The 131,579-nt window shown below is 43.6% G+C and overlaps 4 protein-coding genes across 13 annotated transcripts in view; 1 reads left to right on the forward strand and 3 right to left on the reverse strand.

Moving 5' to 3' along the window:
- Positions 1-37,280: 37,280 nt before the first annotated feature.
- On the reverse strand, positions 37,281-50,301 carry INIP (INTS3 and NABP interacting protein). Of its 3 annotated transcripts, none has more exons than XM_054810663.1 (6): positions 50,188-50,301; positions 49,440-49,547; positions 48,868-48,954; positions 42,228-42,330; positions 39,384-39,474; positions 37,281-37,676 (listed from the first exon to the last, which is right to left on the reverse strand). In XM_054810663.1, exons 3-6 carry the CDS (start codon positions 48,890-48,892, stop codon positions 37,581-37,583), a joined length of 315 nt encoding a protein of 104 aa, XP_054666638.1. In that variant the 5' UTR covers positions 48,893-48,954; positions 49,440-49,547; positions 50,188-50,301; the 3' UTR covers positions 37,281-37,580. The 3 variants fall into 3 exon arrangements, with proteins under 3 accessions (XP_054666638.1, XP_054666639.1, XP_054666640.1); XM_054810664.1 differs by lacking the exon at positions 50,188-50,301 and adding an exon at positions 49,782-49,804; XM_054810665.1 differs by lacking the exon at positions 49,440-49,547 and having other exon boundaries at positions 50,188-50,242.
- A 9,194-nt stretch (positions 50,302-59,495) lies between these two features.
- SNX30 (sorting nexin family member 30) lies at positions 59,496-108,672 on the forward strand. The gene is made up of 9 exons (XM_054810150.1): positions 59,496-59,936; positions 79,253-79,441; positions 85,540-85,650; positions 89,265-89,423; positions 91,735-91,930; positions 92,598-92,797; positions 97,321-97,407; positions 101,892-102,044; positions 103,384-108,672. Exons 1-9 carry the CDS (start codon positions 59,775-59,777, stop codon positions 103,441-103,443), a joined length of 1,317 nt encoding a protein of 438 aa, XP_054666125.1. The 5' UTR covers positions 59,496-59,774; the 3' UTR covers positions 103,444-108,672.
- A 126-nt stretch (positions 108,673-108,798) lies between these two features.
- SLC46A2 (solute carrier family 46 member 2) lies at positions 108,799-116,338 on the reverse strand. The gene is made up of 4 exons (XM_054810151.1): positions 115,030-116,338; positions 113,323-113,406; positions 111,630-111,786; positions 108,799-110,164 (listed from the first exon to the last, which is right to left on the reverse strand). Exons 1-4 carry the CDS (start codon positions 116,096-116,098, stop codon positions 110,107-110,109), a joined length of 1,368 nt encoding a protein of 455 aa, XP_054666126.1. The 5' UTR covers positions 116,099-116,338; the 3' UTR covers positions 108,799-110,106.
- A 13,990-nt stretch (positions 116,339-130,328) lies between these two features.
- PALM2AKAP2 (PALM2 and AKAP2 fusion) overlaps positions 130,329-131,579 on the reverse strand; it is a 269,198-nt gene continuing 267,947 nt past the window's right edge. For all 8 annotated transcript variants that reach the window (XM_054809517.1, XM_054809516.1, XM_054809515.1 and 5 more), the window contains one exon: positions 130,329-131,579. This exon is cut by the window's right edge and continues 2,409 nt beyond it. The gene's annotated coding sequence lies outside the window, so the exon portion shown is untranslated.

Here is a 131,579-nt window from a genome sequence, read left to right on the forward strand (position 1 = left end):
CACCCCATGGGGCGGCTGTCTTGTGTCTCCTCAAGCCTCACAAGGCAGGAAACCAGACCTTATAACCAAATTGCTTCTCAGAATATTGTTAGGCTCAGAGCTTGGCAGTGGTTCACATCTTCTGCGGGTATGCCTTAGGTGTGTTCCTTCAGAGTGGGCTATTTTGTGTGGGCTATTTAGTGTGGTAATTCTACAATTATTCTTGTCTCTGAGGAGGCAGATCACTGGCTGTGGGTGTGCCGTGCTGCAAGCAGGTTTCTGAAGTGCTGCTTTGCATCAGTGCTGTAATTCAGCCCCAGCACAGACCTTGGCTCCATTGGCAGGAACCAAAAATGCTCACAGTGACCCAGAAGAAAGAAGGTGGGCACTCTTAGGTTTTGAGCTAGGAGGTCATAATTTCCCATGACTTCTTAAGCCCACATACTGAGTTGTCATTTACCACAGTATTAGGATGGTTTGTGCTAATGCCCAGCCTGTGCACGGGGTGAGGCAATATCTCTGATACCCTTGGCTTAGCAGGGCACATCAGCAACTTTTGCTTGTCTGGTTGGGGGATAAGCTGCGGAATATGTGTGCTTATTGTGATGGCCTCAGTAGAATAGGGGTGGTTTTGTTCTGCTTTGCACCATCTCTAGTAACTCCACCTTCCAGTTGGTGCTGCTGGCAGATTGCCTGGCAAATTCTGATGGGGCAGCCCCAAATAGACTACTTGTTGAACACATATGGCCAGAATATGATACCCAAGTAGTATCATACTCCAAAAATAAATTTATTAGCTTTGAAGGGTGCTTAGCACAACATATTATGCAGTCTTCATCTGTGGACAGTTGCAAGGAATTGAGTGACCACAGCTTAATGAATTACCATTTGTATTATGGCCCTGGGAAGGTTGTTACCCACTGGGAGGCAGACTTCTGATTTAAACTGCTCTCTTGGTCTTGTCTCCTGCCTGCAGGAGAGTAGATGTCCCAGTCACTGTGGCTCAGCTGCCAGGTGACAACTCAGTTGCTTGTAATTGACTCCCAATATTCTCACTGAAGGTGTCAAACCTCCTTCACCAGCAAGTTGCAAGCTCACCACGATGGTGTGCTGCTTCCCTGGTGCTGAGACAGGTCAGTGTGGCCAGGGACTAGTGCTGCCAACTCTTACAAGCCTTCCTCTCTGCCTAGGCAAAGGATTGGAGTCCTCTACCATGGCTCTTGATACTCAGTACCTTTTACCATGAAATCAAAAGGGCAGCTGGCAAAACACTGTCCTGCTCCCGTCCAGCACAGCCTGTAAGCTGGTGGTTGGGTGGGGTGGCTTACAGTGAGGCTGGCTCTGCTCCTGACTACACTGTGCTCCAGTGTAAAAGCTGAGCTTTTGCCCCACTGTAGGCTATTTCCATAAGATGGGGGCAGCTGGCTCCAAAATGGGCCTCGCTTTTCTGCTTTCTTGTTCCCCTTTTTCCTGCCACTCACCTTTCTTTGATGTGGTGTTAGACCTCTTCAGTGAATCATTTCAACTCATGAGCCCAGCAGAAAATGCAGCTGAAAAAAGGGGATGTCAGATAATTTTCTGCCAGATTACTGAGTTGAATCTGCTTACAAATTGAGGTGCAGAGCCAGTGGGGTAGACAGAGGAAGGTGTTCCCCTGCCAGTATCACAGAGTGATTAGCCTGCAGCCTTGGAAATCCATCAAAAGGGCAATGCAGACTGAGACCCTTCTGAATCATTTGCGGATGTATTGGTTGCCTTCAGAACCATCTACCAGTGTTTGAGAGATTTGCTCAGTGCTACCAAGAGCAAAATTTGGCCTTGAACTTAAGAAAGAGACAGAGTGCCAAAGCACAGGCCTGCACACAGTGCAAAGGAGTCTGCAGCAGTGCTAGCGCAGGCTTTCCCACGTGGCCTTCTCATGACACCAAACCAAGAGTCAGACATGGGGATTATACATGGATGTCACTGGACTGATCTGGATGCAGCTGTGCACAATACATGCACTTGGATCTGTTCATGTGATTGCACATTTAGCTGGGCAGAGCTGTGGGCACTTGGATGGCTTAAGCTCTGTTTTATTAGTCACTCATGCATGTATTTATGATCTTGTGGGTTTGCACAATGTACTTGTATTCATGCAGGTAGTTGGAACTGAAGTCTTTGATACCTGGGTGTTGCAAACTGTCTGTTTAATTTTCAAATACGTATTTATGCAACAAAATGTATTTTTAAGTGCAGGAGAATGAAATACTGTTGTGAACTACATTGTAGACTAAATTACAAGGGATATCTAAAATAACAGCACATATCTTGTTCATTTGCATAGTGCAATAATTCTACGATAGAAGCATCCAGATATACAGGACAATCTAACAATGGAAACAGTGTCCCTGTTGCACATTCTCCTTCGTGAAGAATATCAACACTTTTGAGCTGTTTTGTGTTTTTGTTTTTAGAAGCTGCTGTGCACTGGTGCTCAGTCTGCAGCATAGCTGCCCTCTTAGAAAGCTGTGTAGAGAATGAGAGGCAAGCAACATGTTGTACTGCTGTGCGTGCTTGTCTCAGATGTTTGTGACCGGATCTTGTTCTGCTGTTTGCACAAGCAATGTGGGTGGGAAGATGGGGATCAGGAAGAGCAGGTGTTGTGTCACTCTAGAGCCTGGGCTGCCCTAAGGTCTGAAACAGCCTTAAAGGAAACTGAGATTCCTGTTGCACTAGGTTTCCTCCCTGTTCACCTCATATCTACCCTTCCTTGTCACCATGTCTGAGTACATCCCGTAAGTGCATTGACGGACCTGAGTAGCACATGTGGTGCATGGGCTGATCATTCCTCCTGACAGGAAGCTGCAAGTGACTGTGATTGACTGACTGGTCTTCCCCATCCCTGACATCCCTGCTCCTCTCACCATCCCTGATCCTCTAATATTCCCCTCTCCCAGCATCTGCACTGTGGGGCAAGGGGACCACTTTGTGCAGGGTGGCTCTTGGCTGAGAGCTCCCTTCCTGCCTATCAAGTGACCTTGTGCTTTGGGGATAATGCGCTCAGGGCAGACCGCCTCGCGTCAGGTACGCGGGGTTTGTGGGATACTGGACGCGAGCAGTCTGGAGGCTCGCATTTCTCGTGCTGGAAGCAGTCTCCTCTTCGTCTTCTCTTCTGCTTTTTGTGAGAGAGCTTTCACATCATGAAATGAGATTAAATTCACTCCTGTGTAGAGGACCAGGCCCACATCTGTGTTCTGTTTGGCCTTCCACTGACATCCTTCAAATAGGACTGAGATGACTGGTCCTCAGCGGTACATAACTCTTGGATTCACTCTGTCATGGAAATCAGTTCATCTCACATGGTGTGGGCAACAGGACATTGGGACGCCCCTGACTCTATGAACTCCCAGAGGCAGTGTGAATGTGTGGGAAGGAGGAGAGCTTACAGGACACACGAACCTGGTTTGAGCCAATTCATGCCTCTGGGTTAGGGTAGAGAAGGACTCAGCTGTTCATTATGAAATGTGGGAAGTGGGCCGGCATTTCTTGAGGGTTCTTTGCTAAATGTCAGTGTGAAGAGATGGCGGCTTTGCCTAAGGTGAGTTGCTCTCCTTGTTCTTAGAGAGAAGAAGTATTTTCTATCTGTGCTTTCATGTGTGTGCTGAATCTGCACTCTCAGTGCTGAGGAGGAGAGTGGAGAGAAGGCAGTCCAGCATAAAGTCTGGCTATATTCCTAGCCAAAAAAAACTTTAACTGTACCTTCTGGTGATGGTCCTCATGTGCTGAGCATGCCTTGGTGGTTGGGACAGTACTGCATCAGCTGGTGTCTCCTGGTACATCTGCTAGCTCTGTGCAGAGTGAGCGTGGGTGTCACTGCACCATTCTCCAAAAGCTGAGTGCCCTTGTCAAGGACACCCCTATCAGCCAGGCATCTGCGAGCCAAGAAGGGGGAAGGCGCTGAGCACAATAAAATGATGGTGCTTTCCCCACGGACTGTGTATGATGGACACATGACGCTGAGCCATATCTTCTCAAAGATTTTGGAAAGCCAAGGGCCACCAGGGACATCACTGCTCCACCTCTTTCACAGCAGCGTAACTTCAGCCGGTGATGGAGTTGCCCTTCTGAGGACAAGTGGGGTTTCTCTGAGCCCTGGCAAGTTGCATGGTTGCACTGCTACCAGCTCCATTCGTGCAAACCAGGTGCCAGCCCATTCCTCCCCACTGCGCTGTCTCCAGCTGAGGCCCTGTGAAGTTCTGCTGAAGTTGTCCTCCGGCACCTTCACCCTTCGCGAAAGCAGCAGAGAGGCATTTACAGCGGTGGAATGCTGAAAAGCTAAAAACCCCCACAGCTTAGAGACACCTGTGAGCTTGTTGAAGAGTTTGACACTAGCCATTCACTGGAACATGTTCAAAGCAGTGGTGATGTCTAAAGCTTTAATTCATAATCTGATGGGGGAAAAAATTGGTTTGGCATGCAATTTGCTTGTTACATGAACTGATAGGTTTTAACATAGTCTATAGAGTGTCTGTCTCAAGCGAGGAATTTATTTCCTCTGTTTTCTCACTGAATTGGTTAACTTTAGTTGGTAATGCACGCAAAATTCTATTTTTTTTATTACACAAATGCCATTAAATGAGCTGTCTGTGCATTGGAAATGGACTTACTGTTTCAAAGGGATTAGGATGCTTTTGCCTAATCTTTTATCTTGTGCTCAGCATTCATTATACAGCAGTAACTAGTATCTGCAAAAGTAGTACCTTTTCAGATTTCAATTTTATCTTTTGTAATTAATAGAAGATTCGTTCACTGTTTAACAGACTGGTGAGGTAGGTGCTATCTTTGAAATTCAGTGAGAGAGACTTTCAGAGGGGATGAGAAGGGGCATTTAGCTCTTTCACAATGCTTCAGGAATCTGCCTTTGTGGTTTTTGGCTAATGTTTTATACAGTCCATCAGTGTCAAGAAAATAATGAAACAGCCAAGTGAGGGGGAAAGAATCAAGAAAATGCAAAATGTTTTGGATAAAAATATATTTTTTTTCTTACACTAGAAAACTAAACTCTTAAAATTAATTTTACAGATACTATCTTTGCCACTTCAGCTGTTGTTTTTGTGAACAAAGATGACTCTCTAATATTCCTCATGCCTAGAATTTTATCTGCTTTCTTAAGGCTGTAATCTTGCCAAGACTGTCCTCCTTACCATTATAGTATGTTCTCAGCTGGCCTAAATCACTTGTAGCCTTAAGTAGTCTGCCCCACATTGCTCCTTCCCTTCTAATTGTCACACATTTAATACACTTAGTACATGTCAAATTTCCAGCCTGAAAACAAGCCAATGCAGGAGACACACTTCAGCCTCTGTATCTTCAGCAGTGGAGGCAAACTATAGATCCAGAAGGCAAGGCAATAGTAATTGGTTTCAAGCTGATTTTGGTAACTTTTGTGTAGGAAGACAAATCTTCTCCTAGTGACTCTGAGGCTGAAATTGCACTGAACAATGACTGCAGTGTAAATCACTTTGTGGAGGCCTTTGTTTTCTGCATGGTGCTTATGGCTCAGGTCTTGCAAGCTTTGCCTTTTTGTGGGAGCCTTCTCTGTGAGCGGCTTGCAAGACTGTATTTATCTGCACAAGGCTGGGTGCATGGATGTGAAATGCAGGTGCAGAAATATCCAGAGCATTCAGGGATGTGCAGAAAAAATGTGACATGAAACGTCTTAATGGAGTCTGAAAGCTGTCAGGGGAAGAAATGGTGAGAACCTGATTTTACTCCCATTTATGGCAGCGCCTGCAAGCCAGGTGGTGCTGCTGCTGGAGAGGATTTGGTGCCAGTTCTGCAAAGCAATGTGAGAAATGCAGGAAAGGACATCGCTTGGCCATAGTTGTGTTTTCAGTGTTTGCTTTTGTCTGTGTGACCCATCCATCTTGAGACCTGTCAGGGTAGACCAAATTATTCAAGACTGGAAGAAAAAGAAATGACAGAATATCCAAGTGTGATGAAGATAGCGGAAAAGCAGTGGGAAAGCCTGGCGAACACAATGGAAGATTTTGTCTTTTTTTTCTAAAGAAGGCAAGCATAATCCTTATCCTTTAATAACCTACTTTGATTTACACTGGAATTAGAAAATCTTTTCCATTTGTTTTAGTTATCTGCTGGCTTTAACTCTGCCTTTGAAAAGCATTTTTGCTATGACAACCCTTGGTCTCATGGTTGAGCAGTGCTAGGGAGAAACAGCTACAGTAAGGCTTTTATCTTTCCCTGCATGCAGTGTTTAATCTTTCTAATATTTTAATGTGAATGTGTTTTCTCCCATTTTGTAAATTGACATCATTAGCACTGTTTGTCCCAAAACAGCAGTTGAAAAACATTTTTTGCTTAAACGTAATCAAATTTCCACCTAACAATGTGAATTCTCCGAAGTGACCAATTTATTCTCAGAGTTGAATCTCTCTCTAAGGTTAACTTCCACTCACTGACTTTAATGACAACTCAACTTTTTTAAGAACAGTTTGTAAAAAAGTAGATTTTGTTAATTCTTTTGCTTTGTTTTATAAGAGAAATATTCACTGTCTTGCATAATAATAGTAATAATAATTTCTATGCATTGTGTGATTCAGTGATGTTGCTGTTGAAATTCTGCATGTTTTCTAGATGTTCTGACATTTGTATGTTTGTGTGGTACTTGTAAAAATGCTAACCATTGCTGCTATAATCACCACTGTTGTAGGTAACTGAAAACTGTACTATGAAGCTGTGCCAGTTAGGGTTTTTTTGTGTATCATGGTAAAACTCTGCATTCTGCTGTTCATTTACTGTTTTAAGCCAGGATTTAGTGCCTTCTGCAGAAGGAATCAATATGTTGTGGTAGATGGGAGGTGCCAAACTTCTAATACCTTGTTCTGCACAGATGATCACTTACCAGCTTGAAGCTTAAAAAAAAAAAAAAAAAAAAGAAAAATAACCTTGAATTCTCCATCTTTCTTTAAAGTGGCTTCTCATTAATTTTCATTTGGAAGAAAACCCTTTAACAGAGCTGAAAAGCAGCCATCTTCCCCAGCTACGCCTCCTGCAGCAGCAGTCTGCTGACTGTGAATGTGAGGGGTACGAGGGAATGCGTGGTACCCAAATGTTCCTGTTGGTAATGGATCCAGCGATTAGCCAAGCATGTTCAAGTCATTGCAGAGCATGATAAAATGCCATTTAATGAAAGCAATCCTCTCATTACCATAAGGAACTGTTAGTTCTCATAACAGTTGTGAGCCTGCTCTTGTAAACAAGTGTCAGCCTGGTGAAGTGGTGGATTCCAGTCCCTGTTCCGCTTCTGCTGAAGCCACACATTGCTGCCAAATGAGACTTGGATGAAATTCAAGCCCAAGATTTTTGGTCTCGTTCTTTCCAACTGCTGTAATGGCAGACAGGCCTTGTTTATCAAAATACTGACATTGCATTTTCAGTTCCACCCTCTGCTCAGAATCTGGCAGTATGGCAAATACGTGCATGCATACACATTCATTTTGATTTTGATAAGATTGTGACAGGCTGAAATTGTACCATAGTGTAATCATACAACAGAAACAGGCAGGAGGGAAATGCGAGATGTTCATCTGTCTAGTGCATTTCCCAGCCACCAGGCATGGTCAGCTGTACCTGGGCTGGTCTTTAAAGTAGTATTTTCTGTGGAAAAAAGAAAAAGCTAACCATCAGTTTTCCATCTCTGCTGAGAGATGAAAGCCTGTTACATGTCTTGAAAACACTTTTCAAATCAGAGCACCAAGTTTCCAGAAAAACTGTATGATTTGGAACATAAGAGTGCATTGAATTCATCCTTACAGGTGCTGGTCTAAAGCCATCTCTGTTCCCCAGAATGGCAATTTACAGCCCTTGTGATGTAAAATACTCCCAAAAAAGAAGTTTATGTCTAAATTTTCAATGTAGGTGCTCCTTTTTGTGATACCCAGGACATTTACAAAAAGCAATATTAAAGTTTGCAGCCCAGAACACACTGAAAAGTGTCCCATGTAGTAGGTCACAAGCCAGTCCACTACAAACTCTGAACTGGAAAACCCCAGCTGAAGATCTAAACCTTCCCTAAGTGATTAGGATGCTTAGAAGCCTTTTGCAGTACCTCAGTTCCCATCTCTTGGAGGGAACAGGGCTCTCTTTAGAAATGTTAGGTCCTTTCTTTGTCCTTTAAAAATTGGTAGCTTCCTTAGGCTCTTTCTGCCAGATCAGAACCCAGCTGAGACCAGTTGCGATGTGTTACTCCATTGTTTTGCTTGTCAGGTAGCAATTTACACATGAACACATGCTTTCACTAGTATGAGTGAAGAGTTTTGACTCCTCAGAACTCCTGCCTGTGTGGCCCTAATATTAAATATGCAAGGCAGTAATACACGGTCTTATTTTCCACGTTCTTCTATTTATAGCTAGATCTGAGTCTCCATGGTTCCACCAATTGCACTGTCTTACCAATTGGTCTAAGTAGCTTCTTGTATGTGTTGGCCTAACTGGCAAAAAAATGCATCAGATTCTTGCAGCACAGCAGCTGTTTTTTTCCCCACCTTCTTCTCCTCCATTGAGAAGCTAGATATATCTGCATTTTCTTCAGCTTATATTTGAATCAGGAAATTGGATATTTATTCCTTTATGTAGCACTTTGCACGCTGGAAATGCAGTTATGGTTCTACAGGTGCAGACCTGGCATTAGGAGTTAGCCTGCTGCCTGCAGCGTGTCAGTCTAGTGTATTTGTTTGCTTTTCACCATGGTTCGCAGGTTTCAAGATGCAAACTGGCAGATAGTAACAGTGTGCTGGTTCAGATACCACCTTCCAGTCTCTGTGATGCCTTCAGTGTACATGGTGTCAGTCCTGTAATTGCTCTTGTACTTGCATTTTGTCTGAAGTGCATTACATCACAGGACAAGCTTTATTTTTTCTTTTCTTTTTTTTTAATTTTTCTTTTTCCCCCTTCTTTCTTTCTTCTTTTTTTTTCCTTTCCCCCCCTTTTTTTTTCTTTTTACCTTTTTTTTTCTTTTTCTAAGAAAAGATAGCATTTTAGGCTGCATTGCTGAAAGGAGCCAGGAGAGAATTATCCATCCAAACTCCAGTGGAATTTGGGAACATAGATTTTTTAGACCCCTTTGCAAGCCCTAGCTGTAATCAGCTATTTAAATCAGAAATCCTAGCATGAGCAGCACTACATATGTTCAACTCAAAATGCAATTTTCTGTACACAGGACACCTTCTCACACACATTTCTTGTCCCTGCATTTGGGAGATTATATGTACAATGGTTTATTATGGAGAAGTAATATTTTGATGCATTTTAATTCATTAAGCTCTGCAAATCTAGAATATCTTAGGGGAAGGAAGAGATCACTGGATCATTTTCTGAAAACATGAGCAAAATTGTCACCTACAGTCTATTTCCAGAGCTAACTGTTCAACCCCACTGTCCTCCAATTACCTTATTTCTGGAGTTGCACAGGGATCTGAGAAAACTGAGCAAAAAGGCTTCATTGCTGTAAATGAAGAAAGATTTCATAACGTACTTTGAGCCCCAGATCCCCAACTGGGTTTCCAGGTAAACTGGGTTTCTTTTTACTTGTCAGCTGGGTAAGTTATAACCCATGTGGATGCCACATTGCTATTTCTGCAGCGTGTTTTTAAGAAGCAAACTTCATGAAGGGTAAAGTCCTTCACAGGTGAAGACCAATATGGTCAACAAAGTTGTCTGTCACTTGTGTCAGTTGAGAACTGGGTTTTTTTGTTTGTTTGGGGTTTTTTGGGTTTTTTTTGGTTTTTTGTTGGTTTTTTGGGGGTTTTTTCTACTGCAAGACACACCACTCTTCTTTAACTGGGACGGACTAAAGAAACTTATGTTGTACTGCTGTCTGCCACACTTCAGTCAGATGTCTCCTTGAAAAATGCTCTTTTAGTGTCTGAGTACAAAAGTGCCCTCAATAAGAAGAAAATAAAACCAACAGGTCTTGTTTGGGGTTTTTTTTAATGGTGTCAGAGTTTCATCCCTTGCTCAGTTGTCAGATAATTAGGCTTTTGAAAAGAATGGATTCAGTTGTGTGCTAATTGGAGTATGACATTCACTTTTACTGATCTGCAAATTCCAGAGATGATAGTGTGATATTTATTGCACTTCAGCTCCATTTTTATTCCCTTATGATAATGTTTAAGAAGTGTGGTTCTGCTGCATTAGAGACTGATTTCACTATCTGTACAATGTTTGCTACTACTGTGTGACTTTTTATTTTAGTTTTTTAAAATTTTTATTGGTACAGCCTTAAACTTACAGAATTAAAGACCATTTAAAAAATAATCAAGATAGTCATTGATGTCTGTGATAAGTGCATGCTTTATTCACAGTATTTTGTCTGTAATTAGGTGTAGCAACCAAGTCTCATGTATTTAATAAACTGTTTTCTGCAAAGTTGACTGCTTTCTTTAACCAAGTGAAAACAATTTACTTGGCATTTCGAAGCACGTATTAAAAAAAAGAACAGCTTGCTCTCATGCTTTTCGAGTATCAGCATAGCTGGGAAGTTCCCATGGACCTGTGATGCATTTCGATTAGCAGAGTGCAAATAGGTTCATCAAGAAATAGTTGCCATTGCACTGTCTTTAACTTCTGGGGTTGTGTTTCAGAAAAAACATTTAAACAATTGCTTAAGTCCTTCCCTGCTCAGGAATGCACTTACAAGCAAGCTTGACTTGAACTATGTGCTCATTTAATCTCGCTTCAGTAGGACTGAAAGCCTGCATCCTGAGAGCCTTTTTGGATTAAAGACATTTCCTTGAACCTGATCTAGTTACATCAGTTCCAACACACAATTTGGCTTGAAATTATTTATTTTGCGCTTAGAATTTCAGCAGTAAGATCTGTTCTCCACATAGTTTTAATATTCATCTAGAATAAAATTAAATGTGCATCCAAGGATATGCATCTGTTAAGTTGCTTGTCAGGTCTGAATTTTCTCTGGTCAACAATTTTTAGAAAACTAAAGCTAATAAAGCCCCTATAGTGTGAAAGAGAAACATCCCAAGTGGAAAAACGCCTTGAGAGCTCCAATGAAACTCCACTGAGCTGCTGTTCATGGGGTGACAACTGTGCTGGAGAAGGTCAGAGTGTCTCAGGTTCTGCCAAAGGAATGCAAGAAAAAGGAAAAAGCCAAATTGCTCAGGGAACTGCCACCTAGGGAAGAGCAATGTGTTTGTGTTGGTGTTAGGACATCAGTGCAAGACAGTAAGAGCTAAGCGACTCCGGGTGAGGGATAGAGGAACATGATTTTCACCAGTTATTCTGGGACTGCATTTCCATCACCTGGCAAATTCTGCTAAGTAAATACCCTCCTTATTGCTTCATGCTAGTGGTGGGGCTGTGTGGTGTTGCTCAGCACAACAATACGTAAAAGGTGTCACGCCAAAGGTCCTGCCGTGGTCCCAGTGACAAGTGCAAAGAAAAACCAGAGGCCTTTGGATGAAGAGACAGAGCAATAAGGTATGGACAGTGATGGCCAGGGGCTACCAGCTGCTTTCGCTGTCTGCTGCAAATGCCCAGTAAACCTGTTGGATTAAACTCTATAGCTTGAACCCTCATGGAGGTTGAAGTTAATGTGCTTTCCTTTGGTCTAAAAGTGAGTATGCAGGTGGTAGTTAATGTAGTCAATGCAGGTTCAGCTAAGCAAATTGGTAAAGTTTGGTAACTCAGCTGCTCTCACTTTTCCCTTTGTACACTGATTTAACCCAGATTGCCACTTTAAGAACCACTGTGCTTCCACAGTCTGTGGGATGGCTGCGTGTCCTCTCCTCTCATACCCAAGGATAAGCAGCAGCAGCGTGCACGCCTTGTGCACAGTCTTGCAGGGTTCAGGCCTTCTGCATAGCTGGGGAAACAGCACTGAGGAATTTGGCTTGGGCAATCTGGCGTGCTTCCCCAGGATGATTTTGCAAACGTGATGAAGTCTCCTGGTTGCAGCTGAATATATGTGACCATTGCGCTCAAGACATTGCCTAAGAATATCATGACTGCAACTGAGGCAGAGGTTGCTCAGGGACACATTGCCTCTTCAGAGAGGCTTTGGACATGGCAAAGTGGTGTCTGTAACTTGCTGGTGGTTTGCTTTGTAATATACACCCCAAAAAATGGAAATTGGCAGAAAGATCCTCAAGATTTCTTTTCAGAGTAGCTTACTTAGATGGCTTACTATGTTACAACCTTCACTATGGATAGATTGATTAGCTCTCAAATAGAATAAGAAAAAGAAAGAAAGGAAAGAAAGGAAGAAAGGAAGAAAGGAAGAAAGGAGGAAAGGAAGAAAGGAAGAAAGGAAGAAAGAAAGAGAAAGAAAAGAAAGAAAGAGAAAAAGAAAGGAAAGGAAGGAAGGAAGGAAGGAAGGAAGGAAGGAAGGAAGGAAGGAAGGAAGGAAGGAAGGAAGATGGCTATGTATAAGAAGATAGGGCTATTTGTATATGGACACTTTATTCTAAGGGCCAAATTCATACATATACCTGGGAGATCACGCACACACAAGACTGGCAGCACATGAGACATGCTTATTGCTTCTCTGAAAGCTGTGAGGAAACAATACTTGGAAGAGCTTGAAGACAAAGTCTTGGGTGTAGCATGATTATTCACCTCAGAGCTCCTTGTGTACTTGCAAGTACAGCATTTTTAGTTATTCTTGTCCCCATGCAAAATGGCAAACAAAACAGGAATGGAGAAAAACCTGCTTCAAATGTATACCAGGGAAAGGCATGCAGAAGCATTGAGTGTTGAGGAGATAAGATGCTGCTGGCCATGGAGCTGTTAACCCTGTAGTACAAGATGATGTCATTCGTCTGCATTTGGAAGGCAATTTCAGTGTGTCTGGACCTTGGTGAGGGACACTCGGGAGTGTTCTTGGAGGCTCAGGGTGGCCAGATGTTCTCATGTGCAGAGGGTTGCCTGAGGTGGCCTCTAAACAGCATCTAAAAGCCCTGCTCTTTCTGGACAACTGTGGTACCTGCCAGGAGCCTGTGATATCAGGTCACTTTAAAAGGAGCGATTTACAGAATGAGCTATACACAGAGTCAAACTGACACTCTGAGGGAGGATTGCTCTAGCTTAATTGCCACCAGAATAGTACAGTTACCTGCTCCACTCAAGCTTGTGGGCACTTTGAGAGGTCCCTATTTTTCTTCTTTACAAGGCTGCGAGGTGATGACTGGCATACCTTTCAATCCGCATGGCTACAAGTAAGGAGAATCTATACCTGCTGTTCTTCAACCTGCAGGAAGATGTATGTGAGAAATGCCACATATTGTAATATGGGGCCTGTACAAAAGTTAGAGGGAATGCTCACAGCTATTGCTTTTGCTAAACTAAAGCTGGAAGTTACACCTTCTAGTGGAGGGTGTCCCTGCCCATGGCAGGGGGGTTGGAACTAGATGATCTTTGAGGTCCCTTCCATCTCAAACCATTCTATGATTTTATGATATGTGTAAGCATCTTCGCAGTGTGGGCCAGCACAAAAATGAGTAAAGGCCAGTTAAAGATGAGTAGAATCTGGGGATTTTAGGAACATCCAGATATGGCAGAGATCTTTACCTTCTTTATTTAGGGTAGATGGGTAGGAGATGAGTATGCTTCCATAGAGGGAGGATGAATACGGTCCCCCCGCTTTTCTGATATAGTGCCACTGAGACAGTGACTGCTAATTTGCAGTGTGAACAGCAACAGGTGCTGTTCCCCCTTGCTTTAGGGGAAGAATGCAGAGATGTAAAGAGAGAGCAGATCTGAGACCTCACCAGTTTTGATGGCATCTTACTAGCTTGTCTGGCAACCCTCTTCTTCTTCCCTCACCAAACACACAGACAGTACAACTCCTGGCCTCAGCGTGGAGCAGAGCATTAGGTGTCTAGACATTTAGCATGTGCATTTCAACTTAAAAGGTCTGGCAAGGAGCACCAACAAACCATCAGGTAATAGCACGGTTGTCTGCATAGATGTAGGGTGTGTACATGTTTTGGCAAGCGATGACAAATATAACTGGTTTTTTTCCCTGTACAATATGTTATCTCAGTGACAGAAGTTTGGCAAGAGGGCTGGTGCCTGTGCAGATGGCTGTTTTGTGTCATTTTGCAGGGTTTCTGCTGCGAGTCTGGCATCAGGTGAACTGAACACAAAGATGACTTTCTCAAAGGAGCCATCATTACTGAGGTGTTCAAGTGCTGTGTATTCACGTATCTAGCCTGCATCCCCTGAAATGTTGCTAGAAAATAAGCCCTTGGGTCACCTCCAGGAAGAGGAAGGCAAAAGGCTTATTAGGGGTGAAGAACAGGGCTCTGGGATTTAGGTGCAGGATCTCCTCTGTGTTTGTTAGTTACTCATGCTGTACCTACAGCAATACTGAGTCATGACTTGCTCACTTTCACAGGCAGCCTGTGAGTTACACGCATAAAAATACAGTCTCGTGGGACTTGATCCAGAACCTGCAAGTGTTGATGTGATTATAACCCAGAGCACCAGTGTTTGCAAGGCCCTTCTGGAAATGGGATGTGTGTTCCTGACTGCTTAATGCTTTTCCAAATTCTATCTGACAGGTCACGGAGAGAACTCCTGTCCACACTCGGTAAGGGTGTTAGTGTCTCCTGGCGGTGTCCCAACACCTCTATCAAGTACTCCATGAGGTGTGCAGACATAATTTAAAACTCTTAGAGCATCATCTGGCTGCTGACAGGTGATGTTGGGCAAAGAGCTTTGTGGTTTGGCATGCAGCTGCTGAAGTGAAGGGTGAAGGCAGGATGGCAATACCCTTATCTTTAAACAGAGTCCGTGCACTGGTGTGCTTTTGAACCTAGATCCCAGCCTCTTCCAGGACTCCTCCACACTGTCTGAGAATGAAAAGGATAAACTGTTTTCTACTGGATAAAGCAAATATTCATCATGCTGATAAAAATTAGAGAAGCAAGGCTGATCCGTCTCCTGCAGGAGTGGAAAACTGGGTAATTCACGTTCCAGCCTTCTGGTGATACAACACCCCTACAGATGGTAGCTGATACATGCCTGCCATCACAACACCATCAGTTATTTCATTTTTATTTTCTTATGCTAAGACTCCTTTGCTGCAAGTATTAGAACTGCACACTGCTCACAGTAACCATCACCTTCTGATCTGGCTACACTTTCAAGCCTTAGAGCAACTCATGCCAATTTTTGCAGTTTCTGAGTTTATGAGGACAAGGTGTCTAGTGGGAAGAAAAGGAAAAAAGTGATACAGCCTTTAATGGGCATCACAGTGCATAAGATATGAAACATCCCTGAATGGCCATCTGTGTATCCTGTTCTGGTGCAGCTCTTGACTCACTGTCACAGTTCAGGACTGAAGTAGCACTAACAACAAGCTGTTACTGTTAACATGATCAAGTTTCAGAGCTCAGCTCAAACCAGATGCCCTGATTTTGAAAATCTGGAATTTAGAGAAACCAGGAACTATGACTTAATTTCCTACCACATAATAAACCTTGCCTTGGGAAGCCAGAAGCAATCTAAGTCTCTGTCTTCTGTTGTGGTTTGATAAATTGCTGAGTGATACTATGATTCAGGAAATGCCCACCGTAATTTTCAAACCAAGGCCTGTCAGAAGTTAATTAATCCCTCTGGGATAAATTGCGGTATGAGAACTTCAGTGAGGCTGGTGCTGTTATATCTTCCAGGGCAACTGGCATTGTATGTTTAGGCTTTTGATTTTAGTAGGCTGTTTCCCAAAGTGCTCTTGGTGCTCTCAGAAGCTGTTCTTGGGTGAGACAGTGGTGCAAGCCGATGGCACCTCAGGAGATGGCAATTTCAGACACAAGCAACTTGTGGGGAAATGTGGTGTGAGGGTGAATGTTACCAATCCATGGGCTGGGCAAACAAACATCCTGGGAGGCGTGAGACTTTACGGACAACTGACCTAAGATTTGCGTCTGGGTAGGGGGCAAACAGTGCCTGAGCAGTCATTGTGAGAGGGTCGTAGCAAGGCCTGAGGGCACAAGAGGACAAACCCTTGTTGAGGAGAATGCTGGCAACTGAACAGCTCATCATTTCCATGAGCATCCCAGCCTTTCTTTAGCAGAGTTGTCCACCTCATAACTCACCGTGCAGAGCTCATGAAGCCACTGACCAGAAGAAGATCCACCCAAGTTCATGCCACCTGAACTTGTCACAACACCCCTGTTCTGCAGTACCATCCCTGGGCTAGCAGGAGAGCAAGGCGGCTGCCAGGCACCGCAGGCAGTGGCCATCAACGCAGACAGAGAAGGATCATTTGCCATGAGCAAAGTTTGTAGACACAGCTCAGTTTAGAAAAAATACTTGCAGCCTACCTTTCAGATGGAAAGAAGTCCCGGTTTTGTCCACCGACTAGTTGCGGCGTACAGAAGGAAGAGGAGGTCTCTTCAGTTTGTGAGACCTCTGCCCCTGGACGTGCTTGCACGGCAACGTGTGTTTCTCAGGTGTGACCTCTGCATGGCATGCTTTTTTTCCAGCAATCATTCTTGGACTCTTCAGGAGGAGACCCTGGGCTCTCAGGGGTCTGCAGACCACAGACTGAGGACTTCTGTTATAGATGCGTCCAAAGCTCAGATGATCAAATGTGCTTACATTGTTAGCTTGTGCGTGGTGCATCTATTCAGTTTTCCAGCTTGTTTTGCCTGCTGTGGGTTCTTCAGTTGGGTTTATGCAGTTCCTTTACCTATTAACAGCAAAAGCTGCAACAATAGGGACCTCTTTTTAAAATCATGTCTTCCTAGTGTGCGGAGTTACACCTCTGGGCCTGCAGTAACGGTCAGCTGTGGCTGCAGAACTGAAGGTTAGAAGGAGAAATCCAACATCTCCCTCCTCTTGAGTGTATCTCCTCTTCCCTTTTCCTGCCGCGCTGAGACGGTTGCCGTGTGAATCACTAGCTTAGTACGTGGATGTTCAGAATAACCTTTCACAGCTAACATGCACTGGGCTGCAAAATCCATTAGCTTCAGCCCTGTAAAAAGTAGACTTAAAGTATAGTGGATGTAATAAAATTATAGTGGTATCATAAAATGTACTACTCTTTCATAAAGGAAATTAAGTGTCTGAACAGCTATAAAAAGGTTCTCCATCAATTCTCTACTTTCAGTTCTTGCCTGTGAGGCTGAGGCTCTCCTTTTAAGAAATGCACGTTGTGTGTCTTCACTTAACTCATGGTATTCATCAAGATGCACTTGCCTTTGGTCCACTGAAGTAACATGGCCTGATTCTGTTGTGCCTAACAGGGAGTAGAAAGTGGGTATGAGTGGAAAACCCTTCTTGGTTAGCATTGCCTGTCCAGCTTGCACAGACAGCTGTGGTGGTGTGACACACCGGCAGCACGGAGTCAGGCTGTATAGGAATATGATGAGTTTTTCCCCTGCTCCTGAGGCGACTGACAAAGGAAAAACCTTTGCCTTTGTCATCCTCCCACTGTTTCTGCAGCAAGGTAAAAGATGCTGTGCTACTCCCTCTCTAATACTGGCTCTGTGTGGCAGTAAATTTTTAGCTTTGTGGCAATCTTAGGGTGACTTGATGTTGGTGCCTCTCTTGCTGCATCTGAGTTTTCAGCACACAAACTTGTGGGAAATCATCAGGGAAGTGCTGTGTTTCATCTTTCTTAAATTTCATCTTTCCTCACGTTTTGTGAAAAACACCAAGTTGCTCTTAGCCAGAAATGGTGGCAGCATATCACTAGGACAAGCTATTTTTCATCCCCTTTCTTTATTTGCTTTCTAGTGTATTCAACTAAGCCTAACAAGTTTCCCATCTTTAATTTTGATGATGACCTCAAGTACCTGTATATCAGTGCTGTGAGCCCCAACACTACCACAGCCACCCTCTATGCTTTCAACATGTGAAGATACTGGTTGATGACCAAAAGACTCAGAGATTACACGGACATCACTGAGGTCAGAAAACTTAGCAAAGTACTGGGGGTTTAGTGGTGGGAGCCAGCCCCCCTGGTTGAATGAAGTTATCATAAAATTTGAAAAGAGATAAGATTTCTTTACATCCTTGTGGTCTGGGGACCTTCCAAGTTTCTCTTAATTAAGGTGCAACCTTTTCTAATCCTGTTGCCTTTATGGTTGGGTCAGTATCTTGGAAACCCAGGGTGATACTAAAGACTTCCATGTACGTAACACTTGTACACAACCTTAGCCTCATGCTGCTCTGTGATGAGATTTCCTGCTGTTAAGCTAAGGAAATACTGTTTGCATGATTTCTGCTCCCAGAGCTGGCCAATGGCATTCAGAGCATTTGAGGACTTTTCTCCAAAAATGAAATCCCAGCAAAATCAGTGTACACACCAAAAATAAGGATTGTGGTTAAGTGTCAAAGTGCAAAAAGCCCCACTCACATTATTACAACTAAGTTTCTCTGTTAGGTTGATCTAAAACATTGGCAGGCTAAAGCAGCCTGACTGGCAGCCCGATTGCAATACTGACATCTCATGGCCAAAAGAAGAAGCTGCTGCTACTTCTTTTTCTCCTCCTCATCCTCCTTCTCTTTCTCCTATTCCTCCTCCTTCTTCATCTGAAAAGTTTCCATATGTACCACATTGCTGAAAAAGTACCAAGTGTTACACCCAATGGTAGGTAACACGTTTGCACACAGTCACATCTCAGCGTGAATGAAACCTTCATTTACTTCAAACAAATCCAGAAATTTGGCTCCTTTCTTCTGACTCTGGATTTCTACAGCTGGTGCAAAAGTGGAGCCAGCTAGTGAAATGGATCTGGTCTGTCTGAGCATCCTTACACCATGGGGTTTCATTGCATCTCTTTTGCTTAGATAAATATGTAGCCTCTTCCCACGACTCTAAGGCTGCCCAGAAACAAACTTCTGGGGAAGTGTGGAAGCTGCTGCAGGTTTCTTCAGACAGAGCATGGAGAAGCCCTAAACGTGTCTTCCTCACCTGCAATGCACTTTTTTCCCATAAGTATCTTGACACATCTTTCCCTTTCCTCTTCTTCTGGATCCCAGCAGTGAAGCTCGATAAACTCCTGGAGGACTTTTACATCACCGTGAAGAAAACAGATGTGTCTGACTTTCTAGCCACATCCCCCCATGCTATCCAGTGAGGCCTGGATGGGATCCTGGCAGTTCCTCCATCACCAGCAGCACCTTCAGCTCTTCCACCAGAAGGAGAAGCTTAAGGTCCTGAGCAAGGCTGGGGTGTCTGGTGCTCGCTCTTGCACCATTGTCTGCTTCTCCCTTTCTAACAAGGAAGAGATGCGGAGGACGGGGTGCCTGGGAGATGACAGACTGTAGCCCTACTGTCCATGGTGGTGAAATATAGCACCTTACAGTAGCACATGGACTTAATGTTTGGCAAAACTGAATTGCTCAAAGACTCTCAGAGAAGGCTGATTTTTGCCAGAACAGATAACAAGAAAAGCAAGAAAACAAGGCGAATGCGAAGAAAGCGTGCTACGACCAGATCTACCACGAGCACTTGAAAGGGCACAACCTCTGCCCATACTGCCTCCTCTGCATGTATGTACGCCAGCCCCCAACGCAGATGGAGGACGAGACTCCCGTCTGCCTGATGGCCTGCAAGGAGGTCAGTAGCATGGGGAACATCTGGTACGAGGAGCAGAGGATGGGGCTTTGCTCCCTCAGGGGTGTCATCCCAAACAAAGTCAAGCTGGAGCACTGTGAAAATTTCACTTTTGTCTCCTTCACTCAGGTTTCCAAGAAGTTTGTCCCTCCTAGCTCCTACCAGTCACTCTGTCCTCTGTCTGCTCTCACCAGCCAGCATCCCAAGAAAGTGCTTCAGCTTTAGTGTGATGTGAAGAGGGTGAGCTGCTTTCAAACAAGTGCAAAAAATGGAAAGACAGGCCATTAAAATCTTCCTGAGGAGGACTGCACATGGTGTGGTCCCATTTTGGGGATGAATACAGCCTTGTTCTGAAAAGCAGGGAGACTGTGGTCTCTTTCATCAGGTCTTCCTTGCCAGACCTTGCCAGGTCTTCTGAGCAAAGAGACGTTGGAGAGTTTTTTCCTCATCGGAGGCATCAACACGTGTGTCATGGATTTTCCTCCTTAGCAAGCATAGCTAGGAGAAAGGAAACTGAGTTTTGGGGACCAAGAACTCTTGAAGCAGAAGTACCTATGCTTTCTTTCAGAGCTGCTGCTCAAAATTTACTCTCTTGTGAACCATATTTTTGATGGGCCACAGTTTTCTCCACTTGTTTGGTCTATTGTAAATACAGATATTTTTCAATATCTGGTCTTTTACACTGGATCTGTAGGTACTGCTGGAAACTACTATTGGCTTTACCAGGTAACTAACAGATGAAATTAATTACAGCATCCTCAAAGGACAGCATTTTCAGTCAGTCATTTATAAATGGTGAGCACTTTACTCAATAATCAACAGTTTGGGGCTGGCCAGGTTTTGAGACATCTTAAAGGGGGCTTATATCAGAAGTCAAATGCTCAGCATCTTTTGAAAATGAAAGCACTCTAAGGTGTCTCAACTCTGTCATCCAAATGATGTAATTTTCAAAAATCGGTGGTCAGCTGTAAAAATAATTCCCTTAAACTTCTGCAGCTACAGTATGGTCCACTTTCTGTTGAGGGGAAAAAGTCATTTCAGCTGGAGCTGTGGCAAGCCTTTAAGCCTTTTCTAGTACCATATAACACCTTGAAATTACAGCTTAAGTCCAACAGGTACATGATTGCTAAGATAAAATAATGACTTTTAGTTCTACTTTTTTTGAAAGACAGCTTCTCCCTCCCCCAAATTGCTTGAATTCTCTTTTTTATTTTAAATACTAGTCTGATTTGTAGGATATCTATGTTGTAAAATATAGTATTGCTCCTGTCTTTTAAATGCTTTTGCACAGCCTTATTTTAAGCAAGTAATTCGCTGGATATTGAAACACAGAGCAGCATCAATGTTAGCAGAGGAAACACCTGCTAGGAAGAGCTGCTACCTACAACCCTCACAGGCCGTGGACTTTATTTCCCACTGTTGGGGTGTTTTTTTAACAAAGTGGTTTTTTTAAAGCCTTGGCAGCCTTTGCTGGAGGAGGCAGAGGATGTTCAGGATTTCCAGACAAGCTCATGTAATGGAAATAGGGGTTTCTGCCCGAACAGTTTCAGGTATACATTGTGGGCATTGCTCCCAGAGGAAAAATGCCTTGGTCATCTTTTTATTTTGTTTCATGGGCAATGGCAAAGAGCATTCCCTGTTAAAAAATACCATTCTGAGTCCTGCAGAGCACATCACCAGTCAAGACTGAGGAAAAACAGAAGCTGGGCAGGGATAGGGTTTCTTTGTCTTTAAAAGGAGCAGAACAAGCTGTTCTGACAAAAAACATTTTGAAACCTGAGTTTACCCAGAAAATCAGACTCTACGGTGACTAATTGAGGAACCTGTTCTTCAGAGGTGCTGACCTGCTGGAGCTCCTCGGGCAGTCACTGCCACCAAGCAGTTCCCAGGCTGGGACCTTCTGGTGGCTGTTGACAGTAAAAGCAGTCATAGTGAGGTTTCCTGAGGCATGAAGAGGAGGTATGAAAGCCCAGTGGCTGTTCCTCTAATCTCAGGAAGTTTTTTTCCCTTAATTTCTTTGCTCAGTTGATGTGGCTGTATTTGCTGGGTCAGGAATGCTCTGTGGTGGACTCCAGAGTCCTGGCCCTGTGGCAGCACAGGGTGGAGGGTTTCCTAGAGAAGATCTCAGCTGCCTTCTCTGCCCACGTGCCAGGGGAAACCTGGCCTTGCAGGAGAGGTGGGCACTTGCCCGGGCTCAGACCTCTGCAAAAAGAGCAACTTATTCCATGTATTAGTGGAGGGAACATACAGAGCAGTAGGACTGGTTGCTTTAAGGCATGGTGATAGGGACTGTGTTGTTTCTCTCAATGATTGCAAGCTTCTCCCTGTTCCCCGCAACAGTGTCAAGGCACCAGGAGCAGCGTCTGAACTAAAGAGCACTCCTCTGCCCGTGCATATGTTGTATGTGAGAGTCAACAAATATCCAAGGAAAGCATTTAGCTTGTGTCCAATATCGCTAGTGGGAGAGTAGTTCCTTTTCCATGTTTTGCCAAGGACTGAATAATCTGTATATGAACACTGAGTAACTCCCCGGGGTTGGTAGGTATCATACTATTCAGACTGACTTCGAGTTATTCTGTTTGTTCTTGTTCTCCTGCAGTGGCATCTGATACCATAGAGAAAATGCTCACAGTGCATCAGAGTACTATGAGGGTTTTTTTTAATAATGAGTGAAAAAGAGGGGAAACAAAATGTTACTGAGTGCTTTTGTGAAGAAGAGTTGGTCTTGATTTTGTCTCACAGTATGCCTTATTGTTTTGTCTAATGTCCTTGAGTTTGACAATTTGATGTCTCTTTTCTCACTTACAAGTAGCATTTGTTCTGAAATAAAAGCAATATCACCTTTGTAAACTGTGGAACCATTATGAACTGAATCGTTACAGAAATTACTTGGATACGGGGAAGAACATGTAGTGTTTAACTGCCAATTTTTCTCACAAGGAATATTTACCTATTAGCCAAAGTTTTTCTTCAGTACTCACGTACCGATGGTCCTTTTTTTCTGGTAGTTTCTCAAATCCATCATCCCAAAACCTATGTTTTATGTAACAATATTTAAGTCATTTGACTTCTTTGGTTCAGCATATAGTTATATGTATTTCAGCAGTGGTTAATGTGCTGTAATGAGACCAGCATCATATTAGTATGTTAGTTTTATTGTGAAGCAATTCCTACAAAAAGGCAAAAAGACAAGGCCAAAAGAGGTGTGGTATTACTTGCCAAAGGCGGCGATGTGGGTCAGCAGCAGGGTACAGCCACTGTCTGAGCCATGTCCGCTTGTGGCACCCCTCATCTGCGAGGTCATTATTGATAAATGCAACTCCTCTGAAAGTCCTGTAAGAGCTGGTACTCAGGAATCACCTAGACAAAAAGAAAATCAGGATACGTCAAGAGCGGCACTTACCCTTTTTGGCTATTGGCAAATAATCAAATGCTGCAAAGGACAAAGAAACACCTCATTTGCACCTCTGGCACAGCCCCATTACCAGCCAAAGCAGGTATTGTCTGTTCTATGCCCAAACACCCAAATTCCAGGTAGATGGGGTTTATAGCAGACTTGTGCTTCTGCGGTGCACTGGAGAGCTAGGCTGTGAGTTTTATGTTTCCAGCCATGTCTCACACACTGGGCTGTGCTCCGTCCTTGTTGAGAAGCTAGCTCTTGCAGACCTCCAGCTAGGCATACGTTATTCAGTGGGTCTTTGCTGCACTCAACACCTGCCTTTAAAGTACCTCTCGTATGGCAAAATCAGAGCACTTAGCAATTCCTGACTTTATTAGGTTTTGTGGGCTGTGGACATTATGTTGGCACAGGATTATTCCTTATTCTAGATTCTCAAGTAGACAGGATTATGGTTCATTCAGAATTTGCTGTTAATTACAGGGATTTTACTTTGCATTCCCTCCTCACTCACCCCAGACCAAACACATCTGTGATGTGAGGCATAGGCTCATCCTGGCAGGCTACAGAATTATGCCCAAGATTATCAAAATACCGCCTAGCTGAGTAACTAGCATGGTAAGACTTCAGGGCTTGTGATTTTGAGGCCTTTGAGGATTTTCTGCAGTGTGTCAGGTTGGGCACTCATAATTGCTAGTTACTTTGGAAGACCTTGGCACAGCTAAGAATGACCATTGGCATGGGTGAAAGTGGACATGCATACATCTCTCCTTCTCAGGGTGGGGCTGTGCACTAAGCTCATTATAGCAGACAGACCTGGTGGTTTAGTTTTAACATTCTTTGTCATCAGGATGGATGATTAATGCAATGTCTTCCTACAATCTCGTGTGCTGGGGAAGGAGGCAGATGTTCCTGTTACACAGAACAGAGACCTAAGTAAAGTCAGAGTGTGTGCTTGTGTCTTCACTTTGAAATGTGTCCTGACAGTTGAACTTATAAGGGCATGGAGCCAGCAGAGCATCTGGCATGATGCATTTAGTCCACTCGGTTTAAGTTGAAATTAAGTGGTTTCCATTTTGCTCCAAGAAAATGTTTTTCTCAAGCCAATGTAAGAAATAGATTTAATTCAATTAAGTAAGATATTCCATTTCTTTGGCAGACTTTCAGTTACTCAGAACATTGATTTCAGACCTTATCTGCTCAATACTATTTAGTAGAGTCACTAAGCTTTCCTGAAAAACAAAAAAACCCACCAAAATACCACATATGCAGTCCTGAGCCAGTCCATACAGAATACATCTGCACATAGGCAGAGTCCAAAGAACCTTGCATTTGTAACCCACCCACGTTTCCTACGGACTCAAAGAATGAGAAGGGAAAATAGTTTAAGCTGTATCATTTACTTCAAAAACGAAATCACATGCACTGTGCATTTTTCCACTCCCTTTGATGTCTCTTTGCTAATCTGATGATTGGGGGGGCTCAACTTAAAGGAGTTGAATGCTTTGGATTGGAAGGCTGTAGTCCATTTGGCTGGACTGGAAGTCTGTAATGGCCATGGTGGCCCAGGGATAATTGCAGTTTTCACTGTAGACAGGCTATTCACTACACAGAGAGTGAGAAGGAATCACTCCTATTGAAGACAGGCATTGTAATGTCCACAGGGCATGTCTGGCTCATCCCATGACCTAGATTGAGCAACCTTATGCAAGGGAAAGACAAAATACAAATTAACCAGGACTGCAGATCACCACATCAAAATTAGAGAAGTGAAGGGAGCCAGAGAGCTGCAAATCCTACACTCACATCTCCATGAAGGAGTCCAAGACACAGGAAAAACGTTACATAGAAAAAACACTGCTTGGAAGGACACTCAGGCCTGGAAACAGGGAAATACCTCCCAGCCTCAACCAGCAGCCCCAAGTCCAGATGTGGGAGGGTCTGCAGAGCCACGATCAAATATGATATGCTAATTATTGAATATTTCTCTGCTCTGAAGGAAAACCTTGCCTTGAACTTCACACCTCCCTGAATAATTTGTTCCCTGATAGAAACAAGAGCTTTCATATTGATGCTGGTGCCAGGGTGAGAAAAGCAACTGGGCAACTGTGGAAGAAGAGGGAGGTAATTAATTAATTAATCAAGAAGTGCAGAGAGAAAACAGATGGCATTAAGGAAGAGATGTGGATTCAGGAAGCAGAGCAGAGAATCACACACCATTCCCAGTGGTCCCATTGCCAGAGGTTCCAGGAGTGAATGGAGGGTGGTCAGAGCAGCCCTTCCCAGAGACACCAAGTGAACAGGGGGTGGAGAGAGTCCCACAGTTGCAGAGAAGGTTCCTGCCTGGTGGCTGAGGCCTTTAGTCATCCTCAGGGCAGCTGCAGCATGGCCAGTCCCTGGGTGCTCACCCATTCCTTAGGGTCCTGCCAAGACACTTCGGGACCTACCTGAAAGGGCCTGATCTGACTTCTGTAGATATGTATGTGGGTGAGGTTGCTTTTGCTGACCTCATTGATGAGGTTTGTGGGAAAATAGAGCCTGTCTGGGATAAAACAGTGAGATGAGATGTGATCAAGTCATGTCATGCTGGAGCGAGAGAAATGAGGTTGAGCCACAGTGGTTGTTCTCAAAACAGAGCTTCTATTACCTAGTTAAAACATAATCCCAAAGGAAACCATACCAGTCTTTGATCTGTCAGGAGTTTGGAGGAATCTATCCCAGACCTGCCAGCCAAGGTCACAGGTGTGCTGGCAGTTGGAGGACAAGCTGTTGTGCATGATCTTACTTGAAGAAGTCCCATAGACAATTCTGGAGTATTTTCTGTGCTTTTGGGTTCTTTCTGCCTTCTGCTGCTGGTGGCGTGGAAGGAGAGCCTAGCTGGAAACAGTCTTGCACAATGTGGTTGGAGTTTTTTAATCTGAGGCTTTTGAATAAAGCTGTGCTTTTAAAAATCTTACTCCCAATTTGTCAGTGTACGTTGGGAGCAGCTCTGGGTGAGGCCCAGCCAGTTGGGTATGAGTCCATGGGGCTGATTTCTGCTCTGCTTGGAAGCTTAACCCGTAACCCTGCGCTATGGGAGACTCTCACTATGCTAGCAAAATCTCACCCAAGACCTCTAGCATCTTGCTCTTTGTCTGCTCCAGTGCCTTCTGCTTTTTAGGGTTACCACCTGCATCGCAGGGGTGCAGCTGCACCCATGAACAGGGAGAGCAGCTGTGGGCTGGGGAGGAGATTTCTGGGAACCAGGGTGGAGGAAGATGCTAACAGAGACTGGTGGGAACACCGTGACATTTGAGTGGCTCCTCAGCTATTGTATGTTGGCTGCTTTAAATGTGTACAAACTGAGGGGCCAGCTCATGTATGCTTTTCAAAGCAGAGGCATTTTTGGGGGAACACTTGCCTGTGTTTTATGTAGTTAAAGGAGCACACTGCTGTTCTAAACACTCGCAGGTATTACAAAACAAAGCTGTGATGCCTGGGATAGTAGGTCTAAGGGGCAGGATGGCTGTTTACGCAAGCAGGAGGTTCACTGTGAGCTGAGTGATGCCATGTTGATTACTCTGCTGTTCATTCAAATCCTGCAGAGTGGGTGGGACAGTGTCCCCACAGGGACAATCTGTTGTGTCTGGCATCATTTTGACATGCAGGCTGAGTCAAGCTGTAGTCAGATCTTGGAGGAACATGCCATTCCTTTTTCCTTTCCTACTTGGTCACCTTGTGTTTTTCATGAAGGATACACCTAAACTTAGAAACAGGCAGAACAGCTATTGACCAGCTCTAAGCTATGTCTGACCAAAGCTTAAAAGAAAATAGGGGACAAACAGGAGATGACAAACCTGTGTGCTGAACCTGACATAAGCCTCAGAAGCAAGTTCTTGCTTGTCAGAAGCAATCCCAGCTTGTCAGAATCAAGGATTTACTAGAAAGAAGTGGTCCAAGATGCAACTCTCCAGACCCAAATCCTTCAGACAGTGGCACTGAAAGCTGTGCAAGGAGCCGTCATGCTCATGTTTACTGGGTGCACCTTGTCTCTGAGCCAGACTTTTTGCCCCCTGGCATTTCCCACCAGCCCTGGCCTGGGGAGAGCCACCCGCTGCTGCGCAGCAACTGCTGGGCACTGAGGCGCTCGCGGGGCTTCTGAGCAATCAAGCTCTTAATTTCCCACCTCAGTCACACAGGGACATTGGTGCCTGGTTTTCCCTGGTGGGAGTCCCTCTGGGTCATGAGTGATCCACCCCATCATGGCCTCGTGACTGGAATTTTCCTTATTTACACAGTGTTGGTTTTATGGCCTGATGGGACCCCAGAGCATCTTGATTGACTTTAGCCATCCCTTCATATCTGTGCAAGTTATGTTGACGGTGCATCTCTCCCCAGCGGTGCTGGCATTCTTATTTTCAGATGAAACATAACTGCCTGCCAAGTCACACTTGGCTGCCAAGTTGGACACTACCCTGTGATGTAGTAGTATGAAGTCCATGTCAAGGCGCTGTAGCCTTCCTCATCAGGCACGTGATTATTTTCAGTTTGCCACCACCCTGTTACAGAGGTTAATGGGACCTAACGGTCTCTGTAAAGATAGTTGTTACTGCAGACTGCTGCAAGGCTATTAAATGTTGGCCAGCTTGAGACATTAATGTGTTCACTGTATCACACCATATGAAAACTTGCCTGGCTACGAGGTGTCATTTATTTAGCTATTATGTCTACAGATAGAGCAGTTGTGAGGAAAGCCAAATGACAGGACAGCAAATATTTTTTACATACTTCTGGAAGAGATTCACTTTTCCCATACCAATAGTGTTGGCTTTTGCACTTGATACGGTTTGTACTTTCAATGTTAACTCGCTTTAATAAAATCCTGAAATGTCCCTTGCCTACCTTAGACTTCTATAAAAATCCTATTACAGCAAAATTATTTTTATAATTTCAACACTGCCTTGTTGTGCTCTTTGTAATACTTCTCTGTTACACATGAAGAATCGCCACCTTGGAGTCTTTAAGCTAAATCACAGTGAGAAGACAGACTTCCTCTTTGTAGTGCTGGTCCTAGGGGACTGTTAGGAAGGCTGGAGTCAGTTTCTGCAAGGTCTCACATTTGACCTGTGCTCTGGAAGGTAGTGTCTTCACCTGCAGCCTGTTTCAGCCCTGATGGGACTTTAGCTGCTGGGCTTTTCTCTGAGCCTTTTTGAATGCTGGAACAACATGATATTTCATGATCGTTTACTGACTGAGACACTTGCAGGAGATGTGAATCTTCTCCGTCCAGCTCCAAGAGCTGTACTAAGAAGCCTACAGTCCACACGGAGAGTTCTGACATCAGAGACGTTGTCCCAAAAGCCACAGCAGTAGAAGCCTGGTCTTAGCCACTTCCTGTGATATGTGTGCCTCATGCTATGTGCAGGGAAGAGAGTTCAGCACTCAGGCATTCCAGCAGGGCTGGGACTTCTGCTTGTTGACTGCTAAGGACCAAACAAACTGCAGACCTAGGGCTGCAGTGGGCAATGACCCAGTGAACAAATGCAAATGGACTCCTCCTTCCCTCCCCTGCTCTAGATCAGGACAACTAGTGACAGCAAAGAATACCCCACACCACATGCAGTGCTGATGCTCCACAGCAAATCCTGAGCGCTGGGTGTGCAACGAAGAGAGAGAAGACCTGTACAGGTTTAAGTTTGCAAAGGTCTCAGAGGAAGCCCAGTTAGATCATATGGTACAGGATGAGGAGCAAGGAAAGCCCCGCACGTGCAAGGGGACAATGTACATTTTTGCCTTAAGCCATTTTGAATTTCAGCTGCACTGTGCACACTTGCCTTCGTGCCAGGTGCCAACACACAGAAGCGGGGCTCTGGGCCAGATTGTGGTGTGATTCAGAGCTCTGTAGGCAGGTCTGAAGAAACTACCATACATCACTACAGAAATTGCCTTTCCCTGGGGCAGGTCCCAATGCTTTGAGTGGAAACATGCCCTACGACTCACGTTAGGGATTTCCTTCCCTAGTGCTGCATGGCGCAGCAGTATTAAGTATCCAGGAGATGCTGTTGTTGCTTGTAAGTGTTCAACTCAAAGGGATTTTTCAACAGGATGTTAAATACTAGAAGGGAAGCAGGAATAAATGCTGTGAGCAGCTGAAGTGCTGCCTGTCTTTGACACCTAGGCTTTGAGTGATTTGACTGTGTCTGGAACAATGGTCTGGGACCACTCCTAGGCAAGCAAGGGTATTGCTAAGCTTCTTTGGAAACCAGTGTCTCACATCAGGTATGAGGTATCCAAAAGTATTGTTACTCAGAGCCAAAACCACTTCAAAACAGTTTCTTGAGATATGAAAAAAATATGCCATCTTTGGAAGCTTTTGTACTCTTGCTCTTCTAGAGTCATGTCACCTACAGAAATGCTCTCAGCTCTCTTCCAGTGAAATTCCCCTTTCTACCTTTTTATCTAGGATGTTTTTGAGTGCAGACTGATCCTCAGAAAGGGATATTAAAAAATACTTGGGGGAAAAAAGGAAATAATAGTAATAAAAATATATATATAAGCTGTTTGATGTGGTTTACCCTAATGTTCAAATGTGCTCCAGGGCAGTTTGTGATGAGAGAATAGTGGGGGAGAGAGGCTTAAAAGTGTGTGATAAACAGCAGAGCTGTGGTGTTAAATGAATATACCATTACTGCAGTGATATAAACCTATAAATTTGCAGAGCACTGTATGTATTCTGCTTTATAATTAATCCAGAAAGTATGACTAAAAGCTCATCCTGCCAGACATTAGAGACCCTATGAACTGCAAAAACACACGTTTCTACGAGGCGAGATGTGGGGGACATGGAGTAAGGACAATATTGAGGAGGGGTGTTCCTTCTTTTTGGAGGTACCTTACCACTGAGATCTCTTAGGCCCAGAGAATGGGTACAATCTGATGAGACACCGCGCATCCTCAGCGCATACAGAAGAGAAGAGAAGGCAGTTGACTGGGTCACTGGTATACAGAGGTTTGGATTCTCACCTGTACTCTTGCAACACATAACTAGGTGATGTCAGCAAGACACTTCCCCTTTCTGTGACTCAGTTTATGTTTTTGTTCAGTGAGGAAAAAAACCAGCTATTGTTTGATAATGTTTTTCCACAAACCTAGGGACAGAATGATGTCAAAGAGGTGCTCTGTGCTTGGAACAAACACTCTCATTGCAAGGAGTGCTCTACTGCAAGATTAATGTTCCCACCTTTCCCCTGCCACGTCAGAATAAAGCAGAGCACCATGGCATAATCATCGATCATCATCTGACTGCTAATCAGAGTAAAATCTTCCAACCGATTTACCTGCAACTGGAACCTTCAAGTCACCAAAGGATGATTCCTCCCTCACCTGAGTTCTGAATTCTTTTCACTTCCAAATCCAGACACTGAACACAAAAGAATTAAAGGCAGAATTCCCATCCATTATGTGAAATACCAACATTATGAGATGCAGGAAAGCTAACATTTGCTGGTAAATAATGCATTATATGTCAGACTGGTAAGAACAACAGCAGTGATTCAGTGTTTTGCTTTGTTCCCCGTGAAAATGGTCTCAGTTTTGAAAAGCTGTCATATTTATAGGGGACTGCAAAGTGCATTTTGTAACTCACTGTAAATATTATTTACAGGGATATTTCTGAAACCAATTTGGCTGTCAGATAGAAGGCTGTGTAATTTACACTACAGTGTATGCATTAAGAAATCCCACAGGTATATTTCCTTCTGCCACTTGAAACCAATATTGCAGGCAATAGCTTAAAGGAAAGAAAAACAGGGTTGGGAAGGGGGAAGGAGGACAGGCATTGGCTTTCATTGCTGTAAGCATCAAATGTAAGACACATCTATAATGGCATACCTCCATGGAATGCACAATGCATACTGAACACTCATTGTAGAATTGGAAGGCAGTGGATTGTCTGATGGAGATTTGTGTCCCATGAGCAAGGGAAAAGCCCTGTATTAATTGCATTTGGGTGTGAACTACTGAGAGGAGATGTAGCCTCATCTCATCTCCTTTCAGTTTGGCATTATGCTTGTCCTGACCATGCATAAAGATACTAACTAGCATGGGATAGGCATTTTCCTGGCCCACCTTCCTCAACCTCCCGCTTTGGAACCAATCCTGTTTAGATAGACAATGAATATTCACGAGCTTGGAGCAAAACCAACCTTGCGGGTCAGGCTCTCACGTGGCCTGTGGAAAACCCAGGGTCAGGTCCTTGTTCCAATGATTATTTCACCATTTATCCGAAAGGAAGGAGCCCCGTCAGAGGAGACTGAGCGCACAATGCCTTTGTGAGCATGAATCTAAGTACTCTCCCATGATATGGAGGTCAGGTTCATACTCCAGGCCTGGATGGCGTGGCACAGACTGCTCCTGAGTCGTGAACTTCTGCCTCTGGGGTTTCTTGTTGCCTTCTCAGATGGTCTGACAAGGACCAGCACAGAATATTTTGAAGTACCAAATGCTTCCTTGGAAAGGGAGAAGTATTCCTCACTTAGCTCTTAAACTGCCCACCTCAAACTGCCACCAGAGAGCTCCAGATTTGAGATGGCTTGATGTGAGCTTTATCAGGTGGTGGTGGTGCCTACCTGATGTTCACCAAAATCAGGCAGCATCCCTCCCTCATGTCACCAGGCTTGGGCTCAGGCTGGAATCATTCAGCATTTCTTTTGACTTTGCTTGCCAAGCTCTAGGTAATCAAATGTCACTCTCCAATAATGGCAGAACTGTTTAAGTGCTGCAAAAGACAACTTCCTCATCAATGAATCTGAGTGCATCAAGGTGATGCTGAGCTACTTTCCCAATAGCGTCACAAACCTTTCTCCAGCTGAAAGCACTCTGAGTTCCCAAAAGTAAGAGTCTTGCTTGCATCTGTCAAGAAATGTAATTACATCCTGTTTAATACTGAAATGAAGCTTCATTAAAGCACAACTGCTAGGGTATAACAAGGTAGCTGGGGCAAGGGATATTGCAAGGAAGGAAGGCTGATGGGAAAGAAGTGGAGCTGGAGAAGCAACACAGCATAAGAGAGATGAAGAGTGTGGCAGAGGAAGAAATGGCAGCACTGATGGGTATTACCCTAGAAAGTATTAAGAAAATACTGAAAAGACTTCCAAATGACTAAAAAGATACAATAAACAGGTCAGCTAGAATCACAGACCACATTAGCATGTAACGGCTGAAAATTAGTAATGATAGGAACAAGAACCACCATGTTAGCCACCTGCTTTAAGGCTCAGTTGCTGTACTGAGGTGTCTTCAGCCATGTGTTAAGGCAAGCAGCTTGCTGACTAAGACCTGGAGAATATCACTGAGACAGGGTTTATGTATAAGCAATCATTTATTAGATTTGAGACTTCCCACTCTTAGATGGCTCAATATCACCTGCTATCCTTAACGTATGTGAACAGACTGCATTGTCAGAAAGCTGTGCTGAGTGGTGCTGGCATCGTGCTCTCTTCTGATGTACTGCAGCACCCTGGCTGCTAAAAACCCTATGCAGGGATCAGAACATCACACTGGCATGTCTCTCTGAAACCCTGTCTCTATCATTGGAATAAGATACAAAGTGGCATGGGGGATATTACTATAAATAGGAATAATTTTTTTGCGATTGCCCTAGGAATGCTGAACTGAAAGAAGACCAGTAACAGGTTGAACCAGCAGTATTTGCCACGATAAATGACTTCCTGTGCTTAGCAACCTGTGTCAGGACTCCACCGTGCTGGGTGATGAACAAACATCAATGAAAGATGGTCTATCAAAACCAACACGATAATCAGGCTTGTTTGCTGACAGAGCAAACTGACTGGTTCAAGATACTAAATGTGAAACTGATTAGGCCTGAATCTGCCAAAAACATTTTCTCTGTGCATGTGTGTGAGACTGGGATATATATCCAGGCTCAGCTCAGAGGGCAACTTAGCCTTTGAAAACCTCAAAGTCCAGGGAAGCAGGCTATACACAGAATGCAGTAGCTTCAGGCCAAGCCAGCACAATACACCTTTATTTGAATGGGACAGAAACTGCCTGGTTCTTAGAGGGGCTGCCAGGGTTGCAGCACGGATGTCAGCCAGTTGTACACAGGTCAATACACGGCCATTTTGCTTTCCTTGGACTAACAAGCCATCTGCTAGGGCAGAGTTTGAAAAACATACTACTCTTGGTGTGTCTCTTCTTGACAGGCTGTAATGATCCATGGATGCAAACATGTGGTCCCCCTGACCCGTCCCAGCTGTCAACCAGCTGCGCACAAGCAATTGCTGGCAGAGAAACATGGAGATGGCAGCTTAGGCCCACATCTGGACATTGCCACTTCCACAAGTGGCCACCCACTGACAGATGGAGAAAGTCTACAGTCATCCAGGCAGACGGAGGCTCTAACATACTTAGGGCATGAAATGCATAATGGGCAAGTTTATCTGGGCACTATTGCAAAGAAGGAAGCACATTTACCCTTGCTTCCAAACACCATCCTCCCTACCCAAAATTTCAAACATAAAAGGCCCAAACTCTGCTCTAGTTTGTCTTCATCATCTGAAAAACACAACCCAAAACAAACCCAAGCACTGAGCTATCCATGAAAGCAAAGACAAAGTAGAAACCAAAGAGCTTGGCATCTTCTGGTAGGGGGAGACCAGCCAGCTGCTGGTGTGTGATGCAGAGCAATAGTCTCCAGATGATGCCTCACACCAGCTCACTAATCAGGAGCTAATCCTGACAACTCCACAGGCTTTCTGTGTACCTGCAGGCATTGCAACTCCTTTGCATTTTTCTCCACCTGCAAAACTGAAGATAACAGTAACTTAGTTTGCCTCATGTGAGGATTCAGGTAACGCACTGAAAAAGCCAATGAAGATGTAAAAATGTCCATAAATCTACATATGTTTTTACAATGAGTCATCATTCCCTTCTGAAACAAACTCACGCTCTACCAATCAGTAATACACATATGCTAATGGCCAGTGCAATGCATGTGCATAGTGAAGGTGACATGCAAGCTTGTGATTTGCACCTTTAAATGAACCAGTACAGGTCTTGGGACAAAAATAAGGTAGAGTTTGAACAACTTCCAGCCACAATCTACAAAACCTGCAGGTCAAAAGTACCATCCACTGACACTAAAGTATCCGGATAAGAGGCTTTAATGAGAACAAGTTGTGAACTGTGCCACCACCTTTCATAATTCAATGCCTGAATAAACCTGGCAGAGTGGAATAACTGTGAAGAGCAGAGCCATTTTCTCACCAGTAGTTAAGTATCATTTTTCATCACCTCCCACTGCTCTAATCACATTTTCTCCACTTAGTGCATTTAACCTGCTTTCTTCCTTTCTGAAAACCTGTATTCAAGGAGCGTAAAAGTAATTTCCCCAGGGAGGTATGTCACTTGAGCAAGTACCAGGAAACAAGAAGGTGGTGTTTTTGTCTGGGGCACACACTCTGTGGTTCCAACAAATGCAGAAACTCACTGGAGCAAGCTTTTAACCCAACAGCATCTGAAATCCACTTTGCCCACTAGTCTTTAAAGTTACTATTCACCTCACAAAGCTCTGTACATTTTAGTCCAAGGGGGATTCCCTACAGCCTCCAAAAGTGTTTCAGAATACACCAATTACTAGACTTTCCAGATACAAGGGTGTTACTAGCAGATGCTATGGGATTTTCCCCATGTGTTAGCAAAACACAGGAAGACTCTTCCAGCTGGGTGCAGACAGTCCTTCTGTCTCCACCTCCTCCTTCAGGGGTGTCTGTGCACACAGCTGTAGATCCAAATGCTGTATTGGGAAGTAGGGCTGTAGAGAGAAAACTTGTCAGAAGAGCACAGGGCTAAGAAGAAAGAAGCTGTGGTTCGGTTCTTTCAGTGCTTCAGTTCAAGATCTTTGACTTCTTTACCTCATCTGTTCTTGACAGATTATGATTCTGCCATCACTTTGAAAGTCTGACCTCACTGTGTGTTAGGCCCATCTCTCATCTATCTGATCTGTTTAGTGTAAGACCTAGCCAGTACCGTGAAGTGGTCTCACCCCAGCATGCAGATCCAATATGAACTCTACACCGACCACCCGTATTGAATGGAAAGGGCAATTACTACTGTAGCAAATGAAATAAAATGACTCTTGAGTGATGATGTGTTTTAGGATACTTTCAGTACACAGGTCAGCACTACATTACAAGCCTTCTGCTTTTATGTCATCAAGTTAATGGTTACTGCCAGAAGTAAGACATCCCAGATGCTTTCTGGTATCTAACTAATAATGATTTGAATTTGAACACGAAATTACAACAGTAGAAAAGATTTTTGCTGAAATTACTATACAGGGATAGATTAATGGTTTTAATACTGATTAATAGCGGAAAAGAAAGAGTGGCAAGACAAATCGATGCATCTGACACTAATTGCTAGAGTCTGTGGTTTCTGAGGTAGAAGCTTCCATACACAACATTTGTATCTTTGACAGTTAATTATATCTACATATATCACCAAGTCCCTCACGATTACACAGAATAATGTGAGGCATTATAACTTAAAAAAATATTAGAACAGCCATGTAAGTTTTTCCCCCTCTTTCCAATACATCCATCTTTGAGCCCAGGCCCTGGATTTCCAAAACCAGATCTTTCAATACCTGAGATGAACACAACACAGCTAGCGAATTTAACCCCTTCTGTGCAGCAACTATACCTTTTCAAAGAGGAAGGATCTTTACTGTTACATTGCCTGGATCATATGCAGTCTATGCAGCAACACTGAGAGATTCTATCATTCAATTTATTAGCACAGAGGGTCTGTTTCTAGAGAAAGCAGACATTCTTTTGCCACTTTTCTCAAGGGAAAAAAAAAAGCTCCTTTAATGTTAAAATGTCTAGTCTACTTTTTAAATTCAACTAAAATCTAAAATCCAAACTTCCTGCTATTATCTGCTTTACTTTCTTTGCCCTTGTCTGCTTCCAAGCTCGGACTGATTCATAGCTGCCTCTTCTACACGCAGATTTGCAGATCTTGTTCTTCAAAGCATCTAAGACACTCAGCTTGTACTGAAGAATAATGAGTAGTCAGGACAGCTTCATGGTGAAGTTACTCTTGGTAATTAAAAAGCTACACAGAGCCAACAACTTAAAACAGAAGTGACAGTACTCCTTTCTCCATTGCCCACAAAAACCATCATCATTCCCATGACTCACCATACCAGACCCCTCAAAAAAGCACATGATATGAATAGTTCATGTTACAATTGCACATCTTTAAGCTCTATCAGGCCTCCTCCACAAGATTCTCCTTCTGAAAAATGTTTCAGTATGCTACAGCTTCTGCAAGGGTCTGTACTCAGCTGTGGTACATGAAAACGGTGACATTTTTCTCATACCTGCACCGATCTCTTTGCCCTCACTCTGTTTTCTTACTCATGAGGAATGGAATTGTTAATGGTGCTTACAGTTCAATAATGCTTACTGGGTTCAGGCAATCCCCTGCAGATGGAAAGAGGACACCCTAAATGTCACTAAGGAAATCTGTAGACTACAACCCTGGAAACCCCATGGGACAGCTAAGTTTCTGCAAAGGACAGAGCTACTTCAAATGGGCACCAATTTAACAGATGCTTTCTGATTTCTGGTTCTCACTTAAGTTCTCTTGTTCTTTTTGTTTTCTAAAACCTGCCTCCATAGGTAAAGCAATCAATGTACTAATATAATTGTTTTAGTAAAGCTGTGGAGATGTAAGAACTTCCACGTAAGGACCATTTTTCACTCAAAGATACTTTATCCTGGTAGCATGATCACAATTCCAAAATATTTTACCTTAAAATCAACAGATTTCATTTCACCGTGGAGCTGGAATTGGTTACCACAGATAAAAACAGGAAGGAAAAAAGCAAACAAAATGAAACACATTAAGTATTGAAAAAGGTATGACTAGAAAAATATGACCTTTTAACTGAATTGTCCTTGCAGGCAACACTTTCCATCTGCAATGTCCAGATAAGTTAAAAGACTTCTTTTATTGTGTCTGTTAAGACTTTGAAATAATTGCTTTTTCCTCTGCTTTAATTCATTTTCATATTTCGCAAAATAAACTAAGAGGCAGGCACACTGTATCCAAGGACTTGAGACCAGATGATACTACAGTAGCAAACACCATACCAATAATGTTTCGGCATACAGAAAAAAAAAAGAAAAAAAGACTGACTGATGCATTTGATATATTCACGTCTATTTTCATGGACAAAAGTAACTTTTGTCCTTCACTGCAGTCAAATATAGTACCCATAGACAATAAGAAACACAAACGCTGACAAGAGTGTGCATCTCTTAATGACTCTGGTTTGGGCATTTATTTAAAGGAAGCACAGAAACTGGGAAGAGCAAGCGCTATGCACTTCACAAACCGAGGAAGTCTTATGTCTGATTTTGACCCGACAGAGGAACAGAAATAAAGGATAAAAATTGCTGTTCAACATTGCTTTTTCATCATTAGAGTTTACACTCCCGAAAGGCAACCACAGAAATCCAGAAAAAACATAGGTTTTAAAATAAGAAATTAAAAGGTCAGTTCCTGCTACGGACAAAAATCAGACCTTGCAGTTCTGAGAAAGAACATTGCTCATTCTGCCTCAAGTCGAGGTAAGACAGGAAGAATAAGATTTCCAAATGCAGAGTCTTGAGTTATGAAGTATCCTGAGGAATGTGCATGTGCGTGCTGGAAAGAGAAAAACATTTGTTAAAGCAAAACTCCCCACAGCAATTCAATTTACAGCTTCTGCAGCATTAATTATCTATTTCTCCCAGTCTGTTGCTCAACTCTGATAGTCAAATTCAAAGCCAGCATTTTAGATCAGCCACATCTGAACAGGGCCATCAAGGGAATTAACTCGGTCATTCCCTGCTGCTCCTTTTTCAGCAAATCTCATGGAGCTGGGGAGAGTAGTAATAAACTCCTGACTGCTCTCCTTTGCCTAGACCCCATACTTTCACTCCCATCTATAACCAACTTACTGGTCTTGGTATGTGACAGTTGCCATATGACTGCCAGAAGCCTGCATCGGTAGGGTCACACAACCTGAGGCTGCTCAAGTGATGTGACCAGACACACTCCTGTACAACATGGGACACCAGCCTCCTGCCCACATGATATATATATGCTTGTTCACCTCAGGAGGGCAGCCGCCGCTTATGTCTCTGGACAACCTTTGTAAAATCCTACAAATCCCTTCCCAGTTCAAAGACTGGACTCCAGTAAGCTAGACAGCCTGCATATTCCTTCCTTCCACCACTAGGAAAAAGCCCAAGTGGATGTCAAATTTAGCCTGAGCCAGCAGCGTGCTCTGGCAGTGATAAAGGCTACCAGGACAGCAGGCTGCAGCAGCGGCAGCAGAGTCAGCAGGCTGGGGGAAGCTACTCATGAGGCCACATTTGTAATACTGTGTTTGGTTTGAGATAGAAACTGGAAGGAGTCTAATACAGACCAAAGAGATGGCTGGGCTGGAGCTCTCAACATCCAAGGGAATGGTGAGAGGACTGAGCTACTTACAAGAAAGAGGAAGCTGAGGAGAGATCTTATGCTGTTTTCAGATACCCTGTGACAGGATATAGGGAAAACTAAGCCAGACTCAAGAGCCAAGAAAGGCTGTGAGAAGTCCATCCCTGGAGAGCTTCAAAACTTGATTGGACCATGCCCTGAACAACAGCACTGCTGTTAAGTCATTCTTTGAGCAGGGCACTGGATTAGAAACCTCCAGAGGATCCTTCCAGCCTGCCATGTTCTGTGATCAACACAGGACACCAGCCAGAGCTCACTTCTGCTCCCATTCATTTTAGAAGAAGCAATCTGGGGCCTTTACTGGATAACAGAAACACAACAAGGCACAGGATACTCTGTCAAATAATGCTGTCTAGAGTGCCAGGAAGGCAGGTGGCCATGTCCTGGCTTTCCTGCCCAATTTCAACACCAAAATCAGCCTCACCCGACCTGAGCAAAATAGCAGCAAATAGAAGCCTGTAAATGTACGAATAAATGTTCTAAATCTTTCACTCTTGTCACTTGTAACTGCAGGGTATTTACTTGGCATCTACTCAGATTCAACCAAGGAAAGCTGTGTGGCTCGTTCTCCCCACGTTTCATGAGACATTCAGAATACAATGAAACTGACTTTTGTCTGAGATGTACAAAACAGCTATGACGATACTGTAGGCTACGTTCTTACAACGATATCAAGGGAGAATGAGTTGATAAATTTAAGCTTTCATCATAACAGAAGAAGAAACTTCATTTGTGACAAATACAGAATGTATGAAACCTAAACTCTAAAAAGGGCTTTTCATTCTCTCTAGGTGCAGGACTGCTCTCTGAATGGACGCACACCTAAAACAGAGCCAAGCTAAACTCTACCTGACTGTATCAGCTTACCTGCAGTGCAGCCTTCTGCTGTGCTGCAATGTGCTGTTGCTCAGCATGATCACGGAAATCCTTGTTCAGCGGTGATCTTGCAAGTGCAATACTGCAAAAAAGAACAAGATGGTATGATACATACCACAGAAAAAATGTGTCCTTGCCATTCTAGCCATAGATTCCGTAACTTCCAGAGCTCACGATTTATTTGACTCACAGCTTGACAATTGTTAACTATTGTTTGGAATTACTATTTGTTAAAGTAAGAGAGAAAAGGAAATGGAATGACCATAGCTGTATCAGTTGACCTAACATAAACAACTGATGCCAAACTAAACCCAGAAGACTCACAGTCCTGAAGTCTGTTGTGGATTTCACTCATGGACGGAGTCCCACTGAAGTCAGTGGAATCACTGGGGTGCAACATCAGACAATGTCAGCAAGTTTTAAAACAACAGCTTCATGTTTTGACCATTACTCAGTCATTCGGTGACTGTCCTAAACAACTGTGATAAACAGAAGCACTAACAAGAGCTCTGCAGTCTTCAGTACAAGACCAGTTCTTCAGCAGATGGACAGCAGATCTCTGCTTATGGTAAAGGATCTTCCTATTGACATAACTAAATTAACGATCCTCTAATGATAGCTTGAAGTACCTACAATTGATTTTGCTTATCTATCTCAGTACAGCATACATTAGGTGTCAAATTAAAATTCCTAAATAGGTTTTCTTGGCTTTTATATCTTAAGACTTGTACACCTTGTTAACCAAAAAAGAAAAAATAAAAAGCAGACATTTTTCCCCCCAACTCTATACAGATAACATGATCAGCCATCCTCCAGACAGAATCAATGAAGACTGCCATTAGAGCTGTATTGCAAGGCAATTCACAACTACCTTTTAAATTAGCTCTGGAGACTGGTGCTGAAAGCCCAGCTCTCCTCAGTCATACAGACAAAAGTATGAAGGACAACAAGGCATCCAAACAAACTCATCAGTTGATCTCTCCGAGCAGCTTCAATGTCAACAGCTGATTTAGTAAATCAGTTTTTCAAAAGCAGCCACGCTCATGAAAAGACCTTTAGCCAAATCTACACCTAAATGTGTAATGAAAGCTAAGTAAACAATCCTCTAAAAAGTTATTATGACAAATATTAAGAAAAGCTTCATTGCTGGAGAAGAGTACTTCTCAGTGTATTTAAAACACAGTATTTTCAGTTATTTTGAAGGTATTTATTTTGCATGTAATTCTATATCCTCAATATGATTTCTGTAGATAATCTTAAGGCTTTATCATAAGCTGACAATTTTCAAGAGAGGTTGCCTGTTCTTAGATAGAGGATTCCCACATGCCAAGGCCAGAAATAATTAACTCATTCACCTTTTACACTGGCCTTGCCACTATTGTGCTTTCAGTACATCAAGCTCTTTTCCGTCAAGTTTGCACTATTTCTGTGGTCTCATTTCTCACAACTCTGGTCCACAACATTTGGCACAACGTCCCTGCCGCAGAACTGTCAGCTTCTCAAAAAAATCACACATCAGCCCACCATGCCCAAGCACAGAGTTTGACTGTTGCTTTTGTAGGTTCCCCCCATCCTCACCTTCAAAATTAGTAAATTCTAATTCTGCTTACTAGCGTATACCATTATTTTTCCTTACAGAAAAGCAGAAAGCAAACAAGCACTCCCTGAAACTCTGCCAGACTTCCAATGCAGTATGGAAACACTGTTGCCAGGAGTCAGGGGCTGTACATAATATGATACATCTATTTTCTTCTCCAGTCAATAAGTTTGCTTGAATAATAACTGTACAGAGAGTCACTCAGAGATCTAGCTCAGGCAATTTCAAATATTCTGCATACTTTTTGACAATATGAAGGAATTAAAGGTGACCTAGAATCTCCCTGAAAAAAAAGACACAGGCAGCACTCAGACTGTATTCAGAGTATTTGACTCTTGTACAGATACTGCACATAACATACCATGTCTAAAATATGGCACTGCATTCACTTTATGCTAACATAGAAGTTCAGCTATCTCAATTTCTCTATGTAAACCAGCATGTGATTTTCTAGTTACTGATTTATGACAAAAATCTAATCTTTTTGTCTTAAATGGGAGAAATCTCCACATCTATGTGATGCCAATAAGATCATAGCCCTGCAGGCGTATGCATGTCTCCAACCCCTCTTGTTTATTACCCATGCTATGTGTGTTTGCATAGAGGCATTTCAGTTGAGTCCCCAATGAAGATGACTTACTGGCTAGAATTCCTTTGTATCGTTCATTTGTGAAGTCAATCTGAAAAAGCCTTTACAGGCATGTTAGAGAAAAGAGTTGTGTTTCTATATGTACAATGTATTACACCTTATGGTGTAGAATCATCCTTACAACACAGAATCTTTTACAAGATCTGTAGTCACATAAATTGGGTTTGTCTTGCACACAGGGAGTTTCAAGGATAACTCACTCCCTGCCACAACTGTTCTTCTCTAAACCCTCAGTAACCTGAACCTAATGGTCTGCTACTTCCATTCCTTAGAGCATTTTAGCTTACTAATTAAATGCTTTCTCACTGCCTGCTACCTGATTCTTCCTTAAGGATGACTTTAATACAGTTGAGTAAGCATATCTGCTTCACCCCTTCTCAGGTGGTAATTATTTCAGCCAAAATTCAGGGTCTGTAAACAATTTTAAATACTAACATGTTCCTAAAGCGCAAGGTCTCTCTGACTGGTTATGGAGGATGGTCAGAAAACACCTCTGTTTAGTGTTTATGTAAGTTTACAGCTCACTTGCTTTTTTTTTTTCCTTTGATGTGATCAGTGATGTCCAAACAGGTCTAAGAACATAAAATACCTGGCTCCAGGGTGATTTGTGGAAGACTGGTTTTGCATAAGTAACTTTCTCTTCTCCTTGTCTAGTTCTGCCAGGATTGCAACCCTATTTTTATTCTGGAAACCTGGTGGGAATGACAGAAAAATATTAGAGAGATTTACTTGATTTCTATGGCCCAACTCTAACCTTGTGGAATTAAAAATCTCTGTACAATATGACATTATGATAAATACACTAATCTTCAAAGCTTTGCACCCATCTGAAAGGCTATTAATAAATAGGTTTCATTTTCCCTTTTCTCATTTTACAACACGAAATTGCTTCCTTAAGCTATCATATATATTAATACATTTTAAGATACAGGTTTCTATCTGAAGTTAGAGCCTACCCCTTCCCAAGCCAGCTCTGGAGCTATAAACAACCTACATTATCAAAAAAAAGTAAACTTACCAAGTTCTAGATCTAAAATGCAGTCACTGAACATTCAACTCAATGGTAACAATGGGGTAATATACTCATGAAGCCTAATTTCTCATGACAACGAACTCAAACTATAATGCAAGTTTTACACATGTAACAGGCAGAAATGAGATGACCACTAAGCTTGCACATATGTTTATACAAGAAATTACAACCTTTTATTCAATCTATGCAGAAAGGTTTATTCTTAATGTACTGATGTCCTTACATATACACACTACCCTTATTCTGAGTGGAGTATGACCACAAAGCTGGAATAGAGAAGCAAAATTAAATTGTCTGGAACTATATGAGAACACGGCCTTTATTTGCTCTGTACATCATTCTCCCAAAGGGACATTGTATACTAGAGAAGGGGTCAGGAAGTACAGTGACTGAGGGAATTTAGAAAATGCCTAAAATAGCTGCTATTTCTGTATTTTCAAAGTTGCCTTCTAGATACACAAGTCCCTGCTGTTGCCCAGTATGCCTGTACAGCACAGTTGAGGACAACAGCTACAGAGCTGACTCTTACAGGCCTCTATGCCACTAAGGACACTCTTCATATCAAGAATATATACTTTTTTTTTTTTCATCTCCAATGTGCTGTTATTCTAGAAATATCAAGCCACTACGCTGTCATAAAAAAAAAAAGAGAGATGTAAAAGTTACCTCCTTTATCTCCTCCATACAAAAAGTCAAGTCATTCCCATTGGAAACTGCTGCGTGTTGTGCCCCCACCCCGTCCTCAGTGCTGTTTTAGTCACACCACTAAAAAACGGTAGCCCACAAGCTGTTAGAAAGGCCAAAACCAGTAACTCTTAAGGGGAGTATTAGCATGTCAAGGCAAAATGATTTCAAATTTATTTTCAGTAGCTACACCCAAAGTTCGTTCCCTTTGAGAGATCTTCTGTTGCTGCTCAATTACATAATCCAATACTCCTTTCCTCAGCATAGTTCAATGAAAGAGACAATTATCAGGTAGAAACCTTCATCTCTAAATAATAATTTACATCCATATTGCCTTGCTATCAAACCCTCACCTTTTTCTTCTAATATGCTTAACATACACACCCCTAAGCCCCTGTGTCTCAGAGGTCTCAAAAGGAGCAGTTGTTTGACTACATTTTACTGTGGGTTTTATGCAAGATCACCCATAATCATCTTTACATTTGTTAACAGATTTTTTTAATTAAATGTAATTAATTGCTATTTTCCTGTCTGTTAATCTCTCCTTCCCATATGGCATTAGTTCCACTTAAAACTGTTTTGTAAGTGTATTGATTCAGGTCTTCAATGTTTCTCTGCTCTCTACGTATTGTACACTTTTTTTAAATGCCCTGCACTTGCAATGCATTTGAAACATTAAAACACAGCTGAACGTGTGCTCTAAGAGATACAAAGGCTGAGAGATCTTGTCAACAAGCTAAGATTCAACATTTCTGAGTGGAGCTAGCTCAAACCTTACTTTATTATAAATTCTGGAGACATAGCAGTAATAGGACCACTGAAGTACCTCTAACAGTGTCTGAGCTGAAGTCATCATGTCTGTATGCTCACTCTACAGAGTTTTCAGACAAAAAGCTTAATACTTGACACATTACTCAGCAGCCCTCTGTTAGTGCTTGTTTATCCCCAAATACATAAATCTAAATGCATGCTTGGAATTCAGATGATACGGTGACTGAGGCAAGAAAAAGGAGACCACTTTTTAATTTAAGTTGCTGTCAGCTAAAAAATAAAGACTAAATATGCTTACATTTATCATGAAGCAGATGGTATGATTCAGAAAGGCTTGAGACGTGTAGAACAAAATTTTAAATGCTGTTTTTAAACTGTGATCAGCAACTATGCATTATCACTGTCTTCCATTTTAGTCTGCTGCTTGCTATAGAATCACATGGCAGAAATTCTAGAGAGATTCAGAAGAAATCCAAGTATTTCTCTTCCTTTTCCTATCCCTCTGTTACTAAGAAAGGGTTTTTCTTAAACAAACAAACAAACAAAATAGTAGTATTTTGCTCTAGAATTCAGACAGTACCCATCAGCAACCTGCTGTACTGAAAAAGTAATTTGTTTAAGAGAATTTGTTAGGGGTAAGTAGAAAAAAGCCTACTTGAGAAAATGGAGGAAGACATCCAACATGTACATGCTAGTGCTCCACAGCTGATCAATGTGAAGTTCCTACAGGTATTTTAAACTTTTTTAAAATGGAAAGTAAAATCTGTTCATTTAAAAGTTAACAGTGGAGACAGCAGGACATGAGAAATCCATTTGAAAGAGGAAAATATGGCATCCTTACAAAATAATTCATCATATCTGGCCATACATAAGCGAGACTTCTATTTAGATTCTTCCGTGGTCAGGACCCCAAAATGCTTCCATAAAGATCAACCTGAAACAGCTATAGAAGTTTCCTACATTAATTTAATTTTTCATCTGCAGATTTGATATGTCTGTTCTGCTTACTGGTACCAAAAATGCAGACATGCAAAAAAAAAGCCATCCTTAGTATAGGCAGGATTCTCACCTGTGAAAGGAAGTGCAGATTTTCAAACACAACAACTTCTTTTAAAGCTTTAAGTTTAGACTTCCCTTAACTGGGCTGAGTTGCACTACTATTCTGAGTTTGAACAGTTCATGAATTTTGCAGTCCATTAATATTCTTCTCTGCTTTGCAGACACGAGAGTCTTGACACAAAATGACCAATTCAAGGCAGCTAAATAGATTAATGGCAGTGTCAGATGTCAAACTGAGTACCTGGATTCTCACATTACTCTCTAAGGTAGCAGACTCAGGACATTTAAAATTTAAACTTGTTCTTTCTGACACCCCTGTTTCTGACATAAAGCATTACATTATGTGCTCTGTGCAGGAGCTAAAAGTTTACTTGCACGGGTGTTTTGTATGTGAAAGGCAGAAAACTGGAGCACTCTGAAGCCTTGCTGAGTGACACTGATAGCTTATGAGGTCACAGCAAGCTTTGCTCTTTAACCTAATCCCAACACCCAACCCTGCCACCCTACCTCACCGAGATCTACGTCAGTTAGTGCTACGAGCTAACTCTGCATGGCTAGAAACAGCATTACCTTGCTTTTCATCTCATATCTTTTCCCTGATCTGCTGTTTGCTTCAAATTCACAGTATGTATAAGTTTTTTCTAATATGCATTATTTATCATTTGTCCATAGATGTCTAACAGCACAAAAGAACTCTCCGCCACTTTGTGTTCAAGATACATTTCTACTTGGAAAAGTGGTTTCAAACCTGGATGTTTAAGTTCTATACATTAGAAAGCACTGCCACTGCACACTGTTCTGCCTGCTCAATTTGGAAAGCATTTCACAGCCATTTCTTACTGAAGTGCATGTTTTCATAAATGGTAGCCTTCACAAAGTGAGGCAGCAACCTCTTAAAAACCAGAGTCTAAAGACCTTATTAAGCACACAACGCTTGGGAAAAAGGATGGAGTAACTGTATTTTTATTTCCTCTTATGACTACTGGCATCAAAAACCATGATCTGATAGTCTGCTGCACATCAATACTTTTCAGTAACAATTTACATTCAGGTGTGTTTTCACATACGTTGTGTGAGAATGAAAAAAAAAAAGGCATATAAGTAATTCAGTAGATTAACTTGAATTACTGTTATATTAATATACTTTGTCTGCCCTTCCAGAAAACAGCTACATGCATAACAATGTAAGCCATTGACAGCTTTATGGCCACAAAGTTCTCCAGGGAAGAGATATGCTACAGCCCTCAAGAAATATGCTTGAGCACAGATCAAACTCAGATGCAGGGCAGCAAAGTTTGTAGATGATGACATAATTCCATGCAGAACAGCACAATCGTCCTTTTTAACACAGACTCTGTGAACAGAATGCTAAATCTAGCTGCTCAGACTGCATTATGTGAATGCGCTCACATACCTTTAGGCCAAAGACTAAACAACTGCCAGGACAGAAAGACACCTTGTAAAATTGCTACAGCCTGAAGCTTAGAATACTGTACGTATTTCAAAAGCTTGGTTCTTCCAACATAAGAAGGAAGGTCTGAAGCAGGACCTGTATTTCTTTCACCTCTGGTGACCTAAAGGAGAGTTCCTTCCTGAGCAGTCACATTTTCCTCATCTCAGTGGGCTTCCTCTAGGAGAACTCACATTAAAGACATGGAGTCTTTAATTTAGTAACACACAAGGTACACTCTGGCCTTGCTGTGCACAAGCAAAAGCATTACGAGAGCACCCTTATTAATGTATGTTGCATAAGTACTGTGAAGTGTTGTTGCAGAAGCAGTGTATTACCAAGCACCTGAAAGTAATTTCTATAATTCAGAAGCGGATTTCCACCACCCCCACCTTTCCCCTCCCACAAATGTACCACTCTGGTCTACAAACTCATTTTGTGGACAATACACAGCATGCTAAAAGCTTTTCCATTTCTTTTAAATGCTGTAATCAGTCTCATGCAATCAGTGCAATCACTTCCATGTGGTAATAATGGCCTGAAGTAAGGCTTTCATTCAATTCTATTTGGTTTTGCTGCACTCATACGCAAGTCATCTTTGAAATTCTAATCAAAAGAATGCTTCCTAAGAGGCCAACGAATTAAAGGAAGTCCAGTCCACAAAGTATTAACCTTTGTATGCCGAGTCTGCAATTAAGAGAAAACTCAATTAACTCCTAGGAAAATTACCCATTACTGATTAAAGGGAAATAAACAACTCAGTACAAAAAATTACGAGCACAGTCTACCTGTGTAGAAAGCTAATGTTTAATTCATCCTTACAGTTCTGTGTGAGCAAGTGCTACCATCCATAACCCTTTCAGTGAATGTTTCAGTAAATCCCTGTTCCTTTTGTCTAAGAAGAGGGAAATGAAAGAATGAATAGCTTGAAAAGTACCAATATGTGTGTCATGCAGCAAGCTCAAAATGCAGTATTTGTCTCATTTTCCCTACTAGACTGCATCTGGTCAAGAGAAAGATACAGACGTCTTGAACTGTTACTCAGATTTACCTATTCCCTTCTAATTTTCCTAGGTGTATTGTTTATAGGCTCATTTGGGTAATTAAACTTGATAGTGTTTCTTGCCTGCTTACTGCAAATAGTTTTTGTGTGATAATTAAACAGTTCCTTTAGTGAGTCTCTAAAGGGTATCTCAAAGTATAAAAGCAGATTCTAATGCTCTATTAAATTATAAGCCTCTGGAATTTGGAGGGAAGCAAAGGCATTCGGGCACTAAAATCCCATCCTACTTCTCAGTATATTCACATATATAAGAAAAAGTATCTTTTAACTCTCTATGACAACATTCTATTCCTGGCAATGATGCTGCCTTGGTATTCACAGAATAAAGCAAGAGTCACCATTACATACCAAAAACTCCTCAGAGTCTCAGGTTGCTGGGAAACTGAATTCTGAATTCATTTCTCATAACCAGTAAGTGAAGAGCCATACCCGAGAAGCTTTCTCCTCAGCTCTTCTGTAGAAGTGACAACCCTCAAAGTTCCACTAAGATTTCCAGAAAGCACCTCTAGAGGGCGATTTAAGACCCTCCTTCAAACTTGCCGAGTGACGACACCCCCCCTCTCCCCAGACCCTCGGCTCCCTCTAATGCACGTGCCTCGGCTAGTTAGATGGACCGTTTCCATGTCTTGAACGATTTTATGGATGCAGTTCAGATGTGTCATCATGCACCGAAACACTTCATTGGAGTTAGAATTACTATTTTATTTGGCTTTTCCTCCTAGGCCTGGCCACTTGCTATCTATCTTTGACAGCTATTATGGCCTGGGTCTTGCCGCTCCCATCACGACATAGAAAACATTAGAGTTCTGGCTGTTCCCCGATGCTGAGCGCAAGAGCTGTTAAGTCATGTTCAATGCTAAGTGCTGTTAAGTGTCTGAAATATGCTTCAGGAAATAAGCACATCACCACATGCATGATAGGTCCTTCAAAACCTGAGCATGAAGGAATGCACAGTAATTCAGACCTCGCTAGCCATACGTGGTCTTTTTCAATCGTTTAAAATGTGTGTCTTCTCCCAGAAGGCTTGCTCACATTCTGTGACTTTCAGCCCCACCTTCCTGCCTCTCTTCCCCTTCCTGCTCTTTCTGTAAAATAAACTTACTGTTTTGGTGACTTCACTGACATTTTGCACATAGTTTTCCCCCTTGAATACTTAGATTAAAACCTACCTTGTCCTGAAGGATTTGCTGCCATTCTTCAATTTTCAGCCCTAGTTTTATTCAGTTGCAGTTCAACTCTTTTAACCCCACAAATATCTGCAAAACAGGCACAACAGAAGATAAACATATTCCTTTAAAAGAAAAGCTTGGATTTCATTTTGTTATAGATTTCATAAATGCGACAACTGTTAGAAAGCATAAGGCAAATTACATAAAATATGTAATAGTATTTATATTGTTCTGATAAAAATTTTTACTGTGAAATACCAACAGTTGTGATCAATACTTTTTCAGATTCTAGTAAGTTAAGACCTTTAGAGTCATTCTGGAGTCACACACACTTTTTCCTAACAGAACTTCTTCCTGACAAAGTCTGTCAGCCTGCACTTAAGAGTCATGTTGGACCATTATACTCCTTGAATGCTAAAGCGCCGAAAGATCTCCGTTTAGGCTCTAACTCAAAAAAACTGATTATCCAATGGAAGAAAATTTAAGTCCAAGCTACAAGGCTTGCTGAAGGTTACCATCCTCACAGCTAAGGCAAAACAAAAAGGGATGCCCACTCCTCTGCAATACGTCACCTCGGGCCACCATCAACTTCTGCATCCATTAAGGTGCCGGGCTGCACAGCGCAGCAGAGAAGGGCTCCAGCTCAGCCGGGTGGAGGGGAGGGATGGGAGCACCGAATCCTGCGGCAAAAGTGAATCAGAAGTCGCGGTCAGATTGCAACAGAAGACCAGGAAACGGCAGGTCCCTGAGCAGCCACACCAGCGCGACGAAAAAGTAATTCAACAACAGTATCAACTACGAGCAGTGGCGCCGGTCAGAACGTTTCCCCAAGAGGACCGGTCCGACCTGCACGGTCCGGGGAGAAGCGCCCGGGGAGGCCAGGCACCGCTGTCCCAAGGTCCGCGGGGCCTCACCTGCCAGCGGGCTCGCAGACCGCCTCCGCCCGGCCGCTAACAGGCTGGGACCTCGCGGGGAGCCCCGCGGCGGGACGGCGGGGGCCGGGGCTGTCCCCCGGGCGGGGAGCCCCCGCGGCGGGGCGGCGGGACGGCGGGGGCCGGGGGCGCCAGGCTCACAGCGCCCAGCCAGCGGGGTCTCCCGCCGCTGCCTGCCCCCGCCCGCCGGAATGGACTCTCCCTCCCTCCCTCCCTCCCTCCCTCCCACCCACCCACCTACCTACCTACCTACCTTCTCCCCCCGCCCCGTGCGTGTGGAGTCTCCTGCTCACCGCCTCCCTCCCTCCCGCCTACAAGGGACGGACTCTCCCGGTCTCTCGCCCTCCCCGGGCCCGCCAGGCCGGGCACCTGCCCTCCCAGTACCCACCTGCCCGAGGGCTCGGGCTCACGGCTCCCGCTCCGGCTCCTTCCCGTTCTCCCCGCCCGCCCGTCCCTATCCGCACCACAGCCGCCTCACGGCCATCCCGCCCCACCCCCTTCCCCACTTGGTTCTCCCCGCCCAGCCCCACCGTGGCCAATAACCTCACGGCACATGCTCGTGACTCATCCTCTGCGCGACGACACCCGTTCACCCGCGCCGTCTAATTCCTTCCCGGGCGGCGGCGAAATGCGTCACTTCGCCTAACTCGATGGACAGGTAGGAGTGGCCAGTCCGCTTCAAGTGGGGTGAAGAGGACCCGCCTCCGCCTCGCTCTGAGGCCAGCCCTGGTCTCTAGGCGATGGGCGGGGCCGGCATGGCGGGCCGGTGGGGTTCCGCTTTGAGGTGGGGGTGTCCACAGGCCGCCTCTGCCCGCGCCCTGCGCCGGAGCACGGGGGCTTGTGCGCGGCGAGGCTTAGGCCCCAGCAAATGTTCAGTTCGGGCTTTAAACTGAATGTTTGCTTCGTGGCGCCTGCGAGGTGTGTCAGCCTGGGTACGGGAGGGGTTCAGGAGCAAGTGTGAGGATCACTCGTGGGTCACGCTAAGGGGACTTCAGTCATCAGCACAGTTAAATGGTGGGGGGGGGAAGAAAGGTGGAAGGGAAGGGTCGTTTAAGTTTTTATCGCACCCGCGGAGTTTGAACACAGCAGGAATCATTTGGAATGAATTCCAGAAAGGGTTGTGCATTTATGTTACTAATGCACTGTTTTTGAAATGTCAAGCAACAGCTTTGTAAATTAGAGTATGTTTTAAGTGCTAAGTCTGTACTGGAGGACAAGCCTTAAACAGCAATCTGAGACTTGTGGTTAAAATGTTTCAGTTTGATTCAAACTGAGCTGAGTAGTGATTTGAACTGTGGCCCTTAACAGCTGTACCTCTGATCACCTACCCACAAATAAAATCAATTCTTAAGAACTGCAATAAATAAAAAACATAACAGGCTGCAAACAGATGAGGCCAATGCTGACCTCCAGCTAGCCAAGAAATCAGTCACATTACCTACTTAAGTTTTATACACAGGGGTTTTTTTTTAAGGCAGTAAATTTTGATGAAATAAAGGCCTTTTTTTAGAACCAAATTTAAAGAAAAGTACAGAAAATCAGTTGCTTTTTTGTAAGTCTTAGTTCAAGATGTCTCTAGTTAGATAGGCCTTTGCTGCAGGATACTAAACTTCTTAATACGGAGATTTTAGTGGAGTATATAACAGGCATTTCTGAGCAAATGACAGTTATGGCAAGGGGGAGCTTGGATCTGGTAGTCAAACCTTCTGTATGCTGCACGCTATTTAATTTATCTGCTTCCTCTTCCATCAAGTCTTGGAAGTCCTTAACCTCATCACTTTCCAGGCTTAAAGTGGAAAAAGGACTTACTAAAAACTGTTATTTTAGTTACAATGGAATTATTTATATTGGTAAGAACATACACAGTGTGTACACAGTGCTGAGTGCCACACTAGTCTGTTAGCTTGGGCAACCAAATATATACATAATTGTTGAAGGTAATTAACAATGTTTTAAGATCTTCTGCTGGAGCCAGCTGTACTAAATTATGTAGAAATAAATTACATTTCTGAGAGTGTACAGGATGTATAAAAATCCTATCAGTATCTATAGCAATTGATTAATTTGTCTTAATATAGTGTGCATTAGTGTTATGCATACAAATTCTGTGATGTAGGGAATGTGCTGCTAACCAAATATGCTGTCCGTCCATGCATTTATACGTACTTTTCAAAGCCTCGCTAAGTGTGAAAATTGTAAAACTGAATGAATTTATGTCTGAAGACTTGTCCAGATTTAGATTCTGGTTACCTAGATTGTTTGCCTGGTAAAACCAGACTCTGTGTGTTTGTGTGTTTTAATGAAAACCCAAACCAGCACCTGAGCAACCACCAAACATCTGACAATATCAGGGAGTTTTCTGTTTGCTTTAAAGCTGTGTTAATTAATATTGTGGAAGGCGAACATTGCTGCCTTTCCCACATACAGGCATTATTTTCAACTCTTCTCTTTGCCTGAACAGCTGATTGAGCACCTTCCCTCATTTTGAGTTTGGGTTTTTTTTCATCTTTTGTAATTTCTCATTGTGCCTTGAGAACTGTCATATGTGCTATTTTTTATTTTTCCTTTTAGTTATTCTCTCTTGGATGATCAGCAGTCCATTTTACCTAGACATCTTGCTTGTAATCCTTAACTGCTGAGAAGCATTGCGAATGAAGAGCAGTGCAGTGCACAAGCTAATAATCCTATCTGGTGCATTTCTCTGCATTGCCATGCCAGGACTGAGGATGTAAGTGATTCTGAAAAGCTGCAGTTTGAGACAGACAGGCTTAGCTGCTGGGCTCTTTGACACAGCTAACACTGGTAAGAAGAATTACGTAGTGGACAGTGGTCCTTGGTTGGGGATCGAGGAAGGAAGGTAGAAAAGGGAGAGGTAGCAGAGTGAGGAGGAGTCATGAGCAAGGAAACTCAGCTGCAGAAAGGCTGGGACGAAAATGGATCATAGCTGTGACTTTGAGCATCTCTATGAAAACATGGTCCTGCCTCAAGTCAAATGATCCTTTGGCTTTGGGAGGAGTTTCACATCAGTAAATTAATTTCCTCCTTGGGTTAGAGACACAGGAAGGAATGTAGCCCTTGAGACAAATGGGATCTAATCTCTCGTGCGTCACAATACTTTCATCTTCCCTGAAATTCCTATTTTTGTTCACCATACTCAAATAAAAATCCATAAAATACAGCATTTATAGCGTGTCTATTGGAAAGTCATTACAAAATCTTCAGTTTAAAAAGAGGCTGTTCTTGAACATCGCCTCACAAATCCGGCCATGCTGCTTCTTGTCAATAAAACGCTGTTTTTGAGGCTGGCTGTTCTCCTCATCTCGGTGTAGAGGGAGCTGTGTATCTCATTAAATACACAAAAGCTGAGTTAAATTGGATGTGATACTGAATAATCATAAACTGCAATATTTCAGAATTGCCATGGGCAGTTCTATTCACTACAAGCTGCTTCCATTTGACAAAGCTGAGGTAAAACAGTGCTTTACTCTTTTTTTTTCTTTCTTTTTTCTAAGTGAAAATGGGCTGTGTGGGATGTCTCCTTGGCTTTAGCCAACATCTTCCAGAACGGTGCTGTTACTTCCAACTGGCAGTGCTACTCATGCAGACGCATTCTAAACACTTCTTTTTATTTCTACATTTAATGTGCATGTCACAGATAAGAATGTTTTGAAGAGGCTTTAAACATTTTAGTTGGATTACTTTTTTTATATCCAGTGTCTCAAGATACCGTATCCATAGTTGTAGTCCTTCTCCATGGTGCACTTCTGATTTTTCATCGGAAAGTCATTTAGCACAGACTTCCACTTTTTGTCACAAGTGCCCTGTCTTCCCACAATCCTGTTTACTGCTTCCCCATCAAACCTGACAGCTTTGAAGGCTTTTGATGCGGCAAAAGCTTACCCATTAGCTTCAATGCGTGCATGAGTAGTGCTGCTGACTTGAAAGTGATCCCTTCTCTGCACTGAGTCAAGAAGCACATGCATAATATTTAACTGGGTCAGGTCAAAAGCCTGCTCTCTTCAATCTGTGCAGTACAAGACATGAGCTGTAGTAGCATAGGGAAGGAAGGACTTTTTTTTTTTTTCAAAAGATAGCTGGATTATAATTTTTTTTACATCCTCTAGAATGGTCTTGTTTTGTACTACTTTCATATGTGCTTATGTGCAGACAGATACAAATATTATCCTGTCCAGGTGGAGCACAGTGGGGGTGGAGATAAAGTGGTCAAGGAGAGACTGTTGACAATGGGGAAAAAAGTTTTTGCTGCCATTGACCTGGCAAACTATCCAAGCCTGACAGTCTGGCTGGTGTGGTCTCCAGTCTACCGTATTGTTTGTTGTCTGTACTGCCTGGAGTGTGCTGTACAGAAGAATGCTATAATTTAGGCTGTAAGTAGAATAGTTGATGAAACGCAGGTGGGTTTTACATGTCTGGTCTAGTAAATAAATTCAACCTGAAGTTAGCCTCCTGCTATTCATTGTAAACCGTATTGCCATTTTATGTCTTATTATCTCAACATGAACATGAAGATGCATTACAAAAAGAACGTTACGAAACAACTGACAGTCCTTTTCAGGCTCACACTGAGCACTTACAAAGCTATCTGCCATTATAAAACCATCCTGAGTGGTGTTATTGGACTACTTGACACTGCAGATCAGAACAGCAGTAAACCACTGGTGCTGCCTATCTTTAAATTTGTAAATTGGTTTTCCTACTGGTGCCTTTCTGTTGATATTAAGGAGTTGTTCCTTGCTTTGAAGAAAAGCACTTTGCCACCCAATATTGTATTGCTGGTAGGTAGTATATTTGCTGTTGTCTGTAACATCTGTCAATGTATTTTAAAATTAGGAATTGTATTAAATAAGAAAATGTTCTTTTGCAGAGGATTTAGACAGGCAATAGAGAAAGCACCCGGATCTCAGAACCTGCCACCAAACTCCTTCTATACCAACAACTGCAGGAATGTTGTACATAATGCAACTCAATGGCACTGCATAGAATGTCTTCAAAATTCCTGTTCTTGCTTATGCTGGCCTATGTCCCACCCTTCGTAAAAATGACAGGGGATGTAACATACAAAGAATGATCTCGAGTTGGTGCCAGAAATGCTTAATTACAATATGTTGAGAAGCCCTGGTTGAGAAGATACAGCTAAACAGCAGAAGTAATGCAAGTACTTCCTGAACTAACACTGCCTTAAGGTAGGTGCAAGAGTATCATTGAAAAGGCAGGATGAGAAGGCAACCTGTAGATCTTTCCTCTCTCTATTTATCCTAGTAATCCAAAGAGGTAGCCTGTAGGACTTTCATTTCAGTGATACAGAGGCAGAACTTCTTTCTTCAGAAAAAAATGTGAAATTGGTGACCTTTGTCTTAAATTGGTGAGATTCTCGATCTCCAAATTGACCATTTGTCTTCTCGCCCAGTTAGTATATAATACCATATACGCATACCTATTCTGCTGTATCTTGTTTCTCAGCTGAAATGATGTAAACGTAATAAATAGAATTTTGCTAGGAGAGCATGCCATTTTTTTCAGGTTAACTTGGCTTAAGAGGTGGGCATTGAATAGTAGTCTCTCTTCGGCCAGTCACTGATTTTGATTCTCGTTGTGTATTTTATTTTGCTGGTTGCATGGTTCATGTACTGATTGGTTTTAGCTTGGCCAACGTTTAACAAAAAGAAAACTATCAATAAAAATGTCAATAAAATTATACCACCACAGTTGGTGGTATGGAGTAGGATCTGGAGAATGGAACATTTCCATGTTTTTAATCAGTCATAATTTCTTAGCAGAATAAAGACATTTATTTATTTCAGTACTGCCACTATTAGAAAAATAGACACTTTCCGTCCTCAGTTTTTGGCTTTACATTCTTGTGCCTGCTGCTGGAGCCAGATGACCCACATGCTGATTCATTTAGAGGTTTTCTATTTGTGTGTGGAAAAAAATTCCTTCAAGAAGTCAGCTACATAATGCACCTTTTTTCTGTTTTGTTTCATGCATAACATATTTGGAGTTGTTTAGGGCCTCTGTTGATAATGTGTGACTAGTTCTAATCAAGGTACAAGAATTTGCTCTTAACTCTAATTTTCCAAGTGCAAGTCTTAAAATGTTTTATCTTCTGTCTTTTTGAAGTTCCAGCTCTTGAAATCAAGCACATAAGATTGTCATCTTCCATGTTTACAAAAAAAAAAATAATGGTTTTCTCTCATGACTGAAGAGGAAGCTAAAAACTCGCACCAGTCTGTGATATGAACTTATAGAGAAGACAGCAAAGGCCAGCCAGTTGTACAGATTTTTCAGATTACAAATTTAAAGTAAGTTTCATATATTTTGAGATATGATTTATCATTTTTGCACTCTTCTGGTTCTCAGTAGGATAGTTTACATCTGCTACTGAAGGTATATATCACTGTTAAACCTAGATTACTGCCTATACCAGATATTTACAGACTTAGTACTCACTGAAATAGAGGAAGATAGACACCTGCCTTTAGACGTTAACAGATGTACAGATACCCTAACCCTGTCCATCTGGTTTCACAAAATGCATGTTGTTAGCAGCAATTAGTTGTAGTGAACATTTATATTGAAGTGACCTAGGGATCAATATAGGAAAGACACCTCATCAACAGTTAACCATCTGGACTTTTAGCATGCTATGGTGTTGGAATTCTGAAATTTAAATGTAACTATCATAGTCAAGAGTTTAAGAGTATCACCATAATAATCACCAGGTTTGCCTATTTTCCTGGATAAAAGTCCTTCTACTAATGTCTTCTGAACTTCTTCCACCCAGCTTCAGCTTGCTTGTATTCACAGGTGCACAAATATTCCTGTATTTTGCATATATTGATCCAGTTACTTGAAAATGTTTCTAAGTAGTTTGTGTTAGATGAGAAGACTAAGGATGCTATGTTTCAGCTCCAAGCAGAAACCATCTAGGTAACACAGATAAATGTTATTTAATAAACAAAAAAGCATATATTGCCTGTACATACAGTGTTCACAGAGAGCTAGACCAGTACATGAATCACTGGAGTTCAGAACTTCATTCTTGCATACAGGAAAATGGACAGGTCACCTCGTATCTCTTCAGAAACTAGACATACGACTTCCATAGTAACATACATTCCATAAAAAAGTCATTCAGGCTGGAGGGGACCTAGGGAGGTCTCTGGTCCAATCTCTTGCTTAAAGGAGGGTCAGACATGAGATCAGACTAGATTTCTCAGGGCTTTGCCCAGTACAGGTCTTGAAAATGTGCAAGGGTGGATGGAGACTGCACAACCTCTGTCTGCGACCTGCTCTGCTGCTTGGCTGTCCTCAGGGGGAAAAAGTTCTTCCTAGCATCCAGCAGGAATTTGCTGTTTCAGTTTATGTCCTTTGTCCTCCTGTTATGCACGAAAGAGCCCAGCTCCATTGCTTCCATCCCCTCCCTACGGGGTATTGGGGCTGCAATTAAGTGCCGGTGAAGCCATGTCTGCTCCAGGCTGAAAAAGCGTCAGCCTTGCAGCTTCTGCTTGCAGGGCAAGTGCTCCAGTCAGCAGCCATCTTGGTGCTCTGCTCTGAACTTTCTCCAGTTTTTCAGTGTCTTTCTTCTATTAGGGGGCCCACAATCAGACACTGTATTTCTGATAAGGTCTAACAAGTGCCAAGTAGAGTGATAAACCCTGCCCTTGATCTGCTGCCTGTGCTGCTTGCTGTTTAGGCAACCTAGATACTGTTGGTCATCTTTGCTGCAAGGATGCAGCAGGCTTACGCTCACCAAGCCAATACGTTTAATGAGTAGAAGGTTGGTTGTACCTGCACAGAGCTAGAATGTGCGCAGGTTTCCAAGTTTTGATGGTGTTAGTGTAAGCATCCCTGACAAGCTTCCTTTGGAGAAGGATCCAAGTTGGAAACACTGGGTGAGGATGCTTAAGGGAAAAGATAGAAAGAGCTTTTGGTAAGTTGTAAGCCTTTGAGATACATGCCTTCACAGAACTGAAGGTACCTGGTTCCTGAGCAGTGCAGCAGATACACGAACCTGCCTGCTGCTTTATCAGAATAGTTTCCACTTAAGATTTGGATAGTCTAGAAGAAAGCTGGGGTGTATGTATTTTTGCTGGCTAATTTGTATTGTTTCCTCTTCATGATAGATAAATAGGTTGTTAAGTGTAATGAACAAGACATATTTCACAGCCTCTTTCACATTGGGACCTGGGACTTGGTTAGGGCTTGCGATTGTTAGCGGAGTTCAAACATTATGTAATATTAAGTAGCTATTTATAGTAAGGATTGATTTTCTTCATAGTTTTTCCTTGTGATAAATAGCATTTTTTTTGTAATGCAAGTCCATAGTGTTGCACTCCCGTGTTTGTCCTGCCACACAGCACCTGGCATTGACACCTGTAAAACTTGCTAGTTTAGCTTTCGGTAGCAGTGCTGCCCTTTTGATTTCAATGGGCTGTACTCCCCTGGGAAAACATGACCAAAAATGTTTACAGCATCCGAGTCCTGCTTGGTCACATGTCTGTATGTGTATCTTTATATATCTATACATAGCTGGAAGGGATTATGACAGTCTTGCAGTGATCCATCTCTTCCCCAAGTAGCATGTTACTCTATTACGTCTAATTAGTGCTGAGCAAATTATTCACAAAGAATAATTTATCAGACAAATGTAGCTACTTTATCCACTGAGGGAATATCTTAAACCAGACTATGATTTTTCTGCTATTTATTAATTATTCAGCAGTCATCAACTTTTTTTTCACATTAACTGTGGATAGATCACTGAATTTTTGTAATTGATACATGCTGCTAGACAAATTTGCATGGATTATTTCTACGGGACTCTATACAATCTTTCAGCTCATTTTAGCAAATCATAAAGTCTGAATTCAAGGTTGCCTGAAAAAATATAAAAAATTCTTTCCACACGCATAGAGTAAAACTTTTCTTCTTTAAAATTCCTTTTTTTCAAACATAAAAAGAATCTTCTGCCATGAATTCCAAGCAGCTTCAATATGAGACATTATTCTACAAAAATGTGAACTCTCCCAAGTGTGGTGAAAGTAAACACACGACAATTGTTGACAGCATATTTCTGTAGTTTCCTTATGTGCGTCTACTTGAGTGTGCACCCAGCCCATTCTAAATACGAGATCCCCGAGGAGGAGCCTTCTCCCCGTGGCCGGCTCGGTGGCTCAGTCTTCCTGGTGGGACCGGAGGAGCCACCTCCTGAGCCCTGCTGCCATTTTAGCTACCCTCATGCCCAAATCGCGACCGACATGGGCTCTCGTCCTGCACGGAAACCCGCAGTTTTTGCGGAGTTTCCCTTCAAACGTGTTGATAGTTTGAACTCTGCCAACTGAGCCCGGAAAAGCCGAGGAGCTGGATTGCTTTTCTGGCGTTTCACCGCTGTTCGACACTGCCGTTAGCCCTGCAGCCGGGGGTCACCGTCAGGACCTCCCGATGGCAAGGCTGCGGCTCACGGCAGGGCGCGGGCGGCAGCGCCCGCCCGACCCGCCCGGGGGCTTCGGGAGACCCTGCCGCTTCGCCCGCCCGGCTGGCGACTACCGGCCCGCCCGGGCGGTGGCTGGCACCGGCCGCCCCCCCTTCCCCGCCTCCCCGCCGGGGGCGGTGCCTCCGCCCGCTGCAGCCCCGCCCGCTGTCGCCGCGCTGGGGCGGCCCCGCGCCTTCCGCTCGTGTCCCGGGGCAGGGGGCGGGTGGGCCGGGCAGCTCGGCGGCCGCCGCCGCGGGGCGGGGGAGGCAGGTGGCGAGGACGGTGCTTTGTAAAGAGGCGGGCGGTGGCGCGGGCAGGCGCTGCTCTCGCTCCTGCTGCTCCTCCTCCGCTGCCGCCCCCTTCTCCTTCTCGTAGCGCGGTGGCGGCGGGCAGGCTTCGTCCGCGGCCCCGTAGCTCCCTGCCGAGGCGGTGCGGCCTCCGCTCCCTTCTTCTCTTGGTCACTGTCCGGTCCCGGCGCGATGTCGGGCGGCGCGGCGGGCGCGCCCAAGCCTCTCCCGTCCTCCGGGCCCAAGTCGCTGCGGGAGATGCCGCATCCTTTGGCCACGTCCAGCAGCGAGGAGATGGGGCCGGCGCTCACCCCCAGCCCCGACCTGCTTCAGCCCCGCAGCATCGCCGACAAGGTACGGCCCGGGGGAGGGTGTGTGTGTGTGTGCGGCGTTTGGGAGGGGTCTTTGCTTTTGAAGGGGAGTATGGAGAGGAGGGAGTAGGGCTGTGTGTGCGTTCCCCCGCCACAGCCCCTTCCCCGGTTGTATCCCTGCCTCCCCGTGGGGAAATGAAGCCCTGGGCACTGCTGACATCCATTGCAAGAGCCTGGGGCTGCCCGGGTCGGGGGGGAGAAGGCACCCGGTGTGGGGGCTGCAGGCATCGTACCTGTCCGTGCGAGGGACCAGCTGGGACACCGGTGCTCCCACTCTGACCGGAGTGGGTGAGAGGCAAGATTTTACTGATTGTTTTCTTCCTGTGGCTCATACCCTCTACAGATGGGTCTGAATGCTTCTGGAGTTGCAGCAACTCCCGTGCTGGCTCCTTCCTGTAGCCTTCATGGGAAAGACTTGGAGCTGCTGTTTCCTCACCACTGAGCTTGCCATCAACTTGTCTGTGATTGTCCTCTCCAGAGCTGAGCTCCTGCTCGCTTCTTCACAGCGGTGTAATATGGAAAGGATGCTGTTGCAGGAGTATCTGTGGCTGCTTTCCCTTCCCCAGCTCTGGCATGTGTCCGCAGGACGCTGGCAGGCTTGGTAAAGTGTCTCACGTGTGTGTGGGCCTTGGATGTGATAATTCCTGAATGTGAAAGCAGTAGTGGTAGCACAGCTGATATGTTAACTACTCTTGCAAGGTTTTAGTGTTTCTGGGGGCAGACTTCCTGAAATGGTTAAGGTACGATTTCCTGGGAGCAAGGGTTGCAAGGGGTGAGATCACTTTGAAATTTTCTAAATAGCAGTTCTGGGCCAGCTGGTGTGTGCGCAAGGTGTCACAGAGCTGCTGGTGGCAAGAGGTGCTTCCTATGGTTGTTTTCCTGGGGAGTGTGGAGCTGCCTCTGGGCAGGACGGATCTACTAGCCTCTAAAGGCCGTGGGGCTGCCAGCAGTATCTGGTCCGATGCACTCCCATGCTCTAGGGGAATGAGTCAAGGTAGTCTGGCCTCTTCCATGTGTCACCTTCTGCAGCCCTGCAACTGTGCTGTACACATTCAGCACTTGTTCCTGCCCGTGTAAGGACTCCTCTTCTTGAACATTTGCCCGCTGTTGCTCGAGTGAGAAACCAGGCTTACCTTCCCTCTGGGAACATACACCTTCATCTAAGAAACTTGTTAAAGAGTTGATGGCCCTCTGAGAGAAGGGGGTACTTGAATACAGTGAGAGAAGGAATTGTGTTTTTTTGTCTGTGATAGATTGGATTTACTCACGTAACTAGGTTGCTGTCTGACAAACCTGTAGCAATAGGTATTGGCAGCTGCCTTCTGGGATCTTCTCACAGCTCAAGAGCGCAGTGGTGGTATTCACTCTGTTAGCACTGTCCATCCACACTGATGTATAGCTGGTGAGGAGCAGCTCACACCCTGTAACTTCTTTGCTCAGCTGTATTAAAGAGCTAAAAATTAGTTGACTATTTTCCCACCTCAGGAAAAACTTCAGCGAACAAACAGGTGTTCCTTACTTTAACGCAACGGTAAACTTCAACTGCTTGCACGGTAAACTTCAACTGCTTGCACCGTGTGTTGAGTAGTCTAGAGAGAGATAATGGTAAGTGGAGGTAAATAGGTAAAACTGCCTTTTAGGTGGTTAGTATGTCTCTTGGTCTTAATCTCTGGTGGTGGGTCATTAATCTCTTGAAAGGCTGGCTCGTTAATCAACTGACAATGTGTGGATAGTTCCAATAGCTGGGTAATGGAGGGAGGTCAGTATTCAAGTCTGACTTGGGCTTAAAGCTCTGCAGCTGTTCTTTATTGATTCTTGTATAGGAGCTGTGGTCATCTGCTCTCCGGTCCTTTCTGGAGAGTCTGGTGAAGTTTGGGTGGAAGTCTCCTGCTTCAAAGTGGCTCTGAGTCAAGTTCTGTAAGGGCCACTGTCCATTATCAGGCCTGTAGTAGGATGTCCCTCTGGCAGGGGGGTAGTGGCAATGGCTGACCCATCACCATGAACTGGATGACTTTTTCTGGGTTCTTCTTACCTGCTCTGAGCAAATACTTCCTAAACACTGCTGAAAGATAAAAGTACTTAAGACTGAAATCCTCTGAGAGGAGAAAGTGCACAAGTAAGGGAAGTTGCCTGTCTGTAAAGCAGTGCTTCAGTTTCCAAGGCCACAGATGTGCAGCCTGAAGTGGTTGAACCTCTGCCACCACTCCTCTGCATTCTTTAAAGCATGCTTTCCTTGCTTTTTTGGAGCCGCTGAGTAAGAACACTACTCCAGAGGAACCTGGAGGACAGGAACACTGCCTGTGTGTCTCCTGTTGGTTTTTGATTCAAACAAGGGAATAATCTAGTAGCTTAGACCCTGTTGAACTTTGAAGTCATAAACCTTTGGTTGCTGTTTAAGAACAGTGGCTAATGCTACTAGAGCACTAGATCATGGGAAAGGGAAGGAAAACCTGTGCTGCTCTCTGTGGCTTCCTTGGTTCTGAGGGCCTCTAAGTAGACTAGTCTCAAGTTTTCTGACTCTTACAACGAGGGCTGCAGAGCTTTCATTGTCTGAAATAGCTCTCAGCCTACAAGTCGGGATGAAGATGCTGTTTTAGGAGCCAGGAAATCTTGACGTCTGAGCAGCATCTAACCTCTTAAATGAAATGGACATTTCTGGCTAAGTACTTGGCTTTCCCAGTGATTCTGCAGCAAACATGAAACACTTGAGTTGTAGATTCTTGTCTCTGAAGCATTTCTGTATTGGCCAGATCTTTCCATAAAACATTCTGTTCCTCTGAAGCCTAATTACATAAAACATTGTTTGTCCTGATACCTGACCACCATCAGCTTTTTCAAGCTTATTCTCCCTTTATCCTTGCCTCCAAATAAGGAGATAGCTAAAGTTGAACCTAAGCAGTGTTTTTGACATCGGGTGAGAGGGAAACAATCCCTCAGATTGCATGGCAGGGTCTGTTGCAGAGTTAGTTGTAAAAATGAGGTCTTGCTCTCTTACAGAGCTTTTGGAAGGCATGCAAGGTAGTTGAGATCTGCTTTTCAGAGCAGATCCTCTGCAGAGGAAGGTTAAGACAAATGGGGAAGTGTCAGTGTGTATTTCTGGTTTTTTTTCCCTTAAAAATTAAAATAAGGAAGTTTTGCTTGCATGTGACTACTTGACTCCAGTTCACTAGTTTGTCACTTTCGATTGTGAATCTGCCCTGTGCACTAGGACAAACACTTTGACACTGGGGAGAAAAGGCATTATTAGTAGGTTACTGAGTTCAGAGCAGAGGTGAAAAGTAGATGTTATTCTGTGGAGGTGAAAAGTAGTAGTTGTACACAAATGGTTGTAGGAGCATGATAAGACTCAGGATGCAGCCCCACTGAGGCTGTGCAGGTTTAATAGCATGCTGCTAAGTGTCGGAAGTGCCAGGCTGTGCAGTATTGGAAAGAAAGTGCTCTGTATGGCTTACTCCTGCAGTCTTCTAGCTGTGATCCTTGTAGTCCCTCTAGACTTGTGTCATGAGACTATCTTCCTAACAGGGTGATTTGGCTGCTCTTGCTACGGTCTGCCTTGAGACTGGCAATTACCTGATAGGCTGGGAGTCAGGACTCTATCACTCCAAAAGCTTTAATATCCCACCTGTCCTAGGGCTCAGACTCCCTTGTCCTCTTACAGGCATCTCTGGCTACCTCACACTGTACTTGTGGCCAGCTACCTGTAGCCTGTTCAGCTTTTCTTCTTTGAAGATGCCCATGCTTTGTATTTGGCTCTGTTAAGACTAGACAGCTAAAGTGAGCTTCAGTGCTGTTTTACAGGTAGTATGTATATCAGGCACAGCTGATGTGGAATACCAGGCTTGTAGTGTATGCGTAGCTTGAATTTGCTAGTTCATGGGGATGGACATTGAAACTCCTACTGCAAACTTCTGTTTACCGACTGAAAACTATTGCTTGCCTGTGACCCCTTGCTTATCTGCTTCCAAGCTACCACCCTTGTGAACCCATAGGCCTATATTAGCACCTGATAAAGTATAAATACTTCGTATGTTTGTTAGAGTGCTGTTACTTGGCACTCATATTGTGGAAGGGAGCCTGGAAGTTCTCCAACAAAAAATGAGAGTCTGGAGCTCTACTTCCAGCCTCCTTGGTTGCTAGTTTATAATTATTGCTCTTAACTTTATCCACCCACAGATGAAACCAGTTTGCAGTATAATCTGAAAGTTTAAAATAGATCTGCCTGAGCTTCTACAAACCTCTTCCTTCTCTGGCTAAATGAGACCTGTTAGACCAGCACCATGTATTGTTCTTAAAGCAAGGTGGAGGTAAAGTCTCAGTCTTGGGAGACACTGAGGACTACAGAAAGTCGGGAACTGAAGTTGGTGAACTTGCGAAACAATGTCAGTATGGATGAGTTGATCTTAGTTCCAATCTGCAGGAATGGGAAACTGACAATCACAGAGAAGTTGAGGCTGGAAGGCACCTCTGGATGTCGTATAGTCCAACCCCTCGGTTCAGAGGAGGGTTAGCTAGAACAGGCTGCCTGGTACACTGTGAAATTGGTTTTTGAGTGTCTCTCTGTGTAACCTGTTTCCTGCATTCAGTCACCCTCAAAGTAAAATTTCTTTCTCATGTTTAAGTGAAACTTCCAGTATTTCAGTTTGTGCCCATTTTCTCTTGTTCTGTTGTTGTTGGATCCACTGAAAAGAGTCTGTCACCACCCCATCAGGTGCACCCTCTCACCAGGTATTTATCCATATTGGTAAGATCCTCTGAGCATTCTTCTCTCCAGATTGTTGGCCGCCTTTGCCATGAGGCATGTTGTTGGCTTATGGTCAACTTTTCCATTGGGATCTGGTGTGTGTGGTGTGGGTTGGTTTGTGGGTGGGTGGTTGGTTTTGTTGGGTGGTTTTTTTTCTTCTGCTGAGCTGCTTTTCAGTGAGTCAGCCCCCAGCACATACTGTTACACGGGATTATTCCTGCCATGTGCAGGACTTTGCATTTCCTCAAGTTGAATTTCATGAAGTACCTGTCAGTCCCTCTGAATGACATTACAACCATCTGATGTATCAAAGACTCCACTCAGTTCTGTATCCTTGGCACATTTGCTGAGGATGTAATGTCCCATCATTTAGGTTGTTAATGAAGGTGTTAAACAGTAATGGCCCTATTACTGTCTGCTGGTGTAGTCCACAGTGACTACTCTCCAGCTGGAATTTGTGGGATCACAACCCTTTGAGCCCAGCAATTCAGCCAGTTTTCAGTCCACTTTGCTGTACATCTGCCTAGCTTGTACATCATCAGCTTGTCTAGGAAGATATTATGGGAGACAGTGTTGAAAGCCCTCTTGAAGTTGAAATGAACCACATGAAAACTCTCTTCTTGCACACCAGGCCAATCATATCTTCATAGCAGATGTTGGGTTGGTTAAGCATGACTTCCCTTAAGCCCATGCTGCCTTCTCATCACCGTGTCCTCTGTGTATTTGGAAATGGTTTCCAGTATTTGCTCAATTGCCTTTCCAGGGATTGAGGTGAGGCTGACTGGCCTGTTGTTCCCTGTATCTGCCTTCCTGAAGACAGGAGTGACACTTGGTTTCTTCCAGTCCTCAGGAACCTCCCCTCATCACTGTAATAAGGATAAGATAATTGAAAGTGTCATTACAGTGGCATCATCCAGCTCCCTCAGCACTTGTGAGTCCATCTCATCATGGCTTATGTCTGTCCGGTTTATTGAAATGCTCCCTAACCTGGTCCTTCCCCACTGATGGTGAATTTGCCTTGTTCCAGACTTCCCCACAGGGCTCAGGGGCCTGGGATTCCTGAAGACTGGTCATCCCCATAAAGACTCAGGCAAAGAAAGCACTGAATACTTTGGTGTTATCTGTGTCCCTTGTCATCAGATGCTCTGCCCCATCAGGAATGCATTTTCCTTATTCTTTGTTTTGCTGCTGATGTACCTGTAGAGCCTTCCTTGTTGGCTGTTCCCATCCTCTGCCAGATGTGATTCAATCCCACTAAACCCATCCCTGCATGCTCAGATATTGTCTTTATAGTCCTCCTGGGTCAACTGTGCCTGCTACTGCCTTTTTTAGGCTTGCTTTTTATAGTTGAGTTTAGTCTGGAGCTCAATGTTCATTCATGCAGGTCTCCAGCCACCTTTGCTTGATTTCCTGCTCATTGGGATGGATCAGTATTGGGGCTGGAGAGGTGTTCCTTGAAAACTAACTTGTTCTCCTGGATGCCTCTCCAGGGCCACATGCCCTCTTCCTAGAAGATCCCTGAAGAGGCCAAAGTCTGCTCCCTGGAAGTCTGGTGGTGTGATCCTGCTGTTCGCTTTGCTCCATCCTCTCAGGATCACAAACTCCACCAGCTCATGGCTACTGTGGTCAAGGCAGCCCTCTACCTTCACATCCCTGACCAGTTCTTCCTCTTTGTAAGCATCTCCCCTCATCAGCTTATCAATCACCTCTGTCAGGCAGTTGTTATCAAGGCACTTCAGAAACCTTCTAGATGATGTCACCTCTGCTGTGTTGTCCCTCCAGCAAATATCATTGTGATTTAAGTTGCCTCTCAGGACCCGTGAATGAGGCTTCTTCCAGTAAATCCCTGTCCTTCTGCACAAGAAGTGCTTGAAGGACACAGGAATGTTGTTTTTCACCTAGGACAGCAGGATTGCTAGTTTGGTTGAACTGTCTCCTAACTGCTCCAGAATTTACCTATTTATGAAGCTGTTTTCCTGGCTTTTGGGAAATCCTGCGGTTCTCTTCCCCCAGTCACTGCGCTTAATGGGGAGATTACATTGCATAGTAAATGCATGTTAAATCACTGAAGCATGGTGGTACGAGCACTTGTCTGCCATGTGCTTCATAATTGGGCCATCAGCTCTCAAAGGCTGAGCTTAGTTGTCATCTTGTTTAAAGGAACTGCTGTCTTTTCTCCTGTTGCACTGTGTGCATGTGTGCATACTCTTTTCTAGTCTCGTAGTTAGAGGAACTGACTTAAACCTAGCATGGCTTTCATCTTGCCATCAGTGCTCTGGCCAAGCTGCTGGCTGAATCCAGTTTCCCATCTTTCAAATGGTGGTAACTAGAACTACTTTATCTATGTCATCTCAGACTCATTGTATCACTTGAATAGGGTAATACCATGGTACCTTACTGAAAAGATAGTGCTTGTGGGCTTTTTGCTTATAGCCACTCTGGTGTTTATGGTGTAAAAGCACATACGCATTGGTGTGCTTGCTGAGTTGCCTTTATTTACAGAAATAGGATTTATTGGTAAGGGTGCTTTAATGGTATCTTACAATGTAGGTGGTCAAGTACTGTTGTAAAACTGTACTCAGTGGTCTCTTTGATCCACAACTTCCCAGTACAGCGAGTTTCTCTGGAATTGGCAGTTCCCCTCTTTTCTGAACAAGATGAAGGATAGCTAGCACTTAACTTGGGACAAACAGTTGCATCAACATAACTATCTTAGTACCGTTACTTTTTTTATCTTTCCATCTGGTAAAATTGAACATAGCTTCTACTGTATAACAGTATTACTTTGTGGTTCTTATTTCAGCTTAATGGAGGGAGTGGTATACTTTGAGGTTGAATTCGGTGTTACACAGCTTTCATGATCTTTTCAACAGTATTGCTTCATACTTCATGAGACAGAGTATTGAAAACAGATATTCAAAACGTATGTAGAGGAACTGGGTTCTTCAGCCAGATTTCAGAATGGTGAATCTTGGCAATACTGTGTCAGCCATGGTGGAAAAAGTTAAGCTTTGTGGTTGGAAAGAATCCTCTGGCATGCCTGTGCTGGAATGCCTCAAGCCTACCTGAGTTGCTGGATGCTCTCTGAGCTCTTTTGTGGGGGAAAAGAGATAACCAGATAGGTTAAGAAACTCTTTTTATGGCTGTGTGGGCACTTCATTCTCTTATTGGTGCCTCAGTGGTTTGTGGTAAGCCTCAAGCAGCATGTCCCTGTAATTAATGATGGGAGGGGCAGAGGATAAAGGCTGAGGCTTTCCTATTGACACACTGTGATCTGGGAGACATCAGTTCCTAGATTAACCTGTAAACTATTGTCCTGATCTAGCATTGTGGGCTACTCTTGTGGTATCTCAAACAGGTTGTCTGGCTGTCACAGTAGCCATTCTCTTCCTTATCTGACTGCAGAGGCTGGTTTCTGTAAAGTAGGTCGGGAGAGAAGATGGGAGCTCTTATGGTGTGGTGAGACTTAACTCAGTTCTGCTATGTGAAAACCTACTTGCAACACCTAGCCTGCATCTTTGAGATTGTAACTTGCATCTGATTTCAGTCTGCAGAAGACAGTACACCAATTAAAAATGGCATTTGATCTTGTGTATTTCTCAGAAGTAACTTCACTGAGGCTTGTTCTCTGCTGACCTTGAGCAAGATCTTAAATGCTGAGCTGTACTGACTCTTTAAGCTGTGGCTGACTTGACTGCCACAGCCGGGTTTGCAGTGCAGCTGAGACCCCAAGCTCTTGTAGCAGGGGAAAACTACTCCCATCACTTGGATGAAATGGGGCAGAAAGCTCCAAACTCCACCTTGGAGGTGGTAGCAGCTGCAACCCTGAGCTAAAGCTGAGTGAATTTACTCTTAGTAAGATTTTATTTGTAGTAAATTCTCAAAAAACCTGTGGGGGACCTGTTTCTCTCCTGGTTACTAATGGCAATAACTGACAGCAAGGTAGCTATTAGCAATACTGCAATGACCAATTGATGATGAAAAACAAATCCAGTGAGCTGCAATGCTTAATGAATTAGCATTCCCAATGCCAGTCCAACTTAAATGGTTTATTGACAGATGAATTTATGGCACGTGTTTTATTTTCTAAATTGGGGGGGAGGGGGGCAGAAGGAGGTGTTGCCTTCAGCTGTAAGTGATGCTATAATGCCAAAACTGTTGATTCTCAACCAAATATTTCACATAAATCACAAAGTATCTATCTGAATAAGTGTGTAGGTGACGCAGGTTAGTGGAACTAGCTGAAATTGTTCTGAAAATAAAGGCAATAATCCAAAATTCATATAACAGGCAAGGAAAGAGCTCAGCCAAGATCTGTAGTGTCATCTTCAAAGCATAAAGTCCTTTGGAGAACGTCACTGTCTTACAGCCACATTCAGAGCTTCTACACTGCTGCTTCTATGAAGCAATAAGCAGTAGGTGACAGATTACTCTGGGAGTGAAACTGGTGGTGTCTCTAACCCCTAAAGATGGGCTTTTGCTGGACTCAAGTTTGCGGTTTTATGTATCTTAGGTTGAAGAGAACCATACCAGTGTGTGGGAGCAAAGGCATCACAAAAATGCATAGTACTCTATTCTCTAGGAGAATGAACAAAATGTCAATAGCAACTGGCTTTACTTTCTTCTAGATTATGCCCTCAGATTAAGGAGTGCAGACTCTACTGTTAGGATGACAATCTATCTGCCTATCTTGGAAAATAATAGTTGCAGTGGTCTGTAGTGTTGTCAGTGATGGGATGGCTTACTGAAGCACGTACTTTAATCCTGATTCTTAGTCTGTGCTCTAATCTCAAACTGTAAGTCTGAAAAACCCCCAAAACAACCTCTTTTAAACCACCCTAACTCTGCATATCTGATGAGAGTAGCTAGTAGCCTCTCAAAGCCAAATACTAGCAAGGGGTGAAGCTTCCCTCTGTCACATCTACCAGGAGAGCTGTTACAATGCTGGTTCGGTGCCCTGTTCTCATGGGAAAGTGTTGCCTTACACTGCTTGAATGGAACTTGCTGTACTTCCGAAGGGCCTCCTAGGGTATAAAAACACCTGTCTTAAAGTCTATCTGCATAGTTGGCCTCACTTTTCCAGTGAGCTTGAATGATGGGATATGTTCCTTGAAAGGAATATGCTGCAGTGCAGGTGTTGTTCAAGGGCAGAGAAGCCTCTTCCCCCCCCACTGCTGCAGCTGGTGTTAGCAACAGCTACTTGCGACTGGTTCAGTGGTGAAAGTGCTGCCATGTGGGAATAAGTGATAGACTATCCCAGACAATACTGATTCTCATGCTTATCTGGGTACAACTGGCACCTTTGCTGTAGCTTTTTAGATGCTATTATAAGGCAAATTGTAAGTGAAAATCTTGGATACTGCCAAGACGAAGCTGTGCTTTGGATTGTCGCCAAGAAAACCCCTGGAAAACTTTAATCCACACTGTTTATTGCCAGTCATCAGCCTGGCCTCTTCAGGATTGGTATGTTGACTTTCAGTGTGCTGACTAGCTTGCTCCTGATCAGTATACTTCACTCGAAGCCAAGTGTGCCAAACACCTATATGTGTTGCAGTGGCAGCCTAGGCCATATAAATAAACAGTGTTTCTATAGATGGATTAGTCTGTAGATCTCATGCTTTGTTTCTTCCCTCTATCAGTCTCTACAGATACTTTTCATACTGTGAGGAAATACTACATGACTGCTTTTCCTCACTTGCTCCCCTTAAAGCAGGGAGTGAAGTGGTCATACTGTGTGGATTTTGTTTTGGATTTTTTTTTCTTCCAACAGATACGCACTTTGTTTACTCTGCCCCTCTGGGAGCAAATGCCTTTCTGCTGGAAAATGTTTCATTTGTCAGCAAACGTGGTGGAGGGCTATCCCTTAAATCGCACCTGCGTAAACTAACTCTGAGAGCTCCTTCAAGAGCACGCTCCTCAAGCTCTTCTGGGGTTTGAGATGAAAACATCAGTTCTCCCTTTGAACATCTCTGCCTTCTTTACTTGCACAGTGATGTCTCGTCAGTCTGCCTTGCTGTTACGAAATCCCTCCAATCTTGTGTGGGGAAATGCTAATGCAACTCATCTAAAACAGTGAGCATGAAGAAACCCACATAGTAACGCAATACGGAGGTGTATTCTTGCTGGTTTAAATGAAGTGTTTGCCAGGATACTACAGTGCTTTTCAGCCCTCTGTCATCTCTTTTCTTCCTGTTTCTTCTTGCTGCTTCTTCCTGGTCCTTTGAATCTGCTGACATTTAAAAAATAGTACTATTTGCTCTCAAAAACATCTCAGCCAAATTGGTACTTTGATGACAGTAGATACCTGGATAACTGTTGATGCAGTAAACTTACTTCTAGATCATGAACAGGAAAAAACCTGCTGCATAGTATGTCTGCAGAGCTTTAACACAAAGCTGTATGTTTCTAGGAGAAAGCAGTTTAGTTTGGACAAGCTTAACAAACTGTTCCATCTGTAATCAGATATAAATCTGGCTTCTTGGATTGGGAATGATTCCTAGTCATATGCTGGATTCAAGTTTTCCTGCTCGTGGTCTGAATCCTGGCTGCTGCTTTGCTATTTAGAAGGTCAGAGCTCAGGTTCTGAAAATGAAGCTTTAAACAAAACACTGGGTGTGTTAAGCTTGTTCATTAACAAGGTGCTCTTTGGCATGTTAAGATGAGTTATGATGTTCCTGTGCACGCAGACGCAGAACCCTTCTGATAATAATTCAAGTCTTGTAACAAACAATACTCTTGAAACAATCCCCTTGCAGATAGACATGGAACTTAACAGAGCTAGAGGAGAGTAACTGGAGACGTGACTCAAAAGGCCCACATTTTGCTAAATGTTTCTGAAGAGGGCTAGCTTCTGCCATTTGTGGAGATCTTTGAGCTCTGAAGATCGTGGAGCTGGTGCCTGTTGCCTTCTACTGAGAACTGCGGAAGGAAGAGAGAACCTTTAGTTCTCCTACAGGATGCAAATCCAAGGCTGCCCGAATGTTAAACTTCCTTGCTTTCCTTCAGGTCACAATCACTTTTCTACCACTTCCTACAGCTGAAACATAAATGAACTGATCTTGCTGGACAGTTGCCAGACTGACTTTTTGCTTAGGAAGATAGATAAAGCTTTCTGCAAGGACTTTAGTGTTTTGTAAACAGATGTAGAAGCTAACTTTGGATCTGGGACCATTTCTTCCAAGAGAACGGTTCATCCTGTGGATGTTTTAAAATACCTCTTTGCGTTTAAAATACCTTGCCACAGCAAGGGAGCTCTAAGTGTCCAGTTACTCCTTGCACTTTTCCTTCCTATTCAAAGGATATGGGGAAGGACATGTCAGGTTAGTGAGAGTTAGTAAGACAAAAATATGTCTTACATTTTGCCTAATTAATGTCTGCTCCAAATAACCCATTTCATCTGCCAAATGCCTGGCCCCCAAAGCCTTTTGACATTTTGTGCACAAAGTAGCACAGTAACATGGTATATTACTAATATTGAAGGACTTGTATCGACTGCTGTAAAGCATCTGTGAGATGCCACTCATGATCCTCATTTTTAGAGTGTAACCTGAACCACATTTAGCTTTAGTGTGATATTGCACAGTTCCCTTTCCAGACTAGGAAAAGAGGCCACCCTCTTAAGGACTCTGTGAGAAGACAGACATGTAGCCAGACTGTATGAACAGATGGTCTGGTGTGGTACTTGACACCTCCTTGTGACACCCCCCTTTGCCCCTGTGCACAGAGCTGTATTGTAGTGAATCCCTGAAGACTTCAGCAACAGAGGTAGGAGATGGCTTATTGCTCTTGCTGAAAATCCTGTTTGCAGAAAACGCTTCTATGCCCACATTCTTGCTCTGGTTAGCTTAACTGTGATGATTTATGGGAAAACAAACCACAAAGTAAAATAATCCATCCTATAAAACTTGGCTGTTAGCCTCAGGGAAGAGGTGGGAATCCCATGACCTGCATGAGAAGCCTTGGAAAGTGCTTATGTCAATCCTGTAGTGTCTCTGTGAAGCTTGTTCCAGTGTTTCTCTGTCCAACCATAGTGCAAAGAAACACTATTTCAAGTGTGATACCAACCTGGTCTTGAGTGGTACCAAATTCCATGCTGTTATGATCAGCTGCTGCATCTGAAATTCTTTTTTTTTTTTTTTTAATTTTTTTCAGTGATACTAAGCAGCCTGTCTCCAGGCAACTCTGACCTACAGAGCAGAAACACTAGTTCGAGTGATGAACTCCAGAACAAAGTCATCAGACACACAGCTTGGCAGCATGCTGTACTGTGACACCTATTTAAAATATCCTGAGAGCAAATTGATTGAGTCTTTATTTAGCGGCTTTTTGGTTAGATGAGCAGAATACCAGTGGCACTGCTGGAACTGTAGACGTGAGGCTTGGACCAGGTGTGGTATGCATGCACCATTAAAGTTAGGGGCTTTCTGCCCAACACTGCAGGGCCCACAGACTACCCTCCAGGAATGGGAACTAAAAATCTGGGCTTATTTCCTCAACACACAGCACTGTCCCTCTTCTGCTGACACATTTCCAGGTAAGAGAAAGAAGAACTTCTTCTGCTTTGAGCTTAGTCTGTATTGCTCTTAAAATAGCCTCAACCTTGCAGTCTGATTCTAGATGATTGATAAGAGTGGAAAATGCTGACCAGTTCTGAGGGTATAATCTTATTCCTTGTGAGTATACCCACACAGACTGTACTCTCCTTCCCGTTACTGGAGAAGTATGTCAGGAGTTGGTGTGTGTGTAACCACTTACCCTTTCCAAGGAGGGTAGGCCCAGCCTTAGAAGTTGATTGTCACAGTTCTTGTCAAAATACAACTTAGCACTGTCTTGTTTGTGGATCAGTGTAGAAAAGTGTTACTTGCTCCTGGGAATGAATAGGGTTTTTGGAGTTTAACTGTGGTTTTTCTTTTTTTTTTTTTTTTTTTTTAAACCTTGTAGAGCAATACTGCTGCCTTATCCTCCCACCTCTACTGTGTCCAGAGCATTCCCCCTTCTTTGCAGTCTGGATCCCCCACTTTGGTCACTCTTGCCTTAAAGTAGCTGCCCAAAGACAGTGCAAGAGCAGGGGACATGCAGTATCTCATATCTACCTCAGATACGTGTGGGGAAACAAAGGTGACCTGTAGTAAGTAAAGTATGATGCTGATGTCTGGTAGAGAATGGAGCTGAACATATATAAAGGGGAAGCAAAAACCTGTTCTTCCCTTGTACTCCATCTGAAGAGAAGGTATTTGTCTGTGGTTGGTATTGGATAATGGTCTTGTGCAGACTGAAATTTCACTATACAAATGCTCAGCAGGATCTAATAGGATACTATGCTGTCAGTGACAGATGAACTGTTCCCCATGGACTGGAGGATGGAAAGGTGCTTTCTCTTTCTATGCAGAGCTGACCTGTACAGGCTGATGGCAGAGAACTCTATAAACAAAAAATACCTGCTTTCAAAACTTGCTGGGATGAGAGAATTAGTGCTATAAGCAGGTCTGTGAAAGCCAAGTTAATGCGAACTTTTAGGTGTTCTTAGGAATATTTACATCTAAACAATTTTAGTTTTCCAGTCACCAGCAGCAATTCTGCTATGAGTTATTGTCATGTACTGCAAGTATGAAGGTAAGACTGTTCCAAAAACCAGCTGCAATTGTTGTGTGGAATCACTGTCCCCTCAATATGACTGTATCTGTGGTTGTGTCTCTCTGGAAATGGATGGCAAAAAGCAATGTAAGATCTTGAAACACCGAGAAAGGTGCAGAACTCTGAATTTCAGAAGTGAAGCAGTGAGACTCTAGGAGTGGTATAGGCCTGCCTGTAAGGTCCTTGAGTTAGGCAGGGATATTTGGGATTAAGTGCAGCACTTGCCTCTAAACAGCAACATTTCTAAATGTCTGTTACTGTTACCTAATACTTGTTGAATGAGAGCAATGTGCTTGCAACACCAGGTGGTTGCAGGCTAACTGTCTCCAGAGATGAGTTTATCTGGTCGGAAGACCTAGCTGAACCACCTCTCCCGCTTCCTTCATGGAAGCTTAGATAGCCAAGCTATCTGGTTAAGCCGTATGCTTGCTAAGGCAGGATAGGTGAAAATTAACATTGAGTTTGTAGAAGCTGCAGTATTGACTAGCTGCACTTAACAGGAGACTGCATGATCTTCACTTGACAATAAGCCAATACTGCAGAATTTTAAACCCATTTTTAATCTTCCAGGGCTGAATCCTGGATGCTTTCTCTGGTGTGTACTGCTCCACTGGGGGAGGCTGCCATCCAGAAGACTGAATACCAAGCTCTTGAGGTTTTACTTTATGTGGATCCAAGCTGCTCTGTCAATCTAGAGTCTTGGAAAATCTCCTGGGAGAGTGAAGGAGGGAGAGAATGAGATCAGCTGGAAACTTCCCAGCTCATTTTACAATTCACATGCATACTTCAAGTTTATAAAATTCAGCTGAATTCTAAACTTGGATGAAGTGAACTTCTTGATAGATTTAGTATCTGTTTCTGGGCAGGGTAACTAGTCAAGGTGTTTGGGCTGCATAACACAACGAAAGAATGTGAAGCTGCTCCCTTACCAGATAGCAGCCTGCGTAGTTGGCAGGGCACATGCATTTCCAACACAGGCAGTTAGTTCCTACTTGCTCTGCACTGTAGGAAACCAAACGTGGTGCTAGAGTCATCTGATCTCATGTACCCATAAATTTGGATGTCTTGAGGAATCCTACAAATTCCATACGAATGTGTGAAGAGTCTGCCTGTAGGCGATTGTACAGCTGTGCACAAATCCTAGTGCTTAACCAGTACATCATGAACCTGAAGGTCTGAATGTCATACTGTTTCTACTGTAAGTTGTGATCCAGGCCTTGCTAGACCTTCATCTGACCTGCTTCAGCAGGTGACAAAGTTATGAGACTGGCCTGAGGAGGTGAGGGACAGAGACTAAGGATCTTTGCTTTAGAAAAGCATTGAAACTTGAGGAAGTCTTCATGAATAGTCTGCAAGACTTCAAGAATGTCTTGACAGAACCTGTCCTCCATTCCATCTGCCTGGCTGCCAGAAGCAGCCTCCCCTTCTCCCCACTGTGGGCCTGCTCAGATTCATGGCAGGCTGACTGTACTATGACTAACAGGTGCTGTGACAAAAAGGCTTTATTTTTCTGTGAAGAGCTCTGTAAGCAGTAGGTAGCTGCTGGGACTTGGACTGTGCTGATCTCTGATAATGCAGTTATGTACTTAACACAGTGGATGAGTAGCTACTGGGTGCACTAAAGGTGATGCATGAGTCCCTGGCACTGAAGCCAGACTCTTTGTTATATAAAACAATTAATACCTAGTCAGTATTTCAAATGCTTGTGGGTGTGATAACTACACCGACAGGTAGAAATGCAGATGGCTGCAGATCTCCTTTCTTGCTAGGCTCTGCAGGACATACTCCTCTTTCTGTGGTAAAAGCAGACTAGAACAGATGATGCAGTCTTGCTTCCCTAAATGCAAAAAATCCTCCAAGTCCAATGGAAGAAAGCCAGTGCCAATTAACATGATGAGGAGGTGCTCTGCTGAAAGGATTACAGCCTGAGACAACTTAAATTGGTAGGCCATCTGCTGTGACACTTCAAAGCCTACCTCTTTCTAGCAAAGGCACAAGACTTCAGCAAACTGATGCTGCCTACTGTTAAACGAAGGTTCAGCAGTCATAAGCATTGTTCCTTGTGCAGTTAGTTAAGAGGCTCTACCCATTAAGGACCAATAGTTAGCTTCTAACTTGGCCTTCAGCTGCAGAACACTGGCAAAGTAGCAGGGCATGATGCCACGGGAGGCTTCTGCCATCGCAGATGAGGCAGTATAGCGCAGTAGTACTTCCAGTGTACACATCCTTTGTCCTTTTCCCCCACCACAGCTAGCAGCCCTCCTGTTCCTAACCAGAGTTGGTCTAGAAGCTTTACTTTATCTAGATCTGGGGTGTTTCATCCATGGCTGAAATCAAGTAAAACTATCACAGCCTTGATTTTAAGATCTGAGACACTCCACAGGACCCATGACTGCAAGAATGCACTCAAGTAGATTGGAGTGGATTCCATCCTTCACAAACCTCTGCCCTGCTTAAAAGGTGCAAGACATGGTAGTATGATACTGTTATCTCCCAACACAATTGGTGAGGAAAGCCACTAATTTTATGCAAGTGGCTGCAAGCCCCATCTCTGGTCCTTCCTCCAGTTGTTCTGACATGTTGATGCAGATTTTTCATATTTTAAGCATTATATTCTCTAAGCTCTCTTTTTGGAAGAGTTTTGTTACAGGCTTTTGAGATCTCCTGTGCAACCAGGCTGAAGCTGTTTCCACAAGTTAATTCATTTCCATACTGGAAGCTTAGAATTTCACTGGCTGTGGTTCTGGCACAACTTGTCTTATACTAATGTTTATTGCACATGGGCAATGAAGAGCTGTCTTTTCCTTTTGGAAACAGGAACAGATTTCTCTACAGCTATTGCAGTGTCCCAGGGTTTGCTTTGCTCTTTACTGTGCTCAGCCAAATTCTCGTGTCTAGCTGAACTGTAGATTTTTGTGAAGCCATCTCCTGTTGCTATCTTATCCTGTCTTCTGCTTATTTTGTTTGTGTAACTCCAACAGAACTCTTTATCTGCAGGGTTATTGTAGCATTGCTTCTTCCTGTTGTACATGCTCCTGCTACGTTGAGTCTGAGCCAGATACTTGTATAGTTCAAAGTCTCTACCTCATGGCTGAGCTGATGAGCTGTGCCATGCTCATCTCGCTCTTTTGCCCTCAAAAGAGAGTATTTGAGTGCCTACCTTCCAATTCTTGCTCACTTGCCAGTTAAATCTGAAATATCTCATCTTCTGAGCATTAGCTGGGAGAATGCATCTAATCTCTCTGTTAGCAGACAATAGTTTAGATCACTCCTTTTCTAAAATGTCTAGGCTGAGGCATTATTCTCCCTACTTTATAAGGCAGTTGTCAAGGTGAAAAGCAATGCTACCATGGTTCTGCAGGACTGCAACAGGCAGAGGGGCTGTCTATAAAATCCCAGTACTCCCATAATGGGTTTGTGACAAAGACTGGTAGGAACTTAGCCCTGTTCTTAGCCATTGTCAAAGGCAGGCCTTTGTAAATAGCTTTAACTTGAAGGTCTTTCCTGTAATTCTGAACCCTTGAACAAAGGAAGACTTCTTTTGAAGATAGGGACTACCTTTGTCCACCTGGAACATAAATCACAATTGCATAAGGAATATGGATGGACAAAGAGAATCTTACCTAAACAGGATTGCTTTGCTAAGGTAACACATTTCATTTAGCCACTTAAAGACCGTGTGAAGCTAGGGCTAAGCAGTAATTCTAGAACTAAAACACTTCTTGTTAATGTGCTGCTTAGTTGTTGTGACATTTCTCTGTCCAGCAACCAGAAGAACCTTTGCCCTTACAAGGGTAACACTCTGTGGATAAACCTATTCTTGTGCTACTAGTCAAACAAACAAACAACTCTCCTCTCTGCTCTGAAAAGAAGAGCCATGGATCTTCAGGACTTTCTAATACTGTTATCAGATGTTCCTACATATTGTATAACTTGTCACATGCTTTCAGCTCCCTCTTCTACAAAACCAGAGCAGAGAACACATGTGAAGTTGTGATGTTTATGCAAAGTGGAGTAAACACTAGCTGTATGGAGTAACTGTTCTATATCAAAGTCTGAGACTTGGAGGTGTGGGAATGTACCAAGTTGGCTACAAAGTTTTATTGTTGGTTCCCCCCTACCTGTGCTGCTGAGTCAGTTTCAAGGAATTACAGACTTCCCAAACTCTTGTGGGTGCCTTCCTAAAATAGCCACTTGATGGTTCTTTTAGCCTCTGTCTTCCCTAGGCACTGGATGATACTCTTGGAGTTGGGAGGATGGGAATGAGGACCTCTCAAGCAAAATAGTGTTTTCATTGGCCTTACGGCTCTAAAAGGGAGATGTGCATAGACACTGGTGTGGGAGTGTATGATCTGTGACTGTCCTGTAGTGCAGTGCTGGCAATTAGTATCTTAACTGCTGTCAACATATTTGGAAGTTAATGTACTGGATGGGAAGCCTCCGATTCAAGTTTGCCCTCCTTCCTCTGCTATAAGAGTGTGCAGAGAGGAAGGCTGACTGCATTCCAGTCGACTGAACTATTGCCATTTTGCCTGAAGCCTGTCTTACAAGCAGGTATCTTGATTTGCCTAGCTGTTTTGTTTTCAGAGTCTAAGTTGGTTCAGTCTCACCAGGAACTGTTGTTTCAGCAATGCTTCTACTTCCTCATGAATGGAAAACAGGTTGCACCATACTAAGAGGAGGTATGGTGGTAATGTGCTTTCTCTTCAACTTGTGGAACAGTAGAACAACCAAATATTCAAAGCCCAGACCTTAGAGGATTGTCCAGATGTCCTGGAAAGGGTGATCCCTGGAGCTGCTGAAATAAATTGCCCTTGTAATATATCAGCGAATCTTGTCAATGGCATCTGTGGGAATACTGTGCTTTGTAGTGAATCTGTTCACTTATTAAAAACTGGCTTGGTTTTTTTTCCTCTCCAATACAGGATCTCAGTCTACCCAATGGCACACCTGTGGACACTTCTAGCCCAGCCTCCTCCTCGTCTCTCCTCAACAGACTGCAGCTGGATGATGATTTGGATGGGGAAACCAGAGACCTCTTTGTTACTGTTGATGATCCCAAAAAACATGTGTGCACAATGGAGACCTATATTACATACAGGGTTACAACAAAGGTACAAAGCAACGTTCACCTTTCCCCGTACTTTTTTCTTTGGGGAGTCTTTTTTTAGGGCATGTTCTGGACATCTGTGCCTTGCAGTGTATTTCCTTAAGGACAAGAACTTAGTGTCTTTCAGTACCTTGTGAATGTGTTGAAGGTGTGACTTCTCCTAGCAGGACTGTTACTACTTCAGTATGTGAAACTATGCAAAACTTCTAATGTGTCAGGTTAGATTTTTGTCTCTGACTCTTAAACAGAACTGTTTGTAAACTTGCAAGGCCAGTTTCTTTCATTACTTCATATGAAGTAAACTTTCAAGTTAATCTGACCAATGTGGTTTGAGTTACCTCCCCTGAAGGGGAATGTGCCATGTTGATTTGCTGTTAATCATCTCACATTTTGTGTGTTGATCCTTTTCTGAAATGCTTTAAGCTTGTTGCTTTACATGTTTATCACACTTCCTCTACCAGCCACTTACTAAATCATAATCTTGATCCTCAACTGTAAACTAGTTTCCATGCAGTTGTTGGTACAGAAGGCAGTATAGCTGCTGCTAAAACTAAGTAGCCTGAGAATGCTAGTGCCTATTGAAAAGAAATACGCTAGAGACTTTTTAAAGCATGTGTTGTAGTTCAATCATTAATGGAATCTAATTACTCTAATAGGAAAAGTGATCTGAAAAGTCCACTGCACTCACAACCAGAATGTTGATTTCTGTGAACTAGCTCATTCTTACTAGCATCTCCTAGGTGATGCTGACATCTCTTTTGGGCACTTGTAGTTACCTAAGGCAAAAAGTGTTCACTATCTTCACCAGGAATATACTTGATCCACTTGTCCAAAAAGATCAACATTCCTCTGGCCTACTTAGGTGGCACTCTATACTGGTGAGAATATTTTCTTTTGAGATAAGGAAGCCTTTACAGGCCAAAGATAATTTTTTTTTTTTCAAAGTGTGTACTCCAAAGTTTCACTTCCAGGCTGCACAGGAGAAAATGTGGTTTCTCTAAAATAGTGGCTACCTCTTACTGCACACTTAACATAGGCCTGTCATTCTTTGTTGCTCTAAATGTCTTAATCTTGCAAGCAATGCTATATATTAACTACTAGAAAATGCAAAGAAGTATTGTAGGAAACTTTTCTACTTGGAGCACCTTAGCCTTTGGCTGTTGCATGATCAGAAGGAATAAAAAGCACGAAATGAGATGCAACTTCCCACAGGCAAATGGCTAAAACTGCCTAAAGTTGTTTCTCCCTTAAATTAAGACCCAATTATTCTGTCAAGATAAAATATCTGCACACAGTTACACCCTAATAATGTTCCTCTGGTTGGAAACTTGTGTTCATACAAGGGTTCCCTTCCTTCTTAAAACAGAACTCTGGAACATGGGTAAGGTATTTATGTATTTAGATCAGATGTATTACCCTAGAGTGCCTTTTTTTAAATTTAAAACCTCTTATCCTGTACTTCTGACTTTGCATATCTACCTCCCTGTCTGTTAATACTTGTTAATATTTGGGATCTCACTGTAGCACGTAGATTTGCTCTATCTGCTCTATCATAACACTAGTATTGTGAAATAGTGCATAATTTATTCCTATCAGTCACCATAAAGGCTCCCCTCTTTGGGTTCATTATTTTTGTAAACTTCTGACTAACCTCTAGGGCCAGCACCACTAATGCTATCTACCATTGTTTAAAAAAAAGACTGGAAGACTAACAGTATTAATGATCTGGCTCATTCTTGCCATACAAACAAGGTCTCTTTGATGCCAAGCTAACTGCCCAATCAGCCATCGTAGCTGAAAGCTGTAATTTAACATGGCAAAGCTACACAGGAATAATCCCTAGACAATGATGAGGATGAGTGGTGATGCTTGCACCTCCAAGTTGTAGGTCAAAGTTCTATAGCAGACCTTGTTCCTCCTTGCCGTCAGTGTATGGCTATACCTTCCCACCATGTCCCTTGCAGACTTCCATGAGAGGGGTTTGAGACTTGTAAAGGGCTGAAAGGGTCTCTGTGGTGGCCTGGATGAGGAAGCGAGGGTGGCTGTTTTTCTTCTTTCTCTACTGAAGAATGCTACTGGAACCTCAAAGGTTTGGATAAACATAGGTCCTAGAATGAGTTATGCTAAAGACTTCTTGCTGTGAAAAGCAGCATCAGTAGGTGGAAGAGGGGAATGTCACTGCTAGCGCTGTAATATGTGCTTGTGGCTGTGACTGGACACCACTGTAGGGAAGAGTGTAACCTGACTGCAGTATTGGTTTTGTGTTATGTGGGTGTTTTGTTTTTTTTTTTTTTTTTCTTTAGAAAGGTCCTTCATCATAACAGCAAAAAAGAGAAATCTTGCAGTATGCCCCAGACTTATCATCTGTTGATACCTTTCTCAGCAGGTAGTGGTGGCTGAGGAAGGGTCCAAAACAATGGCTTGCAGGGAAGCTGAGAAGAAAGCTTAGAGGTTACTTGGTCCTGCTTGTGCCCCTGCTTTTACAGCTTCCTGGTAAGAGCCAGGTAGTATGTCTTCTGGATGAACACATCTAAAGAACATAATGGGAATCACCAAAATAAAGGGGGTGGTGATTCAGACCTTGCTCTCTTGACTCTTTCATACCTTGTTTTCTTCCTGCTAACAGCCATTTTCTTATACGGGCAGGCTTGTGAAACCGAAAAGGTGGGTGAAACTTGTGCTGGAACTTAATTGTTCTTGGCTGTGATGATTGAAGTGTCTTGGGTGTTCCTGATGATATGCCTTTGTGCTCTTCAGATAAGCTGACGGGTGCTCTAGAGAGATTTTATCAAGCAGATCTTTCTGAGGAGGAAAATAAAGCTTACCCTTATATTATGTAGTCATTTCTCCCAAGTAAATGTACTTCTAACTTTACTTTTGTTGTGCTTTCTAGGATGGCAAGGCTGTGCCTTTTCCCATGGAGGTCTGAACAGCTGTGTGCCATTCCTCAGAGTCATGCAGTTACTCTGCAGGCTTGAAGGGGAGAGGCCTTCAAACCACTCAATACTGAAGTGGAGGTCTTGTTTTCTTTTCCTGTCCTTTTCCTCCTGCTTCCAGTGCATGCATTGGGTAGATTACCTGAGCACACAAAACAGCTTGATCCCTAGAGAGGAGCAGGTGTAAGTGCTATGATCTCTTTTTCAAACTGTCCAAACTATTTGAGGCAGATGAAACTATGATCTGCTAAGAATACCCTCCTCTGCCGTTCTCCTCTATCTAGTTGAAGATTTTGCCCCAAACTTAAATAGTGATATGGAGGGGAATCCACAATCAGGTGTAGCGAGTAAGAGACTGGAACTAGGGTGCAAAAAGACTTTCACGTAGTCATCACAGATTAGCTTTAGGTTTGACTGTGAACTCCTTTCAAGAAAGACAAGAATCTTACACAAGATCAAGACTTGGTGATTGCCTTAATATTACCTCAAGTCAAAGCTATTCCAACAAGAGAGGTAAAAGTGTCTGTAACTCTGCTTGCTTTCCAGCAAGTAAGACTGAGCCCAGAATACTGCATTACTGACTTAGTGGAACTGTGCTGGAGTCTTCAATAAATCCCTAGAAATGTCTTGCCCATTATTTTTGGGAGGTTGAGATCTGCCACCTAAGTTTCTCAGCCTCCTTTGGGACAGACACGTGTCCTTGCAAGATGAGATTTATGGATCCTACTAAGAAAGCAGGAGGAATTCAACTGTTTCAAAACTACAGACATTTCACTTGCCATCCCTGGATGGTGGCAAGACCCTCTTCTTTTTCGTATGCAGTCTGGAAAAAAATAACTCATGCTAAGCTAATGAACAGTTTCATCTCAGATCCAAATTTTTTCAGCATTAGTGAGATGTCATTAAAACCTTGGAGGGCCCTTATGTTCTGTCCAAATAGTTTTTGAAAAGCTTATTTGCTGTCTAGATTTGACAGCCCATACAGCAAACATTGAAATGCTGATGACTGTGATGTTTTACATCTGCCTCCCTCTGAGAAACAAAGCCTGATATATGGAAAACTGCAAATCTGCTTGTGATGTAAAGGCAGGAGGAGCAGTTTGCTAGAGATGAACGATAACTAATGTAAAGTTTGTGCACTGGGACTTATCCTGCTTTCCTACTGCTAGACTAAATAATACCTATATGGTTTTCCTTAACTGTTAGCAGAATACTGGTTAATAAGGTTCTCAGTGCTAACAGATAAGAGACTTCACCTTCATCCTCGCGCTACAGGATAAGACAGTGTAATGTGTATACATCCTGATTACTCTCATTCACTCACTGTGTGATCTCTTAAGAGGCCTTTGCCCAGTGACACCCAGTTCACAAAACCTCTCCCTACAACTAAATCATTACTTTTTTCCCTCTCTTCCAGTTTCAGGTCATCTCCTGCAAGGCTGAGGTACAGCTGCCCTATTAACAGAACAAAGCAGTCAGCACCACTGGCTGATGAGGGCTGTCTACATGCGCATGAATTATCTTATTCTAGCATAAGGACGTTCAGTCTCTTACTCAAAACAGGTGAAAATGGTTCATATGAAGTGTCAGACATTTCATTGATAGTGTAGCACTCTAACATGTTAAATAAGCTGATGTTACTCTGAGGTGTAGCTGAGTGAAGCACAAATCCACAGTGGACATCTAGGTCTTCGTAGGACCTCATCTACAAACACAGCTGTTCCATTAGTGAATATTCTTTATGTTAGTCCATGGACAAATGTGTGTATCTCTTACCGTAGTGAGGAGGTAAGCTTGATTTCTTCCGTTCTGTCTCTATGCCTTCCTTTTCTAGAAATGAAATTATTTCATACATAACATCACATTAGCATGCTGCTTATAGTATACTAGAGCTACTGTTCTGTTGATAGTGTGTTAAGGCTGCTGGCTTCCCCCTAGAAAGAGATTTCTGGTGCAGAACTTGTACAATATCCCCAGTGGGGGTTGGTGGGAGTAACGTGCAGTAACTGAAGAGTTGGAGCCATCCAGAGAGCAAGCAAAGAGGTGGATTGCATTTAAAGCCTGCTACTTGGCGCTCTCCAAATATGTGGCATTTGTTCTCGGTCTGGAAGTAAATACAAAATCTCTACTGGAATTTAGCAGGTGGTTGTAGTGGCTGGGAGTAGCAAAGCAACCTAGTGCTGGATTCAGTGCCAGGTCAAAGCTGACCAATTCTGGCCAGAATGCAGTGGGTTTGATGTCTAGCTGTAGTCACGTAGTGTGCTGGTGCTGCATATAGGGACCATCTACCTTCCAATCATTGCAATACCATGCTCTTCAGCAGAGACTCCTAGTTGGTGCACAGTTTCATTAGTGCTTTTAGGTAGCTGCAATCATGCTGTGCAAGCAGCCCCACACGGTCAGATTTCCAGGCTATGAACTGTTCAAAGACTGGATAAAACATTTGGCAGCAGCTTTTCTGCATATTTACCTTCTGTCTCAAACTTGTAATGGTAACTTTAACTCCTTGCCCTAAAGAATGAAAACTTTAAAGATTTAACTTAATGAACTGATATTTCTAATCTGGCATACACGAATTTAATGTAAACAAAATTGCTTCTTCCTCTCAGAAATCAACAAAAGCAGTCCTTTGGCAATGGCTTATGTTCTAATCTTTTAGCCTTGAAGGAGTGTAATAAGCCTGTCACTTCTGGAATACGGGGGCAGTGGTGAAACTTTTTTCAGCCATGGTTAGTGCACCGCAGAAAAAAAAAGTCATGAAATATTTTTGCTTTTAATTCTTGATGGCTAAAATAGTCTTGTCCTTGGAATGAAGATTTCATAGAATCTTCCCTGCAAACTTGTAACTGGTAAGAGATTAGCGTGGTGCACAGTAGTCTCCACAGACTTCTCCCATAAAGTTTATCTGAGCAGAACATGTAATGAAGAGACCTTAAGAACACATCAGCTCCAAGTAATCATTTTTCTTATTGCTGGCTTTTCCACTGCTTGAAAGGCCAGAGGATCTTTCTCTCGTGTAGGCTGCAAACACAATTTTGGGGATGGAGCCCCCATGCGAGGCTTGTCAGGCCTCACCCTTGCCAGTGATGGCTGTACTGCATTTGCTGCGAGCTCTGAAGTGAGAGGTTTCGGGACACACTAAGTGTATCCTGTTCTTCTTTTCCAGACCACGCGAGCAGAGTTTGATTTGCCAGAGTATTCTGTCCGCCGGCGGTACCAAGACTTCGACTGGTTGAGAAACAAGCTGGAAGAGTCTCAGCCAACACATCTCATTCCCGTAGGTAGTAAGCAAGAATCTGCTGTTAAGGACAGTTTTGTATCTGTCTTCCAAGGGCGATATTTTGGTGATGTGTCTCTTTAGATTTCAATACAGTACTTCATTCTCTTCTAGTGGAGTGGGAAGAGCTTCCTATTCTTGACTGATTATGAAATGTAGACTTTTCTTAGGTGGCACACCTGAGAGGTGAGCTTTGGCAGCCTCCTGGAGGGCAGGATGGGTGGCGACTATGTTTTTTGGGGCATAAATGGAATATATTTGATCTGTTTGCGCAATTATTACTGCTAGATTTCTGAGTATCTGAGGCTCGTGAAAAGCCACACAGGTACTTCAAGTCCTAGTCTCAGTCAATTTTTAAGATGGCCTTTTGAACTGGTTTTAAAGACAGTATTTTAAAACTATTTGGGCTAATGAGACTAGCTAAACTACTGCACCCCTTGTTGCTGAAGCTGGCAGTCTGACCACCTTGTGTGACATGAAGAGGCTGATACTGATCTTCAGCAGTCTGTTTTTTATGTTGTAGAAGATGTGAAATGTAGGAATCCCGTGAGATCACCACCATCAGCTCTTTTGAACAAACAAATTCAAAAAGGCCTGTAGGAGGTGAAATGTTGGGAAGTAGCAACACTGCTGGCATACTTTAGCTTGCCCAGCTGGCATAGGGAGAAGTTGCTCTGCTCTCCCTCCCTCAGCAAAGACTAGGCAATGTGAGAAATAGTCAGTTAGGCTGTTCCCGTGCAGAGAGCTATTTAAGTCCTTAATTTCACTGGGACTTGCCTCTAAGTGGAATAATAGCTCAGTCTATCAAAAATAAGAAATACTTCACAAAATCATGTGACAACACTAAATGGCAGCAAATATGTTTACTGAGGGGTAGGGAGCAGAGAATGAGTGAGCTTGCTGGGTTAAAGTGGAGACATGAAATTAACGTATTAGCTGCCCAGACACTCTTTTCTCCCTCGCTGTTCTGTGAACAGCAGGAACCATCGAGGTTAAGCTTTTACAGATTCTTGAGTGTACTAACAGGCTGCCAGTCCTGAAGGCTGCGGAGCAATAAATAATAGTCTAGTAGCAGAAGGTGAGTCACAGCTAGGGAATCAAGCTGCTTTTCTGTGACCTGAACTTTGTTGCACACAGAATGGCAAATTTGGCAGAAGTGGCTCTAATACCGGACATGAAACCAGCTGCAGAGCAAGGCAATCTCTTAAATGCCCCTCTCCTAGAAAATATGGAAGCATAAGAATGTGCTGCCCTCTTTTATCTGTGTATGTGCAAGGTAGCAGTTCAGGAATTTTCCTATTCATCTCCTCCACGCAGTGGTATGGCAGGGAGATTGCTGAATGCTTTATGTATTTATTGCGTAGAAGTAGATGAAGAATGGAAGCTATAGGCAGTTTCAGGTGCACTGTGACTCAAATGTATTCTGAAAGGATGTTTCAAGCCAATCTAAGAGTATCTGTATTTCTAACTGGAGATAACTGCAATCTCTTGGAGGCCTTCTGTCTAACAAAATACTGAAAGGGGGTTGTCTTCCTAATCTCAGTATAGTGCCTCTGCCTGAAATGTTCCTGTAACAAATGATCTGTCTTCTTGGTGCAGTGAGTCATGATAGCCTGCATTCAGGAGCCCAAACTAAACTGAGTATGTGTTCTTTTTCATCTCTTTGATTACTGTTTTTTACTTTTTTTAAAACATCTGAGACTTACTCTAATCTGTTCCTTCAAAAAACAGTAAAAATGCTCTCAGATCTGTGTCTATACTAGAAAGATAAGCCTAACATGGCCAAAGATCTTGTCTTTGGATGGTGATGTTTGGATACTTGAAGCCATTTCTGACTACAGTGACCTCTGCTTACATGTCACAGCAGGGAAAAGTAGACTGTTATGCTGGAAGACTATAAGGTAGATAAGTAACACACAGTTAAAGCAGGCTATCAAGTTGCTAGCTGTGTGTACTGACTTCTTGGGAGGGACCTCCACAGGCCTAGAATGTGAAGAGCAGTAACTACTGCTATAGATAAAACCAGGTTAAATGGCAGAAGCCTCTAATAGAGGTGTGCCCTTCAGTGGGTCTCAAGTGCTCAAACTTTAGTGATTATTCAGTGCCAGTTTGCATGTGTTTGGTTGAACAGGGATTCTTTAAACTAGTCTTCCAGCTTGTCTTTTTTCTCCTGCATGTGGTGCTGAGGTAGTGACTTTCTAAAGTGTAGAGTCCCAGTTAAAGTTTGCAAAGCAAGGGAAGAGACTTTTCTTCCTTCCTGAAGACTACTGCACTAAACATTATTCATCTGAAGAAGTCTAATTAGAGTGTACCTTACACTGGTTTAACTGGAATGACTGATCTGAATGCTAAGCATAATAAGGTAAGTCTTAAAATTATAAGAACTAAATATAGTGGTCAAAATGTAGCTGCGTTGCAGCTAAGTCATGCTCACTGGGTTTTGTTAGGAGGTGTAATCTTCGTGTACATCCCACATCAGCTAGTGTATGGTGGGAAAGGCATATGCATACACAATTTTTTTTTTCTCTTTAAATTACTTCTATCACAGATTTCAAGTGACAAAGATTCTTTGCAGAGGAGAATCCTGATTCCTGAATTGGGTGAAAATGGCTGTATTGCTAGCTCAAGAGTAAGCAGGTTATCTGCCTGGACAGACTGTTTCACAAGAATAAAATACAAAGCATAATTTTAAAACTGGTACTAATCTTAGAGTCCATGCTGTCTGGAGACAACAAAAGCAGATGTAGTAGTAGAGCTGAGACTAACCATGCTGAAGCTTAAAGAGTTTTATTCCATTTGAAGCAATACTTTCAAGTCTGGAGACTAAGTGTAACGGGAGGGACTGCAGAACTAGCGAGTCTGGAGGCAGATTTGGGCTTACATGTTAAGCTGAACTGCAGAAATGAACTGATAGAGTTGAAATAGGAGTGAGATGAAAGAATAGGTATATTGGCAGACCTCTGTCACTTACACAAACATGCTCAGGAGCTTTGATAGATGACCAAGTGTGCAAGAGCTTCAGGAAGGCTCCACCCTGGACTAACTTGACCGTTTGCTGTGTCAAGCGTACTCATCTGTCTTAGCTTTAGTGATAGCACCACACTGAGCAATAAGCCCTCCGCAGAAGGGCCCTGTCCAGGAGCTCTAAATTGTTCAGAATGGGGGATGAAAAAGTAAGTAGAATTGTTAAATTTTCTGTGTTTCCTTGGACTGAGCAGCCTTGCTTCAACATCAGGATGTGTGTATGCGCAAATTACTGTAGTGGATAGCGTGCAGCTCCACTGGCATCTCCTTTAGAGCTGGAGCTTGAACATGGATAGCAGTAGGGCAGAACACCCTAAGCTATGCTAGAAGTACTTAGTGTGAGTACTGTCGGGGCTTCACTGGTATGGCTCTCAGCTGAAGCCTCTCGGTAGAATTGCTAGCATTAGGCCAGACCAGCTAAAAGGTAATTCAGAGCAGGGCTCGCATCCCACCTGATGTATGGTTCCTGTTAGCAAACATAACATTTCAATTCCTGTTAATACTGGAGTTTGATGGCTTTGCGTGTTTCCAAATAGCAGAAGCAAGTTTTTGGTCTTTTGAATGTTGTGCATTTTGCTTGTCTCTAACAGCCTCTTCCTGAGAAATTTGTGGTGAAGGGTGTGGTCGATCGCTTTTCTGAAGAGTTTGTGGAGACAAGGAGGAAAGCATTAGACAAATTCTTAAAGAGAATAACTGATCACCCGGTGCTTTCTTTTAATGAGCACTTCAACGTGTTTCTTACAGCCAAGGTAAGCCAGTAACTTCCAAACACAGTCGTTGACAGGGACAACAGAACAAGCACCTTTTCCGGTCTTTTTCAAAATGAAGGTAGAAAGGCATTAATAAAACTACATGTGCAGGTCAGAACTTCCCCTAAAATACCAGAGTTGTTGGGCACCCTGAATGTTGTGTGTAACAGACCTCTGTGTGTGACAACTGCATGGGTTCCCTTTGCCTGAAGGGAAGGGTGCTCTGCAGACTTAAATATTCAGTTCTCCAAACCTGTTTGCTTTGTATCCCTGTGTCTAGAACATGCTCCTCTGATGCAAGAGAGGTGCAGAATTTAGAAAACTGTAGACTCTGTAAAATCCTCTTTTGGGGAGAAAGGAAGTGGGGGAGGAGGAGTGATCTTTCTTGCACAAAAGCTTGCAAATTTCTTGATTTTTTTTCCCTTTCTTGTCTGTGCCTTCTATACTGCTTGCACCTGTTGCCCTCAAAACTAAGTGTGAAGACCTCCTTCTTGTTTGTTCTCAGGCAACAACTTCATGTGTGACTCATCCAGCAATGGTGCAATTTTCTTTGGCTCTTTTGAACCGCATTTTAAATAAGAATAGGAGGACCTACAGCCATGCTTAGGTTTAACCTGATAAGTGAGAAGAGCTGTAAAAGCACATCTTTCCAATGTCACATTACGCTAGCTCACTCAAATGTGACACTTAATTTGAGCTCACTTCAGGCTTCTGCTCTGCTTGCTGGTAATGTGAGACTTGCTCTCCAGTTTCCTTTTATTTCCCCTCCATGGTGAATTTAACTGCTGAAACAAGCCAGAAATGCAGAATTTGTTTAGCATCTTGATTGTTAAATGTTAAATAGCTTTGTTCTGCTTTTCAGTTGTCAAGGTGTGATGCAACTTTTTTAGCTGCTTAGTTGTCTTCTACCCCTGTAATACAATGGTAAGGGCTTTATCCTCAGCCCTGGGCCGGGCTTGCCTTGAGAATACAGAGCATCCAGCAAGGCTGAGGGAAGAGGATATGTGCTCTTCTGGCTGTCTCTAGTGTTGGAACTTGCTGTATTGCAGCAGTGAGGTGTCAATTTAGTGTGCTAGAACTTCAGGATTTGGTTACTGCTGAAAGTCATGAGACTACCTCCTAGTTGAATAAAAGAGAAACCAAACTTTCTTCAAGTTCCTTTTTTGTAGCAGTAACACACCAGAATGCTTGAGGGAGTGAGTGAATAATTTTGAGTTAAAGGGTCTTTTTCAGATGCCTGCTTGCAGGTAGTGCTTAGGACAGGCAGAAGACAAGAGTCAAGGAACCACTGCATTTAAATGCAAACTTAATTCAAAATTATAGTAGCTGCAAAGATGTTTTACTTACGTATAAGTACTTGGAAAGAGTACCATAGTATGTGTTTTGAAGATGTCTGCTGTATTTTTTTAAAGCACACTTAAGCTTTTAGTCTAGTCTGTATTACCATGTCTTGATTCTTAATCTCTACGGGTCTGCTTGGTTTGAAAACGCCTCTCCTGAGGCTGCACAGGAAAACCTAGTCACAGGTCTTAGGCGTTTTGAGATGTTGAATAGTGACCTCTGCTGGAAGGAATAAAATGCAAAATGGGCAGCCTTTTGGCTAACTTAACCCACTTCTTTCTGATGTGCTGTCAAGGTGAAATCCCTTGAAGATTGTAGGTAAACAACCTTGTTAACATAGGTTGTCTGAATGTTGATTTATGCAAATGTGTAAAGCATTATTTGGCAAGGAAATAGCCATGCTGCCTGCACAGGAAGCTTAGGTGTGTGACCCAGCCTGAGCTGCAGTCTGTCTTGCAGAGAAGCTGTGCTTTTTTAATGCACTGTCTTCCTCTACCTCCTATCTGATCACACAACTGAGGTGAGGAGGCTGCTGACCAAATAGACATGCAATATGTGACACTGTAGTAGGTCATCAGAGCCAGCTGGTGTATTTGCATAAGACTGGTGTTGTGGGCTATGGGGTAAAAGTATGTGTGGATGAATGGCATGAATAGTATTGGTGGAAGCAGAGCTGTTAATATCACTACTTCCCTGGGGACAGTACAGGAGGATGGGAAAGACTGGCCATGTGCAAAGGTGGACCACTTACTCGTGTATCATGTATTTCATACCATTATTCTGGATAGCTTATCTCCATCTATAGTCTTGAAAGTGTGCTCACCTGTACAGCTTATACAAAGTGAAGCTTTGTTCAAGGCTACATGTCACATGTAATCTCTTGCCTTCACAAGATTTCATCTTGACAGGAAAGTATCCTTCACTGTATTAATCTTCCAACATGCAAGTGAAATATTTCTAAACTTCCTAGGATCTTAATACCTACAAAAAGCAAGGAATGGCATTGCTGTCAAAGATGGGGGAGTCTGTCAAATATGTCACAGGAGGCTACAAATTAAGAAGTCGGCCACTGGAGTTTGCAGCCATTGGGGAGTATCTGGACACATTCTCTCTAAAGCTTGGTACTATTGACAGAATAGCACAACGGATTATCAAGGAACAGTTGGGTAAGGACACAAGGTGCTGTGTTATAATACCTCACTCTGAGCACTCTGTATCTTGTTCTAGTTGATGGCATGACCAAGACAACTTGCATCAATGATTCTGGCTTGTAATGTGCCACACACAGAACTAAATCTAATTCCTCTTATTCCTCTTGCAGATTTAAAACAGGCCTAAAGCCTAACACAGTATCTTATTAGTTCAACTCTCCAAATATTTTTTTTTTAAAAGTCGCTTTTGTTGTTATACCAGCCAGCTTTCTTGCTAGAGTTATTTTTGGAAGGACTTTTGGGAGGGGGAAAAACCTGTAGATTCTATCTGGAGGAGTACAGATGGAATTCCTAGATGAAGATAACCTTTACAGACCTGTCTTAGCAGACCCAAGTTTTACATATGTTTAAAAAAAATGACTTTGGCTGCTGGAGATACAACTGTCTTTGTATTGGAAGCTTGTGGGAATGGTTAGTTAAGCAGGAGGGAACTTGAAACTGTCACCTGTGCAGCCACAGAGCTCTATCTATTAAGATGCTAATGCAACACAAGGCTTGACTCCTGAGGGAGTTAATATTTGTTAAGCTTGGTGCATAGTTTCTCCTGTTCAGTGTGAGTGTTTGCAAATCCTTGTGCCTCGCTCTTACTGTGTTTATCTACTTTTCCATCTGCCTCTTCCAGAATACTTGGTGGAACTACGAGAATATGGACCTGTTTATTCAACCTGGGGAGGGCTGGAGGTTGAGCTGGCAGAGCCGCTGGAAGGGGTTTCTGCCTGTATTGGGAACTGCTGCACAGCCCTTGAGGAACTCAGTGAAGACATGACAGAGGACTTCTTGCCTGTGCTTAGGGAATATATATTGTACTCGGATTCAATGAAGGTAAAGAGAGCCCTGTGGCAGAAGACACTGTCATTGCGTTTGCATGGAATGATATATCAGCAAGTTCATCCTTTCTAACAGCGAGAAGGGTTGGTGGTGGGAAAAGTGGGGAAGTAAATAATACACTAAGTAGGAGGATGTTTTCATAATCAAAACAAAACCGGGAATGTTTAGTAGCAGGATACTGCATGGGTAGCATTATCTGTCTGCTCTGCTATTCAGTCAAGCTAAGGTCAGTAATGTTGGGGTGCACACAAAGTGTTGAAGGGCTGTTCCTTCATCAGAGTGGCAGGTGGTACTCTATAGGAGACATCCTGTGGCTGCCTAGAATCTTCTCTTTGCATTGTTAGAAAGGCAGTCGTGGCTCAGCTCTTCAGTACTGGGTCAGTGTCTGGCCCTGCGGAAAAGGTAGTGTTAGCAGCTTCTGTCACTTGTATGTAGCTGAGTTGGGTGGCTCCTTGTAGAGCCATGTGTTCAAATGACAGACTCTGCTTCCTCTCTCACTCCCATAGCCTAGGCAGGATGTCTGTTGTAAAGTTCTGTTAAGTTCTGCGTACCAAGTAACTGCTTAAAGATGTTCTTCTATGACTCTTAATATCTCTAAAGTCTTGCTAACTTACTGCTTATGCAGAAGTAATAAAAGCTACTTCAATGCAGTTTTTATTTTCTTGAAGTTAAGGAGCATTGGTAGTCAATCCCATTACACAGGGAAAGATTTTCTGAGTTAACTGCACTGAAAACTGAAACTGAGGACTCTGGTTTGGCTGTTTAGAGCTTTTTCACCACATGCATATGGTATGGATGTATTAGCAGTAGGGTGCTAACAGACAAATTCCTTCTGAGGACTTTCCTCTTGGAACACCCATTACAAGGCTATGGTATGCACTCCTTTAGAGATGTAATAGCCTGTTGTAAACTTACAGTCTGAACATGATAATCCTTCTCCATCTTACTCTTAGTCATTCTATACTTCTCAAACTGAGAACTGAAACTCTTACTTGCAGACTTCTTTTCCCAGCTTCATATGGCTAGTTGTATGGCTCCTGTCTTGCCTGGCTGAAGTATTCTAGCAGAAGGCTTTGCACTAATTCCCTGAGTATAGTCTTTGCTTTTGTAGTCATGGTATCGACCTTAGTATAAAAAGGGTGCATTTTCTTTACAGGACTATTAACACCCAAGTATTGTTGGAATGCTCTGAGCTGTGGTTGGAAGTCTTGACCCAGGATGTTCAGACTTAGTCTTATGCTGTAGGAAGGGGGGTCTGTGTACTCACAAAATGAACAGAGCATGAGGCTACTGGTTAAAGCTTTTAGCCCAGAACATCTGGCTTTTGATGTTGCTAATGCCACAGCCTACTGGAGATGGCATCTGAAGGAGCAAGCTGAACTCTGAGAGGTGCTTTTCACAAATGTAGCAGAGGAAATAAAATTTCTAAGCTAAAAAGCAAGGGTGTCTTCAGCTGTAGAGGTACTTCAGGCAGTTAAACACCACTTACCACAGGGAGAGTGGTGTTAAAGCCTTACAGCTAGACTACCTGTTGGCTAGGATACTCTACTTAGTGTCTTTGTCATCATCTGACAAGAGCCCTTTTAGAAAGGAGCCCCATGTCAGCAAATGTGCAGCACCACATTTTTTGCAGTATGCTGGTGTTGCACAGAGAGGCAAGTGCAGAGGACAAACTCAGCTCCACTTAATTAAGTGCTGATATTAAAATGTAATATGAACTCTGTATGCTTAACACTGCCAGAAGGGCTCATCAGATGATGCAATCCCCAGATGTGTGCTTGGATGCTACTCTTAATGCATGTTTAAAGCAAGCACTACATGAATAGCTAACTGTCTCTCTAAAGGCGTGCAGTAAATAAGGATGCTCTTGTCTTCTAGTAGGAAGCTATGTGGTGTACAAATGGTATAGGATTGTGATTTTTGAAAGGAGGCTGATGCCAAGACCTGAAGCTCCTTCAGAGATGCGCCAAGGTGAAATGTTTCAACTGAATACAAAATGGAGAAGGACCTGCCTCACTGAATGCAAGCCAAGTCTTGCTTGTACAGGGACCAGTGGTTTAGTTCTGTCCCCAAATAACTGAAATGTGTGAGGTTTTTTCGTTGGGTGTTGGTTTCTTCCAACTTTTAAAATTTTTTAAAATATTTATATTTTTTCTAAGTGAGGCTTTAACTAGCAGAAGTATTACATGGCTGTGGTAAGTCTTGGGGATACTTGGTGCAGAGCTTTTCAGAGGAGCTACAGAAGCATTAATGCATTGATCTACAACTGAGACAAGATTGCCTGGAGGTGCCAGAGGAAACACTTCCTTTTACATACAGGACGAGTGAAAGGGAAGGCAATATTTTTCTCATCATTTACAGGTCAGCCATTAATGGATACTTAAAGCTGTGTTCAGAAGCATATCGTTAATGGTCCATAGTGGATGGACTTGAGCACTTAAGGAGAAATAAGACACCTGCCCTTTGAGTCTAGTCTGCCGATACCAGTTAATCATCGACTACTCTTGGTAGAGATCCATCTTACTGCACTAACTCCAGGCTCCTAAAAGCTGAATGCAATTGCTGGAAGCAGTTGTTTTTCTGAGAAGAAATTTCAGTTGATTCAGGTTCAAGAGGCAGTACAAAGTAGAAATACCTATTAAATCTCTCAGGCTTTTATTGCATTGGCGACCTCAGTCACTTAAAGGCTCTTCCACATAGTTGCTTAGATTCCAAAAGGAACGGGAATGTTGTAGATTTTCAAGCAAATACAACCAATGGAATGTTTGCTTGCATCCCTTTGGGGACAAAAGAGAGGGTTAAGATATTGAAGGTAGATTTCTCAGTTTTGCCCCCTTTTTTTGCCTAAACCAATAGCAACTTTGTGGATGGGGTGCCATTCTCAATTATCGTGGACTGAAGTTTGTAAGAATATTGATTGCAACATCTCCTATCTCTAGAGCAACTGTATTGGTGACCTTCCCTTGGCTTAAGAGGGAAGAGGGGGAAGGTGATTAGTAGATACAGGGTTTGTACATCTTTAGGAAACAGATTTTGGCTAGACCGCCTCTTTAGAGCTCCGAAAACTACTCTTTTACACAGATATTTCTGTAGGCAGCAGTGCACATGACTAGTCCTGCTTTACTAGCCTTGTCTGAAACTGTGAAGATGACTACCTCCTTTTGTCCAAATGGGGTAATTCCTTCTGGGTGGCAGAAGGGAAGACTCCAGGGGGACCTAATTGTGGCCTTCCAGTACCTAAAGGGGCCTACAGGAAAGCTGGAGAGGGACTGTTTATCAGGGGGTGTAGTGACAGGGCAAGGGGTAATGGGTTTAGGGTAAAAGAGGGTAGATTTAGATTAGATGTTAGAAAGAAATTCTTTACTGTTAGAGTGGTGAGGCACTGGAACAGGTTGCCCAGAGAGGTTGTGGATGCCCCATCCCTGGAAGTGTTTAAGACCAGGTTGGCTGAGGCTTTGGGCAACGTGGTCTAGTAGAGGGTGTTCCTGCCCATGGCAGGGGGGTTGGAACTAGATTATCTTTAAGATCCTTTGACAACCCAAACTATGATTCTGTGAAAGCATGAACTGGCCAAGTTGGCTGCAAGAGTTGTTTTCAAATTTACAGGTGCCTCAGCAGTGAGTTGGCTGACTTCTCTCTGAGCATTTTTAATAATAACTTTGTATCAAATTAATTATTAAAAATTACTCGTCGCTTCCTTGTGAACACTGAAGTTGTCCACTATTGCAGTGCAGATGCAGGACTGCTTACTTTTTAGTAGTATATTCGTAAAAAGACTAATTTCTGTGGCTGTTTTTAAATTGTAAGACTGTAGTATAACCTTAGTGGAGATCTTGGCTTGTGGTTGTAGTACACAATAAGGATAGCATCTTTTGCTCTCTATTCTGTCAATAAAATGTTAATTGCTTCTGAAACTCAGGTACTTCAGCTTTTTCACATAAATAGTGCTGCTCTTAATTTTTTTTTTAATTAAACCAACAACCAACCCCCCCAAATGATTGAAAAGCAAAGCTTGCTTTTGTTCTAACAGGATAACGTAACAGCTTGCTATAAAGACTTTGAGAAGTCTTTGCAAGTGAAAAGGGAGATGTAATACCTTTTGTGGTAGCCTTCCTGTCTCTTAGCCCATGCTATTGTTTGTCTGCTGCTTGAGGATATCAAAAGCTTTGCACTAGTCCTTGACAGCTCTGCTTTTGTTTATATTGTTTTCATGCTAGTAATAGGTCAACTGATTAATTGAATTCACTTAGCGTTATATTCATGACAGCTTCTATCTTGCATGCCTCCAGCTTGTCCAAAAGTTGAATTTTATCTGACCTTGCCAGCTGCTGGAGAGGAAGTGCTCTTTGTTTTTAAAAGCTATTCCCTAAATACTGCACAACAGGACAAAGTAAGTCTGAAAGTCTGACTTCAGACTGAATTAGTACTTAAGCTGTATCACTTTGCAGTTTCTTGCAGGCTGGGGAGTCAAGGAACAAGAGGATCCCTCTCACAGCTCTCTTTTCTCTTGCCCATAGAACGTGTTGAAGAAGAGAGACCAAGTCCAAGCGGAGTATGAAGCAAAACTGGAAGCAGTAGCCTTGAAAAAAGAAGACCGTCCAAAGGTTAGCACTTCAGACTACTCTACAAAAACATCTTGCACTTACACTACTTCCTGAAAAGAATGGAGAAACAAAACTTGATTTTGTCTAGGTCTGGTGGCTTCTTTGCAGTATAAGCTATTTCTGGCAGAACAGAAGTTTGTTATTGGCAAACTGGTGTGAAATAAAGACTTAGGTATGAACATACATAACCTGTCTAGCAACTTTTGTGCTACTGATCTCCCACCATTCAGAGCACGATGACTCTGACCTGTGTAACACTTGAACAACAAGAAGCAATCAGTTGGAGTGTTCAGTGACACAGACTGAAGCAGTGGTAGAACAGTCCCTGGTGATTTAGCAGTATGTCAGCTTGCTGAGTTAAGGTCCTAGCCCTGACACTGCTGAACTGTATTGTAGGACACCTCTTTTGACTGTGGAAAACTCCATATTTTGCCCCTTGCTAGGGAGGTCTTCCCGTGTGATGCGGAACAGACACAGCAGGTGTCACTGGGTGACAGGTTTTGGCTGGGCTTCATGCAGAAGCAAAGCTGTAAACTGGCGTGCTTATGCTGCCACCTGCTTTCTGCATGAAGGAATGTGCAAGAGCCCTATCTTAAATTACTGCAACTTTAACCAACAGTGACAACAGGTTTTGTTCCCTTCTGCTTGGTGGGGTTTTTTGTTCCCCTTCATCTATATGTTAATAACTAATGGATGACTTTCCAGTATTAGGACTGCTGTGCAATAATCTTACAGGAGGTTCACATAATGTCTTTAATCTGAGAAGCTGAGTTCAGGACAGATCATAGAAACACAAACTGGTGTTTTTCTGGTCTTGTCTGTCACAGACTCCACAAAGAGTGGTGTCTTAAGTATCTTGTGGTGATCTTGCATTTGGTCTTTTGCCTGCCCCACTGCTGGCTGGTGTGGTATGTACTCTTACTTCTTCAGTGTAGCTCTGTATGAGCAGGTATTCTAGCAAATTGTATGTAGGATGGAGGGAATGAAATCTAGCATATCTAGCAAGTCAACTGAGGTTTTTAGGCATTTGATTTTATCAAGATCTTGATATAGTGGAACTGATGAACTTTGCTAATCTCTCACCTACTAAAATGCTTTTGCATCTCACCTCTCAGTGGGATTATTGTGTAAAGCACAGCACTTAAATAGCTAAGAATTTTTTGAATACTTATGTATCCTCTCCAGAGTATAAGCATATCTTTTGGCAACTCCTTTTACTTTTTGTCCTAATGTAAGTCTATCATTACTTGTTAATATCTTCCACTGGAGGGCATTCTGGGACTGGCTGTACATATAATCGGATTGACTTCACAAAGCTTCGTCAGTGTCATTAGGTCATTCTCACATTGAAATGATCATTTTAGGACTTGGTGGCCTATAAAAACAAAAGGCTTGTAGGGCTAATGTGAATGTCTGTCAGCAAGTACTGCTCAAAATGCTGATGTTTACACCAAAAGCATAGTGTGTGTGAGGTTTTTTAACACTAGCATAACAGTATTAGTGCAGAGTCAGCAGCCTTTCTGTTTCTAACAAGTACAGTGGTGAAGTGATTCTTACCCATTTCTGACCCACGCTGGAGCTGGTTTTGCAGTAACCTAACCAAGCTGGTTTTGCAGTAACCCAACCAGTGTGGTGAAGCGCAGGCACTGTTTCCTTTTGGTGAGATGAAATCCACCATTTATTCTGTCTGCCTGAAGGCTTTGCGGTGCGGTGATCTATGGGAACAGTAAATATGGCAGTGCTGAACTTGAAAGTGACCATGTGTATTTACAGGGAAAAAAAAATAAACCACTTGTAACAGTATGAGTTTCCAGAGAACTAGGAGGGTAGAGGTATCATATAAAGAGATTAGTTGCCTAATAAATGCTGGGTTTGTTGTGCTTCAGGACCATTTGTTACTTGGTAATGATGCTGTAGATGAGTTTTAAAAGGTGGACATGCTTATGCTGCAAGCAATGCCATCTGCACTTGATCATGTTAAATTCTAGATGTGAGGCATACTTAGACTCTGGTCTCTTCAATAATTATGTGAAGAGGAACAGATGTAGGTGCAGAACTTCATATCATATAATGAGGTGACCTGACTCCTGAATTTTATGCTCTGTTCTTGCCTGCATATACATCTCTTCCCAGTTTAAATTGACTTGCTGAAATAGTGATGGGCTCTTCTAGAGTGTATTGCAGTTTGAGCCAGTTGTCACTTGGTTTTGGGGTTGAGTTTTCTGAGCTATTCAGCCATCAGTAAGAAAGTAGTAACTTCCCCCAAAGTCCAATCTTTTACTTAGTTCCTAGTTGCTAGCTACTATATAGTATCTACACTGGTAAAAACATGTAAAATCATTGGCACTGATGTTTCAACTTCTGTCCAAATTTGATGTTAGAACTATAACCTCTCTTTTCATTAACCTTGCGCTAGCTGTAAAGTGCTTAAAAGCTGTTCATTAACTTAAAATTCTGTTTCAGCTACTAAGTTGCAACTTCTGTTCTGGGAAGCTGTAGTTTTGGAAGGAAAGGTGTTTACACTCCTGAACAGGACTGGTGCACGTGCAGACACTACTTTCATGATGCCTCTGGAGACTTAGGTGGAGTTCATTGCTGTTGTTCCTTAATTAGAGCATATGTGAGCCATTTGCTGATCACTGGGATGTCCCTGTAGCTCTTAACTCAGTCTGGCCTGCAGGAGAACTGGCTTCTTTGTAGCTTCAGGTCATGGCAGAAGAAGCAGGAAGCTGGTGAGAGTGCTTAGAAACTAACTTTAATTGGATTGGGAAATCTTAGGTGGTCTTGCTTCCAGACGTCATGACTCCCTTGATAGCCTAGCCTTTCCCATTAAGATAGTAGAGTACTTACAAATAAGTGGCAAGGCATACTTGCCTTGAGGGGAGCATCTTCTAAACCTTCCAGCCACTGGCTTGGTAGTTCTTGTCTGAAGCCTACAACAGAACTTCATGTCTGGAGTTGTAGCAGAGTGGATTCTGTAGCCAGAAGTATAGTGCTCGGAAAGGGTGGGGGAAGTGTGTAGCTACTGAACCCCCAAGCTGCCTCTAGTGTAAATCCAGTTGTGTGAATAAAGGGCTACTCAAATTCCATGACTATGAAGGAGGTGCTCCCCGTGTCTCAAAGCGCTTTATCAGAGAACAGGTGTAGGACCTCTTCTGAGTATTAATCAGTGGAATACTTCAGTGATCGGCCCTAATCCACATCCTGGCAAAGAACCAGAGTTGATATGTATCTGCCTAAATCGTGTACCTTGCCAAGCTGCAAGGTAGTAGCACACCTCTAACTTCCTATATTGTAAACCATGAAGAGCTGCTTACATAGTCTGTTCATCTTCTTCCTTCCTTCACACCCCTCAAAGAAAAAGGGAATTTTCTGAAAGTATCAGGCATGAGAAGAGCCACTACAAATCTGTAAATGTTCTTCATTCTGCTTTTTGCCTATGTGCAAGTCATAGCTTCCAGGTTGGAAGTTCACTTCTCATGTTGGTGCTAGAGCTCAGGGATTTCCTTCTCTGAGGTCATGGGCTTAGTCTGCATGTCCTTACAGGCTTCCCATCTGTGTGGACCATGCAGCACAAGGAGAAAGGACAGAAAGGTGTTCATGGCTTTCCTGCTTGAAGAAACACTTGTAAATTGTTCCTGTAGTTGTCTGGTGGTATACGTGATGTTTGATAAAACATAAGCGAAGAACGGCAACTTCTTTGGCCTAAAATGCATCTACTTTGGGCTGATGACTACTGTCATAATCCATTTAAATCTCTATCTAGGCTTGCAATAGGTTGTCCTTCAAGATTTCTCCCATTGCTCATGTGTGATTGTGTCCAGTGTTGACCCCCAAGGCCCATAAGCCAATCCACAGTGCTGATCAACAGGGCTTTGCTCTTACATTTTTTTTTTCAGGCAGCCAGTAAAGTTAAAAGTGGAATCTAGAAACTAGAGGCTTAGGAATTTTATTCTGCAGCCATAGCTGATCACTGCTGTTTGTATACTGTGATCAAGAGGTAACATTGAAGTCTCTTACCAGCTCTTTAGACTAAGCTAAATGTTTGTTGTTTCATACACACCAGTGTAAACTGGGAAGTGCTTAGTGCAACTGTAAATGGGAAAGAGGCAAGAAAGCTTGCTCTGGAGCTGTAGTCAAGCTGCTCAGTGTGAGAACTGGGAACTGAGCCTAGGCACCCAGCACTTACACTCTTGATGTGCCTCTAGCAAGCTCTTCCTCAGTCTGCCTCCATATCTGGCATGGAAATGGACGAGCACAACTGCCTACCACCACAAACAGCAGAGAACAAATTAAGGAATCCTGTCTCCTCACTAATACAGAAGTGAGGCTTTTCTTCCTGCAGCCATAACTGAGTTTATTCAGGGTAACTACGGGACTGTTAACTTACTCTTTCCTCTGTAGCTTTGCTCAGTAAGGTTTGAGCTAATTCAGCAGTATAGCACTCTCAGTGACGGTTTCAATCTTCGTTTCTTTTGCTGCAGGTACCCACAGATGTTGAGAAATGCCAAGACAGAGTAGAGTGTTTCAATGCTGACCTGAAAGCAGATATGGAGAGATGGCAGAACAACAAAAGACAAGACTTTAGGCAGCTACTCATGGGGATGGCAGATAAAAACATCCAGTACTACGAGAAGGTATGTGGCACTGCTGAAGCACTGACAGGAATAAGAGTAGTTCATTTTTCTGAGGTGGTGATAATTCTTCAGGAAATTTTCATGCTGTCTTGAAGAAAATCTTGGACATTTAAATTGGTTCTCTAGTGCTGTGGAAGCTGCTCTTTGTCAGCAGCTTAGTGTTATCTATTGAGTTGCTGGTCATGCTCAAGTGATCTGCATGAGACTAGCAGTCTTTTGCAGGGCAGCCCTGTAACAGCATTTCGTCCTGGATGCTTGTCTGTCTTGCATTCTTGAATTGAACAAATCACTGAGCAGCAGAAGTGGCAATGGAAGAGAGCAAAAACACATGTTCTAGTAATACTATGAAACTAGAAAATCTCTTGAGTCTGCCTTTTATCAACCATACTATGTGGGTTAATGGACATCCATTCACCATATATAGATTACACCTGGTATGCATAAATTACTCTAATCTCTGTCCCCTTGTCCATAGTTCTGTCTCTTGTATGCTGCTCCTGGAAATACCTAGTCAGGTGCCTCTGTCCTTTTTCAGATGAAGCATGTGTACCTGAGACCCAGTGTCAGATTTTTTTTTAAGTGAAAGGGTCTTGACATTCAACTGCACGTGCTGCCAGTCTAGTTTTCCTTCATGCTAGAACAGTGCTGCCTAATGCAGTGGTTGATAGATTAAACACTACTAGGCTTATGCATGGTGACGTACTTCATCTTCTTGCCTATTGCTTTTTTCCACATCTACTTTACAAGTTTCTTCCTGTGCTAGGTTATGTCTCCATGTAATATTAATATGCTCTTCCTTTGCCCTTTCCAATGTCTGTCTTGTCAGTAATTCATAACTAGTCACACAAAACTTCCTTCAGCCTGGTCTCTTCTCTCTTCTGAGACTGCTGTGGAAGGGGGTATTAAAGACTCCACTGAACATCCAGCAATGTCCCTGCAATTGACAGTTAAATCTGTACATCTTAGTTTTGCTCTTAGCTCTAGCAAGGAAGCTTTTTGGTGGGAAAGTGTCAATCACTTCAGGATACACAACTAGAAATACTCTATTCACCTTCAGTACAATCAGCAAGATTGGAAGGAAGATGGTCTACAACAGTGACTTGTGGATATAAGAGCTGGTGATGAGTTTGCCCATTCCCATGCTTAATAATATGTATTCCATGGTCTATATTTGTCCAGTTTAACTTCTGGGCTGTACATGGTTGAAAGACAGTAATAATACACAGCATAAGGACTGGAGTAAGTATACGTGTCTGGGGAAATGACTCGAAAGGGTTGGTCAAAAGCTATAAGAACTGATGTAACATCAATTTTTTTAACTCTCTATTTCTTTCTTCAGTGCCTTACGGCGTGGGAGTCAATTATACCACTATTGCAAGACAAGCCAGAGACCAAATAAGAAGTACTTTCATGGGCAGCCTAGCACTTCTATGCTCAGTACCACTAGACATACTGGAACTGTATGGAGGACTTCTTTTGTCAAGTTAACTGAAATGCCAGCTGCACTTAGGCTGGAACAGACACTCTGAAAACTGTGTGAATTTTTTTCCTCACTTTCTGTGTTTAAACTGGGGTATGTTTCATCTTTTTGAGTTATCTTGAATGGTTCCTTCTTTATCCTATGGAGTGATTGGGGGTTCATAGTGAAAGTGCACGGGGATCTTGATAAAACTTACCTCTCTAGTTGGAAGGAACTGATGAGTGAAACACTAAAAAGATGAAAATAAAACTCTACTGCAAGGTGCCAAATGACATCTTTATTACCATTCTGTTTTGTTTGCTAATTAAAAAAAAAAGTATTCCTATAATACAGACCACCCTAACCAATCCCTATCACTTTTTTTGGATGGACAGGGAAAGGCTGGAAATGAATATTTTCTATTTTGCTACTGCCCATGTGCTTCTGGATGAAAAGGTTTCGGGAGACTTTTCTGTGTGGGAGTTGGGCTAGTACTAGAGAGAACATACCAACACCACCTGCAGATAGCCTGTGATGCAAGCATGAACTGTGGTTTTTGTGAGTGTGGCATGCTGTTGGTTCATACTGAGTATCTTTGTTTACCTTGGTGATTATGAAGTAATGTCAGTTGGCTGAAGTGTACTTGTAACTGACTTGGGGATCAAAAGAAGCCTAGCTGTGGGGGTGAGTTGAGCTGCAGCCTTTCAAGGCTTATGGGAATTGTGGAAGCAAGTATGAGTCTTCAGTGTATTTTTTTTTTCTAAAGCTAGCTCTGGGAGTCGCATGGGTAGAATTCTCTTGGTCCATGCTTTAAACTTCTTTTTTCTGAGTTAGAGCCGCTTTGGGCTTGGTCACTTGAGGTGCCTGCTGTAGTAAAGGTAGACCTCTGCTTCCTCTCCCCATGTTTTGTTGCAGCAGCCAAAAGCCAAACAGTGTCAAATGCTTGTTTACACCAAGCATCACTGTGTGTGAAACTTGCCTTAAACAGGTCACTGGGGTAGATGGGTACCTTGTTAGTACACAGGTCTCTACTGAACCACACAGCAAGTCTGTTACGACTGCTTTTGGTGCAGATCTATTATCTTAGTAGTTTTTATTGGCCTTCAGAAATGTAACTGCTTCTGCAAGTCCCCCTTTTTTTTTCTTCCCCCTTTTCTCTTGCAGTCCAATCTCAAGTAAATGCTTGTTTGGTGTTAATGGCCTTAGGAATGCTACTGTGATTCCCATGGTCCCAGAGTCTTGTTTTAACAGGAAGCAGATAAATCCTTTTTAACTATCCTAAGTGAGAGGGTTTATCCGTGAGGGGGCTAATATCAGTGTAATAAAATACACTGTGGAATAAATAACTCTGAGTGCTTACTGCTAAACTTGAGTGATTACTTGATCTCCAGCAACATTCTTGCGAAGAATCTGAGCAGTAATTGAATACATGCAACTTCTGTGTTCCCTTGTGACAACCTACCAGGTACCAGTCTGGTTTGGACTTTATCCTTTCATGTACACCAAGTATACCTGAAGCCCCCTTACTCAGCTTGGTGGATTTATAGCAACTGTCAAGATGAGTTATTGCGGCAATGTGGTAGCTGTCGGGCTAATGAGATGATGCTCTCTGGGTGCAAAAATCAAGTTTAAGATATCTTAAGAGATCTTCCTTTTTGACTCAGCCTCCATTGACAATTCTGTGGTACTAAATAAACTATGCTTTTTGGTTTAAGTTCACAGTTTGTCAATATACACTTATTTGGTGTAAACGAGAACTCTGCTTTAAGTTGTTGTTAGGTCCAGAAAGACAAACTACTCTCGTTGTGCAAGGGAATTGCTTAAGGGGATCACCTTGAAGCAGTAACCAAGTGTTTTCCTCAATCTTTCCCTTCTAAAGTAAGCACTTAGATACCATTTAACAGTCTGACCTTCAGGGTTATAGTCTTCTCTACTTCCCGCAAACAGAGATGCTTTTTTGAGCTGGTTCCTGTGGGGTAAATGGAATTTTGTAGTTGATTCTGCAACATCACTGGGAGCAAGCAAAATGTAATTTGAAGTAAAACTTAGGTAGTTTTACCTTCACCCTATTAAAAAAAAAAAGTGCAAGATGAGTAGAAAGGATCGTGGCTTTTTTTCCTATGGGTGAGTAGGTTTCATCTGATGCCTTAAAACACTGAGGTCCTGTTCCCTCTTAGTTTTATGTCAAACTGAAGTGGGTGTTGGTTCTGGGGAATTTAGCAATTCATATCACAGCTGTTCATGAGAAGCATAATGGGCAGTGGGGAGTACCAGGTGAAGTTCAAATCAACATGTAACTGTTGAGGCTGGAGCTATTGAGGATCAGCTTAAATTTTCTTCAATCTGATGCCACTGATTTTGCGGCATGGTTTTTTAAACTAGTCCTCAACCAAAGCTTGTTTTGATCTTGGATGAATCCCTTTCTGGCTAAGCTGTTGAAAGGCAGGCATGCTTTGCGCTTCTCTTTTGGAGTATGTGGCTCTGTGGCACCTGCGAGTTCATTTGGAGGAGAGGTTGGAACATGCATCTCAGGCTGTGGTCACCAGCAGGATTTCTTAAATGATCTGGAACGCTAAAACCTCTTAAGCCCCTACAAGGGAAGTAAAACTAACATTCAAAGAGGGAGCCCTCTGCAAGAATTGCTGCAGTGTAAGAAGGGTGTGTAGTGGTGGGTGTCTCTGCTTCTATGGGCTGTGGAGGAGTCTCTTTATAAAGAGCTGTTGTAAATCACTAGGTAGCTGTGGGAGAGGCTGTGAGGTGTGGGGAGGATCCTGGCCGTGTGGTTTGGGGCAGCAGTGCTGAACAGGAGAACTACAAAATAGCAGGAAACTCCTGTAAGATGGAAAGAGTGCACTTAGTTAACTGCTGTTAGTGGAAGTTTGAGATCTGAACTGTTAGTGAAACTCTGACATGCTATCCTGTAATCCTTACAGAATAGGAGTCTCACCTTTGGGTGGCCCAAACCTTAAGTGTAAAAAGGTGTTGGTAAAGGGAAGCAGGCGTAGTGCAGGAGCTTCAACTTTGAGTAACTTCTTGTGTGTTCAGTCACTTAAGATCACCCTCTGTGCATGCACTAAAATGACATCAGAAGTAGTTGCACCCTTTCTGTGAATTTATGTAACGTGAGGGTCCTTCAACAGTCATTAAATTAGCCCAGTTTTCCTTGTAAACCATATCCAGACCAAGTTTTCTCTCAGAGGATGTGTAATTCACTGCTGTCCTGGTTACTTCCATGTAATTTCTAGGATGTTTGTTTCTTCTCTTAACTGGCACCAGCACAATAAAGCAAGCACTGAGATCCTGTTTTTATGCTCGGTGATGAACCGTGCATTGTTCATATGTATCCTTACCAGGTTCTGATTCTTGCAATAAACATAGATGTTGAAACATCATGGCTTTTTTCAGGTATCCATTGAAAAATGAAAAGGTAATAAGTATAGCTCTGAAGAAATTAACTCTTCTGATGCAAGTCATATCGAAGAATAAACTATGGATTCTTCACTGAAGTCTACTTGGATTTTTGTCACGCTGATGCTTGTGCTAAGCATAGATAGTGGGATAAGTGGTAGAAAGAAACATCTGCAAAACACGAGTGGCAGAGACGGTCCTGCGGAGGTAGAGTGAGGTAGCCTTGCTGCAGCGGCTCTGCCTAGCTGGTTCGTGATGCCAATTGCTTCAGGTGTCAGTCCTGCAGGTGCCAAGGTACAAAAGAATTCCCTCCCGGCCCCCCAAGGACTGTTCAGTGTTTTAACAGGAGCCATGCTTTTGTTAAAACTTGCACAATTTAGCCAAGTATGATAATGATTAATGTTAACAGACTGTTTAAAATCCTGGTGCTGATGACCACTGAGCAAAATTACGTGGACTAAACTAACTCATTAGATGTTCAGCCTTCTTAAATTCTGAAGGTAGAAAAGTCTTTCCCTTGGTATATTACCTTTTACTGCTACAACAACCAATAAATAGGGAAAATGGGGTCTTTTTATAAGGTAGGGGAGTTGCTACTACTTGCCAGATTATTTTTTTTTCCTGAAGTAAGACTGGGGACCAAGGGAATAAACTTGCCTTCTGACAGTGTGAATGTTGCATTTTAATCTTCTGGGGAGTGCTGTTTAACCAATTTCATGGATTAAAACAGCAACGCTTAATTCTATGCTTAGCACTTTGGAGTCTTGCCGGGGTATCTGACTTGTACAAGTACTCAGTAATGAACTGGGCTAGTTGTAAGGTTGCATGGCTAAGGCACAGTGCTTGTGCAGAAAATAATGTACTTGCCAAAAAGGCATAAGTAGATCACTCTTATGTAAGTGGCATGCTAAAACATTAAAGGCTAGTTGCTGTCCTAGACTACTCTGAAGGCCTTGGTACTCTATGCTTTGAAGCTAAACCACTTCCTCAACTCTGCTGCTGGGATATGTAACCACAGCTTCAAATCAAGCAGCAGGGTTGGGGCCAGTGCCACATTCCCACTGCACAGGGAGGCAGATTGCAGAGGGACAGTCTTACAATAACAAACAGCCAAAGGGCTTTTCTCTTTAGTATATGAAAATAAAGCAGCACCGTCCTTGTTCTCTTTCCCTCTGTGCCTGCATCCCTCTGTCCCTCCTTAAGGCTTGGAGAGTTGGGCCATGCAGGTGGAGGCAAGCTGGCTGAGAGTGGAGGTGGATGTCATCCCCCTCCTTGCTGAAGGTGTCAGTATTGGGGACTGCAACAGTGCTGGCTCTTCTGCTTTCAACCTCTGTAAACCCATTCAATGCAACTAAGTCCCGTTCGTACCATTAAAAACCAAAAAAAAAAAAAAAAAAAAAGCTGTGAAAGGACTTGTCTCTTTGTGAATTAGCTAGTAAACAATGTAAAAATAGGAAGGAGGCTTTTGTTTCCTGCACTCAAACAAATCTGGCAATTGTGCTCTTGTTCAGACTCACAGGCTAGGAAATATTGTCTTGCCTTCTGGTGCTGGCATGTTTCTATACCCTTTCATATATCTCTGTATAAATATACTTTGTGCATTGTTTACTATGGAACTAGTATTGATGTGGAAAAACACTTTGAGGTAAAACTGTTTGTACTTCTCTATTAGTGTGTACATTTTTTTAAAATGCACCGTTTGTTTACCTCAGTTAATTTAATGGAGTGGACCAATAAATGTATTAAAAGATTACTCCTTTACCTAGAATATAAAGTTTCATTTTTTGCAGCCTTCACCACTGAAATGATGTGTGCACTTATTTTGCTGGGCAGCTCACTGTCTTACTACAGAGATAACCTTCCCTTAAAATCTTGCTTCACTGCTGATTTAACTAAAAGTCGTCTGCTGCTGTAGTACATCTGGTATTACTTGAAAGTGAAGCTTTGAGCTGAGGAAAGATTGCAAGAGTTTGTGCGTGGGGAACGGGTGGCAGCAACTTCCTCAGAATAAGGAGGTGCATAGTGAGTAATCAACTTCTGCTTGCTGCATCCCTGGCTGGAACTGAAGCTGCCTGATTTGCCTCCAGATTATTTCGGTTACTGAAGGACTTTTAACTTGCCCTTACTCAGTCTGGGAGCTTGGAAGCCACTTAATCCTTTTTAATTCAATTAGCATGTAAGTAGACACATAATTTAAGCCCTGATCCCTCTAGGGCGTGCCAGTTTTCTGAATCATGTTTGGATTTAGCTGACAGTATCTCATGCCAGTTGCTGTATTGTGTGAGGTTCCTTTCGGTATGGGTTTCAACCCAGCATAAAGCTAGGGTAACAAGGTGACTCTTACCTGGCACAGTGTCCCTACACCTCTGTAAAGCCTGTAGTAGTGTGCTGCACTTACCTGTTCTTAACCTGTTAAAAGAGTAGGATATCCTGGTGGAGTGAGTTGAAATGCTGGTATCTGCTCTTGAGTCATAGGTGTCCTCCCATGAGCTCTGTTTAAACCAGTGTCCAGGGACAGTGGGACAATCTCCCAGAAGTCAGGGGCGTAAACATCTGTTCAGGAGTGTTTTATTGTAGGGATTACTAAAAGTGTCTTAATCTTACATTTTTTTTTTATGGTGATATTTCTGTACTTAGTCTTCTTCTGTGTAACATTGATCAGCTGGGCTGACACATCTGTGGCACTTGGAGAGCAGGTGTGTCCTGCTGATGACAGTGTACACGCAGCACATGGCTTGTGGACCCCTCCTTCATCAGCCAAAGTCACAGAACTGCCCTGAGGTGTCTGAATGAACAGACAAGAAGGAACTAATAGAAAACCAATCCTCTGCTTTCCCTTTCCACATTGAATGATGTGTCTAGAAATGCCCTTTTCATTTCTACCTGGTCTGGTCCATCTGCAGCACTATTGCTAACCAGCGTAGCAGGAAAGCAAAATGCTCTGAAGACTGCTGGTATGCAATAGCCAATGCATGTACTCTGCAAGATGTCGTACTGCAGAAATAACAAGGCAAACTTCTTTGTTTCTGGGTGAGCTCCGTAGCTGAGGGGCCCTGGCACGGTGTGAAGTGGAAACGTAAGTGAGATGCTTCCTGTAAGGATGATAACTGTGAGGGCTAATGCTTGGCAAGCCTCCCACTTTGGTAGCTCAGAGAGTTGATAAAGACCAAAAGATGCTTTAGCTGGTACAGCCTGTCACTCGGTCAGAATCTGAAGGGAGCCAGTGGATGAACGTTGTTTGATGGCGAGGATGCTGTAAAGAGCAATAAAAATGCAGGTTACAAGAGAGCTAGCAAGCTACTTTCTCAAACTACAGTTTGCTTTTTCACCGTCAATTCTTTAGCTTAAACTGTGGGGTGTGTGTGGAGCTGGCTCAGGTGATTCCTCTCGAGGATCTACCAGCCTCTCTGTAAGTTACTCTTGTGTACAAGCAATGAATCTGGCACCATTTGTCATCTTTCGGACTTTAAGTCCTAATCCCAGTGTTTGTGCTGATAATGGTGCTAACTTCTGTTTTGGAGACTGTGTGTTAAAAAGCAACTGAGTAACTAGCAGTGACTTGCTGTTAAACAGCAGGGTTGTGCATAAAAAGCGAGTCTCTTCTGTCTGGAAAATATGAGGAGGAAAGCAAAGCCAGGGAAATGATGAGTATGAAGTAGCTGTCCCCACACTTGTAGTCCCACTGACATCAGATGTCAAAAGTGTTCACAAGCCCAGAAAGCCTTTGGTGCTCTGGATGAGGCAGAGCTGATGGTGTAGGAGCTTTCCTTAGTGTTGCCTTTTCTTCCTATCTAAGTGATAACACTGAAGTCAGTATACATAGTGCCTTTAGACTTTCTACTATTACTGTTTTTTAAAAATGACAGCAAAACTTGGCAGGAATTTTGCCTTGGATCAGACATTAAACCTATCCAGTACTTGCCTTATATCTGAGGAAAATATTGTTGTTGCATGGATTAAATACTGACATTATCACAATTATCACTTTAACTTCATACTAGAAGAGTCTTGCTGTTTCCTGGGGAGGGCATGATGGGTAAAGTGAGATTTAGAGTGAAATCCTTCAAAAATTTTGGAAGAGTAGATGGAGATGCCGTCTCAGCTTTCTCTTTTCATATTAAGCTCCTTTTGTGCTTAAAACTTGTTCTTGAAATTGTACCTCTCAGTTGCTCTGTAGCAGTACAGTTGGGCAAGTTCACTGGATCAGAAAAGTAATCATTTCCTTCGCTATGTGGCAATGGTTTCTCTTTGAAAAAAAACACCTGAGGGAGACTCAGACTATTCTTTTCTATCACAATAAGTAAACTGTAATGGATTTTTAAATTTTTTTTTTTACTTTGTGTAGGATTAATCCCTCATTCTACTTATTACTATTTTCGTAATAACAAGCACTACATTTGTGTGAAGGCTTTGTCCCCTGGGATTACCAGCTCTTAAACTCTGCCAAATATTCCTCCTACAGCAATTCATGTTACATTAAACAAAAAGATGATTAAAAACATTGGCCAGATCAGTTGCAAGTTTCATTCTTTGAATCTTCTTGATATTTGTCAACTCATTTCTGCAACATTCTTGTTTGTCCCTTTTTTTTCTTTTTAAATTAAAAAAATAATTATATATATATATTCCCATCTGTATTACACACTTTAGACCTAGAATCAAGAAGTATGAAGAAAATACAGCATGTCCTTTTGGACAAAACCCTTCCTGTTCCTTACCTTAAAGGGAGGAGACTCAGGCAGCCAACTAGAAAAGACAAAATGAAACAGAAGCCGCTGTACCAGTTCAGTGTATTTTGATAGATCTTGTTGTAGACTGTAGATGTCACTACTCCCGTGGTGACTAAAGACAACTGCAGCAGGACAAACACCTTACCTGTAAAACAAGAACATGGTTTGTTACCGGAGCAAAAAAACCCAAACCATCTCTGGTACCTCCCTGACAAATCCAGGATCATCACTGTGTGGAAGAGGAATGCGGTCATTGCTTCACAACTGCCAGATGGCATGAGCTTGTATCTGCTTCTGTTCTAGACCAGAATTAAAGGACTTTTCCTTCTTTTAGGCATAGGTCAAAAGATCCAACTAGAAAACTATCTGCTTAAACAGCCTAGATGAAGAGGTAGCAGCTTGGAAGAGCAGCAATAAACTGGGCAATAAGTGCTCCTTTTCCTAGGAGGTAGAAAAGTAGTCTTGGGCTAACACCTTAGGACAGGAGAGATTTTAGTCAGGGTCTGCTTCTGCCCTAGGTCAGAAGAGTGGTTCAGTGGGTTAAAATGACAACAATGCCTGAAATGGGGAGGTCCATGTGATTTGTATGAATATTAGGGCAGAGGAAAGGCAGAAGCTGAATCCTAGTTGAAATAGCTTTTTTGCTGAAATGCACCCTTCTGTTTCTCTGGTGGTAAATGGGGGAAGGGGAAGTAACCCAGCCCTGCCAGGATGTGCAAACTGGGAGCAAGGTCAGGGCTGTGTGCTGAGCTCGCTGCCTGGGCAGCCTTCTCCAGCCACGCAACACCAGTGGCCACCACGTCAGGAGACAACACTGCTACCAGGAGGCACGGGCTGCTCTGCTGCACGGCTCTGCTCAAGAGCTGGTCTGCGCAGCCTGTATGGCTCATGGTAGAGGTTAAAAACAACATTGTGATTAATAATAATGATTAATTTAGGGTGTGAGCTGTGCTATTTGTGGCAGGTGGGTGAGTTTGCCACGTTGAGGAGCACAAGGAGTAGGAATGAACTGGTGACAGAGAGGTGTTGTGTTCCTAGGGCAGAAGGGAAAAGGATGCAAAGGGTGGCTGTGGGAACGTGTTTGGAGGAGGCACGAGCAGTCGTGGGCCTGAGGTGCTATTTGAATGCATGGCCAGTCCTGTCTGTTGTGTCTAAATTCAGCTCACTGGGGTAAAAATGGTAACCTTCAATACAGTGTTGTAAAAGACATATATTTTACTATTTTCTAATACATTTTAAATATGTTTAGAGAACATAACTGAAAAAATATGAAAGAAAACCATCCTTCCCAAAACTGGAAGTAAAGGAATATAAATGGTATGAATCTCACAGTGCCTCAACTCAACATCTTGCTTCTCTTGATTTTCCCTGGAGTACTGTGGTTTTGAGCATCACCTCAGATATTTTCCCTGCCTTTGAGCTGCACACTGATAGTAATCTCTTGAAGCATGTGCTGATAATTTTTGAATAAATGATGATGCAACTGAGGATGAGACGTTTGGATGTGACAATCTTGTCCTGCAAGTTTCTCTGCTCCTCCCTTCCAATTTGTGGTACCAACTGTTCTGGTTTTATTACGCAAAGCACAGATTGCAGCAATAACTTACCTTTATCTTTGTACCTTAGGCTGAATGGAGGTATTTGCGGGTATTTTGATCAGTAAGCTAACCAAAGTACTTACCATAGGATGATCCTTTGATATGCTTGGATAACATGGACCTCATGGTTGGTAAGGGGATGAGGGCAAACAGCATCACTGCCCGTGCTGCAATGCAATGAATAGGTGGTTATCATCAGTACCTGCTCCTTGCCTCCCAACACAACCACCGCTGCTTTTGAAGACTACATGCGTCTCCCTTAGGCAGGGCCTTTGCTTCACCTTTTCTTGTCCCTTGAGTACCAGAAAGAAGTACAGATCTTCGTTAGGAATGTAGGTCCTCACTTCAGCCAAGCGATGGTAGATAAGCCACCTATTGCTCCCACTAGCAGAGCTACTTTACCCGGGCCAGCCGTGTTGTCTTGGTCTCAGCCCGAAACCCCAGCGTAGATGGAATATAGCACTGTCCTTTGTGATAGTGAGACTGATGATTTGAGTCTGACCAGCAGACAGAGCACCCAATGCTACACAGCCTTGACAGAAACAGTACCTTTAGAACACTATAGCTGTTTTCTATCTTGGTCCTTATGGCTTGCAGTATTTTAGGCTTTCTCTACTGCAGAAACTTTTAGGGAGCTGGAATTACCTTCCTGTCAGCAGAACGAACCTCAGTGAAAACTTAGGCCGTGTCTAGTGTACCAAGGTATTTCTGCAATGCAGGGAATAAACATCCTGCACACTGTGTAGCAGCATGTGTTCCTGGTGGACTTAATATTAAGCAAGCATTTCTTTGGTTTTTTTATGTTTTGTTCCCCAGCTTGATTGCCTAAACAAATGAAGTCTCTTTAAAATTTCACTCAATGTTTGGCTTAGTACACAAATATAATATTCTACCATCTTTTCCTTTTGAATAAGTTTATTTGATTTTCAATTTCTCATTCCCTGTAGGGGCAGACAGAAAAAAAATCGCTTCAGGCCATTTCTCTTAGATATTTTTCTCACTTTCAGAAGAAAAACCTCAAAGCCATGCAACATACGATACTCTGTCAGATATGAACCATCCATCTCACTGCCACAATGGATGCAGTTCTTGGGTTTTGTTCTCCGTGTTCCTGCAGAGGCTACTTCCCAACAAGAAACTTGCCTTTCCTTTGTCATGGGATGCTGCCTCATCTATTGTTACCTGTCCCTTTGTCATTTATACATAGTGTAAGGTTTGCACACTACATTATCATATTTTAGTTGCTAAAGCAGCTGCAATGCTTCACTATTAAGCTTCCCATTGACCATAAATGCCTTAATGCAACAAAAATTAATCACATCTTAAGATGTTTGCTTAATAGGAAACCTTTGCCAATTTGTTTCTGTTGTAGCCTTAAGCCTTACCTCACAAGAAACGAGTGCTTCCCATTAATGCAGTGGTATGGTCCGACTAGTACACGTAGCCAGCAACAACTCCCATTCTCCCATAGTGTGAGCATTGTTCCCCTGCTCAGATCTGGGCTATGACTGTGTGACGAATTACAAGTCAACTCGCCTTAAATTAAGCCTTGGCAGGAGTGTATGCGTCCTCTGGATATTGTAGGGTGCTGAGTGTAGGAGTACAAAGGGTGAGGTGGGGAGAGGGGAATGATAATGAAGCCTTCTTGGGAATTACTCATGTGACGGTCTGCCAAGCTCCCTGCTCTGAAACTCGTGGTGAAGCAGAGCAAAAGCCCTTCTCCTGACACTGAAACACCCCAGACCCTTTCTCAGGGTGCACTCACTCACGTGAGCGGCTGTTCGACTCACCAATGTAGAACAGGAATGTCCACCGCACAAAGGCCATGATGAGGATGCCAGTGCTGAAGGATGCCACTCCAATCATGATCATGGTAATGTCCCTCAGGTATTTGGAGAATACAAATACCCCTAGGAAGCTGGTGATGAAGATCACGTACCCAGCAGCATTGCCGTAGCCGATCTCCACAGCATTCCAACTTAAAGGCTCCCTGAGCAAGAAGAGTGGGAGTATGTTCATTGCACCGACCACGGCAAGGTCATAGAGGATTGCTGCTACAAACAGCATGATGATGATGAGTTTTGAGGGGGATACTGGAGTGGAGCTGCTGCTCTCCGACGGTTGGGAACTCCCTGCTGCTGCTGCTCCTGTTTGGGCTGGTAGCTGGCTTCCCACCTCCTCTGAACTCTTGGCTTTGGCTGGGCAGGAAGCTGCTGGCTTGGGTACTGTCAGGACAAAAATGCTGTAGAGGAGGCAGAAAATATAGCAAGCGATGCTGCAGCCCACCAGCACAGAGCCCTCTCGATAGCGGTCACTGAAGCCAACAAAGAGGTAACCAGATGCCATGCTTCCCAGAAAGCCAGCGAGGCCGTACACCAGCTCAATAATGATAAGCCGCAGAGACCTCCTGCTCTCGGAGGACCCCAGGGATCCCAGAGCCATGACGCCTGCCCAGAACGTGGTGAAACCGCCCGTCAGCCCATTGAAGGCAGCAGCCCCATACATCACCTCGATCGGCCAGCCCAACAGGATCAGAAGGAGCAGGAGAGTTTTGGAGCCCAAGTAGCCAAGAAGAGGGAAGCAGATGGGAATTTTCCGATGGATCCTGTCCCCCAGCTGGGACAAGCCATAGGCTGACACCAGTGGGCTCAGGCCCAGGACTAGGTTGTAGATGATATAAAAATTAGAGACAGCCTTCTGCTGAGCATCTTCCAGTGCATGGGAGGGAGCAGTGGCATTGGTCTGGTTGTAGTAGTTCTTCACCACCAGCAGCAGCGCCGTGTCGTAGAAGGCACTGGCCACTTGGGAGCCTGCGACCACAGGTTCGATCCACGTTCTCATCACTGTCACCCCCACCATGCTGCTGGTGGCGACTGCCTCGTCTTGGGGAGAGCTGTTTTCAGGGAGATGAATGGGAGGAAACGGCTCTTCAGAAGCTTTACTCTGGAGGCACGCTTGGAGAGGAGCAGCGGAGGAAAAAACAAAAGATCTGCCGGGCTGCACAGAATCAGAGAGTTGTGCAAGAGATGATCTGGCTGGGTGGATATTTGCACCTCGCCTTGCTATGTATATGCACACACGCACATCCCTGTGCTGCTCTGATCTCTGGCTCACACACGAGAGGCTTTTGTACAGCTGGAGAACGCCCTGTGCTCAGCGACTGCCGCTGCTGCTCTTCCTGGTGTAGTTTCAACAGAGGTCAGATGACCCAGGGGAATTTCTCTCTCCCAGTTTAGGAAGTGAAAATGCCATGATCAAGTAATTGCTGCAATTTGGGGTGGTGGTTTGGTTTTTGTTTGGTTTGGTTGTTGTTGTTTTTTTCCCTTTTGGCATCCTTCACATGTCAGACAACTCTGGCTGTGGGGGCAGGGGATGGCCGTGTGCTGTTTTTTCAGGTAATTTGTGAATTCCCCTTACTGCCAGCTCTTTTTCCTTTCTTCTACACAAATATCTTGTTGGGTCTTTTGCTTTTACTTGCTCCCAGCTACCCTGTTGCTGCATCATGCCCCTTGTGTTGTTGTTTCAATAACGCAGTCAGGAAATTACACCAAAAAGAAATTAAAAGGGAAAAAGCCTATATTTTGGTAACCTGCCTCCCACAGCTGCCACTCTGCCTGCTGTGTCCTTTGGCTTTACAATGTGGGAATTTCCAAGAGGAGGAGAAAAGTCCCAATTTATCCAAAGGCATCGGCAACCGCTACACCCCGCAATCAGCCAGCTGAGCTGAAGGCTGAGGCGAGTGAGAGCTCACTGCTGGGGAAGCATTTTCCAGTCCCGGCTCCTCAGGGCAGTGGCCATGCCTCTCTGCAGGTGCTGATGCCAAATGCAGCTTTGCAGCTTGAAGTCAGCCTCCGATTTTGCTGCTGCCCAAGGGGGTCAAGCAAAGCGACCCCCCTGCCAAGGGGTCAGGGTCCCTGCAGGCACGACAACGTGGCTGGCCAGAGGCACGAGAAGCTCTTGGAGCAGGATGTGGTGCAAGCAGGCTGCCAGCTCCAAGGAAGATGCTTGCGGTCCCAGCTGCAGGAAATACTTGGAGGATATTTGGCAGTCTCAAAAATGCTAACTTTAATGATAATGATCTCATTCTGCACTGGTTTAATGAATCATAACAGGCAGAATAACAATCTGTTCTAGGAAGATTTATGATGATTACTTTATAAATTAATGATTAATTCACAAGAACAATGTTAAAACATCCATCTGGTGCATTCCCTATTGATTCAGGTGACATTTACTCAATGCCTGTGTACTCATGGCTCAAGAGTTTAATTTTTTCACTCTAGTTTGGTTGTGCAATAATTTTTGGTTTATATTTCGATGCAAGGAAACAAGTCCCAAGAACTGAAAGGGAAAGGAGTGTGGAATTGTCTGCTAGAATGATTTGCTGCTAGACAATTTCAGTTTCACCAGAGAACTTGTTTTTTTGTCAGGCCAAAAGACTCCTAGCCAGCTGTAAAATATAATGTAGGTTGTTCCAACAGTTGGCTTTTTTCCCCCCAATTTTCTGCAAAAGGTGTCTAGTATCTTTAGTTTTTATTAAGAAGTGGGACAAATCTTTTTCTCCAAACCCTGGAATATTTCCAGAGGATGGAAATTCCAGCCTTACTAAAACCCCCAAAGTACCAGCCTGTAACCAGTTTAAGCAACAAATACAAACAGAGGAATTGCCACGTTTTCTTCACCCAGGGAGCCCTGTCTCTTCCACCAGACATTAGAGGGAAAGATAAATGACTTTGTCCCATTCAGGCTTCAATTTGGGACATTAGTTATCCTGGACTGCAGAAATATGTTACAGGCACTGCACTTAAGAGACTGCAGATCTGCTCAACTCTTAAGTAAGGGATACTTTTCCTCCACACTTTGTTGCATGTACAGGCTGCCTGGCTTACTCATCTGACACTCTTGACGTTTAGGTGATGCTGCGTTATGCTTAATGCTGTTCAGGCCTAGATAGCTAATGAACTGTGCTAACTGCCATTAGTGATCTCATGAATTGCGTATATATTTCCAGGATTTTCTGAGTGTTCGTTCACATTAAATATACTTTTTAGAACTAGCTCTTGTGGAAGGGTATAATTTCACGCCAGTAATTGCAAAACAGTAAGTGCTAAATTAAGAGTTTAACCAAGGCTCCAGAATATTTCCCACTGCAAAATACTTTTCATGAATACCATATTCATTTGATGCCACAAATACTTCAAAATTACTATTCTCTAGCATCGGCTTTTCCATGGGCCCCAGTTCTCATATTACTAATATTTACAGGGACATGTGCATCCACTTTAAAATACATTCATGCAGCATAAACACCATGGAGCCTTAAGAGAGTGGCCCTTGACATTTAAGAAAAACGCACCTACAGAATCACTGAGACTAGTCTAAAGGCACAAATGCAGAGATGTAGCCTGCTGGAAAAGCAACACATTGTTTTAGGGCATCCCTCTCTAGAGTTGTCTTGTCTGGAGGCCCACCAGAGGCCAGGTCAGGTGCACCACGTTGCACCAGCTCTTGGACATTTGTCAGTCTGGCCAAATAAAGGTGTTTAATATCTCCCTGTGGCGATGTTATACATCCCTGTGCAGTATTGCTTTTTCTTTTTTTGAGCCATTTATGACAGTTATATCACTTTTTCTTTCTGAACAGGGTTGCTGTAGGGATTTCAGTATTCTGGTGGCAGCTGAGCTTCGCAGGTACCAGCATTTTAGAACTTGGGTCTTCAGCACTCCTCATCTGAAAATGTCCTTTAGACATCCAGGACTGCAGTCCAACGTGGGTGCATAAGCCCTCCTCATCTCCCTCACCTAAGCCTGCTGATGGGTGATTTACAGTCTCTGGCTGGCAAGACATTTTGCCTCTGAGGTGGTAAATCAGCTCTGTATCTCTTCCTGCTCCTTTGTGCGTGTGACTTGTCATGACACACTCTGCGGCTTCGTGGCGGTGGCAAGGTGGGGAAACACAACTGGGAAGCGCCCGGGTCTGAGCCCAGATGGAGCTGCGGTCATGTTACAGCACCAGAGAGAGGGAGAGCTGGATGAAAACACTGGGGAGAAGCAGCTATTTCAGTGATGGCCTGTTTCCCTTTGGAAAATACATCTTCGTCATAAATGACCACAGACTGTAATACCAAGCCGTGCTTTCTCTCTGTGGTTTGGGACGTTGGCTTCCTCACTGGCTGGCATTTAATTATATATTGTCCCTGTCCTTGCAAGGCATGTGGGGTTGGGGAGATGAGGGGGAGTGGAGGCTGCATGGAAAGCCAGGTACCTGGGGCAGGGGGAGTGACTCCTGGCAGCTGCTGCGTTGCCACAGGGATGCGGGATCCTGGTCCAGGGAAGTTGTCTTGTGGGATCCAGAGCTGCCAATGGTAGACGCTAATGCCTGGATGTTAAAGGCAGCCCCATCAGCCTTGTTTCAGCAGCTCCAGGAAATGACATCCAGGCTGTTTGGAAAATAACAATGCTGGTGCTAGTGTGTCTGTAGCACAACAGCTGGTAAGTCCACCATTGCTGTAATAAGAAGCAGGACTATGCCCTTATGGGTGCACCTCAAGGTGTCTCAGACACCAAGACCCTTGGTCCAGCAGTCTGGCATTCAGGAGGTGCAGCACCACCAGACATGTTGAGATCACCTATGGGGACATTTGCTCTCCTCTGCTGCTCATGGGAGGAAGAGGAAGCCCAGGCCACAGGCAGTGTGAGCACATGGATCATAGAATGGTTTGGGTTGGAAGGGACCTTTAAAGGTCATCTAGTCCAACCCCCCCCTGCAATAAGCAGGGACATCTTCAGCTAGATGAGGTTGCTCAGAGCCCCGTCCAGCCTGACCTCGAATGTTTCCAGGGATGGAGCATCTCTAGGCAATCTGGTCCCGTGTTTCACCACCCTCATCATAAAAAATTTGTTCCTTATATCTAGTATGAATCTACCCGCTTTTAGTTTTAAACCATTACCTCTCATCCTATTACTACAGGCTCTGCTGAAAAGTTTGTCCCCGTCTTTCCTGTAAGACCCCCTTTAGGTACTGGAATGCTGCAATTAGGTCTCCCTGGAGCCTTCTCTTCTCCAGGCTGAACAACCCCAACTCTCTCAGCCTGTCCTCATAGGAGAGGTGCTCCAGCCCTCTGATCATCTTTATGGCCTCCTCTGGACTCGCTCCAACAGCTCCATGTCCCAGAGCTGGATGCAGTACTCCAGGTGGGGTCTCACCAGAGCAGAGGGGCAGAATCCCCTCCCTTGACCTGCTGGTCATGCTGCTTTTGATGCAGCCCAGGATATGGTGGGCCTTCTGGGCTGTGAGCGCACATTACCAGTTTATGCCCAGCTTTTCATCCACCAACACTCCCAAGCCCTTCTCCTCAGGGCTGCTCTCAATCTCTTCATCCCCCAGTCTGTGTTGATACTGGGGATTGCTCCAGCCCATGTGCAGGACCTTGCACTTGGCCTTGTTGAAGCTCATGAGGTTCACATGGGCCCACTGCTCGATCTTGTCCAGGTTCCTCTGGACAGCATTCCGTCCCTTGGGTGTGTCAGTCACACCACTCAGCTTGCTGCCATTTGCAGACTTGCTGAGGGTGCACTTGATCTCGCCGTCTATGTCAATGATGAAGATATTAAACAGTACTGGTCCCAGTATGGATCCCTGAAGGACACCACTTGTTACTGGTCTCCATCTGGACATTGAGCCTTTGACCATTACCCTCTGGATGTGACCACCCAACCAATTCCTCATCCTCTGAACAGCGGTGCCCCTCATCCACATATCGCCTCGTTCCCCATGCCTTGAGGCCTCACCCACTGCCCCACCTGAGCAAAGCCTAGGGCAGTGTGCAGGCTGCAAAAAAGCTGGAGAACGGATTTGCTCCATGGAGAGACCTCATGGGGTGCACTGATGTGAAGCATGGTGAGGAGAGGTGACCCCATGCCAGGGTAAGGGAGGTCCACCTGAAAGAAGCTGGTGCTCCCCACTGCTTTGAGAGCAACATGTGAGAGAAGCGGGGAGCTGGAAACAGCAGCAATATCCAGTTTCCTTTGGGACAGATGCTGGCTGACCAAGCAGCACCAGAAACCTGCATTGTCTTGCTTTCATCTCCAGATTTCATGTTTCTCTAATTTTCTCATTTCAGAGTTTCCTGCTTACCTGGTTGGAGTCTCCTGTGGGCTTCTCCCTCTGCTGGAAAGACAAAACACAGCATCCTCGACACACACTTTTTGTAGAGCTGGCTTCTTTTTTCTTTAGCTTGAGGAATTTAGGCGATTAATAGTGCTGACAGCCTTAACATTAATCTCTCCATGGAAGCAGGAGAAAAAGCTTCTTGCAGTATCTGGTGTCTGACTGAACAAATCCTGCTGTAGTTCTTACATAAGCAACATATAATTCTAGTGCTAAATTATTTTTCTCTCTCTGTGTGTGTACATCCTCCTTTTCATTAATATTAATGTCTTTTTTAAATTGCTGTCAGCATATATGAGTTTGGCACGCAAGCATTGCAAAGTTCAAGAGTGTGCAGGCAGCAATGGACTTGAGAAATGGGATGAAACAAACTATCCTAGAACTACAGCTTAAGCAATCCTATGTTGAATAAAGCAAAAGTGGACAGTCTGGAAAAATGAAATAACCATAGCAAAAATGTGACTATTAAAAAATTTCACTACTGAATGAACTACAGTCAATAACCTGTAATAACTTGGTTCAAAACCAAAAACTGCCCTACACTTCCCAATTGCTTTCCAAAGCCATTTAGAAATAGTTTTAGTTGCCTACTTCACATTTTCATTTTTTATGTAGGTCTAGAAACTTTTATGGCAATGGTGAATGGGTACCAAAAAGCCTATAAACACATTTAAAGAATAATAACTTTGAAAAAAGTCATTAAGGGTGAATAAAAGCTCTGTAGAAGGAGTGTGTAAGTTTGACTTGGAATTTATAAGACTGGAGAGGATCTGTGTGTTGTGTGGACATGAATTAGAGGAAGAATATACACAGAGCATATCAGAAAGGTTAATGTGGCAGAATAAAAGAGGAAAAAAATAGTAAGCCACCCATCCTTGTGAAGTGAGTGGGGGAAAGAAGAAAAGAAGAGCAAGGGGAAGAGGAACACTAATTTTTCTGGGCTGATAGGACCTTTGCTAGATAACTCAGCCCTCGCCAGGTACAATTAGAGGGAATAAGTATCTCTCCATAAGCCTATGGCTCCATGGAGGTAAGAACAGCAGCTGTCGGAGGACATCAGGGCAGTGGAGAGAAAAGGGACGAATCCACCCTATTTTCCAGGGTGAGAAGTGGAAATGATCAAAAGCATCATAAATACTTAAAGATACAGGCTCTGCCCTGTGCTTTGTGCAAGGCATAGTGCTTTTTGAGGAAAGGAGGGAAGGTAAAATATTTCTTGAAATCTTAGTTCTGCTGGAGACACTCCTGCCTGGTAATCCAGCTGTTTTCACTTGACAGATCTCAGGTTAGCTTTTTGGATGGCTAAATTTACATTTTGAAGGCAGGTAGAGCAAGCACCGAAGCTGTCACCTGCAGTAAGTCCTCAATGATATCCACCTGAGATGTTCAGAGCAGACAGATCATAGCTCATTCCTCACAGCTATGCTCTATTTACTCTGCTGGGCTAGGGCCTGAGCACAGAAATTGGCAAGAAACATCAATTGGTTTTAGTCACTTGGGTGTTTAAATTTTCCAAGCTATTTTATGTACAACATTCTATCAAACACATTCACATTCTTTGTTTAAAAAACCTCCAAGAAACTCCATACCCAATCCAAAAGCTGCAGATGCTGTAGCACGCTCTGGTGACATTTATGAGCATCGCCACCCTCTTCTTGCATGTGGCAGTTCTTCCAGTGGGGTGGTATTTACAGAACCTCTGCAGCTCAGAAGTAAAAACCACAAGAAACTCGATAACAAGCTCTCAACCCCTTTCCTGGATTACAGAGCACCATCTGCTCAGGACCAGGCAGGTCCTCCATGGTCCACTCACAAGCCCCTCAGTGCAGCTGGTGATGGCTGCTGAACCCAGCCCACGGTGGTTTCGGGGTACGAGGTTGCATGGCAGTGCCTATCACAGTTTGTCTCACTGCAAACACTCCCCAATGCCAGCCGAGGACTTCCAGGCAACGTGGCATCACGAGGCACGTAACAGGGATAACCCTGGTTTTTGACACGTGCTGCAGTCATGCCTGGCTAATTATCCAGCCTGCACCCTGAGGGTGGGGGGAGTTGTTTTGAGCTGGCAGGGTGGAGAGGTCCGTGGGACAGCAGGGAAAGGCGCCAGCATCCTCCACGAGGGTGGCTGGGAGGCTATGGGGGACAGTGTCTGTACCTGCTTTGCTGCAAGGCATTGGTGGAAAACAGCTCCAATGGGGTAATCTTCAGCCGAGAGAGCAGAGGTGTGCCCGGGTGGGCAAGCTGCAGCCCTGGTGCTGAAAGAGCACCCCTTGGAAAGGAGCAAGAGCCGCTGAGGCTCTGTAGCCCCATGCAGAGGTGTCACCTCCACTCAACACACAGGGAGGACAAGTCTGGGTCTCCCCAGGCCCACCACTCTGCATCAGATAGGGTGCTCCAGAAGAAAGCCCCAGACTCTGGAGAAAACTCATGTAGATAGGTCATTGCAGGTCTCTTTGCACACTACTCAGGAGAATTTTAGCTAGCACCCTCACAGGCAGCAAGTGAATGAACAGCCTTGGCAGATTTTGTGTATCCTTAGGACTCCAATATATGTATAAAAATGAATTAATGGGACTAAAATAGTGTGCATCTTTCTCTGAAGGGTCTGTTATATCTGCAGGAAATTCTGGAGTTGAAGAGGAGTACCGGGAAAAGGTACCAGGGAAACAAGAAAGTCTGGGCAGCTTTCCAGAAATATTGTTGCTGCTTTTTCCAGGCTGCAGTTCTTCAATGTCTAACAAGCATGAATAAATATACATACAATCATAAATTCTAAGCTGTGTGGCAAGACAGCTCCTGTAACTAGTGTTTGCTATTCCCTTGTCCCTTACTTCAGCACTCTGGGGTATTCAAAGTGTTGCTGAGCTAAGACTTTGCTTTTTTGCCCCATTGCACAGCTGCTGAATTGCTCACACTGGTTGAGAGCAACTTTGCTTCTTCCCATTACAACCTCTGCATTTCCTGGTGAGTTCCTCCAAGTGGTTTCATACCTCCTGCTAACTGGACATGGGCAATGGGGAGACATCTCCCAGCCACGTTACCCATTCCAGCATGGCTTTGCACGGTGCACCTTGGTCACCAGCTGAGTGCCAGTGAAGCCCTTGAAAGGAGGACTGCAGTCACCTCCTGAAGAACTGCTAACACCTGATGAGCTTCCCAGTTGTTGCAGGACCCGAGACACTCTTTTTTGCTGAAAATCAAGAATACACAGGTGAGGGCCATGCCAAGTGCATGCTCTTCCCTCTAGAAGACCTTGCTCTTTTGTTCTACTGTAGACGAGGTTGCTTTGCTGCTGCAGGGCTTGGACCATGCACAGGTGATTTGGGCTCATGCCTCTCATTGCCACATGTGATCCACACCACCACTTTCCAAGGGTCAGTAGCTATCCCAGTTCAACACCTTCAGGGATTTTGTGTTGGATGTCACCTCCAAGATGCCAGTGGGAGCTCTTACCAGCTAACAAGTCGTGTCTGGCCATGAGCTTTCAGGCCCCCTCTGCAGAGACATGTAGCTAGGGCAGCGTAGGGCAACATAGGCAGATGCCTACGGAATAAACCAAGAGAGTGACCTCCCCAACATTTAAAACCACACTGATTTAATACTTCTGTACAGGAAAGGAACAAGAGATTAAGCAAGATTTGAAAAATAAGACCCTTTGGGGCACCAAAATGTTGTTTTGATCCTTTAGTGCTAGGGGATCTTGATAATAAATGCCTTGGAAACATCCTGCAAAGCTTAGACAGACTATATTGATTTATCTTTTAATTTATAAACTCAGAGAGTCTGCATGTCAATAAATTATGGGGCTCACGAGTAATGATATCATTCAGCTATTTCCTGACTCCCTTCTGCTGAAGATTGACTCAGCAAACAGTGGCCAAGAAGGATATCTGAGCTGAATCTTGTCCTCCACTGCCATAGTCTGGACCTGGCAGCATGTGAGACTCATCCTGTCACTGGCAGAGGTTTTTGTCTGGTTTCTGGAGAGCTTGGGTGAAAATGGTTTTTGCCATATAGCTTCTATCCCTATTCAAACATTGTCTGAGCATGCTTTCAGCTGTCTTCAGAAATGGCTCTGTGCATGAAAAATTCCCATCAGCAATATTTTCTCCTATTTATATTTCTGTTTTCCACTGTTTATATGACTCTCTTCTGACCTGCTTTACTTATCCCCCTCTCCCTCCATTCCTGCCAGAAATTTTCACTTGCTTTATACATAAAGTCTCACAACTTGCAATTAACTGCCCATTTAAAAACAATCATCTCCACCTCATATAAGCTCAATTTGCCTTCTCTGCAGCACTCCATGGCTGGAACTTGGCTCTGTTGTTTTCCTCAAACATAGCATTAAAGAAAAGCTGTAATCATGCCCCTTTTCACATGAATAATGCAACCAAGAGAAGGTTTTTGTTCCGCCTGGCTCTCCCCCAACACCCTTTCAAGCCAATCCCACTAACATACCCCCATCATTTTCTAGTGTATTGACCCAAGTCCAATCCATGGGCTTCCAAATGAGTTCAGTGCTGTGTAGCCCTCAAAGAACAAGGTCCTTAGAGGTATTTAGGTATCCTTTGGGACATTTGGATCTGGTCTACTTAAGGTTTGTCTCATGGGTCTTTGTTTATCCGTCTTGCATGGGGTGCTTTGGCAAAGAAATTTAAGTCCACTTAAATACCTGAGGAGAGGAAACCAGCCTGGGAGGGAGCCTGACTGGAGGCTGATGGAGCCTTGCGGTGGTGATCAGTCACGGGGACTTGGTCTGATCAAAGGTCTTCTCCATGCCACGAGGCTCAGTGGAAGCATGGTGAGATACCCATGCTCATGGGAGCCATCCAGTCTCGCTGCCCAAAGCCAGCCATGTTTTGGGTGCAGATAGTATTATATGGAAACCAGAAGGGAAGAGCAGAGGGCAAGGAGATGGCAGGGAGCAGGAAAGGGTAATGCTGTGAAAGTCTGGGTCCACCTTGGGCCGGTGCTGTACTCCAAAGCCATGCTTCTAGAAGCAAACAAGCCTTACCAGGGTGTGTGCAAGTGCACCTTCCTTCTTTCACTCCAATTAAGTAGGGCTGAATACTTCCTGCCTCCTCCACGCAATGCGGGGGTGAGAAAGCAGCCCAGGAAGTCAATTCCCATCGTGTGTCAGGAAACTCCACCTTTCTCCATGCAGATGACGGTTTGCGGAGACCCAAGCTCTTCCCTCCTTTCTAATGACAGGTTATTTGCTTGCAACACTTTTGAAGCCTTCCCAGCGTGAGTGCTGGGAAGTGCTGCATTAGTTGTGTCATTATCCACGTGTTTTTGCTAGCGTTTTCCTAGCTTCTTTGTTTCAGTTGCAGCTTGAGGACTTGCTGCTCATTTTAAGGTATCGTCAAGAGAGTTCAGTTTTCCCAGATGCTACAAGAGGAGGAAGTGCTTGTTGGGGCCATTTGTACATAAGCATCCTGTCTCACTCTGAGCCACAGCCTCTTGATATCAGTGGCACCCCAAGGAGGAGCGCATCACTGGTCTGCCCGCTGCGGCCCAATGTGAAACCCTGCTGTCTTCGTGGAGCTGTTTCCAGCCTCCTACTCTTCCCCCTGCCTTGCATACACCTTCCCAGCCATCAACAGGCTTCACAGCAAGAGTTCAGTGCAGCACAGCCCCTTGCAAAATGTACGCCCAGCCACAGCCCTGCACCAGGCTCCTGCTGAGGCAATGCAGAGTTTGCAGTTCCTTTCAACAAGGGCTGGCTGGGAGGTCTGGTGCACCCCAGAAGCTCATATGGGAGGAGGCATGCCCAGGGCACTGGGTGTGCATGCTAAGCACAGAGGAGTTTTCTGGGGTCCCCATCCCAACCATCTCTCCCTGGGAAGCCTGTGAGATGTGCCATGGTACTCTTCCTGATCCTCTGCTGATCCCAAGAGGGCTTGCTGCATTAGTAACATGGGTGCCATCATAGGGGGCATAGCACTGATAGGGCCCTGAGACTGATGCATCAATCAGCACGTCCATCCCAGGTGTTGGCTGCTCCCAGAATTTGGCTTCCCGTAGACATTCTTGGAAAAGAAGGTCTTCCGATGGTCAGTGCAATTCATCCTCCAGATGTCACTGGTGCTGCACAAATCCCTACCATGCAATCCTCCCCGTGCAGTTTGCAGTATCGGAGAATGTGACAAAGTAGCTCTGTAAACTTTTTTTTCTCCCTCCTTCAATTTTTCTTGCTGCTACTGCCACACTCTAGATTGGAAAAAGGCCCAGAACATTTCCAGCTCCTGGTGGCCCACTGCCCTGAATTCACTGCAGGGATGACACATGCCTGGGACTGAGCAGGAGCTCTCACACTTGACACCACATTTAGTGCTTACTGTAAAAGCTTTCGTCCTGGAGACCCCATTGATAAAGCCGTGGGTGAGGTTGCCAATTAATCAGGACTCAACCAGAGCTAGCAGCAGACCCAGAGATCTGGATGGCATTTTAGGGTTTTTCTGTGGCTGCTTGGTTTTTTTGTTTGTTTGTTAGTCTGTTTTTTTATTATTATTATTTTCCACCCTGTTCTAGTGCTGATGTGACAGGATGGCCCCTGCCCCTTGGTCTTGCACCACGTGAAACGCTGGGATGGTGTTCAGTCTTTAACTGGGGGAGGAGTGCAAGGCTGGACCCACACACTGCTCATAGTTTCCTGGACTGCCTGTCCTAGTCAATTCAATAATTAGAACATAATTGAAAGTCATCCTTAGTGCTAATGTCCATGCGAATGTCCCAGCTCTGGTGCTGCCTAGCCCTGTCCCTCCCCTGCTACAGCTTGAGGTGCTCTGGCTTTGCTTCCTTACACTACAGTCCCCATTTGTGAGTGCTTTTTTTTTTCTTTTTTTAATCTCCTGTTCCCACTCACAACTGAAAACACTGTAGTGAATGCTCTCCTTTCCCTCAAAGCAGTTTAACCAAGCCCGCCTCTGCAGAGGAGATCCTTTGCCTCTCCATTTACTTTCCCATTGTGCTGAGGCCTCTTAAAGCCACCTACAGCTATTAGAGGCACAATATGCTTATCTTATATGGGACTACACCAGAAATGATGGATAAATTGGCTCTGTTATAGTCCTTAACTATTTATATTGGATAAGTAGTGGCATAATTATATGGGATAAATAGTGGGATAAGTGTATGGGATAAACTGGCTCTTTTACAGTCCTTAACCTTATATGGAACTATGCCAGAAGTGATGGATAACACAGCTCTTTTATAGTCTTTAATTACTTTGTAAAAATACTCCAAAGCTTGGTGCATACCATTTTGGCTATGCAATGGGGTGACAGGGATTTTAGATGTCCTAAGTGTGTGTTATTAAACAAATACCAACTGCTGGTAACAGCAGAACGCATTGCAAAAATTCCTGAGCTGCTGTTGCTGCCCACTGGCGTCACTGTGTTAGTTTTGCAATGTCTAAGTGCTCCCTTGCAAATGTTCAATTTACGCTTTTGATTCTCGTAAAACCCAAAGAAGAGGTCTAAAAGGAGTTTCCTTTCCCACTGTGTGCCAGTAAGTCCAATATGCTGTCCCTCTTAGCACAGAGCAAGGACAGGCAAAGGAAGACAGAAAGCCTCTTCTGTGTTGAAAAGACAACAAACTCTTTTTCTTCATAGAGACCAGAATTGGTGGATAAATTATCAGGCTTGTTTTCTAACCCATTTTCTGACTTCCAGCAGTATTTACTAACAGGAAAGGAAACCCACATCTGACTTTTCTCTGTTGGCATTTCTGATATTGTGTGCACAAGGGAGAGGAGGACTCGTGTTAGGGAGAGCACAGAACAAATTGCTGGGCTTGACCCTAGCCACCTCCCACCAAAACCACCGGTGTCCTCCACCTCTTCCCATGGGCTGTGGATGGAGCAGGGTTACAATTAAATGCTTGACTATTCCTGGCACAGGGAGAGGTTGGAGTAAGTCCAGAGGAGGCCACAAAGATGATCAGAGGGCTGGAGCACCTCTTCTGTGAAGAAAGGCTGAGAGAGTTGGGGTTGTTCAGCCTGGAGAAGAGAAGGCTTTAGGGAGACCTTATAGCAGCCTTCCAGTACCTAAAGGGGCCTACAGGAAAGATGGAGACGGACTGTTTATCAGGAAGTGTACAAGGGGTAATGGGTTTCAGCTGAAGGAGGGTCGATTTCGATTAGATGTAAGGAAGAAATTCTTTACTGTGAGGGTGGTGAGGAACTGGCACAGGCTGCCCAGAGAAGCTGTGGAGGCCCCATCCCTGGAAGTATTCAAGGCCAGGTTGGATGAGGCTTTGGGCAACCTGGTCTACTGGAGGGTGTCCCTACCCGTGGCAAGGGGTTGGAACTAGATAGTCTTTGAGGTCCCTTGCAACCCAAACCATTCCATGATTCTGATTCTAACCCTACCCAGAGTCCCTGCGGCTGGTCTCCAGCTGCCGTGTACCCAGCGTCCCGGCACCTTCCAGCTCTTGCAGGCCAAGGTGGTGACAGCTTCTAGCAGGGGTGAGGGATGGGATCTCTCCTTGCCTAGCTGACCATGAAAGGGTGGCAAGTGGCTGGTTGCTGCAGCTGGGTGCATTAGAAGTGGACGACTGGCTGAAATGACATGCTTTGCCATGTCGGATGGCTGGGGCCCTGCAGGTGTGAAGGAAGCAAGGTAAAAAAGCTGGTGCAATTCATCATGATGATGTGGCCTCTGCAACCCTCCAGAAGCATGTTAATGGGAAAGGAATACTCAGGGATGCTCTTATATCTGCAGCTGACACTACCGCAGAAAAAGCTGGAGAAAAAGAGATCTCTCCCATCTCTAGACAAAGACAGAAGCAGAATCAAGAACTGGGGAAGAGACCCACCGCCCACCTTGGGAGGTGGGACACAAACCACTCTCGTGTAGCCACGTGCTGCTTGCGGGGGTACACCTTCCTGAAAGGACATGAAGAAACAGGCAGCTTTATAGAAACACAACACAGGTTTCTGTTTTAATGAGAAAATAATTATATACTTGCATTGTAGGCCTCACAGTCACTATAAAACAGAAGCAGGATAACATTTAAGTGGTTAACATACAGAAAGCCAGGTACTGTTGAAACTGGTTGATAAGTCATGACAAAGATGCTGCCTTTTGATTGCCAAACATGTCAATGCTACTGTATTTTCCTTCAGATAATGTCAGTACAGAGCAAGATGAAGCCCAAACTGGCAGCTTTTAAAACAAAATTTTCAGAAAACCTGCACTGTAACCCCAAACTGATTATAATCACAAATGCTAATGCTTAACTATTTCTCAATACACAGTTTCATTAAAACCAGTCTTTGCCACGGGAAAGGATCTGAGCGTTTCTTTTGTGGAGACAAAGTTAACTCTGCAATAGTGCTCTTTTGTTGCATTTGATATAGTTATATATAGATAGATATGTATTACTGGCGTATACTTATAAACACCTAAGCTTGGTAGCATGCAAATGAAATCACAGAGGCAAGTAAACTGCATCGCACTCGTGTTACCAGAGCACTGAATGTGTGCTGCCATCTACGAGTGTCCATAATTTCTGGAAGAGAAAAACTGCTGGGTGGAAAGTTTGGCTGTCCTGCACTGACACACGCAAATACTTTTCTTGCAGGGGCTGAAAGCAAATGCTTCTAGCGCAGATGACTCCTGCCTGGCCTCTCTCCACCACCACATCCCCTTCCTAATTTTCACTTCAAAGACTGAGGGCCAATAGCGGCAGTAGAGGAGGATGCGGCAAAGCACGAAGAGACGTCTTGTGATGGGTGATCAATATCACTGGCTTCCAGTGAGAGAGCAGGACGAAAAAACAGGCCTCCAGGGTAAATAAAATAAAGATGCAGGTTCCTGGGAAAGCAGCCCAGGAGCAAATGTTGGGGGAAACTTTGAAGAGCATTGTTTGGTGCAAGACCACCTCACTGTAAGTACAAGGACCATTTCCTCTGCTCAGGAAACCTTTCTTTCCCAGTCTCACACTCTCCCTAAGGGTGGAGAGAGCCATGATTCCTCTTGGTACAGATGTGCAGAGCTCATGGATGTGGCTACACGATGTATGGTCTTGCTAGAGTGCTGCATTGGTGGCTTTTCCTACCATCTCATGGTAACAAACCATCTGCAGACATGAATCACAGTTCACCGTCAACTGCCATGTATGAACACCGGGTCCGCTTCATTAGGTATATAATTCCTTCATA

The sequence above is a fragment of the Grus americana genome, chromosome Z (genome assembly GCF_028858705.1).
Source record: "Grus americana isolate bGruAme1 chromosome Z, bGruAme1.mat, whole genome shotgun sequence".
NCBI lineage: Eukaryota > Metazoa > Chordata > Aves > Gruiformes > Gruidae > Grus > Grus americana.

Bases quoted from the DNA above. Each gene is read 5' to 3' on its own strand.
- INIP (XM_054810663.1), bottom strand. From the start codon at position 48,892: ATGGCAGCAAATCCTTCAGGACAAG. The intron at 42,331-48,867 runs GTAGGTTTTAAT...CATTCCCACCAG, and splicing joins AGCAAATCCTTCAGGACAAG to GTTTCCAGAATAAAAATAGG. The intron at 37,677-39,383 runs GTAAGCTGATAC...TTCTCTTTCCAG, and splicing joins AGCAGAAGGCTGCACTGCAG to CACGCACATGCACATTCCTC.
- SNX30 (XM_054810150.1), top strand. From the start codon at position 59,775: ATGTCGGGCGGCGCGGCGGGCGCGCCCAAGCCTCTCCCGTCCTCCGGG. The intron at 92,798-97,320 runs GTAAAGAGAGCC...TCTTGCCCATAG, and splicing joins TGTACTCGGATTCAATGAAG to AACGTGTTGAAGAAGAGAGA. The intron at 97,408-101,891 runs GTTAGCACTTCA...CTTTTGCTGCAG, and splicing joins AAAAAGAAGACCGTCCAAAG to GTACCCACAGATGTTGAGAA.
- SLC46A2 (XM_054810151.1), bottom strand. From the start codon at position 116,098: ATGGTGGGGGTGACAGTGATGAGAACGTGGATCGAACCTGTGGTCGCA. The intron at 113,407-115,029 runs GTGAGTCGAACA...ATTGCATTGCAG, and splicing joins GACATTCCTGTTCTACATTG to CACGGGCAGTGATGCTGTTT. The intron at 110,165-111,629 runs GTAAGGAACAGG...TGCTCTTTACAG, and splicing joins CTGAGTCTCCTCCCTTTAAG to CATCCTCGCCATCAAACAAC.